Source organism: Zingiber officinale, chromosome 6A (genome assembly GCF_018446385.1).
Source record: "Zingiber officinale cultivar Zhangliang chromosome 6A, Zo_v1.1, whole genome shotgun sequence".
NCBI lineage: Eukaryota > Viridiplantae > Streptophyta > Magnoliopsida > Zingiberales > Zingiberaceae > Zingiber > Zingiber officinale.
The window spans coordinates 123472679-123616857 of NC_055997.1; the positions used below are offsets into that span (position 1 = coordinate 123472679).

At 39.0% G+C, this 144179-nt stretch overlaps 10 protein-coding genes and 1 long non-coding RNA gene across 14 annotated transcripts; 2 read left to right on the plus strand and 9 right to left on the minus strand.

The window, feature by feature from the left end:
- Positions 1–19478: 19478 nt before the first annotated feature.
- LOC121997871 (serine/threonine-protein phosphatase PP1-like) lies at positions 19479–25373 on the minus strand. Of its 2 annotated transcripts, none has more exons than XM_042552534.1 (4): positions 24745–25372; positions 21107–21666; positions 20570–20854; positions 19479–19798 (listed from the first exon to the last, which is right to left on the minus strand). In XM_042552534.1, exons 1-3 carry the CDS (start codon positions 24926–24928, stop codon positions 20636–20638), a joined length of 963 nt encoding a protein of 320 aa, XP_042408468.1. In that variant the 5' UTR covers positions 24929–25372; the 3' UTR covers positions 19479–19798; positions 20570–20635. The 2 variants fall into 2 exon arrangements, with proteins under 2 accessions (XP_042408468.1, XP_042408469.1); XM_042552535.1 differs by lacking the exon at positions 19479–19798 and adding an exon at positions 19836–19986 and having other exon boundaries at positions 24745–25373.
- A 2208-nt stretch (positions 25374–27581) lies between these two features.
- Positions 27582–31487, minus strand: LOC121997872 (ubiquitin-conjugating enzyme E2 36-like). Of its 2 annotated transcripts, XM_042552536.1 has the most exons (8): positions 31349–31487; positions 31205–31232; positions 30895–30981; positions 29975–30033; positions 28737–28778; positions 28589–28662; positions 28000–28097; positions 27582–27862 (listed from the first exon to the last, which is right to left on the minus strand). In XM_042552536.1, exons 1-8 carry the CDS (start codon positions 31382–31384, stop codon positions 27825–27827), a joined length of 462 nt encoding a protein of 153 aa, XP_042408470.1. In that variant the 5' UTR covers positions 31385–31487; the 3' UTR covers positions 27582–27824. The 2 variants fall into 2 exon arrangements, with proteins under 2 accessions (XP_042408470.1, XP_042408471.1); XM_042552537.1 differs by lacking the exon at positions 28737–28778.
- Positions 31488–32249: 762 nt separating this feature from the next.
- LOC121994374 lies at positions 32250–33517 on the minus strand. The gene is made up of 2 exons (XM_042548432.1): positions 33174–33517; positions 32250–32987 (listed from the first exon to the last, which is right to left on the minus strand). The coding sequence occupies exons 1-2, from the start codon at positions 33339–33341 to the stop codon at positions 32454–32456; spliced, it is 702 nt and encodes a 233-aa protein (XP_042404366.1). The 5' UTR covers positions 33342–33517; the 3' UTR covers positions 32250–32453.
- A 517-nt stretch (positions 33518–34034) lies between these two features.
- Positions 34035–35884, minus strand: LOC121997873 (peroxidase P7-like). The gene is made up of 4 exons (XM_042552538.1): positions 35704–35884; positions 35235–35491; positions 34766–34957; positions 34035–34690 (listed from the first exon to the last, which is right to left on the minus strand). The coding sequence occupies exons 2-4, from the start codon at positions 35454–35456 to the stop codon at positions 34139–34141; spliced, it is 966 nt and encodes a 321-aa protein (XP_042408472.1). The 5' UTR covers positions 35457–35491; positions 35704–35884; the 3' UTR covers positions 34035–34138.
- Positions 35885–66008: 30124 nt separating this feature from the next.
- LOC121997874 lies at positions 66009–67833 on the plus strand. Its single transcript, XR_006116391.1, has 2 exons — positions 66009–67052; positions 67139–67833. It is a non-coding gene; the product is annotated as an uncharacterized LOC121997874 (long non-coding RNA).
- Positions 67834–73398: 5565 nt separating this feature from the next.
- On the plus strand, positions 73399–74100 carry LOC121995260. The gene has a single exon (XM_042549043.1). The coding sequence runs from the start codon at positions 73399–73401 to the stop codon at positions 74098–74100; it is 702 nt and encodes a 233-aa protein (XP_042404977.1).
- Positions 74101–75445: 1345 nt separating this feature from the next.
- LOC121995261 lies at positions 75446–75790 on the minus strand. Its single transcript, XM_042549044.1, has one exon. It carries the CDS (start codon positions 75788–75790, stop codon positions 75446–75448), a length of 345 nt encoding a protein of 114 aa, XP_042404978.1.
- A 1160-nt stretch (positions 75791–76950) lies between these two features.
- On the minus strand, positions 76951–79098 carry LOC121997875 (protein IQ-DOMAIN 6-like). Of its 2 annotated transcripts, none has more exons than XM_042552540.1 (5): positions 78815–79098; positions 78452–78718; positions 78136–78363; positions 77841–77954; positions 76951–77748 (listed from the first exon to the last, which is right to left on the minus strand). In XM_042552540.1, exons 1-5 carry the CDS (start codon positions 78881–78883, stop codon positions 77104–77106), a joined length of 1323 nt encoding a protein of 440 aa, XP_042408474.1. In that variant the 5' UTR covers positions 78884–79098; the 3' UTR covers positions 76951–77103. The 2 variants fall into 2 exon arrangements, with proteins under 2 accessions (XP_042408474.1, XP_042408473.1); XM_042552539.1 differs by having other exon boundaries at positions 76951–77751; positions 78815–79097.
- Positions 79099–80418: 1320 nt separating this feature from the next.
- Positions 80419–84272, minus strand: LOC121997876 (coilin-like). The gene is made up of 6 exons (XM_042552541.1): positions 83917–84272; positions 82645–82709; positions 82364–82441; positions 81482–81551; positions 81157–81307; positions 80419–81020 (listed from the first exon to the last, which is right to left on the minus strand). The coding sequence occupies exons 1-6, from the start codon at positions 84127–84129 to the stop codon at positions 80800–80802; spliced, it is 798 nt and encodes a 265-aa protein (XP_042408475.1). The 5' UTR covers positions 84130–84272; the 3' UTR covers positions 80419–80799.
- A 543-nt stretch (positions 84273–84815) lies between these two features.
- LOC121995262 (alkane hydroxylase MAH1-like) lies at positions 84816–85124 on the minus strand. Its single transcript, XM_042549045.1, has one exon. It carries the CDS (start codon positions 85122–85124, stop codon positions 84816–84818), a length of 309 nt encoding a protein of 102 aa, XP_042404979.1.
- A 2298-nt stretch (positions 85125–87422) lies between these two features.
- On the minus strand, positions 87423–88235 carry LOC121995263 (noroxomaritidine synthase 3-like). Its single transcript, XM_042549046.1, has one exon. It carries the CDS (start codon positions 88233–88235, stop codon positions 87423–87425), a length of 813 nt encoding a protein of 270 aa, XP_042404980.1.
- Positions 88236–144179: the final 55944 nt, after the last annotated feature.

Sequence of the window (144179 nt, forward strand, 5' to 3'; positions counted from 1 at the left end):
TCATTTTTCTTATACGCCTTGTGTCATCGATTAGATATCGATATAGCCTTGCATATGTTCTAGAACATTATTTGTGCATCTGGGACAGTCACTTCCAGGATAGTACACATGCCCTATTGTCATATTTTGACACGCTTCTTTTCGACCATAGAGGGCATAGATGTGACCAGAGGGACAGTCATCCCTCTAACCATATATGACGAGCTAGGATCCCGCAGTTGTAGACTAGCCAGTGCTGATATCACCGCTGATGGAGTGATAGCCTGGACAGGACGACCACAGCCAGCAGCTGCCCCTATCGCTCCAGCAGTCGAGGATATATCAGGCGAGGGAGAGGAGTGGGCTGACTTCTTAGCTGAGGATCTTTTCGCGGATACTTCCCCGTCTGCCGGACCATCCATCTCAGCTGGACCTTCGACCTCTGCACCACTCTCCATCGAGGACAGACTTGCTCGACTCGAGATCGAGTCCATCCAGACACGACGGATAATTCTCTCCATTCGATCCAAGATGGCTACCGGATTTACGTCCCTCTGTGATGAGATACGACGTCTAGGTCAGTCAGCACCCGAGCAGGCCCATGCACCACCTCCCGCTGATGACCCGCCAGCTGATGCTCCTCGAGTAGATGATCCTGCTATTTGATATGACCCTTTATGCATTGTACTATGGACTGTTGACTATGGACACCTTCACTTCACTATCTATTTATTTTGTTAGACCTTCTTGAAGTGATATATACTTATTTGCATGCTTGTTAGTCAACAACTTACTCAGTTTCAAATAATCTAGGTTTATCTATCATTTTAAAAATTCTAGGAAAATCAGTTTTTAAAATCCCTTTTCTTAGAAGTTTCAAAAAGTTGGACTTAGCCTAAGCTTTCCCCCTAGATATCATGTTCCCCTAGACTTAAGCCAGAGCATCTCACAAACACCTAGGTATACCTTGATTGTGTTTAAAAGACATAGAACGGTGTGAGATGCATAGGGTACAGCCTGGACTCAAGAATGCTTATATCTGTGCATCAATATGAGTCTGGGCGTTAAACACATAATATACATCAATCAAGTCAAGTTTTCCAGCTCTAGTCAAATCTATCTAGGCCAAATTGACTTAACTTGACTAACTATGTGAAAGTTGTTGCCCTGTAGGCAATCAGCAAGTAGCTAAAGGTTAGACAGTTGGTAAAGGATACTTAGTTTCCTGTTAAGCATGCTTGATCTTTAGGGCTCTGATACCTCTTAAAGTCAATCTATTAAACTTGACTCATGCTTGGACTTAAGGATCAACTGACTTTGAATAAATAACCTAAACCAAATTTTTTGCTACTCTACTCTCTCCTTGTCCTAAATTTAATAAGTATTGTTTAAAATTAAACTAAGTTTATTTTTAACCTAAGCTATAGCTTTCAAAATCCAATACTTGCAAAGAGCTAATCTAAGTTCCAATCTTTATTTTCAAAATTTTAAAACTTAGCTCACTTTGAAATCTAACTTTGTATATTCTTACTTTCCTAAGTTCAACTCATCACTTTCAAAAATTAAAAAGCTACTTCAAAAATATTTTCCCCAACAAATTTTCAAAATCTAAACAAGTACTCCTCAATGTATAATTTTACTAGCTTTTCAAAACTTGTCAAAAGGTTCCACCTTCTAGTAGTTTTATAATTTTAACTAAGAGCTAGCATCATCTTTTCACTTAGCTAAAACTAAGAACTTGTTGGGGATCGGTGGCCGGCTTGAAGGGGGTTGGATAGACGGCACCCCCAAATACTCGCTTCTTTCTACAACGTTAGTGCGCAAGCGGAAATGCAAACAAAGCAAGTAGAAAGCTAAATACTAAAGGAAAGAATGCAAACCAAGCTACACGATCATTTACGTGGTTCGGAGATAAAGCTCCTACTCCACGGCGTGTCCGTAAGGTGGACGATCCCTATCCGTCGGTGGATTACTCCCCGGAAGATCTCCGGCTAGCTCAAACCTCCTTGTGGGTGGAGAAACCTCACCACAAACACACCAAGACCTCTTGGACACAAGGGAAACTCTTGAGCACTTGTAGACTACTAATTAGACCTTAACCAAGTCTAATTTCGTCAACTCAAACCAAGCTCCCAAGCATTGGTTTTATAGGCCACGGGTTGGAAAACCCCGCCTACCAGTCGACTGCTAAAACATGCAGTCGACTGCCCTCTGTGGAAATTCGACCGTTACATCCCAACGGCTCGATTCCACACATTCTGTTCGCTGCCAGTCGACTGCCCCAGTCGACTGCTAAAACATGCAGTCGAGTGCTAAAAGATCCAGTCGACTGCTACAGTACTGCTACAGTAAAACCCTAAAAACTAGGATTTTACTCCGAGTACAATCTCTCGTGCACTCGTACCCTCACCCTTATGACTCACTTGATGCTTCCTTTGCAGCTTTGACCTTTTACCTTCAAGTCTACTTCCTTTGGCTCTCGTCCCTCGGATGCATTCAAGCCCGCGGCTCGTCCCCAATGACATCCTTCGCGTATGCCTCGAAGTCGCTTCCCTCGGTCCTTGTCCTCGCTGCCTTGTCCATGGTCCCTCAGATGCTCCATCCTTCACCAGACCCGAAGCCATCAACCTGAGTCACATGTGTATCCTGCAAACCTGCACAACTCAAATACACATATCAAATACAAGGGTGAACCTAACTTAAACCCTTTGCCCAAACACCAAAACACATGGTCGCACGGACCATTGGGATTGCTCCAACAGAAATGACAATTATAAACTGTTAAGTGTTTTCAAAATCTTGTGACTAGTTTTGCTTATTTTTGATATATGGCAAAGGGGGAGAGTAGCAATTTTAATTAATTGTAAAATTCAAATTTAAAATAATGAATATTAAAGGGGAATTTCAAATAAGTGTAAAATTCAAATTTAAAATAATGAATATTAAAGGGGGAGTAACAGTTAAGGGGGAGCCCATACTTGGCACTATACTTTAAATTCATAAAGTTTACTGTAGCAAAATTTGCTAAGCTTGCGTTAAATGTGTTCATCTATTCATTTTTTATATCTGCTTACTTAACTTTGAATTTGAGTTGTCATAATCAAAAAGGGGGAGATTGTTGGTGCAGGAAGCGTCCGACGATCGAACTCGTGTTTTGATAATGGCAAAGGATTCAAAGTTAAGGTGTTTTGTGATTTAACATGTCTGCTTGAGTATTTCAGGAAAGTTCTAGCTGTGGTTAGGCAAAGGGAAAACCCTAGGAGGTAGTAACCCTAGGTCATAGGGGGCGGTAACCCTATGCGGAAAGTCTTGGCAGGTCGATGGCTTCAGGCAAAAGTCCTAGGGGGTGGTAACCCTAGGTGGAAAGTCCTGGTGTCGCGAACCAGGTTAAAGACTGGACTAGCCGGGAAGCGGATGTCCAGCAGAAAGTCCGGAAGCGTCGAGTGCTGAGCAAAAGTCCAATCGATCTGGAGGATCGCACTGGCAACAGGTAAATCTCCTGAGTGGAGTAGGTGAGGATGCGTTCCCCATAGAGAGAACAGTAGGCGTCGGGTCGATCTAGGGTTTCCGGTCGGAAATCCGAACTCAGACCCGGACAGTCTGGAGACTGTCACAATATTATTTGTCATATTTATACTGTCATTTTATGCTAACTTTGTGCTGCAGGGTGTTTTTTTGTGATTAACATATCTTGCAGGGACCAAAGTGCACAATTACCCTCAGATGAACAGTGTCTGAGATGCCTCCATGGAGTTTGGAGGCGCCTCGGGGGCAAAACCTGATCTGACTACGTAACCATCTTGGAGGTGCCTTGGAGGAAGCCAAGGCGCCTTGGACAGAAGACTGAAGGCGCCTTGAAGGGCATTGAAGGCGCCTTCAGGTCCCAGCAGTCAAAGACTTATCGCAGCGAACTGATCGGGATAGAACTTAGCTTCAAGGCGCCTTGGAGCTTGTTTAAGGCGCCTTGGACACTGTTTAAAAGCAGGGTTCGAGCAGCACTTCTGAACAACAACTCCCAGGCCCTTTCTTCAACGTGCTGCTAACAAGATCATTCCGAGGTGCTGTTGCGACATACCAATGACCTGGAACATCAACTTTGATTCTGTTATTGTCGGTATAATTTCTTTTTGTGCTTATAATTGTAAATCTCTTATTGTACTTTTAACGAACTTATAGTTGTTGCCCACGGAAAGCGATCAAGGATCGCGGGCCTTCGAGTAGGAGTCGCCTTTGGCTCCGAACGAAGTAAATTCCTCTGTGTTTGTGTTTCTTTATTTTATTCCGCTGCGTTTTAATTACTCTGATAGTTTTACGATTCAAAAAACAAAATAGCCGCGAGCACTATTCACCCCCCCTCCCCTCTCTAGCGCGTCTCGATCCAACAAAGCGTTCATTATTAGTGGTTTTATTTCAACGAAGAGGTTGAAATCTCTAGGATTTGTTGGAGTATTTTTTTTAGAATGTGTGTAAATAAAGTCTATTTGATATTGTGTTCTTGGAATGTAAGTATGGAGAGAGTGGTTTTGTTTGGAATACATGTAAGTCTGTGGAGTCCTTGTAAATTGTAGTATGAGATCAGGTTTGCCCCCCCACCCCCCCCCCCCCCTTCTCATTTTATGGTTTTTTTTTCATATATGATTTTTTAATTAAAGAAAATAGTGCTCAGCATATAAAATTGGGGCATAATTTACAAGTTTGCTCAAGACCTTTAAACAATAAGGATCGGCTCTAACAGTAGGAGTCGCAACACCCAATAATGGTGTGGCACTGCCCATGGTAGATGGAGCTTCAGCCCATCTTGGCGCTTAGGCGTTGGTGTTGCAATCCCATAAAATTTGGGGGTAGCATCCTATGTTATAGTAGCTAGTGTAGCACCATGGGTGACACCACCTGCGGTAGGAGCAAGTCTCCCGAGTGTAGAAGGTCCGTCCCAAGAGAGACAGAGGGTGTCACATCTGCTCGATCCACTCCCATCCTTATTTAAAGGCCTAAGTAAAACTATTAATTATACCCTAATTTTATCTTTCCATCAACTTAACTAATAATTATTTTAATCTATAAGACTTTTATTTTAAAAATGGGATAAGAAAACTTTTTTTGTTGTAAGAAGATTTTTTATCTTACGATAGCTATTATCTTTTTTATTTATATATAAATTTATGTAATTCTAATATAGAAATAAAAATGAAGTATCAAATCCAAAACTATGACTATAAATTCTTTTTTAATTTATACACTATTAAATTATCCAATAATAACAATTCTATTTGTAATCAATTTCATTCAAAATGTAAGAGGTATTTCCAAAGAATAATAACTTGAATTTTAGCAAAAATAAAAAAAAAACTGCCCATGAAGAAAAATTTAACTCAAAAATATAAAGAGATAAACATAATAATGTAACATAAAATCCTGACACTAAACTGAGAAATAATAAAGAAGTGCAGCTTAATCAGTTTACCTCCATAATCCTTATTTTCAACATCAGCATAGGAATATGGAAGAACGACTCTGGTTGAGGTGATGACTTTTGGTGGAAAATGACTATAAGGATACTTAATTGCTGACCATGGTAATGGGAGATAGGATTGTGAGACATGAAAAATGATAATCCTAATTAGCCTCATTGACTATCTCTGAGGGTGATCAGCCCAACCCTACGAAAGTTTTCCACCAGCTACCTGGATAAATCGGGAAACGCACACGGCGGCCAACTCAGAAGTCCAGCATCCTTTGATTGTGCCCCCCTCATCTGGAGAGAAAATTACTGCAAATATATCATAGCTGGGGTTCGAACCGCAGGTGCCAGGTGACAACCTGAATGTCCTACCGTGGCACCATAGCTCGGGGACAGGATTGTGAGACATGACAAGCATGGATACGTAGTGTCTAACGATGCATTTGTTCATATGATTATGAAGCTTGTAGAAAATTTTAGAATGGAATCAGCAAGTCATGATGCAGAATGGACTCAGCAACCATGATGTAGAAAATTTGATTCATAGACTATTGACCTTGTAGGAATTGAAGTTGTAGTTGTTCATGATGCAGAATGGACTCAGCAAATCACTCATGTCGAATTTATTCAGGCAACAATAGATGAAAGTAGCACAGATTCAACAAATCGAATATTACAATTGGAAAATAAGCATTTGGAAAGTGCATTAGGGTTCCTACATCATATTATTTACTCGCAACCAAATCCCTAATCTAGAGTGACAATAAGAGAAACGGTGGAAAAAAAATAGTAAAAATTGATGTAATCACTAGAAAAATATGGCAAAAATTGACGCTCAAAGTGATCAATTGAAAGAAAAGGGTCGATTAAGAGCTAAAAATGAATGGAGCAAGACCTAAAAATGAATGGAGAGGAAACTACAAATTTGTGCAAGAATAAAACATGATTAATAAGAAAATGAAAGGCATGAGCATTTACTGGCAAGGGAGCTTGGTAGGGCCAATTTTGATCGTTATAAATTGGATGACGACTGATCCTTTCAAAAAATAGAGAGATTGAGCGCTAGGTAGATGGTTGCGCTATTGACTATGTGAAATCTTTGAATTAGAGAATAAGGGGCTTCTTCTTCTTCTCTGCACACACCACAAAGAGCAGACAGGATGTCAACACCAAAAACTAAGGGAGGGATCCCTATCGTAGGCTCTCCGACTCTCAAGTCAGTACACCAGCCTAGCGGAAATAAGAACAATAGATAGCTAAGTGTAATTGAGAGTAACTTAATGTGATTTTCCTTCCCTCGCCAACAGAGAAGACCCCTTCTTTATATATCATCTCTCATAACCTTCGCATTTATGACGTGACAGAGAATGTCGGGTGCCAACAGTTGTCGAGTAAGGGAATATGTACAACATGGGAGGCATATAGTCACCTTCGAGGAATCTTCTGTTACTCATGCGCACTCCTTTTGTAACTTACTGTAGGATCGAAAAGAATTTAGATATCTCCACAATAGCATGATATTGTCCACTTTGGGCCTAAGCCCTCATGGTTTTGCTCTTGGGCTCTCCCCAAAAGGCCTCATGCCAATAGAGATATCTTTCTCTTATAAACCCATGATTTTTTCCATGTGTTTTCAATATGGGACTATGTTTGCAACCTTGCAACCCCAACAATCCCCCCCCCTCAAACAAAGGACCATGGGCTTCCCACGTCCGATCCTTGACCCACCAGGTCTTCCTGCCCCTCGGTCTACCCGACCTACTAGGACTTCCTGCCCCTCGGTCTACCCGACCTACTAGGACTTCCTTGCCTAGCCGCAACTAGGACTTCCTGCCTGGTGTCTGGTCCTCTTGATCCGAACATAGGAGCCCCCGCTTTCTTTGTTCGAGGTCAATATTGTACTCACATGGTTCAATCAGATCATAGCTCTTGTGCATAGTGGCAGTTAAACCTTCTGGCAGTCCGGGCTTTGATACCAATTGTAGGATCGAAAAGAATTTAGATATCTCCACAATAACATGATATTGTCCACTTTGGGCCTAAGCCCTCATGGTTTTGCTCTTGGGCTCTCCCCAAAAGGCCTCATGCCAATGGAGATATCTTTCTCTTATAAACCCATGATCTTTTCCATGTGTTTTCAATATGGGACTATGTTTGCAACCTTGCAACCCCAACACTTACGTCATTAATGAGATGATTGAAGGAATATGCTGTCATAAGATGTCGGCTGATGGAAAGTGTAATCATCTTCGAAGAAGGTTCTAGTGAATGGTCATATTACAATAGAGGAATATTCTCTAACAAAAATGGTTGTTATTCTGATAGGTTATTGTAATTCTTTGACTATGTTGTCTGCCAAGTGTATCCTGATCGGATCTTTAAACCGGCTAACTGTATAATCGTCCTTCCCTTAAGTCGCTTGGTCATACACTAGGTGATGTCAGAGATCTACTTTGGAAGTAATCTGAAGCTAAGTACCCTAGGTCCAATTGGTTATATGACTGATTGGCTATATACCGAGATACTTACCTCTGAAAAATGAGGAACCGAGTCCCAAGAGATTCGATCAGTACTTTAAGCTGATCATCCATATGGGAGAAGACTTGCCTTTGAAGTGAGAACTTGAGATTTGGAAGTCCGGTCGAGTTTATAAGGAGAGTTGCTTCACCTTTATCTTCTGTACGTATAGGAGATGGGCATGTTGAGCTATATAAATATGACCGACATTATTACTAACCAACTATATGAAAGAAAACTGGCATGTGAGAAAACTCATAGGATTGACCGGTAATGGGGTTGACCGATTATATGCTGAAAGACTTATATTGAATGGTAAGTTGGCTCCCCTTACTCCGGCTAGTCATAGGGTCGGCTGGTTCTATGGTAGGTCTGACATTTCTTAAACTTGATCCGCTATTGAATGATTAGATGTATAATAGATGTCTTAATACATGAATGAAGCACTAGGTCCCCTAGGTCTAATCGGCTTCTGGGTCGGTCGTCCTCATTCTGAAGACCATATCGTTGGCCAAAGAGCAAAGTCCTGTTGAGAGTGACGCGGTGGCTGCCACCTCCCCTTGACTTTAACTGTCATGTTACCTTGACATTGACTGTCACGTCATACTCAAGCCTGCTCGTAACATCTTGTATCAATGACGATTTTGATCTTATCGTCCATATATTTCTTAAAAAACTTTTTATCCAAATTAAAATAAAAGAACTTACGACCTTTTAAACATTGCGATCATAGTGTGAGGCATTCTCAGCTGAAACATGTCTATCACGACTTCGATCACATACCTCATGATATTCAAGATCTTGCATTGCTAAACGTTGGGATAATTTGCGACTTGTCTATATGGATCAAGTATCTCGTCTTGGATGCTTCAATTATAGTGTGAGGCTTCCTTAGTCGAAATCTGCCTGTCATGATCGTGACCATACATGGGATCTAGGAGTTTTAATACAAAACGATGACGCCCCAAGAGTGTAGCACAGATGGTGAGCATATGACATCTCTGGCGTAATGACAGGGGGCGATTCTCTGGAATTGACAACCTGGGGTTTACCCTACCATACGTCTATGGCCTGTGTACTTGTATTTACATTCCTCCATATCCATAGGGTCGGTACTAAGGGGGGTACTAAGGTAACGGATTTACCTTTTTTTCTAATACTAAATGATATCGGATTAGATCAAGATTATTTTACAAGCTATTGAATTTATTGATTCTCACATGAATATAAAAGTAATCTTCTATGACATGTTGATTTAAAGAGAAATATTAGGAAATAAAAAATAAACAACATTACCTTAAATATTATTATCCATAAAACTTCTCTTACCTCAACTTAAATAATTATTTATGTATACTTCAATCTTACTAATCCTGTCTGAAAGCAGTGAAGACGGCGCGCGAGGCAGGTGGCATTGCTGTTGATCGGGAGATGACTTTACTTGGGAGAAACGATGATGTCTGGCACTCCTTTTGGCTTCTCTCTGCACACACTCAAAAGAGCAAACAGAACATTAGGGCGAAAACTAGGGAGGGAGGCCTAGCGTAGGCCCTCCGACGTTCAAGTCAATACAACGGTCAAGCGAAAAGTCGAGAAGATAAATAGTAATGTTGCGTGTTCAAGCGTAAAGAATAACATATCAAGTATATAACGTACCTCGCTAACGAAGAGAACCCCTTTTATATCGCTTCTCATAACCTCCATAATAATGAGGCGACAAGGAATATTCAATGTCAAAACATGTCAGGTAATAGAAGGCTCAATCTCTTATGAGAAATCTTCTGTTACACGTGTATGAACAGTCTTTTGTACCCCCCATAGAAATGATAGAAACCAAGTAGTCACTGTCATAAGAAGTGTTTGTTGCCTGTATGTGTCAGATATTAGAATATTTCCTGATGAATATCTGTTATTATCTGACAGGTTGTTGTGATTCTCTGACAATGTTATCCTCTGGAGATAATATGAACGACCACATATTCGACCGACTATATGTAACAAGAGACTAATAAGAATGGGGAACCGAGTTCCTTTAGTCCGACTGGCAATTAGTCAGATCGGGTTGTATACTGAGCTGTCCTCCAAGTTCAAACGACACTAATTCCGATCGGCTGTATACCGAGAATGCCTTTGCTGGGAAGTGGAGAGCCCAACTCTTAGGTCCGTTTGACACTTTAGACAAAGTCGTCATATGTAACAAGACTTGCCCCTGAACTGTTATGTTGGGAACTGGAAGTCCGATTAGATATTATCCTGGTTGGCTATATGTTAGGATATATTGCCTTTGCTATGTGCTGAGAAAATACTTCCGGAGGATGGAGGAATAAGACTCGTTTCCCCGGCTGACATTAAGACTATTCGGGTTTATCTTATATATCTTAGCATCAAGTCGCATGATAAGTCCTCCTAATCTGGCCGACTATTAGAGTCAGCCGACTGTATACAAAGAGACTTATACCCAAAGAATGGGGAACTAAGCTCATTAAATCCTACTAGCTATTGGTTGGCTGATTTGACCTTGAAGGCCCTCGTTTTAAAGGGCTTAACCCACGCTTCAGGTGCATACACATGCACTAACTCTAATTGCTATATCATTATCATTTTGACCGCTATCTCATCTTAAATTTGATCGTCACATCACCTCTGATCCGATTATAACATACCATATCACTTACAATGCATAAGGAAAAAAATAAATATTAACCAAAAAAATCTAACATAAAAGAAAAAATTAAACATATTAAAAATCTAAAATATCTAAACGAATTAAAAAATTTTAAATAAAAACAACTTTAAAAAAATAAAGGTAAAACTGGGGGACAAAGAGAAAGACGGTCAGATTGACCTACGGCGTCGACGATTGTAGCCCACAATCCGAGATCAGCTTGGGCAGATTAGCCTGCTTCGTCATTGAACCCAAGTTACTTTAAAAAATGAATTAACTTTGATAGATAATGAATAGATACTTTAAATTTCTTAAAATAACAGAAATGAAATGTTTGGAATTTGTTGCAGGTGATGTGCGATTAGAAAATGAAACCAAGTTACTTAATTAGGTTTTGCAATGAAACTAAGATATCAAAAAGAATAAAATAATTTTAGTTTGGAAAACGTTTGATTGGCGCCAGGGCCAGCTAAATCACACCACTCAACGTTCAACGTTCAACGTTAGACGACAGTTGTCGACGAAGACAACAGGCAACCCTGTATTCCACGGTAGCTGTCAAATTACAAGACCTCAGGTCAAGTCATCAACAAGAGTAAATTCTACGCTAAATTATCAAAAGACGCATTTATATTTATAAATTAAGCAAAAAAAAAATATACTATATTTTAATATTTATCAATTAGTATATCCAATTTTCTATACTTTTCATTTTATCCTTCAATGATTTATGTATTCCCTTTTCTTTTTTTAATGTATACAATTTCTTTTCTCTTCCCTTCCTGTAATGCATGTATCCTCTCTTTTTTTTCCTCCATCTTTTCTTTCTTCTCTCTTTAGGAGATATGCATGCATGTAAAGTATAATATGGGTCGATATGATTTCATATCAGACACACAGGATTAGAGTTTAATATGTTTCTTTTGATAACATTTTAACATATTCGAAGAAGTCGAAACATGTAATGGATCGGACGGCACCATTAGACTCCTTGCAACCTCAGAAATCTTGGATTGGACTCACTTCAAGTCCTGTAGATTTCTGAGGTTGCAAGGAGTCCAACGGTGTCGTCCATTGCATATTTCGACTTCTCCGAAAATATTAAAATATAGTCGAAAGAATCAGCTAAAACAACCCAATGTGGGTCTGATATCAATCATGGGCCTGATATGGTTCATATCAGGCCCACGTTGGGTTGTTTTAACTGATTTTTTCTATAACATTTTAACACCTCCAGATCAGTCAAAATATGCAATGGATGACACTATTCAATTTCTTGTAACCTCAGAAATTCACAGGACTTGAAATGAGTGCAATCTAAGGTCTCTAGCTTCATCAGTAGGTTTTGACTGAAATCCACTAATGGACCTAGAGACCTCATATTGCACCTATTTCAAGTTCTGTAGATTTCTGAGGTTGCAAGGAGTTTAAATATACTATCCATTGTTTATTTCGGCTTCTTGAAGGTGTTATAATATAATAAGAAAGAATCTGTAAAATTTTCACGTTGAACCTTAAACATGTATCAAAAGTTAATTCTTTCCCCTATCAAATCTCGACAACTAGTCAATACTTATTGACTAGGGTTGTACATAAATTATCAGTCTTCCTGTTCATCTTTCAATAACATATTGATTATTACTATAACCCGGGATGAAAGTGAACAGATCTATTCTGCTACATAATTTTTTAGCAACACCACTAAAGCAGCATTTGCTAAATTAGCCTCTCTACAAAGTGATTAACATAAAGTAGTTTCGAATTATTTTGGCTACACTTTATATGCCATATAACCTATTCATTCTAATATCTGATGCTAAAAAAGTAAGACTTGTGTAAAAAGAATAGCAAAAAAAAAGGAAATAGATATGACTACATGATGACTTTGAGAAGATATAGAGATAGAACAATGTAATGCTATCAATCCAATATATGAAAGAAAAGAAAATGGATCTAATGTTATTGAATTCTTCTTTAGACTGACATTTTTGATTTATGTTAGACCCTTTTTTTTTGCTATCCAAAGTTAGCAGACATAGGTGAGGAGCATAAGGTGCTAATCCTCTTTCACTGATGAACTTTAAGGAAGAATCATAACACAATAAATATGTATCAGCAAGGATAAAAAAATCACAACATAGTAATCGTAGAGATTTTTTATTATTATATTATAACACCTCCGAGAAACCAAAATAAATAATGGATAGTATATTTAAATTCCTTGAAGCCTCATAAATCTATAGGAACTGAAATAGATACAATCTGAAGTCTCTAGGTCCATCAGTGGATTTCGATCAAAACTCACTATTGAAACTAGAGACCTCATATTGCATCAATTTCAAGTTTTGTAGATTTCTGAAGTTGCAAGGAATTGAATGATGTCATCCATTGCATATTTGACTGATCTGGAGGTGTTAAAATGTTATAGAAAAAAATCAGCTAAAACAACCCAACGTGGGTCTGATATGGTTCCATATCAGGCCCATATTGGGCTTGATTTATCTAATGATGGAGATTGTCTTTTAATAATTCTTGTTTTCTTTTGAGTTTGGTTGAGATTTGTTAGAGTGTATACTAAAAGTCTAGCTTTTGTATAAATATTTATTTTAAAATAAGAATCACATTGGTCAAATATCTACATTTATGCTAAGTGTAGTTGTCTATTTAATTTATATTATAGATAACATGATGTGAGGAGACACATAGAAGATCATGTTATCAATTCTTTATAAATTATAAATAGAAGCTAACAACCAAGATGGAATGGGGCAAACCATTAGAATGGTTGTAGTGTAATTTGGTATTAGTTTATCTTGACTATAAAATTATACTAGTACATTATGAGTATATTGAGCAGGACCATTTGAGGTAGTTTCTTTTTACACTGACTACATAAAAGAATAAAACCTCTGTTATTATGGAAGTGTGTACTCTTAATCATGATATAATAACAAGCATGTATACTCAATATTTATTTTTTTAATTTATCAAAGGGTGCGATTTAGTTCGTTAAATCAATAGGCCTGATAAGTTGGGAAATAATATTATTTATATGGTGTGTTGTTGATTATAGAATGAAATTGTGTCCTAGTAATCTAGGTTAATGATGTCCCCTTGAGGATCTCATAAGGATTATCATGTAAACCCTGCAGGTGGACTTAGTCCGACATGACGATAAGGTTGTGTGGTACTACTCTTGGAACTAGATATTAATTGAGTTGTCAGTAACTTATTTAATTAGTGGGCATTCAATATCTTAAACACAGAGAGACTAACACACTCATGATAAGAAGGAGCCTATATTGTAATATGGGATTGGTGCGGTAATGCAATAATAACTCTTTAGTGAAATGAGATATTATTGATGAACTTGAGTTGGGTGTTCGGGACAAACACGAGAAGCTCAAGCTCATCGAGAGACCAAAACCAATTTCTCCTCTCGGTCCCTATTGTAGCCTCTTATTTATAAAGTCTTATATGCACTTAGAGTCAAGCTTCTTACCCATCTCTTTGTGGCCGGCCAAACCAAGCTTAGAGCCCAAGCTAGGGCCGACCAAGCCAAAGGATGGAGCCAAGATTATGGTCGGTCAAGCTTGGAGCCCAAGCAAGGTGGTCGGCCACATTAAAATAAAAGGGTATTTTAATTTTAAAATCTTTTCTTATGTGGAAGCCATGGTTTTAAAAGAGAGTTTTTAAATTTTAAAATCTTTCCTTTTATAGCTTTCTACAAAGGATTAAGAGAAAGGTTTGATGTCTTTCCTTATTTGTAGTTAAAAGGAAGATTTTTATTTTTGATAAAATTTTCCTTTTTTTGTAACCATCCACATATTTTAAAAGAGATATTTTAATTTATAAAATTTTCCTTTTATAACTAACAAGGGATTTAAAAGAGAAATTTTTTATTAAAATTTCTTACCGGAAACAAATAAGGAAGTTTTAATTTTATGTTTAAAACTTTCCTTATTTGGAGTACATGTATATGGCTAGCCATGACAAGCTTAAAAGGAAGTTTTGATTTTTTTTGTTTTAAAACTTTCCTTTTTAGTCATTGGCAAGGAATATAAGGAAGTTTTAATTATATTTAAAACTTTCTTTTTTTGCCAAGACCAAGGAATATAAGGAAGTTTTAATTATATTTAAAACTTTCCTTTTTTGCCAAGACCAAGGAATATAAAAGAGAAGGAGGGGGTGCCTCACCCCATAACACATCTTCTATTCTTCTCTTCCAATTCCTTGGTGGCCGGCCCTATTCTTTCTCTTCTCTCCTTTTGTTTTCTCTCTTGGAGGCCAGCGGCATCAATTGTGGGAGATCTCTTGGTGGTCGGTTGCTTGAAGGAGAAGAAGAAGAAGAGAAAGAAGCTCTCTTGTCTAGCATCCCTTGGAGGTTAGTTGATGGCCGGATCTTGGAAGCAAAGGAAGAAGCTTGGGTGGATTTCCTTTTGGAAGATTGTCGCCCACACGACGTCCGAGAGAAGGAGAGGAATACAATAGAAGATCAAGAGGTATATAAGCTACAAAAGGTATAACTAGTTGTTAGTTTCCGCATCATAACTAGTTCATCCCTTTGTATAGATCTTGAAAAACCAAACACAAGAGGTTATCGGTTTTAAGTTATCATTTTTGTTATCAATTTAATTTTTCGATTTCATGTTTCGATAATGTGTTTCTATTGTGGTCTCTATAGTTAAATCTAGTTTACTGTAAGAAATTAAATATCCAATTTCTTTGTGAGGCTCTGTCTAGGAAGTGGTGGATGATCTCATACCCAAAAAGGCCTAGTGTCTCGCCATGTTTAACCTGAAAGCCGATCTTAGAAATAGATATTTGATAACTTCTGTAATATGGTTTAACTTAGGAAGATCACATCGGTTGAACTTGGAGTAAGAATGTTAAGTTTCGTTCCCAATCCAAGTTTAACTTCTAAAGGAAAATTTGGATTAATAATGTTAAGCATCATTTGTAATCCAAATTTAACTTTAGTAGAGCACATAGGTAGCTAGGATAGTTCTATGCTTGTACAAATTTTTATACAGGGGAACTAGGACTGTATTCCGAGTAGCAACCAACAAGATTGTTATACCATATTTTGTCAACTTTAGTGGATATGATGTAATAGAGGTTTAATGGGGAGTCAAGTAAATATTCGTACCAAGAAAAGATGCAATGACTGCTCCAATTGCTAGGTAGAAAAATCTAGTGTTACCTGTATGCAATCAGATTTATGGCTATCAAACATTCTTTTCCCAACAAACTTCATTTTTTAATTATTAAGTATTTTTGAAGAACCAATCGTGGAATAAAATGCTAAAAAGGTGATTGTAATGCACATACCTTGGAGACTTGATGAAGCATATCATGTCCAATTGAAGCTCCTCCAAAGGACTGTGGATCAAATTTCCTAAGAGCACCATCATAAGTGGTAGAGAAACTCCATTCCTTGTGGCACCAAGCGAACCCAACAGCATCAAGACGTAATTTCTGAAGTTTGCGAAGGAGAACAATTTATAGAAGGGCACGGTGAGTGTGCTCTGATTTTGTTTCTTATCCTTCCGACTCTCTCGCTTATTTTGTTGCTCCCCATTAAACTTCTGTTACATTATATCGATTAAACTTAACAAAATATGGTATAACAATCTCAACCAAACTCAAAAGAAAATAAAAATTATCTAAAAGACAACCTCCACCATGAGATAAATCAAGCCCACATTGGGTTGTTTTAGCTGATTCTTTTGGCCGTATTTTAACACCTTCGAAAAAGTCGAAATATGCAATGGATGGCACCGTTGGACTCCTTGCTTCTTCAAAAATCTATAGGACCTGACCAAAATCCACTGATTGACCTAGAGACTTCGGATTGGACTCATTTCAAGTCCTGTAAATTTCTGAGGCCGCAAGGAGTTCAACGGTGTCGTCCATTGCATATTTTGACTTCTCCAAAGGTGTTAAAATGTTATCAAAAGAAACATGTTAAACTCTAATCCCATGGACCTTATATGAAATTATATCAGGCCCATATTATACTTTGCATGCATGCATATCTCCTAAAGAGAGAGGAAAAAGAAGATGAGAGGAAAGAGAAGAGAGGATGGGTGCATTATAGAGAGGAACATATTTTAGCTAGATTGTTGCAATTATAATATATATATATATATATATTATAATTGCAACAATCTAGCTAAAATATGCGAGCTTCGAAAATCATCGATGAAAAACAATGAAGGGACCTGCGACACACTTAAACGGAGAGTTAGACTGGTCGTGAGATGGATTTTGGGGCCATTCCAATGCTCAAATAATTAGGGTTTCCTTGAGATGATGTGTGAAAAACGAAGGAAATGAGGAAGATAGAATCTAATGGAGTCCCTTTAGAAAATCATGGAATCCTCTATCTTTACCTTCGTCAGTGCTTATATGATCCTCTAAAAATTATTTTCACGTCAACTAGAATAGCATCATTGTAAGGGCCAAAGAGGGGACCATATCTTATAGTCATTGGTTGTCTTCCCACTCACCTAGTGTCATGTGTCAATAGGAGGGGGTATCCAAGGGACTGGGTCTAACAACGTTTTAACCACCCCACTATTCTTAGGATGTTACGTGTTATGGAATATACGTAGAGCTTAAACCTATTTTAAGGATAGGGAAAATGACATAGGTACAGAGTAGCCTTGGAAGAGATGATGTTGGAATTTGCCTTTGAAGGAGAACGCCGGCAACTAAAGTTGAGACGAAGTTGTTGTCAAGGATGATGGGGAAGATTGAGAGGGCACCTATTACTGAGATAGAGTTTGATACTGAGAGAGAGCTTACTGTTGAGATAAAGCTCGAAATTGAGATGGAATCCGAGATTGAGAGGGAGTCTACTGTTGAGATAGAGTCTAAGGCTGAAAGGGATCTACTACTAAGACAAGTTCGAGACTGAGAGAAAGTCTACTGCTAGACGGAGTTTGAGACTGGGAGAGAGTGGATGAGGGTACTTATCGGCTACTGTTGAGACAAAGCTCAAAATTGAGATAGAATCCGAAATTGAGAAGGAGTCTACTGCTGAGATAGAGTCTGAGATTAAGAGGGAATCTACTACTAAGACAAGTTTGAGATTAAGAGAGAGTCTACTGTTGAGACAGAGTCTAAGATTGGAAAAGAGTGGATGAGGGTACTTATGAGAGAGTAAAGATTGTTCATAGAGATCTTAAGGCTAGCAATATCTTGCTAGATGATAATCTCTGTCCTGACTTTAGCATCGCAAGGCTTTTTCGACCAAGACCAGACTCACCAAACTACTAGCAAACTCATTCGCACATTGTAAGTAGAAGTATATTAAGTTTATTATTTTTTACTTGCAATCTGTCTTTCAATATGAAATTGTTCTAGAAGATACATGGCTCCAGAGTATGCTCTGCAAGGAACCTTTACACCTAAATCAGATGTTTGCAGCTTTGGCATTTTCGTTCTAGAGATCATCACGGGAAGAAGTGTCTAGTCTTTCAGTGATTCCAAGTCTGAGTCTTCGTCTTCATTTGTTAGTCTTGTTGGTTATGTAAGTGGTCTTTCCCTTCGCAAGAAAGTATTCTTTTCCATTTTGAATTAGTTCTTACTTCACGATCTTGGATGATTGATTGATTGAAAAGGTTAAGAAATTGTGGAATGACGGAAGAATAGTGGAAGTTAAAGATCCAAAAGTAGGAGATGAGGAATGGCCAGAGGAAGAACTGAGAAGGTAAACCTACCTAGGCTTGCAGTGCACTCTAGAGAAAGTGGAAGATCGGCCAAACATCCGGGAAGTAAGTCTCATGCTGTATAGCAACAGCATTACAGTCCTTTCTCTGAAATTTTCCAGTGATTCTGAAATTAATTCTTCGGGAGAGGAATCTTTGGTGTGATCATTTCCATGAACTTGGACACTGAACGCAAGATCATATCTAGTGGTTGAAGTTTAGAATTCTAGACATTTTAGCTTATTAACGTCAGAATGGGTAAACATTGTGGTAAAAAAAAATGAATATGTTCACCCCCAACGCTCCCGTCAATCCGTCTCAGGACCAACACAAAAGACTCGCCCCCAGCACCCCCGTCAATCCGTCCCAGAACCAATACGGAGGAGATAAATCACGGACGACTACTAACCTTTGGAATAATGATTAACACATAAGAAAAATATTTATCTCGACTTTATCGAGATTCGAACTTCATTATAATAACACCTCATGTGTTAACCACTAAACCCATCCGAGAGGACGTCAAAATGGGTAAACATAGAGCTTATGACTATAGGTGCTAAAGATTTGTCCTATTTTAAAGGCTGCTTCACCTAACCTCAAATTTGATAAGTTTGACCGGTACTCAAGTTTTGAGCCGGAGATGGACCTGCTGATGGGCAATAGTTTTTAGCCTCTTTGTATTTAAAAATCTTAATTCAAATAAATAGGGTAAATGTACTATTAGTGTATTAGAAAAAGATATATTGAAAAATACAACTTATTAATAAAAACGTTAATGAAAAAAAGGCATGAGATACATTTGAAATTATTTTTTTAAAATAAATATATTAAAAATAGATTTATATAATAACAAATAGTCATTTGCATGGCCACCGGTCTCAACAGTTTTTGATCACTACACGAACCTTATGGGAATTTTGTTCTAGTGTACCTCCATATATTGTTTTTAATGAATATGCATAAGATGAAAAATAACAGTTAAAATTTCTTCCAATAGGATAATTATATAATTTAAAACCCTTCATAAACATTTAATCTTTGTCAATAAAAAAAGTTATAAACACGCTAAACAAGGAGATCATATACCTTTTGGAAATTCATCTATCACCGAGCAAAATGATTCACCAACGCAAAATCGAGATAGTATCCTTCGGCTTTAGCCAAGACATGGGTGTATTTCAAGCAGTGATTCTGAGAATGTTAATCACTGGTGAAAATTTTACAGGTTCCAAAGGTCGTCTTTTAATAAGCATGACAATCAGAAACGTATCTAGCAAAATGAGAGCAATCATAATCAGATTTTGTTTGACAATGCGATGGGATACACGAACAATACCGGTAAAAGCTAATTAGACAAACACAGCACACTATGAGCACAGCATATTCTTTGCAAATAACTTTTACACAATTGGCACTCGATCAAAGTCAGTGTAGGATGCTTGCAACTCCTTACTCCTGAAGCTGTAGTAAGTTATCAAAGATATCTTTTCAGAAAAGGAACACAAACGAACAAATATATGATTAATCAAAGACGAAATTATCTGTATTAATTTGTGCCAACTGCATTTGATGGCTATTGAATAATTGCCAATATAATGGCCATAAATCCTTCAAGGCGCTAAGATAAAAGCTTGCAGTCATAAAGGTCTCTTAGATGAACAAATGGGAGTTGAGAAGGGACCATGGAAAGAAACAAGAAAAACCCAAGTCAATAAAAAAACATTTAGTTAGAGAGGAATGGAAATAAATGAAATGATGAATCAAAATGTCTGTAAAATCAACTCAAAAGAATTTATCTTATTGAACCACTTAACTAAGTGACGTCAAGTCCGCTTTTCTGACCAGGACAAAAGAAAGATTATGGAACATAAGGATAGCTTTACAGTGCTCAGACGAACAAAAAAACACCAACCGTATAACAACTTTCCATTTAAAAGTTAAAACATACCTAATATAATAACAGACAGAAACAGAACACTCAACATAACATGACAGAAAATGAACACTTTTTGACATGACAGAAAAAAAAAACATCAATATCCAAATTTGTTCTGATTTTAAAACAGACTGTAATATTTCTAAACCAGATTAAAAAATCCCAGATACTTTTCATGATAAAGAAAAATACTAAACACGTTGAAAAAGAATTAATAAAGCACCCATAGATTTTTCAATTAGGGACTATAGGGAGTTCCAAAGCAGATAAAACAAAAAAGAAAAGAAAATTCATACCATATTGCGCATGTATTTATCCACCATACTCCAGACAATCCTATGACGAGAAACACCAAAAATAATTCAACCTGCTAGCTTTCTGGGAGGTGTTCCTGGTTTTAACAAATTATTTCCAAACCCTTTTTTCTTGTCAGCTGGTTTAAGAATCTGAAATGAGCAAGTCAAAGTGTCATCTACACTCATCATAGCACCAGCATTATCAAATTCACCACAGTAGTTTGGAGCAGAGAATATTGTCACTAGCTGGCGTTTTGCAAAGAACTCAAAGCCATCTTCCACAACCTAATAAAAAGGATTAACACAAAATATCAACACAAGTGGTTCAAGGAACACAGCAACCAAGAAGCCAGCTACTGAAAGTCACTGTCCCATCATTCATTTGCTTCAATTAGTAGTCATATGTTCTCAGATCTAATTCTGAAGATCGTAAATTGAACATAAAGTGAAAAAAATGGCACTGTCACAAATAGCAATATCGCTCTTAAGTCTTAAAGTTGATGAAAATAATTTTTAAAAGAGTAGCAAGAGACTAACCTGGTGGGCTCGGCAGATAAGGTCCAAATCATGCTTTTGAAGAAACTCAGTGACCTTGTCATGTCCAAAAGTATAAGAAACACCTCTATCATTTTCACCCCAACCATCTATACCTCTGTCAGGGTCTGACCATAGCAAATCACAAAGGAGACCTTGGTCTGGTACATCCACTGGACGAGCAATATTTCTAATCTGATCTAAACTCTCTAGCTCAGGAGATAGACCCCCATGCATGCAAAGTATCTTACCATCAATAAGCGCAGCAACTGGAAGGCAGTTAAAACAATCTGTAAAAACTTTCCACAAACGAACATTATATCTTCTCTTGCACTCATCATAAAAGCCATATATACGGTTAATGGATGCAGATTCATGATTCCCCCGTAGAAGAAAGAAGTTTTCTGGATATTTGATCTTGTATGCAAGGAGCAGGCATATGGTTTCGATGCTCTGCTTACCACGATCAACATAGTCCCCAAGGAACAGATAATTTGCTTCCGGTGGGTACCCACCGTATTCAAAAAGCCTAAGAAGATCAATATATTGGCCGTGAACATCTCCTGCATTGAAGAGTTCAATCTACTAAATGGAAGCTCATATTGGTAATATGTAGCAAATATATATCACATCACTATTCTTCTAAGTCACTAAGGCCCCATGCATATTTGAGGTAATATAACTAGAAAAGGAAACTAAAGGGCTGGTCAGTGCCCCATCACTATCAGTATTTTTCCAGCCTAGACATTTTTGTCTGTAAATACTATGTCGAATGTAACTGGCCTAATGGTCAATACATAAAATGAAGACAAGAAACTAATAATCAAGCAACAATAAGTCAAGCAGTTAATTATAATTAATGACTGCAACAAAGAGAATCAAATCTCGCCCTGATGTCATTAAGAAGCAGTAGATAAATAATAATTAAACAAGCATTAGCACTCCAGCTATCAGCAAAACCACCAATTTAATCAATATTTCATACCTAAGACAACAAAGAAATATGAAAAGAATAAATAGAATTCTTTTCATGCTTGAATGTCACTATCAACGGGAAATGCTATATATCTATTATAACAGATATATGTTATAAACTTATATTATATTATATATCTACTACATAGTCATATTATATGTTGCATAATATATAACAGGCATATGTTAAGTTAATTAACTTATATGTGTTCCCGAAATCATGAATTTCAAAATCATGAGGTTTCCTCAATAAAGCTCATATGACCCATTAACGATGCAAATGCAAACTCCCATCTCTGATTGTGAAACCAACAATCATCACTCCTCTCAGCAACTGTCATTGTAATGTCAGTGAGGTCTTTCTTACCCAAGTCATTTGTGTCGCCTCCTTGCTATGTTGTTGCCTTTGATGATCCAATTCCTCTATGCCATTGCATCAATTCACTAATGGTATTATCTATTCATCTTTCTCTGATTTGTAGATCCTTCACTCTTATTCCCTTCCCCATGATTGAGATCGGGAATCAAATTTGAGTCCTTTTGTTGCGTAGCATGTCAGCTAAGAGAACACATGTTGACAAAGAGCACACATGACTAACCTAGAGAATAACCCGTATCACATGAGATACAAGCAACACAATGTGTGTCGATGAGTCTCATGTGTCAGTGTAAGGTTGGACCAAAAATTTTGTTGTCATGTCGGGTAACACAGCTCAGTATTTGATTCCACAGTTCCAATTGATCTAATTGCAAGTCATAATTCTATGTTACCTTTTGTTTTTCAAGTTAATCACTATATCGTCCTATATAGGGCTAGATAGCTAGAGTTAAAATTGTTTGAACCCATGAACATAAATAGAATTGGGAGTTAGGACGAACATATCTGATGATGATGATCCTATATAGAATCACTTGTACTCATTTTCTTTAGATTGTTTGAAATTAAATGAGAACCTTATACAAGATAGAAACTAGATAATAAGCACTAGGAGAGACACTATCAGGATATTTGGCTATACAGTGGAGACAAACCAAAAAAGATAGATATTTCAGAGACAAAATTGAATACAAGGTGTAAATCTGAGAAAACGACTTGACTATATAGTCAGGAAGCTATCTCCTTAAACAAATGTATTAAATAGTACAAAATAGTGCAAGGATAAATCAAGAAAATTAGAACATTTTGTTGGGGTTGCAAGGTTGCAAACATAGTCCCACTGTGGAGATATCTAAATTCTTTTCGATCCTACAATTGATATCAAAACCCAGACTGCTAGAAGTTTTAACTGCCGATTGTGCAGAAAAGCTATAGTCTAATTGAGCGTGGGTACAATATTGACCTCAAACAAAGAAAGTGAGACTCCTATGCTTGGATCAAGAGGACCAGACACCAGGCAGGAAGTCCTAGTTGCGGCTAGGCAAGGAAATCCTAGTAGGTCGGGTGGACCGGGGGGCAGGAAGACCTAGTGGGTCGAGGATCGGACGTGAAAAGCCTGTGGTCCTTTGTTTGAGGGGGGATTGTTGGGGTTGCAAGGTTGCAAACATAGTCCCATATTGAAAACACATGGGAAAGATGATAGGTTTATAAGAGAAAAGATATCTCCATCAGCATGAGATCTTTTGGATAGAGCCCAAGAGCAAAACTATGAGGGCTTAGGCCCAAAATGGACAATATCATGTAATTGTGGAGGTATCTAAATTCTTTTCGATCTTACACATTTTGCATTCCAGAAAATTTAAGCACCCTGCATTCTAAACAATATGAGGAACACAGAAAGATCCTTATTTTTTTAGATCAATTCATATAAACTTTAATAGGAAATACCTAGAGAATAATGTGTTTTGAAAGTTAGTAATAATCTTGGCATGCACTGAGATAATGATAATGATTCTACGGTTTGATTGGTGGAACTAGAGCTACTTTATGTAACCTAAAAGTTTAAATGTGGATCGTGCAGAAAGGTGTATGCTCAATTACTGCAGGGAAAAAACAACTTTGCAACTATTATAGGCTGCATACACCAGCAATTTGTTTGGAATGTATCTAGAGGGATGTGTTTCCAAAGAAGTGGAAAATTTCCAGTGAGGCTCTCTCCATAAGTTTTTCAAGATGAAATCAGAAGCAATCATAGAAGAGAAGTTGAGTTGTATATAAGTTTAAGGATTTCATGCAAACAATAGGAAGCAAACTGACTAGCATGCAATGAGATACTTCTCTAAATTAACGTACTCAATGAGCACATACGGAATAGTGAAACAGGTCAATCATAGCTAAGAAACCATTTTGAAGTTCCAAGCGTCAGACCTAAACCATTTTGAAGTTCCACGCATTGCACTCAGTTTTCATATAACAAGAGAATCTGTTGATTCATTATCAAGACCTAGTTAAGGCAATCAGGATTCATACTCAGCGAGATCCCAAAAACATCACCAAGTCAAAGAATTAACCAACTATCAAAGCATCATTAGCATGTAGTAGAAAGCAACAAAACGAGTTTGGCACAAACAGCACAAAGTAGCAATAAGTGAAGCGCTAATAAAAAGATGCTCTAATCTGAAGACACGAAGAAGCAGAATAAGCAACAAACAGATATTGTATTCTGATAACGAAAGGCTTCGAAATCAAAACCCTGGTAAAAATTAAATTTTTTTTTTTTGGCCACTACCACAGATCTTGATGGGGGCCTCGAGCTCCAAAAGATTGGGCTGACCGACAAAGATCTCCTTGGAGGCGACGCACAGTTGCCGGATCTCCGCATCAGTCAGCTGCGCATTCTTAACAGTCCTCCCGCCCTTGGCCTCCAGAAGTCGCCGTATGATATCGTCCAACAAAACCAGATCCATCGACATCAACTCCTCCTTCTCTCCTCTCTAAAACCCTAGCCGTTCGGGATGGGACGGGCACCACAAAAAAGAAAAATCGAGGAGAGGACCGAGCGCGAGGGCTGGAAACGGAGAACAAGAAAACCCTACTAAATTCTTGAAGGGTCAAAGAGGGATGGAATAAGCAAAGCTTTTGTGCGGGTGACGAAAGACGCGACCTTCCCGCCTCACAGTCAATCCATCTACCTATTTATTCCATCGATCCGAAGATATAAATATCAACACCAAATCTTTGGAAAACCCTAATTAACCCTTCCCTTCCCTTCCCAGCGCCGTTGCACATCGAATCTCGCTCACATGATCAGAATCAACATGTTGTCGCGTGCTTGTCCACGATCGTACCGAGTTCTTGGTGCTTTCCCAGTGAGTGCTTGAGCCCGGCACGGCCATCGGATAATTTTATTGTCATGTTGGAACCGGCAAGGGATCAGATTTGACCATGTCCGGCACGGCCCATACTTGCTATATCACAAGCTCGGACCCAAACTGTATTTAATTAAGAAATATATAAATTTGAGTAAATGTTTAATATTACATAATTGTATTTTTCAAGTTTGGTGCGATATTAATACTTGGGCCTTAAATTTAGTATAGTATAACTATTTAAATTTGGTGTAACATAATTACATGAATATGATATTTTGCATCGAGGTTGATTTATGACAAATCGACCTGTATAGCCCAACAAGTATGATCAGTTGGCTCTATCCACCTAACCCTACTTGCTTGGCAAACTTGATTAGCATGATTTACTTGTCTGCTTTGCTCAATCATTTACTATGATTGGTCTACTTGCAATTGTTTAGTCTGAGTAGGTCACTCAAATCGCTACTTGCCCACACATTGTTGCTTGGTTCAACTGATTAGATTGGTCATTGACTCATTCAAATTGCTCGAATTATCTTGTTCGACCGATTCATCAGGTGAACTTGTTAGTGTCTACGTCCCTCCAAAAGCTGATAGGGCCAAAAGCTAAAAGCTAAAAGCTAAAAGCAAAGCATACTCACAAGGTTCGTTGAGCTCTGTCAAGGAGTTGAACCATTTTTTTCAACCACTATCTCTCCCTTTACTGTTTCAAACAGCTGCATTCTTTCAAGGTCTCAAATCCTACCTTCATCGTTCGCTCAAGTGCATGAACATGAATTGGCTCATCATTCGGAGCACTCAGAATCCAAACCTCTCGGGCCATTCAAATAATGATAGAATGAAATATAGAAACAGAGATAATTTATCTAAGTACTGAGAACACAAGCATTACAACGATTCCACTTATCCCATCTTCTCTATGTCTCTAGATTAGCTCAGGGATGCTAGCAAGCACTGGCCTCCACTGGCAGTAAGACTGTCGGCGGCCAGGAGTTTGTAGCATACCAAGCCGGTGCACGGTCTTGATGGCCATACTTTCTTTGTGGCAGGCACACAGGGTTAGTAGTTGAGCTGCTTCCTCCTTGGAGAGAACCACCTTAACCCTGATAGCCCCCTTCTTATTCTTCACCACCTCCATCTGGGACATCCTCCTCGTCTGAAACCAGTGGTTTAAAGGAGCAACGTTGAGGCTCTGATGGCGCCCTCGCTTGGACTTCTCGGGCGGCTTTGGTGAGACCTTGAACCGACACAGGGAATTCCCCATCCTGTGTGCGAGACAGAGAGGAAAGAGACGGGGCTGAGGTTCAAAACGAGTGGGAGGGAAGTTTATAATGGAGGAGGAAGGTGAAAGATTGAAGGGCAAAAGAAATGAAGATGTATAGAATGGGGAGGAGTTGGTCCAAATGAAGATATATAATTATAAATGGCCAACTCCCACCAAAAGATGGGATTTTTGAATTTAGGAATTGAGGAGTTTGAAAAGAAATGGATTGGTTAAATTTGTGGACTTGGTTTTGCTTGTTCGTATGGAGCAAATGGCAGCGTAATCAGCTCATTTAATTTCAAATTAGAGAGTTTTGTTGATAACAGAAGTAATCGAGAACACAATTATATTATTTTGATTAAATAAAAAAATACATATGAATAACACAGTGACAAACAAAAAATATTTCATTCGAATTGGTTATGTTTCATTGTAGAAGCTTACAATGCTTCCAAATTTTTTTCACAGTCCCACCAGCTCTTACAATGTAGTGCCAAAGTTGTTTCTGATATACTGCAAGTTTTTCATGAATCAAGGTCGGCCATTTTGTTATGCCCGGGAGATAAGCTGATGAGGTTGGTCGTAGAGGATAGGTCAAATGAAACTGGGTAGGTCACATGGATTGGGCATCTCAAATGGCCGTTAAGGATCTTGATTTACCTCCCTTTTACAAGGTCTTAAGACGGACAACAAAGGGATGCAGTGAAGGAGTGTGTGGGGTAAATGTTGTCATCATTTGTATTACAAGATTTGATGGAAAGAAAATGCATGCATGCGACCACACGTGTTATACAAGATATGATGGTGGTCGTTCCCTTCCCAGAATTTACATGATGATAAATATACTTTACGTGTGATATCCTCATTATTGTCCTTTCTTTTGCCAAATTTATTAAAAACTTAACCAAACTCGAATTTTTTATCAAACTCAACTAAAAATATTATTGTCCTTAAATAAATATTAATCTAATACATAATACATTTTTAACATATTACAAATAAAATATATAAATTTATTCATAAAAGTTAGATTCATTTACAGCTCTAATGGCAAATAATAAGGAAAATAACCAATTGGGTCATGTTTGAAATCTGGCAGATGCACTCTTACGTTAAGTGATAGAAACAATCAAAATTCATCACTAATGGAAACACAAAAAAGAATGACCGTGTTGCAAATGTTCTCAAGAACACCAAAAAGTTTGCACCTTTTGGAACAATGTCTACGAGTAATTATGCTCCACTAGCAAAGAGACGAGTCCATTCTCTTGCTGCGATGATAAAAGAGAGTGCATCATATGTTAGTCTACACATAAAAAGACTGAAACTGAGTTGTACAATTAATCCAATTAGCAGTAGCTTTTTGAAATTTCTAGACAATATTTGACTTTAAAGGATAGTACCAGACCTGTTTCTACAGCTTCAGCTTCATTTGTCTTCCAATGCTTAGCGATATTCTCAGATAGTGGATCATCTGGGTTGGGAGCGCTCAACAGTGCTTGAATGCTGATAAAAAAAATCAAGGGAGAAAAATAACCCTCAATAACTAGATTTGACAGGTTTCATAGACTGATTTGTTCGGTAGAAAATAGATGACTTTGTTTTCAGTGGATCCACTACCAATAATTTTGACGCCATACCTTCACAATAATATATATCCAAATAATATTTAGTAACTAATATTATAAAATATTGCGCAGCAGAATTTAAACAAAACACTAGTAATAACAGTCACACTTGGAAGGAAACGTTGAGTTATGATTATGTAAAACTGTCACAATTTTGTCATAAGATAACGGTATATATTCCAAGACTAGGTTATCAACCATGTACATAATAAGATAGATTCCAATAAGTTGGAGCAATGCTTTAATCTGAAACTAGATCGACTCTCTCTGACATGAAATCCTAACCATGGAAAACGATATATATATAAACACACACACACACACACAACAAACTGAATATAGATTCCTATTTTCAGCAGACATGATTACCTCAACAATACTGTTCGAATTTGTAGTGCTGGACTCCACTTATCTTTGAGAATATCAAGGCATATTCGTCCAAGCTGTATGAATCATTAACCTATTTAATAGAGATCAATAGCATCTCTGAAGAAAAATATGAAACCTATTTACTTGCCTTGTCAATATTTGGATGGTAGATTTTAGTGAGAAAGCGAACCTACAAACCAAAAAGAACAAGAAAAATAGGACTGAACTAAAACTTCAAAAGTAAGCACTGAGAAATATATGGAACATCTGTTTTTTCTATTAACAAATTTGTTGAAATTAGTACCAGAATATATTAATCCCAATGATAAGATGTATCTCATGTGGTGTTAATCAAATGATAAGAAGTCGCATGTGGTGGTATGGTAGTCAAATGCATGTATAGGACTAGATTGGCTATAATAACAGCAGACCAAGGACTCTGAAAATAGACATGCGCTAAAAGCCATGACATCCAAATGCCAAATTTTAGTTTTACGAAGCACAAATACACTAAAAATGAAAGAAAATTTGATGCATAGGAGATCAATTCATTTTCTGTAATGTTTCTGCCCAAAGGTTGTTTGGTTACAGATACCAAGTTTTGCAGCAAAAAGATTTGGGCAGCCATCAAGATTCTTTATCACGTTACAATTAACATTAGGCATACTTATATACCATTTACCATCATCATAATAAATCCATGCTCGTCCTGACTATTCAAGGTCAAACCCAAGTGAACATACCATTGATGCCTAACTCACTAGTGAAACAAAGTAGAACCATATGTGCTGAATTGTTTTAACTAGAAATTCTGAGAGATGAAATTTTAGTCAGACAAAAATTACTAGTAGCAACTAAAAGAGGGAACCGAGATTAAAGGCAATTGGTTCTTCAAAATGATTACTGAATCCTGCTTGTCGACCATGAAAACAAGACAAATAACAACAGTTATGCTAGCAGAACTCGACTTCTTGCTTCCAGAACATTTGTAGACCTTCTAGAGACATGAGATAATTATTAATCATACCATTAAGCCAATGAGTGAGACTTCAGCCAATAAGTAGTTACAACATCTAAAAGTAGATAACTAAAAGCTCATAGAAATAAAGTAGAGGTTGTAAGAGAAAGCTAAAATAACTCCAACCTCCATCCAGTTCATAAAATAGTGAAGTATAAAGGAAATATTAACTGTGAATTAATAATGGCCACAATTTATAATGGCTGTTTATATTTGTGAATTATGTAACATGCAATTCTCCAAGCTTAATATTCTTCTTAAATAAATAAGATAGAAGTCAAATTACTATACATTCACGTGCAATAGCAAAGCCAGTCAACTAAGCAAAAAAAAATAACCGATTACAGTAATAGTTGCAGAATTCACACCTTTGGGGCAGTCATAGGGTACTCTTGAGGCAGGAATAACTCAAGCTTAAAAATACCTCCTAAAGAAAGAAGATAGAAATAGGAAATAAAGAGATAGTTTAAAAAAAAAAAAAAAAACATGCAACTTAGGCTTACAATGTCTTGGATATAAGCGTAGTTGCTATTTGAAAAAATTGAAACTCAAAAAACATATTCAGATCTGCTTGTTGCTTGTTAATAGGGAAATGCAAGAATCAACTAACAAATCTCTAGCTTACAAAATAAGTTTCATTACATTAAACATTGCATTAAAAAATAAATCTTCTGTGTACCAAACAAATGACCACCAAACATTTTGTCAATGCATTGGCATATATAAGTTATGGTATAAGAGTCACTAATGAAGTTATCTTTCAAGAAAATAAACAATTAATCAGTACATTCATTTAAGCATAACAATCCAAGAATTCTGATTTTTTTTTTCATCCAAATAGAAATAAGATTGATAAAAGGATCCATAATAAAGTCCTTTCCTTTAGCAGATTAGTTATATAAATTCTCAAAACTCTAGAGACTTGGAAGACAATTAGAGTCTAAAAGAAAGCTTGTCCTAGTAAGAAAGTAATTATCATATCATATTTTTGAAACCCATGATATGCATTTACAGCCAACATCTTCAAAAATGTTCATATATGGGAAGAATAGCCAGAAATATAACAAAGTTGACAAACACGTACAAGTTGAAGACCATAATGGACGTATGAATTATAACAAAATATATGAAAAGTGGCAATTCACATATTGAAGCATGCCCCCAAAAGAAACAGCCAAGAATTCCGCTAATAATTAGTTGCATATATATTTTTTAATAGATGAAACAAAAAAAGAAGAACTTAAAAGAGAGCTTGAACAGGTAAACAGCTCATCTACGAGCAAATAACCTTCGTAAGGAGACTGTGCTGGCCCAAGGATCATCACATTGAAGTAGCGCATGTTCTCCTCCGACGGTGATGCACTAATGCCAGGAGCTGAAAACATACAGATGATGGAGTCAGCCAGTAGACAAAGTAATCGTAAGACAGCAAAATGAAAATGTTCAACAGATTCCCCCAAAATGCCAAGAGGTAATGTCCCAAAATAAGAAACACCATCCCTATGGTACCAAAAATCTATAATTCGCGAATTTATAAGACGACTCCACCAAGGGATAACAGAAACAGAAAAAAAATATTAGCAATGGAAAGAAAATACCTGGCTCGCTGAGTAATCTCTGGGTTTCCTATTTGAACGAGGCATTAAGAAAACATAAAAGAAAAAGATCAGACCTAGGAACCCGATGTTGGGGGCAAAGGGAGAAGAAATTAGGAGGCGAAAACGAAGAAGAGAAAAAGAAACCTTGATGATTCTGGGAGGAAGATTGCTGCTCCCCATGCCTGATCAAGATTAGGGTTCTTCGAGTCGCAGGAGAAACAGAAAACGGCTTTGCAACAGGCACCTTGCTCAATTACAAGGGGAAACTAGAAAAATAAATACTAAAATCATTTTAGAAAAAGAGAAAAATAAAAAATGTAAATGTGGCGAGATGGGCCGATCCAATCACATGCTACTAAAATTTAGTCAGTCTACTAGATGACGTGGATTATTCACGAATTATCATTGGTACAACCTTAATGTGAGGATCCTGCACCCAACACGAGTCCAATGCCCAGCACGGGCCTAGCCCGGTTGGACCATTTTATATTACGAATGAAAAAAACCCAAAAATAATATTATATATATATATTCTAAAATTATATACTTTTAAGAAATAAAAATAATATAATATAAAAGAAAAAAAGAAAAAATATTTATATTTATAATTTAAATTTGGCCTTTCACATAGTTCGCTTATGTATCTTCCTTAAAAAGGATTAGAATCAAAATAATTCTATCTTATATTTCTCATACTGAAGCTCCGTGAGGATGAAATAAAGGTACTTTTCTGCTATTAAGATTTGAATCTGACGCTATGATCTCACTTTAGTTTTGTAAATGACTCCAACATCTTGTCAATCCTCTGGTTCCATTTATTCAATATTTTGGAGAAGCTTTTGTGAAGCTATTTAATGGAATTAGAACTAAATTTTTTGGACTGGATGTCGAACTAGTTCACATAATGACTGATATTAATAAAGAAGATATAATGCTTCTTAATTATAAAGAAGGTAGAAGAAGAAAGAGGCATTTACAGTGCAGATTGTGAACAAACTCAAAAGAAATATACACTAGACCAATAGAGGACACAAATCTTCGAAGATAATGCTTGATACAGAGCGACATATTCATATCCACGTGGTTTTCAAGAGGAGAAAGACATTTTTTGTTACAATGTAATCAATAATTGAGGAAACTTGACAACTGACAAACATGAAAAACTCTCACTAAATCCCATTAACACGATATAAGCCCAAACTGTCAAGTGGTAACTGGTAACAGCAATTCCATCATGCCATTTCAACACTCAAGGCTTCTTTACCAAATTGTTGTACATAGTAAACAGAGTGTGGAAGACATCTCCCTTCTTCTTATCTTTTGAAGCTTTTGTAGCATCATTTTCTTGAGCCTCCAAAGGTGCAGGATTTTCTTGGGGAGTAGCAATGATGGTGGTGGCTTCTTGGTCATTAGGTTCTTTAACTATGGCATCAATCTCTTGAGCCTCCACTTGAACTTTTGCTTCTGAATCCTCTGGTTCCACGTTTGCCTCAGAAAGTGCAGCATTTTCGATGATGATGGCTTCAGGGTCTTTAGGTTTATCAAATGCAGCATCCTTGTCTTCATCGTTGGTTAAATCTTGGGGAGTGACAACAACAGTGTCTTGAGGATTAGCGGGCGTTGTTTCATCGGTTATTTCATGATCCATCACTCCTGTATTTTCTTCTGCAGGTTCTGATGCAAGTGTGTGAGTCTCTGAGACAACATTCTCATCATTTTTGAGCGCATCCCCCTTTTGAGCCTCCGACGCGTCATTCTTATTGGATTCATCAACCTCTTTGCTCTGCAAGTAAGTCCGGTAAACTTTATTTAGTACAATCAATTTGGAACTTGTTATTTTTTGTAAAATTAATCTATTTAGACAACAATAGAATGATCTGAAGCATTTGGATAGATATATGTGTCTGTCTGGTTATGTTGGAACATAGATTGAATGCATGATTAAAAGACTGCAGAGAGCTGGATGTACCTTGAGCAGGGGCTCGTGCTCCGGCGAGGTGCTTTTGGCGGTAGCGGCCGCCTCCTCCTCCTCCTTGTAGGCATAGCCGTCGACGGATGAACCGTTCATTGACGGTAGCTTCTCCAGCGGCAGGGGAGCGTCGTCGAGTGCCAGGGGCTTCGCTGCGCAATTTCCCATGGCTGCCTCGCCTGACGATGTTCCTGCACTAGATAGCCGGTTATAGGAAGAGGAGGAGGAGGCGAGGATGAGCGGAGTTTGCAACTGCTCCTTGACGGAATTTAAAGGGCGATGAATTGATCGATTAAGAGAACGCTGTCCGCTTCTCCCTCGTCGTTTGCTTTCCAGCGCAATTTGAGGACCGAGAATTAATTAGCATACGAAACCAACGATTAAAATAAGCATATAAAGTCAAACTAATTATGCTTGAGTGCACGATAAGTATAAAATACAAATAAACTGGATTGCTTTGATCTTATAGGTTACGTTATTTATAGTATTTAATATATTTTTACATTATTGTATTGTATCTTGTATATGTGTTACATCCCGAAAAAAATTATATTGTTAAAATAATTTCTCAAATCAAACGTGAGCAGGCTTCTCTTGGTCGGATATAAAAGCAGATCTCTCGGAGACTAATTTAATTTGCCACAAGCTGGTGATCGATTCAACCGAAATACATTGTTTTTGTGCAAGATACCTCCGAAGGCAGTAACTGATTAACAGCCGATTCAAAGACAGTGTCAGTAAGTACAGAAAACTCAGCAATGGTAGGACGTGAAGACCACCTCACTAATTTATCGAGTTTGATTTCTTTTCTTTGGCCTGATCAGTTGAGCTAAGAGATCATCGCTGGCCATTGATCGCAAATTATACTAACAAATAATTACTCTATTAGCAAGATATCGTCGCTGAGATCATTACATATACTTGTATGAAGTTATACATGTATGCATATATTGTATTTCAGATTTTCAGTTGATCTTTCGGCAGTTCAACCTGATCTCTCCCATGCTCCCCGTGAGCGGAGAAATGCTCCCCATCTTCACCATCGCCTCCGCGAAGTCGGCGGCAAAAGCCGCCGGATTGTAGCCGTACATCTGCACCAGCCAATCCGTCGGGCCGTTGTTGAAGAGTTCCTGGTCGGAGTGCAGCAGCCCTCTACCAGCCATCAGGTTCTGGAAGTAGCCGCCATCGAATATGGTGGGGCTCGTGGCATCCAGGGGCGCAAGACTGTAATCGCCGCCCACACTCTGGCACTCCTGCCGCCGCCAATAGGCGAAACCGGTATCGATGTTGGTGTCGTTGTAGATGCGCGCGCGGAAGCTGCTGCAGCGGGCGTTGCCGACGGTGTGGGCGCCGGAGAGCGCCGTCAAGTCACGCAAGCTGAGCCCTTTGGACGCGAACATGGACGCGAGGGTGCTGATGCCGGCGGTGGCCGGCGGGAGGTTGGACCCGGCGGACGACAGGCTGGCCGTCCGCGCGTCCCGCCGACCCTGAGCCACGACCCAGCTCGGTCCCCCCAACTGGTGTAATTAATTGGTGAATTAACTGACCGATTAAATTAAAAGACACAATTTAATGGAATCTAAGACGAGTACCAAATTGACTCCATCACGGGCGGCGATGGCGAGAATGTCAGCGCAGGAGACGACGGCTCCGCATTGTGATTCCACTTGCGCCTTGATGGAGTCGATGAGTACGAAGCCGCGCAGGGAGTTGCGATTTGGGGGAGCGTTCTTCTCTCCGACCATTGTCGGCGTGTCGTCGAGAAGCACAGAGGCGTCGCATCCCTGGGAAGAGTGTGACGGAGAATATGATTAAAATTGAAAGCATAGTATGAAGTACTGTTCGACTACAGTGCTGCCCATAATTCCAGACTGGAAAGATGCTGTACGATCCTTCCCGACACGAAGCAATAGTAATAATGATGTTCAATATATCAATCAGGATAAATTGAATGATTATATTCCTTCTTGATTTTTAAAACCAATTAGGATCATTGTTGGTATTAGCATGAACTCAATTGAAGGCATGTAACCTTAATATACATAGAATGTGTAGGCTCACGTTGACGAAGCAGTCATGGAAGAAGAGGCGAAGCATGGAAGCGCCGATCGTGGCATCCTGCGCGACCGCCTGCGTCATGGCTGACCGGACGATGCTCTCCAAGATGGGGCAGCTTTGTGCGTAGAACGAAGGCGACAACTGCGCATGAACCAGCACCACTGCACCACTGCAAGCGAGCATGCAGAGCACTGCAGCCACGAAGGTTTGGGAACGCGACGCCATGATTCAGTTATTCCACCAGATGGAGCGAGCATTCCCTAATCGAGAGGCAAATATATATATGAAAGAAGAATGTAAACTTTATCACTTTCCCATCATTGTATCTGTAGATGCAAGTAATATTATTCATATATATATATCAGATTTATCGAAACAAACATTTACGTACGTTATTTTCTTTATCTCGTTCCTTTTGCATGCATATATATATATATATATGTTTCATTTCCTAGCTCCTATAAATACTTACAATCATCTCTGGATCTTTGTAGTAAATCTAGTTGTAAGCAGTTGTCGGCTTCGATCCGTACGTGATGTTAACCTGTCCATGGGCTTGGACTGGTGCTGATAATTGATCGAGCAGGCCACATGATCACACATCATTTGACAACTACATTGCACCTAACCTCCATGTAGTCTAAGCACTTCAATCAATCAAGGGAATATTATGAAATGTTATTAAATCATAACAAAAGATGATTATAATTATTGATCCCGTATAAAAATGATAATAAAAAGTAAATTGTCAGTGAGGTGTTATTGATATTGACTGAAAGAATACTTCAAGTTAGAAACCAAAAGGAAAAAGAGAGTGAGTTAGACCTCTGAAGAAGAGGGGAAATTATCTTTGTTGCTGGACGAGCTTGCGCAAAGTAAAAGAGTGATGGAGGATGTTAGAATTGAGACCGGGTTGCCCTGATCTTTCACCCCGATGCTCAAATCAATTTCTGGCGATATCTAAAATGGAAAAGATAAACAATATGTTAGAGAATGATGAAAAATGAATGTATGTAGCAAGGAGTATCCGGCGTACCTTGGCATGTGGGGATGGAGTTTTTATAGCACAAAGTAGTGATGTGTTACATCTATGGTTGTCAGGCGAGGTGATACATTTTTGACAAGATGTCATATTTACATTAAAGAATATGTCATGTCAAAGGTGTCAAAGAGTCATGTTACTCATATTTTGCACCATGAATATACTTGTGGGGATCACGCTATGTCACATATATTACTCCACGTGTTTTGACACTCATATGTTCTGACAACTCATGTATTTTAACAATCCATATATTCTGACAACCTATAGGAGGCCCATGTGTTTCCCTGGATATTTGGGTCTGGGAGAGGCGTCAGATCGAAATGGAGGTGAGTCAAAGCATCCGAGCTGCAAAGCTAGTTAAACATGAGCCATGGATTTTCAATTGGGGAGCTGAGCCCCTGGATAAGACCAATCGCAGACAGGTTAGCTTGGCTCGATTAGGAAGACTGGCAGGTCGGATGCTCTGCTCTGCTAGGAAGACTAGTGGATCAGATGCTCTACTCTGCTAGAAGATTAATGGATCAGCTTGACTTTGTCGAGAAAACTGACGGGTTGAATGCTCTGCTCTATCGGGAAAATTAGCAGGTCAGCTCTGTTCTGCCATGCAGACTAACGGATTGGCTCTCGTGGGTCGCCCTTGGAATATTGCTAGTGAGATCTGACGGATCGGCCCTAGCAGGTCAGCACTAGCAAGTCAGCTATGGAATGTTGCCAGTCGGATCTCTCTGATTGGCCCTTGTGGCTCAGTCTTGGTAGTTTGGCCCTAGAATGTTGTCGGTCAGATCTGATGGATCGGCCCTGGTTGCTTGGCCGTGGAATGTTGCCGGTCGGATCTAGCGGATTGATCCTTGCGGGTCAGCTGCTTTGCCAGGAAGACTGGTGGGTTGGATGTTATGCTTTTGCTAGGGAGACTGCGGGTCGGATGCTCTGCCTAGGGCTATAAATGAACCAAGCATTCATAAACAAGTTTGGTATTCAACTTGGTAAGTGCTTGTTTATGTTCGTTCAATATACACAAGATTAATTAAATAAACAAATTTGAACAATTTATTAAACTAAAAAAAAAGTTTTAACATATATGTGTTTCATGAACAATTATATTTATTAATAAAACTATTATCAATATGCTAAATAAATAATAAAATAAAATAGATAAATATGTTTGAATTATCATGTTCAATAACCAATCAAACAACTAAAAGTTTTAAACAATCAAACAAGCTTGAATTGAGAGCTCGATAATATCTAAACAAACTAAGCTCGAGTCAAGTTTAAATTGAGAGTTCGATAATATCTAAACGAACCAAGCTCAAACCAAGTTTCAAATAAGCTCAAATTCATAAAAAATAAATCAAGCCAAGCTTGAACAATCATTTCAAAAGCTTGATTCATTTTAAGCTCGGCTCAGTTTGGTTCAATTACTTTGCCAAAAAAGCTTGAACACCTCAAAATTCGGCTCGGCTTTGCTCAACTTGACTCGTTTACAGCCCTAACTCTGTTGAACATACTGACGGGTCGAATGCTCTACCAAGAAAATTGACGGGTCGATTGCTCTACTATGGAGAGACGATCATTTAACTTCTCTCAACTTTGACCTAGCTGATTAACCCTAGTTATATCCATGGTAACTTTTAATAGTGGCCGTATCAATTATAGATTGTGGATTGTGGATCATATTTCCTCAAATAAATTAGTACGAATTTAAGGACTCATTAATATCATAATAGAGTATTATATAAATGTTAAATTGGAATTTATAGCAAGAAGAATATATATTCATTAAAACAACAAGCAGTATGGGTTTAGGAATCGTTAGTGTACGGTAGACACATAATATCTATGTAGTAGGTGCAGTGAAGTTGTCAAAATCTGATTTTATTTATAATTTTGAATTAATTAGGTCGTCATTGTTCAACAATGATAGATTCAGACAAGGGGCGGGGCCACTCTGGGTTGTTGGCTTTGTCGGAAGAAAATTGTCCAAATGGATCGATTTAATTTAGGTTGGATTAATAAGATCATCAATTATTGGTAGCTTAAAATTGATCCAATTAGTTTAGCTTTTGTGTGACAGCATAGATTATATATTGTCACTTTAAAATTTTCAGCACGCTCCTTTAGTTGTTGTGACATCTTTTTCGGATTTGGCTTAGACGCCTTGGATCATCTTCACTAACCACTTTTGTGTAAAATACTATTTTGGTTTATTGTAGCATGGTTATATACGAGATTATAGGATTGACGTATAGCGAATTCACTGAATGGTAATTAGATGGTAATTAAGTTAATGCAACAAAAACTAAAGAACATAAAATCAAATGTTAAAATACCTGAAATTGAAATTTATCAGTGTACAAAACTCCCAATTCTTAATTTCCATTATTTTTTTTTTCCCAAAAGTATTGGAAAAAAAAAACTCTGACAAGAGTAAGGAATACATGTAAAACAACTAAGACGAACTAAGGCTATAAAATTTGAACAAGAAAATACAAAAAAATGTTGAAAGAAAATTCAATTTCGTCAACCCCTAACAGACTGTCTTTGGTCCCCTGTTTAGAGTTTCTGAGTTGTCTTTAAAGCATTGTTATGCCGTAGGCGAGCTGACGCAATCATTTTCAATCAGGTACTTTTCTACAGTGTTTTATGATGTGATACATAATAGTGAGATTCGATAAAATTAAATAGTTAGAAATCAAGAAAATATGACAGTCAGATGTTAAAAAAAAATGATAGTCAGAAATTAAGGGGGCGTGACAGTTAGAAGTCAAGATGTCACGCCCCCAGAGGAGTCCTTACTGAAAAATTTCGGCAACATCTCCTCTGTATCGGTGCCAATCTGAGACATACATATATACAAAATACATCAGTTGTTGGTTGCTACTCGGAAAGCCTAGAGGTTCCACTGTACAAAAATTTTGTACAAAGGTCTGAACCTTTTCCTAGCTACCATGTGTTCTTTTAAATTAAATTTTGGATCGCCTGCGGAACTTAACACGTTTGATCCAAAACTTAATCTATTTGTTCTTTTAGGTTTTGACTTGGATCTCCTGCGGAACTTAACACGTTCGACCCAAGTCACCTTAAGTTATTAATTCCATTAAATATTAATTTCCATAATCGGTTCCCAGTACTGACGTGGCGAGGCACATGGCCTTCTTGGATATGGGAGCAACCATCACCGACTAGACAAAACCTTTTATAGAAAGCTAATATTTAATTTCCTAAAATAACTTTAGGTTAACCGAAAAGAACAATCAAATCACAAGGAAAAGAAAAACAAAAGAACACTATATCGAAAACAAATTCGAAACTCTAGAATCATATGCCCTCTAGAATCATATGCCTCTTGTATTTAGTATTATTTCCAAAAATAACTAGTATGATGCGGAAAGAAAAATTACTAGTTATACCTTTAAGAAAAACATCTTGATCTTCTACCGTATTCCTCTTCTAACATCGGACGTTGTGTGGGCAACGATCTTCCGAGATGAGAAACCACCAACCACCTTCTTCTCCTCCTAGCTAGGTTCGGCCACAAAAGAAAAAGCTTCACCAAGGAAGAAAATCAAAACACTAACCAAGCTCCAAGAGATGCTCGCTTCCTCTCCTTCTTCTTCTTCTTCTCCAAGTAGTATCCGGCCACCATAAGAGCTCCAAGGAAAGAGAAGGGTTCGGCCACCACAAGAAGAAGAGAGGGAAAGGATGGCCGGCCACACCAAGGAACCAAAAGAGGGAGAGAAAATAATAGAGGTTGTGTCTTGTGAAGGCACCCTCACCCCTTCTTTTATATTCCTTGGCCTAGGCAAATTAGGAAATTTAATTACAATAAAATTTCCTTAATTCCCTTGACATGATTTAATTGAGAAAAATAAAATAATATTTCCCCAATTAATCTCTAATGGCCGGCCATATCAAGAGGAAATAAATTAGACAAGTTTTAATCAACAAATTAAAACTTCCTAATTTGTTTCCGGAAATTTTAAAAATAAAATTTCTCTTTAAAAATCTCTTCATGTTTGATAAAAGGAAATTTCTATAATTTTAATTTTATTGGATAATTTTAAAGAGAAAATAAAATATCTCACCAATCTACAAATAAGGAAAGAGATTTAATCTCTTTCTTTAATCTTTTGTAGATCTTTTACAAGAGAGATATTTTAATTTTAATTCTCTTTAATAAATTATTTCTTCCACATAATAAAAATTAAAATTAAAATCCTTTTTTAATTTAATTTGGCCGGCCCCCACTAGCTTGGGTTCAAGCTAGGGCCGCCACCAATTTTATACCTAGGCCCTAGCTTGGTTCCCAAGCTAGCTTGGCCACCCCTTATTCGTGGGTATAGAAGGCGGGTATAGGTGGGTATAGTACTCTATAATTAAGAGGCTACGATAGGGACCGAGAGGAGGAATTGGTTTTGGTCTCCCGATAAAATTAAGCATCCCGTGTTCGCCCAGAACACACAACTTAATTTTATCAATAATAATCCATTCCACTAGAGAATTATTATTGAACTACCGCACCAATCCCAAATTACATTTTTGGGCTCCTTCTTATTATGAGTGTGTTAGTCTCCCTGTGTTTAAGATAACAAATGTCCACAAATTAAGTAAGTTACTGACAACTCAATTAATATCTAGCTCCAAGAGTAGTACCACTCAACTTCATCGTCATGTCGGACTAAGTCCACCTGCAGGGTTTAACATGACAATCCTTTTGAGCTCCTCTTGGGGACATTCTCAACCTAGTATCTCTAGGACACAGTTTCCTTCTATAATCAACAACACACACTATAAGTGATATCATTTCCCAACTTATCGGGCTTATTGATTTATCGAACTAAATCTCACCCATTGACAAATTAAAGAAATAAATATCAAATATATGTGCTTGTTATTATATTAGGATTAAGAGCACACACTTCCATAATAACTGAGGTCTTTGTTTCTTTATAAAGTCAGTATAAAAGAAACGACCTCTAATGGTCCTACTCAATACACTCTAAGTGTACTAGTGTAATTATATAGTTAAGATAAACTAATACCTAATTACACTACGACCTTCAAATGGTTTGTTCCTTTCCATCTTGGTCGTGAGCTACTGTTTATAATTTATAAGGTACTGATAACATGATCCTCTGTGTGTGACACCACACACCATGTTATCTACAATATAAATTAATTGAACAACTACATTTATCACAAATGTAGACATTTGACCAATGTGATTCTTATTTCTAGATAAATGTTTATACCAAAAGCTAGGCTTTTAGTATACACTCTATCATCAGCCATATACGGCTGGAAAATATCTACACAACCACGCCGTTATATAACCAGCCCACTCGGCTGGAACAGAAATCAATACAACCACGCAGTTATATAAATATATGAATCAGCCCACACAGCTGTACTAAATCAACACAGCGGAAAACATAAACAACGATCACAAAACATAAAGTAACTAACTGCGAGCCGGCTCAGCTTGACACAATAATATCAAACCAAATACAAGAGAATACAAATACATAAACAAGTATAAAACCCACAATACAAATAACGTAAGAAATACCGAAATCGTAAGGTCGTCCTCGAATGTGACATGGGACTGGCGGACAGGATCTCCAGGCAACTCCATAACTCCTTTACCTGTTACCTGGTGAAATTACCAATATGCGGGGTGGTGAGTATAAAAACTCAGCGGGTAATAGACAGATAGTGCATGAGTATGGTAAAGAACTAGAGATGCAAAGGTATACAGTCTCGTATGGAAATAGCAGATACTACAGTGATATCATAATAAGTGTCCATACCTGAAACCATATCCTAGGCTAGTGGTAGAAGGAAAGAAAGTGCATGAATATAATATCCAAATAGAGTATAATGATAGTATACAGTGTCATAAGAGAAGTAGCAGATACTAAAACAATATCACTATAAATCTCAACCTATGTAAGCATAACCTAGGCAATAAACATGTCAGCATAAGTAAGCAACAGCAAGATAAGTAAGCAACAACATCAGCTGATATAATAATAACAGCGTATGCACGGATGGTCACCCCGCCCACCTCTCTGCACCACGACCCCTGTATGGTCGAGAGGCCGGATCGATGACAAACTGTACCACCCAAAGGCCGCCACTACTCTCGAGTGACTGGATGGACAGGTGCATAGTAGCTGAATAGCTACGTCTGCGACGGGGGTCCCTGCTGCCGCAACTCCAGCCGCCACTACCCATGAGTGGCCGAGTGTGGCACGACAGGACAAGCGGCACGCTCCAGCTACCACTACCCATGAGCGGCCGAGCGTGCGGCTCTAGCCAATGACCCTCTCAACCACAAGGGAGACATGGTCGACGGCATGCATGCAATGACATGATGCGAATAATGCAACAGTTATCATATATATATAAACAAAAACAGGTATGCTACATGAAGCCAGCATGCTCAGCAAGGTGTGTAAATAAACAGCAATCAAAGCAGGTAAACATGGTATCAGGTGTCCATATATCCAATACCTTCTATCTAATGTCTGGTATCTGGTATCCAATACCTAGTACTATAGTATCTTCTAAATATCATCGATAGCAACAAGAGACTGTATAGAAACAGACATGAGTAGCTCAAAGATTGAGTGGAAGTATAAAGCGCAGGAAAAACAAGAGTGGAGTCAAGATAAACATAGTAGCCATCTAAACATATAGCTCATGCACTAAGATCAATGTGCTAAAGAGATAAAGCAAGAAGTACCCGCCTTTACACGTCGATCGTGATAAACCTATCACACGTCGAGACGCTCGTCTCGAAACCAAGTCCTGCAATTCCATGACTAACAGATTCAGTTACTTACACATGAAGTAAATAGCTAAATCAATTCTACACACCTATTTAAGATAGCCACCATCAAATACGATTATTGATTAACCACAAAATTAGAGTTATGTCTACTTAACCCTAATTAATCCATCATTCTCCTTAGATTATATTTAATCTTTTTAGCCCAATCTCCTTGTGAGTTAATCAATTATATCATGGCAAATTTTCTAAAATCAATACACCCTTAATTCATCAAATGGAACATAACTCCAACCCTAATAATTTACAACAGAAATCTAATAATCCTAATATCGATCATGAAACCATTACGTCAATCAAACACTTACCCGAACTCAAGTAAATGGCTAGTCGCTCATGATTGAAAGGATCCATGACCAGAAATAGGTGGCCCGAATCTGTGGATCGCCCTCAACAAAGCTGGCCGGAGCTGAAAAAGGGTCAACCAACCTAATTAACACAATCTTCCATCAGCAGATACCTATCTGGCAAAGACCAATAGAATGTGGCTGTCGAGATAGGTGAAGAAGGAACCAGTGGTAGCTAGCGCCGTAGAAAACACTCGGGTGAAGAGGGCAATGCAATCCGGAGAAAGGTGGTGAATCCAAACCAAGGCATAGCGACGGTGTGGCATCACGTGGAATGGGAGAGGGGAAATTGGCTCATGGGCACAACCCCACCACCCCCTGCTCGTGGCCGGAGAGGAGCCGAAGGCGCATAGAAGACTGGCCACGGCTGGCCCTGGGTAATTAGGGCGGCGTCGGTGATGACCGGCATGGGATCGGGCGTGCGTCAAGAGGCGAAGAGGAGCGGCGTTGCTGACGATGGCAACCAGCGACAGCGCTGTGGAGCTTGCTTGAGGAGAGGAGCAAGCGGCTGTGGCTCTACCACAAGGGCGACGACGACTCTCACCAGGCCGACAGCTACGACGATACAACGGCAACGGCGGCAGCGGCATCGGGTGGAGACGTGTGGCGCGACATCGGACTGAGAGAGGGAGGGAGACAGCTAGGGCACAGAGAAGAGGAGATCGGCGATCTGGCGGCAGGCGGCGACGTCCGGCATCAGGCTGCGGTGGCCGACGACAACACGAGGAGGATGATCGGGAGAAGGCGGCACGTGAGAGGAAGGGGAGGAATCGGGAAGTGAGGTGGTCGGTGTGAACTTAGGGCACGGGTTAGGTATAGGTGAGGTTTTAAACTTAGGTTCAATCAATTAAACCCTAAGTTGGTTTCCTCAAACAACTCCCACTAAAGGGTATTCCAAACAGGTTTTCTCTAAACCCATTAATTGATCCCTTTAAAATACGCCAAACGGACTTCGAAAAATTTCCAGAAAATTTCTAAAAATTCCTGAAAAATCCAATAAGATTATTTGTCCAATAACCTTATTATTTAAATATTATTTGGGTGTTGTATTTTACACAAGAGGACGTGATAGTCAACAGGTATGGAAAGAGGAGGTAGGACCATGTGACGATGTCAACAACATGATTCCCGGTCGGATTCCCACAGATTGGAGCTCCAGATCTGAGACACCTTGGTAGGCAGTCGGGGTGACACCTGACTTGGATCTGACTGGTTGGGCTCTCACGGCCTAGTTCTACCTGCTCTCAGTAAGCTAAACTCTAGGTCAGTCAACTCTCGATCGGCTCTTGGACAATCTCTCCACAGCTCCCGGCCCCCCACGGTTTAGGCCAGGTAGTATACCCGACTGACTATCCCGAACTGCCCTATTCATACCCGGTCAGGACAGAAGATGCTATATGACAACGAGGTCAAAGAATCGTAACCGTCTGTTAGAGAATAACTGCTGAGTGTCAGGGAATATTCCAACGGACTACGATCATCTGCGAATGGAACCTTCCTTTAGCTTACAGTAGGATGCCAAATGTCCTCATCACCCGACAGGATCTGACACTTGACATTCTCTGACATCGGCCAACCTCCAAAGGGACGCACTGTCATATAAAAAGGGATGTCCTCTCCCTTGTGCAGGTACGCTCTCTCGCACATTCACACTTGTCTTCTACTTTCTTTCTCCTCCATACACTGTTCTTCTGGGGAAAAGTACTTGACTTGAGCGTCGGAGGGCCTGCTCCGAGGACTTTTTCCCTAGTTTCTAGCCTTTAACGCCCGTGTGCTTATCTGAGTGTGCGCAGAGCTCAAGTGTCATCGGCTTAATCATCATCGTCTATCAGCACCACGTGGGAATCCATTTTTGGAAGCGCATACGAGAAAGGTGTCTCAATCACCCCTCTGTCAACACTAGCAATAGCTCATCCGGCTTTCATCTGACTTAGATTCCGGACAGGATCAATTTGGCGCCGTCTGTGGGAAATTTCTTCACCTATTCTGAAACGTGAAGATGGAGGGCACCAGACGAATCAACGTGACCATGACGGTAGGGGAGTACGAACTGTTCAAGAAAGCTAAGAGACGAGCGGTTTCCGAAAAACAAACCATTACTTTGCAACCATACAAAATGTCTGTCATTTCTAAGGACCCGACTAATGTTTCGAATATAGAGTCTAAGAGGAAGCATCCCGAAGAGTTCCCCCCGACCTTCTATCGGGAACCAATCCCAGACTACTACCATAAGAGCCCGGACTTTTATGATAAAAAAGAGCAATCGCAGACTTCTATGGCGGAAAGCTCATAGCCCAGGGACTCAAAGAAGGGGAAAGTTATAGTCCTTAGGGAGGAGCCCCGAGGGGAACCCGATAAGCAAGTGTCCTTCTCTCTAAGGGTACTAGAGGAAAAGCTATCAAAAGGGTACAAGCCCCCGACCATTGGAGAATACGATGGCAGTAAAGATCCGGAGTATCATCTCCGCAAGTTCCAGATCGCTGCGTTGTTGCATCAATACAGCGACGCTATTAAATGCCGAGTGTTCTTGAATACTCTATCTGGCTCGGCACAAAAATGGTTCGATGGATTGCCGAACGGGTCCATCACCTGCTTTCATAATTTCAGAACTGTCTTCCTGCGCCACTTCGCCAGCAGTAGGAAGTACCAGAAGGCAAACCACTGTCTCTTCGCCCTCAAGCATACTCTCACGCCTCCAGACTCTCGCCCCAGTATGAGTCATAAGTGAGCATGCTCTCACGCCTCTAGACTCTTGTCCCGGTGCGAGTTATAAGTGAGCATGCTCTCATGCCTCCAGACTCTTGCTCCAGCACGAGTTATAAGTGAGCATGCTCTCACGACTCCAGACTCTCGCCCCAATGTGAGTTATAAGTGAGCATGATCTCATGCCTCCGGACTCTCACCCCAGTGCGATTTATAAGTGAGTTTGCTCTCACGACCAACGACCTCTCGGTTAGGATTCCAGACTCTCGCCCCAGTGCGAGTTATAAGTGAGCATGCTCTCACGCCTCCAGATTCTCGCCCCAGTGCGAGTTATAAGTGAACTTGCTCTCACGCCTCCAGACTCTTGCCCCAGCGCGAGTTATAAGTGAGCATGCTCTCACGCCTTCAGACTCTCACCCTAGTGCAAGTTATAAGTGAGCTTACTCTCACGACCAACGACCTCTCGGTCGGGACTCCAGACTCTCGCCCTAGTGCGAGTTATAAGTGAGTTTGTTCTCACTACCAACGACCTCTTGGTCGGGACTCCAGACTCTCGTCCTAGTGTGAGTTATAAGTGAGCATGCTCTCACGCCTCCAGATTCTCGCCCGAGTGCGAGTTATAAGTGAGCTTGCTCTCACGCCTCCAGACTTTTGCCCCAGCATGAGTTATAAGTGAGCATGCTCTTACGCCTTCAGACTCTCACCGTAGTGCCAGTTATAAGTGAACTTGTTCTCACGACCAACGACCTCTCGGTCGGGACTCCAGACTCTCGCCCCAGTGTGAGTTATAAGTGAGTTTGCTTTCACGCCTTCAGACTCTCGCCCCAACACAAGTTATAAGTGAGCATGCTCTCACAACTCCAGACTCTCATCCCAGTGCGAGTTATAAGTGAGCTTGCTCTCACGACCAACGACCTCTCGGTCGGGACTCCAAACTCTCGCTCTAGTACGAGTTATAAGTGAGCTTACTCTTACTACCAAAGACCTCTCGGTCGGGACTCCAAACTCTCACCCCAGTGCGAGTTACAAGTGAGACTGCTCTTACGACTAATGGTCCCTAGGGCAGGATTTCAAACTCTCGTCCTCGCATCTCAGCACGAGCAATAAACAAGCACACTATCACGCTAAGTAATGTTGGTGCAATATTCCCTAGTTCAAGGTTGACCGTGTTGACTAAGCTCGAATTGAGTCAAGCTCGAGTCATGATGTGTGGGTTTCAATGTTTGACAATACATGTAGACAACACATGAAAATTGTAAGTGCAATTGTTCATGTGGGGAGATTGTGAAGGAGAGTCAAGTAGGTCAAGGTTGACTGGATACTTGATTGGAAATCCTAATGAGTGAAGCTAGGTGAAAGTCCTGGTGAGTGAAGTCAGGCAAATGGAAAGTCCTAACTGGGAAGTTGGGCAGATGGAAGTCCTGGTGAGTGAAGCCAGACATTTGGGAAATCCTGGTGAGTGAAGCCAGGTGAAAGTCCTGGTGAGTGAAGCCAGGCAGTTGGAAGTCCCGGTGAGTGAAGCCGGGCAATAGAAAGTCCAAGTAGGTCAAAGGGATTGACTGGATACTTGGAACGAGGTGAAAAGTCCAAGTAGGTCAAAGGGATTGACTGAATACTTGGCACGAGGAGGAAAGTCCAAGTAGGTCAAAGGGATTGACTGGATATTTGGCACAAGGAGAAAAGTCCAAGTGGGTCAAAGGGATTGACCGGACACTTGGTGAGGGAGTCCTAGCAGGTCAAGGGTGACCGGATGCTAGGCACGATGAACCAACAGGTCATGGTTGACCAGATGTTGGTTTAGGAGGCTTTAGACTTGATTTTGGGAGAAAATCATAAGCTGGATCGATCAGCCGATCGATTGGCTCATGCTCAATTGATCGGTAGATCGATTGGGCAAGTCTTCGCGACAAGCCTCCTCCCAATCGATCAATGGATCGATTGGGACGAGTGTGCGATCACACAGAACAACACTGGATCGATCAGCCGATCGATCCAGAGCCCCCAATCGATCAGTGGATCGATTGGGAAGTGCGATTTTCGCACGATAAGCCTTGGATCGATCAGCCGATCGACCCAAGCAATTCCTGAGAGCACAGAGGCGCTCTGGATCGATCAGTCGATCGATCCAGAGCCTCCCCGATCGATTGGGAGTAATCCAATCGATCGGGATCTGATCGTTGGCATCATATTTAGCTGCAGGCGTTCGATTCCTTCGGTAGAACTTCCACGACCTCGGCTCAGATCTTCACAACGCTCCAAAAGCTTCTCCACAGAGTTCTCACCGCCAGTTCTTGAAGTTCTTGGAGGTTTTCCAAGTCAAGAGGCAGATCTATGGCAATAAGAAGAAATGTAGGGTTAGGGTTTTCTTGTGCAAATTTGTAAGTTTTTGCTTGTATTTTGTTCCCTTTCCCTTTCTTCTTGTAGTGTGAACTTGTAGGGCTTCTCCACCTTCGGTAGTTACCGTAAAGGAGTGTTTTATTAGTGGAGGGTGCGTGAGTGTGTGGATCCTTGGATTAGTCACCTCTTGTGAGGTGGATACCAAGTAAATCCTTTGTGTTAGCGTTGTATGTTTTGTTTCTTGTATTTCCGCTGCACATCTTTGAAGAAACAAGCAATGAAGAGCACGATGAGCGCACCGAGCTATTCACCCCCCCCTCTAGCTACATAATCGGTCCTACCAAGTGATATTAGAGGAAGGTTGCTCTTCACCGGAAAGGGAAAAAGCTAGAGGGTGAAGAAGTTGAAGCAATTCTACAAGTCGAAGACTTCATCAAAAGGCTCAACTTCAACATAGAATTCCAAGACGAACTTGGATTCGATACAAGGGTGCCTCCACCATTCACAATGATGAGCTTCGATCTTTGGAGATCAAGGATAAAAAATTTTTTGATGGTGGAGATAGAGCAATGGTTTGCTCTTATGGAAGATTTTGAGGCTCTAACAAATTGAAAAGGTAAAACTCTCAAGAGAAGCAAGTGGAGCCAAGAGCAAATTCAAAGGAGCGAGACAAATGACAAAGTGACCAAACTATTGGTAAATTTATTGCCAAGCAATATTTTGGCTCAAATTGGAGAGTTTGAAGATGCCAAAGAGCTATGGAGCAAATTGGCAAAGATTCATGAGATCCCCTCCACTGTACAAATTCAAAAAGAATCCAAAGAGGGTGACTCATTGGATCAAGATCAAGAGGAAGAGGACTCCGAGGTTGAGAGATGCTCAACTTCCGAAGAAGAAGTCCAAGAAGCCTCATCTTCAAAGGAGTACAATGAAAAAGACAAAGAGAGAACATACTCTTTGTTCCATATACAAGATGAAGATGAAGAAGCCTCCACATCTAGGATTGAGGGGGAGCAACATTTGGTGACACCGGATCAAGAAGAAGGAGAAGTCTCCACATCCGGGTCAAGAGAAGAAGAGGGTGAAGAAGCTTCTACCTCCACAAGTCAAGCCAAATCAATGGGAGGAAAATCATTTTCGGATCAAGAGGAAGTTTCTACCTCCTGATCCAAAGGAGAAAGTGTCATCCCTACACATGAAGGTATAAACATTTCAATTAAAAATAAAAATCACATTATATGTTTTGAGTGTAGGGAACATGGGCATTATAAGAGCAAATGCCCCAAATTGGCCAAGAAGAAGGGCCAAGTAGCACTAAAGGGCAAGGTGAAGCCTAAGGAGACCGTCCCCATAACAAAGAAGAGCAACGAGCACATCGTGTGCTTTTTGTGCAACCAAAAGGGACATAATAGGAGCCAATGTCCCAAGGGGAAGAAAGCCGTCAAGGCTCATGGAAGAAGCACAACTCAAGGGAGAGCCTTCAAGGTAAAACGAAATGTATCATTTATTGAGCCTACCCTTTTAAATAATGGTAAAAAGCATGCTAGTTCTAATATTTATCATTTTAATGCTATTTACCATAAAAATAGGGAGCATGGTAGTATTAAAAAAAAACATATGACTCTCCATGCTTGGATCGATCAGCCGATCGATCTAGAGCCCCCAATCGATCAGTGGATCGATTGGGAAGTGCGATTTTCGCACGATAAGCCTTGGATTGATCAGCCGATCAACCCAAGCAATTCCTGAGAGCACAGAGGCGCTCTGGATCGATCAGCCGATCGATCCAAAGCCTCCCCGATCGATTGGGAGTAATCCAATCGATCGGGATCCGACCGTTGGCATCATATTTAGCTGCAGGCGTTCGATTCATTCGGTAGAACTTCCACAACCTCAGCTCAGATCTTCACAGCGCTCTAAAAGCTTCTCCACAGAGTTCTCACCGCCAGTTCTTGAAGTTCTTGGAGGTTTTCCAAGTCAAGAGGCAAATCTACGGCAAGAAGAAGAAATCTAGGGTTAGGGTTTTCTTGTGCAAATTTGTAAGCTTTTGCTTGTATTTTGTTCCCTTTCCCTTTCTTCTTGTAGTGTGAACTTGTAGGGCTTCTCCGCCTTCGGTAGTTACCGTAAAGGAGTGTTTTATTAGTAGAGGGTGCGTGAGTGTGTGGATCATTGGATTAGTCACCTCTTGTGAGGTGGATACCAAGTAAATCCTTTGTGTTAGCGTTGTATGTTTTGTTTCTTGTATTTCCGCTGCACATCTTTGAAGAAACAAGCAACGAAGAGCACGACGAGCGCACCGAGCTATTCACCCCCCTCTAGCTACATAATCGGTCCTACCAAGTAACTCACGGGGTCAGCCTTTTACACTCTTATTCCCGAGCGGGTTATCAACAAACAAAGAAATACCAAGGAAAAAGGAAAAAAAGAAACAAAGACTGAGGTTCGACCAGAGTTGCATTTATTTAAATAGGTTATGGTGGAACAAGTAAATCAGAGCCTGAGTCTAGTCAGTCGGACCTGAGCCTCTTTTGACTAGATTTGACTGAGAGACTTGTAATACAGTGCATAATGATGGGGTCTGATAAGGTTGGGCAGTCAGAAGTTAAGGGGGTGTGACAGTCAGAGGTCAAGGGGAGGTGACAGTCAGAAGTCAAGGGGAGGTGGTAGTCAAAAATTAAGGGAACGTGGCAGTTAACATGTATGGAAAGAGGAGGTAGAACCGTGTGATAACATCAGCAACATGATTCATGGTCGGGTTCTCACAGACCGGAACTCCAGATTTGAAACACCTTGGTAGGCAGTCGAGGTGATACCTGAACTGGATCTGGCTGGTCGGGCTCTCACGGCCTGGTTGTACCTCCTCTCAATAAGCTAAATTCTAGGTCAGCCAACTCCCGATCGGCTCTTGGATGATCTCTCCACAGCTCCCGGGTCCCCACGGTTTAGGCCAGGTGGTATACTCGACTGATCATCCCGAGCTGCATTATTTATACTCAGTCGGGACAGAGGGCGCTACATGACTGTTAGAGTGTATACTAAAAGCCTAAGCTTTTGTAAACATTTATTTTGAATAAAGAATCACATTTGGTCAAATCGTCTACATTTGTTGTAGTTGTTCAATTAATTTATATTGTAGATAACATAGTATGTGGTGTCACATGCAGAAGATGATGTTATCAGTACCTTATAAATTATAAACAGTAGCTCACGACCAAAATGGAAAGGAACAAACCATTGGAAGGTCGTAGTGTAATTAGGAATTAGTTTATCTTAACTATATAATTACACTAGTACACTTAGAGTGTATTGAGTAGGACCATTCGAGGTCGTTTCTTTTATACTGACTTTATAAAGGAACAAATACCTCAGTTATTATGGAAGTGTGTGCTCTTAATCCTAATATAATAACAAGCACATATATTTGATATTTATTTCTTTAATTTATCAATGGGTGAGATTTAGTTCGATGAATCAATAAACCCGATAAGTTGGAAAATGATATCACTTATAGTGTGTGTTGTTGATTATAGAAGGAAACTGTGTCCTAGTAATCTAGGTTGATAATGTCCCCAAGATGAGCTCATAAAGATTGTCATGTTAAACCCTGCAAGTGGACTTAGTCCGACATGACGATAAGGTTGAGTGGTACTATTCTTGGATTAAGATATTAATTAAATGAGTTGTCAATAACTCACTTAATTAGTGGACATTCGACATCTTAAACACAGGGAGACTAACACACTCATAATAAGAAGGAGCCCAAAAATATAATTTGGGATTGGTGCGGTAGTTCAATAATAGTTCTCTAGTGGAATAAATTATTATTGATAAAATTAAGTTGTGTGTTCGGGACGAACACGGGATGCTTAATTTTATCGGGAGACCAAAACCAATTCCTCCTCTCGGTCCCTATCGTAGCCTCTTATTTATAGCACCTATACCCACCTTCATACCCATGATAAGGGGGTCGGCCAAGCTAGCTTGTGGTTCAAGCTAGGGCCGGCCAAGCCTTGGTTCATGGGTGGTCGGCCCTAGCTTGAACCCAAGCTTAGGTGGCCGACCCTCATTAAAATTAAAAGAATTTTAATTTTAAATTTTTCTTATGTGGAAGATATAATTTATTTAAGAGAACTAAAATTAAAATATCTCTTTTACAAAAGATTAAGAAAAGAGATTAGATCTCTTTCCTTATTTGTAGATAGGAAAGATATTTTATTTTTTCTCTTTGAAAATTATTCACATGTTGAAAAATTAAAATTATAGAAATTTCTTTTTATCAACCATGAAGAGATTTTAAAGGGAAATTTTATTTTTTAAAATTTCCGAAGACAAATAAGGAATTTTTAATTGTTGATTGAAAATTGTCTTGTTTGATCTCCATGAGGTGGCCGACCATTACAAGTTTAATTGGGAAATTTTATTTTATTTTTCTCAATTAATTCATGTCAAGGAAAGTTAAGGAAATTTTATTATAATTAAATTTCCTTATTTACCAAAGCTAAGGAATATAAAAGAGGGGGTTGGGGTGTTGGTTGCTACTCGGAAAACCTAGAGGTTCCACTGTACAAAAATTTTGTACAAAGGTCTGAACCTTTTCCTAGCTACCATGTGTTCTTTTAAATTAAATTTTGGATCGCCTGCGGAACTTAACACCTTTGATCCAAAACTTAATCTATTTGTTCTTTTAGGTTTAGACTTGGATCTCCTGCGGAACTTAACACGTTTGATCCAAATCACCTAAGTTATTAATTTCATTAAATATTAATTTCCATAATTGGTTCCCAGTACTGACGTGGCGAGGCACATGGCCTTCTTGGATATGGGAACAACCACCACCGACTAGACAAAACCTTTTATGGAAAGCTAATATTTAATTTCCTAAAATAACTTTAGGTCAACCAAAAAGAACAATCAAATCACAAGGAAAAGAAAAATAAAAGAACACAACTTCGAAAAACATATTCGAAATACTAGAATCGTAAGCCTCTTGTATTTGGTATTATTTCCATAAATAACTAGCATGATGTGGAAAGGAAAAATTACTAGTTATACATTCTAAAAAGACCTCTTGATCTTCTACCGTATTCCTCTTCTAACCTCGGACGTTGTGTGGGCAACGATCTTCCGAGATGAGAACCACCAAGCACCTTCTTATTCCTTGCAAGTTTCGGCCATCAAAACTTCTTCTAGGATGAAGAGGTTCGGCCACCACCACCATGCTCCAAGGGATGCTAGAAAAGAGGCTTATTTTCTCTCCTTCTTCTCCTTCTTAGATCCGGCCACCAAAGCTAACTCCACCATGAGAAAGTTTCGGCCACACAAAGGAGAGGAGAGAAAAGAAAGGGCCGGCCACACCCAAAGAAGAAAAGAGGGAGAAAAATAAATAGAGACATTCACCTTGAAGCCTCCTCTACCCCCTCTTTTATAATCCTTGGTCTTGGCAAATAAGGAAAATTTAATAAAAAACTTCCTTAATTCTTTTGCCATTAAAAAGGAAAATTTATTTAATTAAAAATAATTTTTCTTTTCTATTTGTAATGGCCGGCCACCTTAATCCCTTTAATCAAGGAAATTTTAATTCACACAAGAATTAAAACTTCCTAATTTGCTTTCGGAAATTTATAAAAATTTCTCAAATAATTTTTCCCTTCATGGTGGTTAATAAAAAGGAAATTTAATAAATTAAAATCTTTCTTTTAAACATGTGGATAAAAAGAAAGTTATCTCTAAAAAATTAAAATCTCTCTTAATCTACAAATAAGGAAAGATATCAAATCTTTTCTTAATCTTTTGTAGAAACTAATAAAAGAGAATTATTAAATTTTAAACTTTCTTTTAAATCATGAACATGGTTAAAAAGGAAAGTTTTCATAAAATTTAAAATCCTCCTTTAATCAATAAATAAGGAAAGATTTCAAATTTTAAACTCTCTTTTAAACATGTAGATGATTTACAAATAAGGAAAGTTTTTACCAAAAATTAAAACCATCCTTTTAAACTACAAATAAGGAAAGAGATTAATCTCTTCTCTTAATCTTTTGTAGAAAGCTATAAAAGGAAATTTTTAATTTTTAAACTCTCTTTTAAAACCATGATATTCACATAAGAAATAATTTTAATAAAAATCCTTTTTAATATTCTAGTGGCCGGCCACCTAAGCTTGGGACCCATGCTTTGGCCGGCCACCTACATGGCTCATCCACTTGGTCTTGGCTGGCCCTAGCTTGGGTTCCAAGCTAGCTTGGCCGGCCCCATTGGATGGGTAAGAAGGTGGGTATGCGGTGGGTATAAATCTCTATATACTAGAGGCTACGATAGGGACCGAGAGGAGGAATTGGTTTTGGTCTCCCGATGAAAATAAGCATCCCGTGTTCGCCTCAACACACAACTTAATTTCATCAATAATAATTCATTCCACTAAAGAACTATTATTGAACTACCGCACCAATCCCAAATTACATTTTGGGCTCCTTCTTATTATGAGTGTGTTAGTCTCCCTGTGTTTAAGATAACAAATGTCCACTAATTAAGTAAGTTACTGACAACTCACTTAATTAATATCTAGCTCCAAGAGTAGTACCACTCAACTTCATCGTCATGTCGGACTAAGTCCACCTGCAGGGTTTAACATGACAATTCTTATGAGCTCCTCTTGAGGACATTCTCAACCTAGATCACTAGGACACAGTTTCCTTCTATAATCAACAATACTTACTATAAGTGATATCATTTCCCAACTTATCGGGCTTATTGATTCATCGAACTAAATCTCACCCATTGATAAATTAAAGAAATAAATATCAAATATATGTGCTTGTTATTATATTAGGATTAAGAGCACACACTTCCATAATAACTGAGGTCTTTGTTTCTTTATAAAGTCAGTATAAAAGAAACAACCTCTAATGGTCCTACTCAATATACTCTAAGTGTACTAGTGTAATTATATAGTTAAGATAAACTAATACCTAATTACACTACGGCCTTCCAATGGTTTGTTCCTTTCCATTATGGTCGTGAGCTACTGTTTATAATTTATAAGGTACTGATAACATGATCCTCTATGTGTGACACCACACACCATGTTATCTACAATATAAATTAATTGAACAACTACATTTATCATAAATGTAGTCATTTGACCAATGTGATTTTTATTTCTAGATAAATGTTTATACCAAAAGCTAGGCTTTTAGTATACACTCTAACATTACAAGTTTAATTGGAAAATTTTATTTTATTTTTCTTAATGAATTCATGTCAAGGAAAGTTAAGGAAATTTTATTATAATTAAATTTCCTTATTTACCAAAGCTAAGGAATATAAAAGAGGGGGTTGGGGTGCCTTCATGAGATAAAACCTCTATTATTCTCTCCCTCTTTTCCTTGGTGTTGTGGCCGGCCATCCTCTCTCCATCTCTTCCTCTTTGTGGTGGCCGAAACCCTCTCTTGCTTAGAGCTCTTGTGGTGGTCGGATACTACTTGGAGAAGAAGAAGAAGAAGGAGAGAAAGCTTTCATCCCTTGGAGTTTGGTTGGTGTTTTTCTTCATCCTTGGTGAAGCTTTTGATTTGGCCGAACCTAGCAAGGAGGAGAAGAAGGTGTTTTGGTGGTCCTCATCTTGGAAGATCGTTGTCCACACAACGTCCGAGGTTAGAAGAGGAATACGGTAGAAGATCAAGAGGTCTTTCTAGAAGGTATAACTAGTATTTTTCCTTTCCGCATCATACTAGTTATTTTTGGAAATAATACCAAATACAAGAGGCATACGATTTTAGTGTTTCGAATTTGTTTTCGATGTAATGTTCTTTTGTTTTTCTTTTCCTTGTGATTTGATTGTTCTTTTCGGTTGACCTAAAGTTATTTTAGGAAATTAAATATTAGTTTTCCTTAAAAGGTTTTGTCTAGTCGGTGGTGGTTGCTCCCATATCCAAGAAGGTCATGTGCCTCGCCACGTCAGTACTGGAAACCAATTTTGGAAATTAATATTTAATGGAATTAATAACCTAGGTGATTTGGATCGAACGTGTTAAGTTCTGCAGGAGATCCAAGTCAAAACCTAAAAGAACAAATAGATTAAATTTGGATCAAACATGTTAAGTTCCGCAGGCGATCCAAGTTTAATTTAAAAGAACACATGGTGGCTAGGAAAAAGGTTCAGACCTTTGTATAAAATTTTTGTACAGTGGAACCATTAGGTTTTCCGAGTAGCAACCAACAATTGGCATCAAAGCTAGGGTTTTTGCCTCTGTGTATTTGGTATTAGTTTAATTATGCACATGACATACATGATTTAGGCAGGTTAATAGTAGGATGTGCTAACTTTATGGATGCAGGATCCAACTATTATGACTTATAGTTTTTATGTGTGTGATTGGACCCTTGGACATGTCAAGGGCATTTATATGTGTGTGCATGATTGTATTATAAAATACAGCAGGAGCTGTATTTAATTTTTATTAGGATTTTATTTTTGATCTAGTTACATGTACATTCCTTTTATGGAATATAGGATCGATGGATGTAAATTTTTATTTTATGTTCGATCTAGTTTACATGTACATTCCTTCGAGGAATATAGGATCGAAAAATGTAAAATTCTATTTATGTCGCGGATCGAATCTTGCAAGGCGTGGAACCTTTTGAGGACCAGAGGCGCAGTGGAACAAGGAGCAAGATGGATGCGACATCTAGACCCGGTGGCGGTGGCCAAATATGGCAGCAACTTGGGATGACAACGCACGGAGGACAACCATAGATAAAAGCCATAATAGTTGAAAATTAGATTTTTCTATTTATTGCTTTTATATTGTGTTGTGTGTGTATATTAGTATACAGTTTTAGTAGGCTAACATAGTTAAAATTCCTCATTTATAAATAACTAAGTGGGAGAGGGATTTTAAATAAATTCCACGGTCTTCATTACTGGTTTGTAAGTGATGCAAATAAGATTGCGCGTTGGCTCTGAGTGCCTTCCTCCATATCGGATGAGCTTGTTTGTGGATCACTAGAACAAACTTCCATTTTGGATGACTATAGGAAGTTAATTAAGAGCGTGTGATCTTCCCCATCGGAAGGGGCACAATCTTATTAATGGACTTAGTGTCAAGTAATGGTATACACTTAGACACGTTTAATAGTATCCTCCCCATCGGAGTCACTGCTATTATTCGTGTGACCAAAGGATACCAACTATTAATTTTATTTGTCAAAAAGTTAGGTTAACAAGATAATAAAATTAATGGGTTAAAACCCTCCTTTTACAAATGTTGAATTTGTATACGTCCATACTATCGTGGCATACAAAATTCACGGTGTTTTGAGGTATTGGTTAATTTAAAATAGTATTGTTTGAGGAATCAATATTATTCTAAATTTAGAGTTCTGACCAAAAGCTATTTGTGATTCTTAAGATGACTTTCAACCCACTGTCCATCATACTACAACAGAATAGACTTACTGGTCCTAACTACATAGATTGGAAAAGGAACCTGGACATTGTTCTTACTGCTGAAAGCTATAAGTTTGTACTGACTGAGCCTTGTCCTGATGCACCCACTGGTGAATCTACCCAAGAGGAGATTGAATATCATAGGAAATGGGTAAAGGCAGATGAGATGGCGCGGTGTTACATTTTGGCTTCAATGTCAAATGTATTGCAACATCAGCATCAAGATTTACCAACAGCTTATGATATTATGAACAATCTCAAGGAACTCTTTGGTCATCAGGATCAGGCTTCTAGACAAGAAGCCATGAGAAAGATAATGACAGCCACCATGCAAGAGGGTACTCTTGTGAGGGATCATATCCTAAAGATGATGACTTATCTAAACGAAATACAGATCCTTGGAGGAGAAGTTTGTTAGGACCGATGTGCCCGCTAGAGGGGGTGAATTGCGGCTCACTCAAATCATTCGCTTCCTACGTTGTTAGCTTGCGCAGCGGAATAATACAAAAATAAACAAGCTAAACAAAATACAAGACAAGAAAGAATGCAAATCAAGCTACACGATCATTTACGTGGTTCGGAGATAAAGCTCCTACTCCACGGCGTGTCCGTAAGGTGGACGATCCCTATCCGTCGGTGGATTACTCCCCGGAAGACCTCCGGCTAGCTCAAACTCCTTGTGGGTGGAGAAACCTCACCACAAACTCACCAAGACCTCTTGGACACAAGGAAAACTCTTGAGCACTTGTAGACTACTAATTAGACCTTAACCAAGTCTAATTTCATCACCTTGGCCGGTCATACTAAGCTCCTTCTTATAGAGCTTGGAACAAATCAGAACCTGATTTGCCCGTTACCAGTCGACTGGTCCTTGCACCAGTCGACTGGTGCCAGCCTAACGACTATCTCAACGGCTCTGCTACAGTGCATCAGTCGACTGCTACAGTCACCAGTCGACTGCTACAGTACTGCTACAGTAACGCTGCAGTACTGCTACAGTAAACCCTAATTCTAGGATTTTACCTCGAGTACATTCACTTAGCACTCGTTCTCGCCCGACCAACCTAGACCTAGCCTTCTAGCCTCCTCCATCAGCCTTGCGTCCCTCGGATGCCTCCCCATCCTTCACGTCTTGCCTTCTGGAGCTTCCATCGGCCTTGTCATTGTTGTCGGGTCTTCCTTTGCCAGGAGGTCGTGCCTCCGGGACTTCATCCATTGCCAAGTCACACTTGGACTTACGTTGCCAAGACTACATGCTTGGACTTACACCGCCAAGACTCATCCTTGGACTTTCCTCCTTTGCCAAGATCACACTTGGACTTACGTTGCCAAGACTACATGCTTGGACTTTCACCGCCAAGACTCACCCTTGGACTTTCCTTGTTGTACCTGTATCCTGCACACTCACAATGCATATCAAATACAACAATAAACCTAACTTAAATCTTTGCCCAAACATCAAAACTTAGGGCACCTAGATTGCTCCAACAAAATTGATGGGGAAACCCAGATCGATATGATTCTCCAAACACTACCTAGAAGTTTTGAGCAATTCCGCCTGAATTATAATATGAACAAAAGGGTATATTCATTGGCGGAATTACTGACAGAACTTCAGGCAGCAGAAGGTTTGTTTCGTCACAATTCTCATATTCACTATGCTGAAAATGGTTCTACTTCTAAACCGAAAGGAAAGAAGAAGAAGAAACAAGTTGGTTCAGCAAAGAAAGTGAATAAATCTCAGAGTACAGGACCTAAAGCTGGAATGAAGAAGCCGAAGGGCAAGTGCTTCATTTGCAAGCAGTCAGGGCATTGGAAGGCGGACTGTCCTCGTAGGAATCAGAACAACAAAGGTATATCTCATGCTCTAGTTGTTGAAACATGTTTAGCGGTGTTATCTACCAGCACCTGGTGTGTAGACACGGGAGCCACTGATTATGTCTACAATTTCTTGCAGGGGTTCTAGGAAACCCGACGACTAACTGAAGGAGAGATTACCGCCTACATGGGTAATGCTACTAAGGTGACGGCTGTTGCAGTGGGAGACGTCTACTTATCTTTTAATAGAAATAGAAATTTAGTTTTAAGAAATTGTCTTTATGTACCCAGTTTTAGAAAGAATTTAATTTCAGTTTCTAAACTGTTTTTAGATAGATATTCAGTTTTCTTTAATAACGATGTAGTTATTAAAAGAAATAAAGTGATTATCTGTTTTGGTGCATTAGTTGGCAATTTGTATACTTTAAATCCAATTTCTCCCACAAAGCAAAACATGGAAATTTATAACTCATTTTCTAACCCAAATAAGAGAAAAGAACCTTCCGAAATGAACCAAGCATATCTTTGGCATCTAAGACTTGGTCATATTAACTTAAGTAGCATTCAGAGGATTATAGCCGATGGACTTCTGGGTTCATTAGAGTTGGAAAATTTTCCGACTTGTGAATCTTGCTTGGAAGGTAAAATGACCAAGAGGCTTTTTAAGGCCAAGGGGTATAGAGCCAAAGAAGTGTTAGAATTAGTTCATTCTGATTTGTGTGGTCCTATATCTGTCCAGGCAAGAGGTGGTTTTGAATATTTTGTCTCTTTTATAGACGATTATTCAAGATACGGATACATTTACCTAATGCGTCGCAAGTCCGAGTGCTTTGATAAGTTCAAAGAGTACAAGGCTGATGTGGAGAAACGACTAGGTAAAAGTATCAAGACACTACGGTCTGATCGTGGTGGCGAATACCTCTTAGGAGAGTTTAGGAATTACTTATCAGAGGCCGGGATTCAATCCCAACTGTCTGCACCTGGTACACCCCAACAGAATGCAGTGGCAGAACGAAGGAATATGACTCTTATGGAAATGGTTAGATCGATGATGAGTTATTCAGAATTACCAAATTCGTTTTGGGGATACGCTCTGGAAATAGCAGTGTACATTCTGAACTTAGTACCTTCTAAATCAGTTTCTTCTACTCCCACAGAATTGTGGAATGGGCGAAAGATCAGTCTAAGACATATTCGGATTTGGGGTAGTAGAGCACATGTGCTGAAACCATATGCTGATAAGTTAGAATCTCGTACAGAAGTTCGCGTGTTTGTGGGGTATCCCAAAAGAACGAAAGGTGGATTATTTTATAGTCCTAAAGACCAGAAGGTCATTGTTAGCACCAATGCCCAGTTTTTAGAAGAAGACTATATAATGGATCACAAGCCCAGTAGAAAAGTTGTTTTAGAATAACTTAGAGAGGACACGTCTACTTCAGTACCAACAGTACAAGATGAAGTACTACAAGAGACTGCAACACGTGTCACACATGATACACAACCACAGACAATGCCTCGTCGTAGTGGGAGGGTTGTAAAGCAGCCTGAAAGATTCATGTTTTTGGGAGAGTCTTCGGACTTGATCCCGGGTAAACATGAACCTGATCCCCGAACATATGACGAAGCACTCCAAGATATAGATGCAACATCTTGGCAAAAGGCAATGAATTCTGAAATAGAGTCTATGTACTCTAATAAGGTCTGAGAGCTTGTAGAGCCACCTGATGGTGTAAAAGTCGTTGGATGCAAGTGGATCTACAAAAAGAAAAGAGGGACAGACGGGAAGGTAGAAACCTTCAAAGCTAGGCTTATTGCGAAAGGGTACACTCAGAAAGAGGGAATCGATTATGAGGAGACTTTTTCACCGGTAGCCATGCTTAAGTCTATCCGGATACTCTTATCCATTGCTGCTCATATGGATTATGAGATTTGGCAAATGGATGTCAAGACGGCTTTCCTTAATGGAAGTCTTGAAGAGAACATCCATATGAAGCAACCAGAAGGGTTCATTGAAAAAGGCAAAGAGCATCTAGTGTGCAAGCTCAATCGGTCCATTTATGGATTAAAGCAAGCTTCAAGATCTTGGAACATTTGGTTTAATGAAGTAATCCAGTCATATGGATTTATTCAGTGTCCGGATGAGTCTTGTGTATACAAGAAGTGTAACAGAAACGTGGTGGTATTTCTTGTACTATACGTAGATGATATTTTGTTAATTGGCAACAATGTCAAGGTATTATCGGACGTAAGGGTATGGTTGTCCAAATAATTTGATATGAAGGACTTAGGAGATTGTGCACACATTCTTGGGATCAAAGTTATAAGGGATCACAAGAAAAGAATGTTGTGTCTGTCCCAAGCTTCATATATAGATACAATCCTTGCTCGTTTTAGCATGCAGGATTCCAAGAAAGGTTTCTTACCTTTTAGGCATGGAGTAGCTCTATCTAAAGAGATGTCTCCAAAGACATCAAAGGAGATAGAGGACATGAAAGCAGTTCCTTATGTTTCGGCTGTAGGAAGCCTAATGTATGCAATGCTATGTACGAGACCTGATATCTGTTTTACCGTGGGCATGGTTAGCAGATATCAGAGTAACCCTGGACAAGAACATTGGACTGCGGCCGGTAAAGCATATATTAAAGTACTTGAGAAGGACTAGAGATTATATGCTAGTTTACCAAGCAGACGATTTTCTCCCTGTGGGTTACACGGATTCAGATTTCCAATCAGATAGGGACAACAGTAAGTCTACATCAGACTATGTGTTTACTTTAGGAGGTGGAGCCATTGCATGGAGGAGTGTTAAGCAGAAATGTATTTCGAACTCAACCATGGAAGCTGAGTATGTAGCAGCCTCTGAGGCGGCTAAAGAAGTAGTATGGCTCAGGAACTTTCTAATGGACTTAGATGTGATTCCTGATTTGCCCAAAATCATCACAATTTATTGTGATAATAGTGGTGCAGTTGCAAACTCGAAGGAACCACGAGCCCATAAGACAAGTAAACATATAGAGCGCAAGTACCACCTGATACGAGATATCGTGAAGCGAGGAGAAGTTGTCATCGCCAAGATTGCATCAACAGATAACCTGGCAGATCCTTACAGTAAGGCCCTTCCGGCCAAAGCTTTTGATCGGCATGTGGAGGGAATGAGAATCAGGTGTATGGCAGAAGATATGGCAGCTTAGTCATTAGTATAAGTGGGAGATTGTTAGAGTGTATACTTAAAGCCTAAGCTTTTGTAAACATTTATTTTGAATAAAGAATCACATTTGGTCAAATCGTCTACATTTGCTGTAGTTGTTCAATTAATTTATATTGTAGATAACATAGTATGTGGTGTCACATACAGAAGATGATGTTATCAGTACCTTATAAATTATAAACAGTAGCTCACGACCAAAATGGAAAGAACAAACCATTGGAAGGTTGTAGTGTAATTAGGAATTAGTTTATCTTAACTATATAATTACACTAGTACACTTAGAGTGTATTGAGTAGGACCATTCGAGGTCGTTTCTTTTATACTGACTTTATAAAGGAACAAATACCTCAGTTATTATGGAAGTGTGTGCTCTTAATCCTAATATAATAACAAGCACATATATTTGATATTTATTTCTTTAATTTATCAATGGGTGAGATTTAGTTCGATGAATCAATAAGCCCGATAAGTTGGGAAATGATATCACTTATAGTGTGTGTTGTTGATTATAGAAGGAAACTGTGTCCTAGTAATCTAGGTTGATAATGTCCCCAAGATGAGCTCATAAAGATTGTCATGTTAAACCCTACAGGTGGACTTAGTCCGACATGACGATAAGGTTGAGTGGCACTATTCTTGGATTAAGATATTAATTAAATGAGTTGTCAATAACTCACTTAATTAGTGGACATTCGACATCTTAAACACAGGGAGACTAACACACTCATAATAAGAAGGAGCCCAAAAATGTAATTTGGGATTGGTGCGGTAGTTCAATAATAGTTCTCTAGTGGAATGAATTATTATTGATAAAATTAAGTTGTGTGTTCGGGGCGAACACGGGATGCTTAATTTTATCGGGAGACCAAAATCAATTCCTCCTCTCGGTCCCTATCGTAGCCTCTTATTTATAGAGTACTATACCCACCTTCATATCCATGATAAGGGGGCCGACCAAGCTAGCTTGTGGTTCAAGCTAGGGCCGGCCAAGCCTTGGTTCATGGGTGGCCAACCCTAGCTTGAACCCAAGCTTAGGTGGCCGGCCCCCATTAAAATTAAAAGAATTTTAATTTTAAATTTTTCTTATGTGGAAGATATAATTTATTTAAGAGAATTAAAATTAAAATATCTCTTCTACAAAAGATTAAGAAAAGAGATTAGATCTCTTTCCTTATTTGTAGATAGGAAAGATATTTTATTTTTTTTCTTTAAAAATTATTCACATGTTGAAAAATTAAAATTATAGAAATTTCTTTTTATCAACCATGAAGGGATTTTAAAGGGAAATTTTATTTTTTAAAATTTCCGAAGACAAATAAGGAATTTTTAATTGTTGATTGAAAATTATCTTGTTTGATCTCCATGAGGTGGCCGACCATTACAAGTTTAATTGGAAAATTTTATTTTATTTTTCTCAATTAATTCATGTCAAGGAAAGTTAAGGAAATTTTATTATAATTAAATTTCCTTATTTACCAAAGCTAAGGAATATAAAAGAGGGGGTTGGGGTGCCTTCATGAGATACAACATCTATTATTCTCTCCCTCTTTTCCTTGGTGTTGTGGTCGGCCATCCTCTCTCCATCTCTTCCTCTTTGTGGTGGCCGAAACCCTCTCTTGCTTGGAGCTCTTGTGGTGACCGGATACTACTTGGAGAAGAAGAAGGAGAGAAAGCTTTCATCCCTTAGAGTTTGGTTGGTGTTTTTCTTCATCCTTGGTGAAACTTTTGATTTGGCCGAACCTAGCAAGGAGGAGAAGAAGGTGTTTTGGTGGTCCTCATCTTGGAAGATCATTGTCCACACAACGTCCGAGGTTAGAAGAGGAATACGGTAGAAGATCAAGAGGTCTTTCTAGAAGGTATAACTAGTATTTTTCCTTTCCGCATCATACTAGTTATTTTTGGAAATAATATCAAATACAAGAGGCATACGATTTAGTGTTTCGAATTTGTTTTCGATGTAATGTTCTTTTGTTTTTCTTTTCCTTGTGATTTGATTGTTTTTTTCGGTTGACCTAAAGTTATTTTAGGAAATTAAATATTAGTTTTCCTTAAAAGGTTTTGTCTAGTCGGTGGTGGTTGCTCCCATATCCAAGAAGGTCATGTGCCTCGCCACGTCAGTACTGGAAACCAATTTTGGAAATTAATATTTAATGGAATTAATAACCTAGGTGATTTGGATCGAACGTGTTAAGTTCCGCAGGAGATCCAAGTCAAAACCTAAAAGAACAAATAGATTAAATTTGGATCAAACGTGTTAAGTTCCGCAGGCGATCCAAGTTTAATTTAAAAGAACACATGGTAGCTAGGAAAAAAGTTCAGACCTTTGTACAAAATTTTTGTACAGTGGAACCATTAGGTTTTCCGAGTAGCAACCAACAATGACAACAAGGTCAGACAATCGTAATCGCCTGTCAGAAAATAACTGCTGAGTGTCAAAGAATATTCAAACAAGTTGCGATAATATGCAAATGGAACCTTCCTTCAGCCTACAGGAGAATGTCACGTGTCCTCCATCATCTGACAAGACTTAACACCTGGCATTCTCTGACATCGGTCAGCCTCCAGAGTGACGCACTGTCATATAAAAAGGGAAGTTCTCTCCCTTACGTAAGTACGCTCTCTCGTACTTGTCTTCTACTTTCTTTCTCCTTCGTACACTGATCTTCTGGGGAAAAAATACTTGACTTGAGCATCGAAAGGTCTGCTCCGGAGACTTTTTCTCTAGTTTCTGACCTCTAACGTCCGTGTGCTTGTCTGAGTGTGTGCAGAGCTCAGGTGCCACCGGATCAATCATCGTCGCCCGTCAACACTATGTGAGAGTCTCTTTTTGGAAGTACATATAAGAAAAATATCTCAATCATCCCTCTGTCAATGTCAGTAATAGCTCATTTGACTCATATTCTGTAACTGGAGAAGTGTTTTGGGCGTGTAAACTAATTTTATTCTACAGAAAGCTATAAAGGATCTTTGATGCAGTAATAACAATCTGATGATGCTTAAGAACATGTCACTGAGAGCAGTTCCATCGAATCTTATCAAGAACTGGTGTTTCTGATGAGAACTTACAGAAAGATACAAAACGATCACAGGAAATGGAGAAAAACAAAACAGAGGAGACTGCAAGAAGAGTTGGATAAAAAAACAGAGCCAACTAGCAAAAGCTAAAACCCATTCTCCGCTGGAAAAGAGAGAGGAAAAGCTGTTGGTCCTCTGCATACAATGCCCACAGTCGTTGGTCCTCCGCCTACAACGACCGGATCGACGGACGTCCCCATGTACGCCTCATGTGCTTCTTCTCCGTCTTGAATCCCAGCCCATGCGCCAAACTGATTCCTACCGCCAGCAAAGTCCCCTTTGTCGGTCCCGGAACAGAGCCTGGCTCGCTTCGCGCCTCCCTCGATGGCGTCCGTCGCAAGGCCGGGGAGATGGTCCAGTAGCTTGGAGTCTCCGGCCACCTTGACTAGAAACGCCAGCATCTGCCTCGGCCGGCGCTCTGTCTCCTGCACTCTGGTCCACATCCCTTCCATCCTCTCCTCGATCCTCCTCTGCTCCTGCTTTAGCCTCACCACCTCCGCCGCCACCTTCTCCTCCTCCTCCTCCACTTCCTCCTCCTCCCACCCCTCCTCCTTCTTCTTCCCACTGCTACCGCTGTTCCTCCGAACTATTAGCCTCAGCAGATGCGTCTGGCCACGCAGGAACGACGAGTGAGCGAATTCCCACCGATTCGGATCCACCTTGCGAAAACCCTGCGATTGATCGTTGAAATCAGATGCTCCACAAAAGGCAAACTGTAAAATCTTTAGCACTCACGTAAGTATTAAGCTGGCGGACGAAGCTGGAAAAGTTACTGTGCTTGAAGTAGGAAGGGAGGAGCGCCTGCGAGAAAGCGAAAGGGTCCACGACGACGAAGCTGTTGTTGTCGTGGCCCCATCCTATGACGGTGTCCGTCGACGGATCGTCCACCATCCAATAAGTCTTCAGCACGAAGGGAGCCGCCACCGAGCCCCCCCGGCCGCCGCCTTCACCATGGCGGTGGTGATAGTGAGCGGTGCTGTTGCGGCCGTAATCTTCCATATGTTTTAGTCTAAAGTAGAAATTGCTAAAGAAGGTAAGGGTTGGTGACCAGAACTCTGGTATGTATTTTGCAGTAGTCCCGAGCGAAGGGCGAAAAACAGGGAGAAGACGACGGTTACCAGTACCTCATCCGACGCGTGTCCCTCAGCGGCGACTCCTCCATGACTTCCCATCCACCAAATTTATTATTTAAACCTCCAAAGACGACGAAACACGAGTAGAAATTTTTGACATCGATTGTAGCTTCCTTCCATCGTCGGAGTGAAATTTATTTCCCTAAATCCACAAACTTTTCTCCTTCGAATCTTTTTCACCGTATCTTCTCTGGTAGATCAAAAAGATTATGCAGCAAGGTGATGAAATGCGATTGCGCCACGTACTGGCCAACGACAAAGCATGTAATGCAGCAACGACGTACAGATCATGCCCCAACCGCTCTATGGTTCCACTCCAACGCTGCCGAAGATGGCGGTGATCCAGCTTTGCAATGGGCTCAGCCGTCCGACAGGTGGAGTACAACTTTTGTGGAAGAAAGTTTGACAGCACTGGTACTTATGTTCCATTCCAGCGAGCCGTGTAAACTGCCTCTTAATTTGTCTTATCTAAGTCAAAATAATATGAAAACAAAATTTCGGTGTAACTTTTATCAATCCAAATACGAGCATAGCGCATCAATAATACATGATAAGTGTTAAACCTAAGGAAAAAAGAGGCAGGTGCCTTTTTATTTTTTTTAACATTACTTGCTTAATAGTTAATTTGTTCTTTCTCCATCGTGCAAATGAAACTTTACATTGGGCTTATCCCCTTTAGAATAGCCGTTCTTGGACCTACTTCAACAATTCTATCCACTTAGGAAAAGGGATCAAAAGGTAAAACTCAAGAACAATTAATGCCGGAATAAATTATTAATATAGGGCCCTTCACTTTTAATTCGATATGCACTCAATCAATCCTCAAATGTGCATTTCACGGTGACAAACTCCATGAAAGGAGTTGTTTACGTGTATAACAAGTGTTTTGAAATAGTGCTAGTATCTTTACTTAAACTACATGATAAAGCTAAGCAACATTATTCTTCAATGGAGATTATTCTCGGAAGTATTTATTTCTTTCTAGGTTACTTTAGTTAGTGCAATATATATTTAAAAATTTTCCCACAGAATCGAACCTCAATCAAGAATTAACAACAGGTCTGGTAAGAGTAACCACAACAAATCCAAATACTCTGAAGTCATGTCTATCAGGGGAAATCTATTTAGCTTGAACCTTCAGTTTACAATTGAAGGAGGAGTTCAGATAGCTTGCACTAGTACAGGAAAAACAAAAGCCAATCATTTTCATTTAGCATTGGTCTAATGGATAAGAGCTCATAGTGCAACTCCCTGCCAACGCAACGCAGCATTAAAAGAAATTGGAGGCATTAGCTAGTTAAAAACAAATCTGGTGCAAAAGTTAGGGAAAAGATGAAACATGATTGGGATGGATGGCTTTCACAATTTTTGTCATATAACGCAACACCAGTTTCTTACTCGAGAAGAAATCTCTGAGCAGCAAGTAGTTTCAGATGGAGTAACAGGAACAGACCCATAAAGAAGACTTCAAAATGCATGCATAAGCGCTTTTTTTTATTTTTTATTTTTATCATCCACTGAAAAAGTGATGGTGCAGAGAATCTGGGATCAAATTACATTAGTTTTGGGTATTAATTAGTATATATTATTGTTAGAATATATATATATATTTATTTATAATTTTTAGGATAATTTGATTCTTTTCCTTTTAGATTTTATGATTTCTTAACTAAACTATATAAAATATTTTTAATCATCAATTTAAGGTTGAATAATATGATTAATTTTTTTCTTTTTTCATAATTTTTATATAATATCAGAGCAAGCTTCTTTTTTTCTGACATAGTTTTTTCTACCATCTCATGTTATTGTTTACTGTTGTAACTGACATCTCCTCCTGTTGCTGTCGATTTCGGCACGAATGCCCTATCCTGTCGATTTCGACGGCGATGACCTGTCTTATCGATTTCGGCGTCGACACTCTTTTTCTGCTGATTACGACGTTAACGTTCTTTTCTGTCGATTTCGGCGCAAATGTCTTATGTTGCTGATTTCGGCACCGAGGCTCTTTTCTGTCGCTTTTAACGCCGACGTGCTATGTTGCTGATTTCGACGCTGATGTTCTTTTCTGTCAATTTCGGTGCCATGTGTTACCAATTTTAGTATTGACGTCCTTTTCTATTGATTTCGACATCGACGTCCTGTGTTGTCGATTTCTACATTTGACATCTTTTTCTGCCTCAAATTCTCTGTGAAACCACGGATTGATCCTGACATCCATTTTTACGGATCGTACATATGTGTAGCCTTACAGTTTGGTTATTCCTAGCATTATTCGTTCTGTCATCATGCCTGGTCGTGCAGATGCTTCATGGAAATCTGATTCGTATATGTTGGAGCAATTTCAACAGTTCCTTGCTTCACAGTCTCTGCCATGTCAACTTCCTCTCATATAAATTTGTCATTGTCTAGTATTTCAAGTATATTTTCATCGTTATAGATTTTGGACTCTGATGTCTCCCATCATATGTCATCTAATTTATCATCTTTTATTTCTTTTTTCTCGTTCATCTATATCTATTGTGACTGCTGATGATACTCCTATGTCATTAGTAAGTGTCGATTTAATTATTACATCTTGTTTATCTCTTATTAATGTTTATTATATTCCGAGTCTTACTTTAAATCTTATTTCTGTTAGTCAATTATGTAAATTTGGATAACTAGTCTCTTTTTCTACATCCAATTGTTATGTTCAGGATCCGCAATCTCAAAGGCTGATTGGGACAGGTCATAGGCAAAGAGGATTCTATGTTTTAGATCAACTCAAAGTACCAAAAGTTGTACCTTCGAGTGTGGATTTATCATCTTTCATCTTAATGGTTCATCTTCTGATTTTTATTTGTGGCACTCTCGTTTAGGTCATATTTCAGCATCTCTTTTGTAATTTTTAGCTTTTACAGGAATACTAAGACGTTTAAAAAGTTCTGATATTTCTGATTGTAATGGTTGTAAACTGGTCAAATTTTTCGCCTTACTATTTTCTAAAAGTCGTTCTTTTTCTTCTGCTCCATTTGATCTTATCCATTCTGATGTGTGGAGACCCTCTCCTATTTCTACAAAAGGGAGGAGGTCAAGGTATTATGTTTCGTTTATTGATGAACATTCGTTACACTTGGGTATATCTTATGAAACACAAGTCTGATTATCTTACTATTTTCAACAACTTTAGAGTTCTTGTGAAAACTTAACATTCTAGTGTCATAAAGTGTTTTTATTGTGATTTGGGGGGTGAATACACTTCGAATCATTTTTCACAATTACTTGCTTCTCATAGTATTATTCATCAAATCTCTTGTACATATACTCCTGAATAGAATTGTGTGGCTGAACGAAAACATAGGTATTTTGTTGAAACAACCCGTTCATTTTTATTATCTGTCAGTGTTCCTAGTACCTTTTAGGGAGAAGCAATCCTTAACCGCTTCTTATGTGATTAATCGAATTCCAACCTCACATAATTTAGGCTTGTCACATTTAGAAAAATTGTATGGGCATGTTCCTCTTTATTCCTCTCTGTGTGTTTTTGGTTGTACTTGCTTTGGCCTTCATCCACATATCGGGTGTAATAAATTAGCCTCTCGATCTACTCTTTATGTCTTTTTAGGTTATGATGTTACTTAAAAAGGATATCGTTGCTTTGATCCCGTTAGTAAAAATTGTATGTCTCTCGTCATGTTGTGTTTCTTGAGCATATTCCATTCTTTTCTATTCTAGTTAGTTTGCATAATATGACAAAGTCAGATCTACTTTGTATTGATCCTTTTAATACCGACACTGAGGAAGTTTCACCCACAGCTCCTACTGGTAGCTCAACTGAATCTGGTACTTTGGTTCCTGAGATATCCGATCCACATGCTCCTCCTTCTGCCACTACCCAATCATCTCCTGAGGTTGCAGATAATCCTTCTCTCCACTGTTGTCAATCCACTCGTATTCGTAAGTCTACTAAACTGTCAAATTTTGCCTACTCTTGTTATTCTCATTCTTTTGCTTCATTTGTTACATCTATTCATTGTCTTTTTGAGCATGTATCCTATAGAGAAGATATTTGTAACCCACTTTGGTAGAATGTTATGGCTGAAGAACTAACTGCTTTGCATCAGACTCATACATGTGATTTGGTTCTGTTGCCACCAGAAAAACACACTATTGGTTCTCGTTGGGTATATATAAGATCAAAACTAAATCTGCTGAATCTATCGAGCGATACAAAGCTTATCTTGTTGCTAAAGGTTATTCTTAGGAGTATCACATGGAGTATGAGGAAACATTTGCTCTTGTTGCAAAAATAATGACGGTTCATACTCTGATTACTGTTTCTTCTGTTCGTCGATGGAGAATATCTAAGATGGATGTCAAGAATGCATTTTTAAATGGTGATCTTCATGAAGAAGTTTATATAACACCTCCTCCTTGTGTTTCACACCAACTTGGTGAAGTTTGTAGACTTTGTAAAGTGTTTTATGGTCTCAAACAAACACCTCGCGCTTGGTTTGAGAAGTTCTTTACAATGATTAATTTGCTTAGTTTTCATCCTAGTAATCATGATTCAGCATTGTTTGTTAGATGTACGAGTGCATGTCGTATTCTTTTATTATTATATGTCGATGACATGATTATTACTGGTGATGATTTTGATGGAATTGCTTCCCTGAAGTCTGAGTTGGCTAGTCATTTTGCTATGAAAGACTTGGGTATACTGTGATACTTTCTAGGCATTGAGGTTGCTTATTCCCCGAAATGTTATCTTTTATCCCAGTCAAAGTATATATCTGATCTGTTTAAGCATGCTTGTCTTACTGATAATAGAGTCGTTAATATTCCTATTGAGACTAATGCTCGATATTCTCCATCTGATGACTCACCTTTGTCGGATCCTAGTTTTTACAGAACTATTGTTGGAAGCTTGGTTTATCTCATTATGACTCGTCCAGATATTGCGTATGCTGTTCATGTGGTTAATCAATTTGTCGTTGCATCAACTATAATTCATTGGGTTGTTGTTTTTCGTATTCTCAGGTATTTTCGGGACACTCAATTTCAAAATCTTTTATTTCCTTCTACTTCATCTCTTAAACCGCGTGCATACTCTGATACGGATTAGGTTGGTGATCCTACGGATCGTAAATCTACCATTGGCTTCTGCATTTTTCTTAGTGATTCCCTCATTTCTTGGAAGAGTAAGAAGCAAAATATTATTTTTAGATCTTCCACAGAAGTTGAGTATCGTGTCATGACCTCAACTACTTGTGAGATAGTTTGATTGCATTGGTTGCTTGTAGATATGTGTATTTCTTTTCATTAACCTATTCCGTTATGTTGTGATAATCAGAATGCTATTCAAATTACACATAATTCAGTTTTTCATGAGCGGACGAAACATATTGAAATTGATTGTCACGTTACTCGTCACCATTTTCAGATTGACACCATCACATTACCTTTTGTTTCAGGTATAGATCGCTGATATGTTTACCAAGTCACATTCTACTTCACACTTTCATTTCTTATCTAACAAACTCTTAATGTTTCTAGCTGTAATATCATGAGTTTGAGGTGGTGTTAAATTATATATATTTAATTTTTAGAATAATTAGAATAATTTAAGCTTTTTTTTCTTTTAGAGTTTATACTTTATATTTTCAATCATCAATTTTCCATTCACTAATTTTTTCTTTTTTCTTAATTTCTATAATTATCATAGATGTGTGCTAAGAAAAAGGAAAATTGAATTTGCATTTTAAATGGATCTGTACATGTTCCATTTTGCAATGCACTTAAACATATATGGCAGGGAAAGCTGCATACGAAGCCCCACCTATAATTCATTCCTTCACATCTGAAGACCAATTATTTGAGGACAATTACCCAACTTGCTGCACTCTCTTCATGCACTTGAACGCCGGGCCCACTTCCATTCCACGTGGCTGGACAACTGTCACTAGTGTTTTTTCTCCTCGCTCGAGCAGAGCTGAATTAATTCACTTAAACTTTAACAAAATGTCCTTCAGCACTGCTAACGATCTTATCTCACTTTCTTTGGAGGACTTTCTAGCTATTTCTAATTCAATAATTGAACTAAACGTCTTCACTACCGCCTCTGTTCGTTGCCCTTTAAATACCTTCACTCCACTCTTCCCTTCCCTGCAGCCACCCACCGAAGCATTTGGTTTTACTAGGCAAGGGCCGTCCAAATTATGGAGTCCACAGGAGCAGGGAAGAGGCTTTGGCACGTAGTGAGTGTGGTGTTGTACATGATCAGGAAAGGCCTCTCCAAGGACAAACTCATGATGGATCTCCACCTCCTCCGCAAGCGCGGCAAGGTCATCGGAAAAGCCCTTGGCAACCTCATGACGCTCCTCCATCACCGTGGCTACCGCCGCCGCCACCATGATCACCACCACCATCATCGTGGAGTGAGCTTACTGAACTCTGGCTTCTCTTGCCGATCCCTGGATCCAGATGTCCCCTTCTACGACCCAAGGGATGTGGAGTTTAGCTGCAGTGCGACTCCCACCTACCCTTCCTTCGACCGGAACCACCGCCGCAGCCACCATCGCTACGATGATTATGAAGCGATGGCCTTCGCGGAGGCACTTGATATGCTGAACTACGAGGAGGACTGCGCCGAGTCGTCTTCCGTGGCACCATCCCCGTCTCCGGAAGGTAGGCTGTGGAGATGTCAGAAAAGCCCGGTGACAGAGCGGCGACTAGTAAGGGTTACTGACTCGCCATTCCCTGTGAAGGAGGAAGAGGGGGAGGTGGAGAAGCATATAGACGAGCAGGCAGAGCAGTTCATTAGAAGGTTCTATGAGCAGCTTCGTCTTCAGCAGAGGATGAATCCAATGACTCCAGAGTATGAACATCGTTGGAATGAGGCGGCGATGGGTCTAGCCTGAGATAGATGTTCCTGTAAATGCCAAGTGTTTGTATATGTGAATTATACCCATAATAACTTGTAAAAATTTCAAAATATCAAAAATATATTTTAAAAATAAATTCAGAAAGGGAAGTCACATAATGTCATTACATTTTTTTTTTAAAAATAAAAATATTAAAAAATGTATTTATTTTTTAATTTAGAATAATTTAAATTTTAAAAATACTATATACATTTAAATTAATCTAATTTTAAAAACAACTACTATTCTCTTAATTCTTCTCGCTACCATAATTCCCCCCCCTCTATTTTTGGCACTTTAGTTTTGGCAAAATTACTAGGCAAACTTAAAGATAGTTAAATTCAAAAAGAAATATTTCTAAATGTTTGTTTGGATTATTGCTGCGTTTTTCTTTTTATAATTGTAGACATTTTAAGTTAGATAAAACTATTATACATATCTAAATTGGTTTAAATTTATATGAATAAAAATGTATACGGTTTTGGGGACACATTTGTTTGTTATAAAATTTTATTCTTATAGTAATAATTTGTCCCAAACATATGATTATAGGGCATTTTTGTTTTACATAAATTTTATTTTGTATTTTAGAAGGACATAGCTACGTTTTTATATGCTATAAAATCTTTATTTCAACATTTGGGACAAATTATAAGTCACTAATTAGCGCGCTTTGGCATGCTACACATCCTTATACAGTTATACTACATTTTTATGTCACCAAAACACATATAATATATTTTTTTGCAATTTAATAAGGACATAAAAAAAACCCATAACTTAAAGTGTCCCAACTTTTTTCGGGGTATAGTTTTGTAGGATTGGAAAATAAAATAGCTTAAAAATAGTTTTGTATATCACGTTTTAGAATGTATTTCGTGTTCTCCTGAAAGTGAAATTATAGTAGTTCTACAATGTTGATGACCATGGCAACCTTAGATGCTTTATGGTTTTAAAAGATCAAAATCTACCGTTCTTGTTTTCAAAACAGTTTACATCAATTTTAATTTATTAAGCTGAAAATATTTTTGGGTTGGCCCAATTTTCAGTCCAAAATCAACCCATGATCTCTGAGTCTTTGATGCATGCAACCAAAGGTGTTATGAAATTGTGCTCCAGATTTATAGAGAAAGATCATAATTAATCTATTTCAATCGAAAAAGGAGGAGGTTAACCAACGATCTCAATAATAGAAATCCCATCACAACAACATCATCATCACTCAACTAATTTTTGCGAGCAACGTAACAAAGTTGCAATCTTTTCTAATGTCTAAGATATATATATAAAATCAAAAGGCATGAAGATGCAATACTATATAGTACTACTAGTATCTTACGAATCACCACCACCCAATTCTGTCTTTGAGCCACCTGAAGCTTTTCCTTAAGCTTCCCTTCATCTTTCCCTGCATAGCATAGGCCTTATATCCTGCCACTCTCTTCTTCCTCTGCAGCTCAGGGTCGCCGAGGCTCCAACCGCTCCTGAAAGAAGAGGAACCAGAGCTGCCGCTCCCCTCCTTCAGATTCGTCTCCCTAGGAACTTGGCTGTGGCTCTGGGAGGAAGCATAGGATGCGCTGTAGCATCCGAGATCGTGAGTTCCGGAGACTGAACGCTCGGGCCTGCTCCCGTACACCTCCATCTCTATCCGCCCATCTCCATAGGCCCTAGGCCTGAAGTCCTCCATCATTATTAGCGACCAAATGACAGCGTACGTCTTTCTGCCTTGAGTCTTTCTGAATTGGTAGGGGTTCACCGAGAACTTTTGTACTCCATCTTTAACATGATCTCACTTTTTATCGTGGGCTTCGAGCAAGAAAGCTAATTAAGTGGAGGGCCGCCCTTCTTCAGATCGAAGAATGGAGATGGTGGTGGTGGTGGTGGTGGTGGTGGTAGCCTGGGAGGGTAATCCGCACTGCACTCTCACTAGATGTCCTGATCAGATCTGGGAAATTATTTTGGAGATTTGACTGGTGGACCATGATTTTAGGTACAAGTTCAAATTGATATGGTCAAGCTCCACTAGATTATTTTAATATATTTAAATTAGATCTGATGTGCATTTAAAGGTGCATGTACGTACGACCATTGTTTACGAAGTTGCGATATTAAATTGAGCAGCCAATAAGGTTCTTAGTTTCCCTCCATGGTTAAAAGATGAAAATCTACCATCCAACAATCCTCATTGCTTGTGAGAAGATAAATCAATAAATTATAATTCACTAAAATTTTTTTTTTTCCTCAACTTTACCTTCTAGTTTTTAAAGGGTTGGTGGGAATGGAGTTGGAAATTTTAATGCATTGTTCCAACTACATCAGGAAACTAATTGAATTTCTTATCCAAAAACTCCCCAACACATATACCTAAAAAAGAAAAAAAAGTTAAATAGACAGTGGTAGTGGTAGGTTTGACAATTTGCTCTATGCATGCGTCCTAGTAAATCAATGGAATGTTTCTTTCCCACATGTAGTTGCGAACAAATTATTCATCGTCTCCTTGTGCATCAGACGAACTGAAGTAAACCTAATTTTTTAAAGTCACTTTGAAAAGTGACACGATTCCAGAGAAATGATACAAAGGTCTCTTCTGGCACTGTTGATCAAGAGCCGGACGAAAGAAAAAATTCTTTTCCTGCGCCGTAGATATCTATCATCATTTCGATTCAAATCAGCAGTAGTACTGCATGTACAGTGTGTTAGCTTCAATATTTCAAAAAGTAACTGTTAAATTTAAACTTCTTAAACAAGAAAATGTCTCACAATCGACGACGATTAGATTTCACAAGCATCCACTCACAATTAATCACTAGTCCCACATGTTTTTATCGTTGCACAAGAACAGAAAACTCGACAAGAACATTTTACGATTTCACATTTTAGACAAAAATGAAGCGACTCCCTTGGTAATAGAAACATTTCGCTCAAACATCATAATCACACATGAAGTTAAAGAAGCAAAAGAGGCCCAAATAGTCATGCAAATGATGCTCTACAACAGCTCTAAGATGCAAATGCATGTCGCGCATTGTAATTGTTTTCCTTGTCCATGCTTCTCAGATCAGAACGGTCCGCTATCTTCACGTCGGTACTCGATAAAGTTTTCCGATGAGAACGGCCATCGCCAACATCCGCAAATGAAGGGCCTTGCACTGATGATCTTATAGCATTCAGCACTTTCCGCTTTGCTTTGATTGATTCAGTCAAGTTCATGTAGTTGGGACGAGTTCGGCAGTTGTCCTCATTCCTCTCCGAAGCTAAAAGAGTGGTGTTTGAGATTGGTGTAGACATGCAAAAGGAAGACGACGACGCAGAACTCTCATTGTAATAAAACTCAGTGCTCGGGGAGGAAACATAGCGCGTTCTACAGCAGTGACTGTTGGGCATGTTTGGAGGTCTTGCAGAAATCCTTGTGGAGATGTAGTTCTTGCTTATTTTCACTGAAGTGGGCTCTGAGCACGTGGAACAGACGCCGCAGCCTTCCTCTTTGGATAAGATTTCAGAAACATCGTTCGGGATTTTACGATCCATCAACCTGTTCTCCCATGGTTTTGCAGCCATCCACCTCTCCAACCAACTCCAATTGCCGGCACTCTTATGATCTAAACCATGATGCTTCAGCGAGGCTGGAGATTGCTTTGACCTTGGCTGCTGAGGAAAGATTATTGCAGAAAAATTCCATTGCCAGTCGTCAAAAATGAAGTGAGAAAACAAGGGCTATTCGATTAAACTGAATTTACCTGTTGAGAAAGAGCATAAGCAATGGCTCTTTCCCTCCTGAAAGCTCCTCGTCGCCTCATGTGTAGCTTTGCTCTGACTTCCTCTACTGTTCCTGGACTGTCGCACCATCCTCCCTGGAACCACAAATGTTTCAGAGAGATTTTTTTTCGAAATCTAAAACAAAAGGTTTTGATTCAAAACCACAATAACAAGTTCAGGAATAGTTTGTGTCCTGTAGTTCCTGATGTAACAAACAATGAATCAAAGGATAAATTATCATGCCCTGCTCAAAACATAAAAGGAAGTGAATTGTACCTCTGCTTCCTTTAGAGGATCAAGATTTAGACGACGGGCTTCGAGCATCTTCTGTACGGCCTGACCGTCGGTGGACATGCGCACACGGTTAGCTCGGACGCGAGCCTGAACGCGGACGAGGGCCTGCATGCACCTCAGTGTCACAGCGGCCTGTTTCCGCACCTGCCGCCCCCGAACTATGGCCTGCAGCCGGACGATCCCCCGAAGAGCCCGCAGCGCTCTCCGAGCCTGCGCGGTGCAAGGGAAGAAGACACATTGACGACCACACAACTCCCAGAGAGAGAAGGGGGAAAAAAACCCCGTCTTTGTCGCTTACCAAGAAGGCGCGGAAGGCGGTCTGGATGCGGATGGCAGCCCACTCCTGGCGGACCGCCCTGAAGTCCTTGGGCGGAGCACGGACGACCGTGGCGACAGCGGCGGTGAAGGCGTCGGCGTTGAGTGATGATGTGTCAGACGCCTCTGAGGCGGCCGAGCGGTGGCTGCTCCCCCTAGAACCCCGACGCAAGGAGAGGTGATCCCAGGAGGCGCTCCTCCATAGCTTCTTCCACTTCCTGCCACCACCATCACCACTCTTTCCCTTCATCTATGAATTAAAAAAAAAAATCAAAAGAAAAATCAGATTGTGCGGCTTAAAATACAACGGGAAAGAAGAGAAATTAGCAGAAAATGAAGCGAGTACAGTATTATCTTGTTCTTGCTTCTTGAGGGATACGACGAAGGACTTGATCCAATTCCCTGAACCACCCATCTCTCTAGAATTAATCCTGTTCCCGAAGGAGAAAGAAATTCACGAGAGATGTTGTTTAACTCCCAGAGTTTCCAGAGAGACAAAAGAAGGAAGCAGAGATAGATTAGCCGGTTGTAGCTGCAGAGGAAGACAGAGCGAGTGACAGAGAGAGAGAGAGAGAGATTCAGAGAGGGAGAGGAGAAAAGGAAGAGAAGATTAGACGACGTGGGCGCGGGGCGTGGGCCGTGGTTTGCCAATTCAAATTCAAAGGAGGGAGAGGGAAGGAAAGGAACAAACGGCACGAAGGCCAACGCCAAAAACTTTCGCTTTTGTTGAGTAACGAGGTGCGAGCAATCATGCCGCAGACGCACTGTGTGTTTACTGCTCAGTAGCAGCGCTCACGCGGCCCTCCTATTTTTGTGCTCACCTGTTTTCTTATGCTCCCAGACAGCCCATGCGTTTTTTCAAACAAGTCCGAAAGTTTTGTTTTTAATACGACAGATTACCTTGAAATACAGATAAATAAATCATCGAGGATTTTATCCAGTAAAAATAACGCATACAGGGTATCTTAAAATTCTCTTCAAGCCTCCCTAAGCAGCATCTGCTAGTTAGTAACGACAAATTATGACTTTAATTATCTCGTGATCATGGAAAAGGGCGAAGTGGACACATTTTATGAGGCAAAGTTCCAAGATCACATGTTTCCATTTTGAATTTTCGAAATCACGTCCTGTACTGCCTTTTCAATGATTTTTGAATTTATAAGGACTGTGAAAGGTAAAATAACTGCATCAATTTTTTTACCCAATAAATATCTCTTTAAAAGTTTTTTTTTCCTTTCACCAAAACAAAATCACATTTTAATCATCAAAATATTATATTTTTAGGGTTGACAATAGACATCTCATAATTATATATCCAGATATATATTATCTCGTTAGATACCTATTGATATGTTATCAAAGTCAGGTTTGATATCCAATTATGCATAAGAAAAAGCTATGCTTTAGTATAGACTTTAGATTTGATGCCCATGGATACTCTCTTATTTTACTCATTCTGGACGAGTACAAGTGGTTTTAGGCATTTATTTATCTTGAATATTTAAATTAGTTCAATTTAATCGATGTTAATTTGCATAGTCCCAGAAAAAATAGGTACATAATCTATTGACATTCGGTATTCAAGTCAAATTAAGTGATATATATATATATATATATATATATATATATATATATATATATATATATATATATATATATATATATTAGAGGTTTTATGAGAATACATGATGGAATACTCAAGCAAGTAGAATAAATATCTCAGCTAAAATACATTAATAAATCATTTGGCTAAAATAAATAAAAAAAAGTCATGCCAAAAGTTACCTCAAAATCTTTGATGAAGTGTTCAGTAGCTTTTGTTTGAGATGAAAAAACTATTTTTGAGTTAAAAAAGGATCATCAATATATATCTAAACAAAATGCATTGATAATTAAATTATTTGCTGAAAAAAACATATAAAAAGCATCTTAGTGATCCAAAATAAGTCATAATCACTAAAAAAATCCACATACTTTTGAGAGAGTTTTAGTATAGCGTGTACACAACCAAGTTAGCAAATAACAGCTGAAGTCTTATCACGGGATCGACTAACATTTCTATATATTGTTTATCAATATATATATATATACACACAAAAGTTGGGTAGGCAAACATTTCACAGTTCCAAAACCCAAGTTGGCATATCGCTTCAATGTCCCAAAACTTGGTCTCCTCCATTGAAACCTAACATTTCTTAATTGAAATGCCAACCATTGATGAATTAACACAGTTCTCTCACCACTTAGATTCCAAAACTTGGGTTCCTCCATTGAAACCTAACATTTCTTAACTGAAATGCTAACCATCAATGAGGAAACACATTTCTCTCACTATTTGGATTTAGAGTATTTGTTGGAGTCGAGATACTTGCCCGAAGTGTAGCAGCCAGATTTGCCACCATGATTTCGTGAAGGACTTCTTCCTCTCACACCCCATGCCCAGGAAGCCGGGGGGTTCTTATTAGAAATCCAACAATCCCAGCATTCCTGCGGAAGTAGGCTCTTCTCAGTTTGATCATTCATCTGGTCTCTGGAAAAATCTGATGCTATCTCTAAAAACCAAAACAAAAAAATAAAGAAAAATCATAGATATTTTCTACAAGTCAAGTAAATCAAATGATCTTGTAAACTTGCAAGTATCATTAGCAAAAAAAAAAAAAGTTTAGTAGTGAGAACAACAAGAAACACCTATGAAATGGGTAGCTGACGCTTCAGATTTAGCTTTTGCTACTTCCACGTCCCAGTTGTTAATTGGTGCTGCATCCGTGGGGTTATTTTTAAAAGCATCTTCATCTCTCCCTTCAACCATCCTTTCTTTTCCTGAAGTTTGCAGAGGTGCCTAGATCACGTAGACATATCAAAGCACAAACCAACTTAGATTTTTCTTGTTTTTTTAATTTTCCAGACGAACTCTTTCAATTTTCTAGGACAAGGGATCCTGTTCTCAGATATACTAAAAATGCTTTTGAAGAATTGAAAACATGTAGAGCAATATCTTGCTAATAGAGCAAACCTTTTCGTGCTTGTCAGTGGCATCAGCAACATGAAGAGGTGAATCAATGTTAGCATGCAGCTGATCAAACCTGTAGGTAACAAGAATAAGATGATTCGTAATGTCATCGACAGTACCACAACCAGCAAACACAAAATAAAACAAACAACTAATGCAAATTAATTGCTTATATGCTCACAAGATAAACCATGGGCTTTCCAGTAGACTTGCCAATATAGGGTTTGAAAAAAAAACATATAGCTAACTTAAATGATGAGGTTGCATAAGAAAATTGAACTCAATTCAGTACAACAATAAAATATAAAAGCATATTAGACTTTTTCTAATTCAAGCATTGTAGAGTTTCGATACAATGTCATACTGATGAAAAGATATTTTCCTTTAATAAGAATTTTTCTTATTATAGATTTAGATGATAAACCATGGGGACATACCAATATACATAAATGGTGGGTTTTCCAATAGGCATACCATTCTCCTTTTTAATAGTAAAGTAATTTGCAATTTCTTCCATGCAAAACAAAGTTAAGCTGATTAAAGATAAGTTTAGGAGGAGAAGATGCTTGAAGATCACTCAACACTCTTATTGGATTATACAATAATGCAATGCGCCCTTGTACATGTGCGCAATCAGAAGAATAAACTTTCAACTAGAATGCAATGCAGCTGGAAATACCTACAAATAAATATGCTAAACAGATACAGAATGGTCAAAATAAAGAAACTTTACTTAAGTTCAAAGGATTATTTCAGTACAACCTTTTTCTGTTCAAGGTTGATAAAGCATGAGTTTTTATTGAAATATGTTTGATATCTTAATAATCCCCACATATTTTCCTTTTCTTAGTCCTTGACTGCTCTTGGAAAATTTCAATGCATTACCTTGCAACATTATTGGTATCTTGAATTGCATCTTCCTGTATCTGAATCTTCCTGTTCTTAATAGCCTTCTTTTTCACTCTAATAGTCAAATAGTGAAAAACAAAGTGTTACAAGAGACACAGTCAAAAGAAAAAATAATGATGCACGACAATAAAAAGTTCATCTAAACAAAGGGAGGTCACTGTCCCTAAAAATGCTAGTTGACTCAAATGGAGGAAGGTCCTTCAGCTAGTGAATATCATAATTCCTTGAAACACAAAGTCAGGAAAGATTGCTTTTACCTGATGATGTCACTGTCCCTAAAAATGCTAGTTGACTCAAATGGAGGCAGGACAAATTCACCCATCTGCAACAAAAAATTAAATGTTTCACAAAATGCAATATCATGTGGATTTTGAGCAAGATTCAAACTTGAAAGTCAGTATCCACATTTAAAACGAATTGGATTTTCATATAATTTTACAATTGAGAACATCTAATATTGATATTCGCATTGAGACACACTGTAAAGGATAAAATATATATGCTTTAGACCTGTGTTCCATGTAAATTTTCTTTCCTATTTAATGGAATTGGTAAAATTACAATGAGAGTGTCTGTTTTGCTTTAAGAAAACAATCCACTGTGTTTTTTGTTTTTGTTTTTTTTTTCATTTTTCAAGTTATTTTATAATTTTTTTTTCTTTTTGATGAAAATCAAACTTATTTTTTATTGAAAATAAATTTATCATTGAATGATGACGATATCTTGATAATAAATATTTGTTTTCAATTTCTAAATTCATTTTTAAGGAAAATAAAAAATAAAAACAAAAATATCATGAACTAATACTAATAGCTTTCAAACTAATTAAATTGTTTTTATTTCATTGTCTCTCTCTTTTTTTTTTCCCTACCTCTACCTCTACTTCTTAGAGCATCCACTTCAGTTAACCTATCTAAAGATTTTATCCTAAATTTTGGATAGGATAGCTAAAAAACTCGTGCATCAGATTACTCCATCCATTCCCTAAATTTTGCATTTATGAATAGTGCTTCTCTAAATTTAGAGAATGGAATTCATTCCCTAAACATTATAGAGGAGAGAAAAAATAAGGAGGCTAATATATGGTGTGGTGAAAAGTGGTTAACGAAATTTAATAAAATAACTTTTTTATTTTAAATTATGCATTTTGGATAAGAAAGCTGGTGTGGATGCTCTAACACCTTCCATTCCACAGATTCTTTTAAACCTATAAAATTTATTGAGCAAACATTACAATGTAAACTTATTTCGGAAAGGAATTATTTATAAACACCTGAAATCAAAATTCTAACTATGACCAGTTGAGCACCAAAACAACAGCGTTAAGAGAGAACTGTGGTGTATCTATCATTCGAGCAGACAAAATAAATCAATCCAATGTTGGCTAGATTAAGGGCGATACAACTCGCCCGCGAGACCGTCTCAAAATAATCTTCACAAAAAGGCGGCATCAGTGCTGCAAGGTTCAAGATCATACTCGGTTGCAAGGAGGAAAGAAAGGATGTGAAAAGACAACCGGAAGTGCATACATAGAGGAGGAGGCCGAATGGGCAAGTGCGACGTAGGCTGAAAACATCGGAGATGTGGGCGGCGACATCTGCGACGGTGGCGAATGTTTCTGGACGGACGAGGAGCCACGAGCGGCGAAGATGATCCTTGCGCTGGGACTTGGACAGGATGCGGCGATCCTCGAATTCCAGCCGGATCCGCATCGGCATCAGCATCGGCATCGGCTCCTCCATGCTTTTGCAAAAAGCAAGCAAAGAGCGAAAAGAAATAGGCCGCTTAGGGTTTGCAGCTCTGAGACTAGAGCACTCAGCGAAGCGCGGCTTTCGAAGCTGAAGCAAGACTTCGGCTTGCCCGCTACCCAACAAGTTACCCTCAGCTGTTTGGGTTCCTTCTCGTTTTTTTTTTTTTAAATTATGTTACACAATTTTTAATCCGTATTATCTCTCTTCTCGTATTAATACTGCTTTTACGTTAACTTTAAAACCAATTATAAATGAGGAAAAAAAACACTAAGAAGTAAGAACTATGTTTTGTAATGCTGTAATTTATATTCAACCATATATGAAACTGAATTGTTTTTAGTTTTCTTTAGTGATTTTCAGAAATGCGAGATAAAAAGGGCAACCTTAACTTGTTTTTCTTGTACAGAACCTTTAAAACCCTAGAGATGAGCACAGTCGAACAGAATTACTTCCAGTGCATGTTAAGTACTGGAAGTACTTAAACGGATCCACGTCTTAAACGGACTATAGAGTTCGAAAACATATAATGCAATCTTCATATTAATTGTAAAAAGCTGATATATAGCAAGTAGACATGGGCACGTGACTTATTACTTAAACTAATTAGTCATTTAAAAATGGCATTACGTAAATGTAATATTCTGCGACTTGCAAATTAAAAAGGAAAAATTATTGTGCTATTCTATTGAACGAGTTCTTTTCTTGATGGTGACCATCATTCCGTTCTTCATCCGAAGCATGACCGAGTTCTTCGGCTCCACTCGGGCGGCGTCCAGCACTTCCACCTCAAAGTTCCACAGCACGGCGGCGACCACCGTTTTGATCTGCATCAAGCCCAGGTCCTTCCCCAAGCAAATTCTGGGCCCGCAGTTGAAGGCCATGAACTTGTACGCCGGCACGTATCTCACCTTCCCCTCCTCCGTTATCCACCTCTCCGGCTTGAAGTCCATGCAGTCCCCCCCCCACACTGCCCCCAGCCACCCCATCGCGCCAGGGCGGCTCAAGGCATAGGCCTTGATTGAATAATTAAATAGACATTAAAAAAATTGAATTGGATCATTAATATTAATTAATAATAACATCAACATTAATAAATATCATGTTAACTCATCTTATTAATTAATTTATTATTCTTATTTATCCTTATTTCCTCATCATTACAATTAGCTAAGTTTTTATTTTATTTAATCTTATTTCCTCATAATTGCACTTATCAAGATTTTATTCTATTTAATTATATATCTTATAAAACTAATAAATTCTTTCCTTCTTAATATCTCTGCAAAATACGAATTATTCTTTCACCAGTGCTTCGTGCCTATTTCTTTTTTGATCATTAATTTTGTACGTTTATGATCTCGTCTTTTTTCGTTTCTCGCCGACGATATTCTGAGAGAACGCTCTTCTTCTCCCTCGCCGATAATATTTCTTTCTCACTCTTTCTTTTTCTTCCTTGATAATAACATGAATCAGATATTTTTTTTTTATCTAGACAACGTAAAGTACAATACTTCATCAGTAAAAAAATTCAAAATTAAAATTAATAATGTTTTATTTACATTTAACAATGTCTCAAAAAGATTAAATAATTTAACAATATTAAAAATTATCTAAATATTAGCGAGAAAACTAAATTTTATATAAAAATAATATTTTATTTTTCAAAAAATAAATCATTTTTTTTTAAATCGATTATTCTTAATCCCAAATTCAAATGAAAAAAACTTGAGCAAAAAATTTAAAAATATATTAAAGGATTATTATTATTATTATTATTATTATTATTATTATTATTATTATTATTGTCTAGGGCCTCGGGGAATCTTGAGACGGCCGAGTCGCACCGCTCGGCAGCACGTCCTCCTTCAGCGCCGTCTTCTCTTCGAACGGCACCGGCGGGAAGATGCGCAGAGTCTCTCACACCGCCCCGTGGAGGTAAACCATTCCGCTCAGCTCCTCGGCACTGAACGTCGTCGACTTGTTCTCGCATGACCGGCAAAGCCGCAGCTCCTGCAGTATCTCCCTCTTCACCTTCGGGTTGTTGTGGAGAAGGAAGAAGAACCAAGAGAGGCTGATGGAGAAGGACGTCTCTCCCTGCAATCATCAATAAGAGCACGTTGTCACCAAAAATTGTTGTGCCAAAGGATGTCCATATATCTCCATAATGGTATGATATTATCTACTTTAGGCCTAGACCCTCATGGCTTTGCTCTTAGGCTCTACCCAAAAGGCCTCATGCCAATGGAGATATCTTGCATCCTTTTAACTCCATGATCTTTACCAAATCTTTCCAATGTGGGACTTTGATTGAATCCCAACAATCCTCCCCTCAAACGAAGGACCACAATTACTCTCATGGTCCGGGCCTCTCCGCGAGCATCTGGTCACTTTGACTTGCTCTGGGCCTCCCCGCAAGCATCCGCACCCGGTCACCTTGACCTACTCCGGCCCTCCCCGCGAGCATCTGGTCACCCTGACCTACTTGCTTCCGCACAAGTATCCGATCTCCCTGACCTGCTCCAGGCCTCCTACGAACATCCGATCACCTTTGACCTACTCCAGGCCCACCCTCAACTTCGTTCAAGGTCACCCCACATGGTATCTGGTTCGTACCATGGCTCTGATACCATTTGTTGTGCCAAAAGATGTCCACTTATCTCCACAATGACATGATATTGTCCACTTTAGGCTTAGACCCTGACCTGCTTGCTTCCGCACAAGTATCCGATCACCCTGACCTGCTCCAGGCCTCCTACGAACATCCGATCACCTTGACCTACTCCGGGCCCACCCTCAACTTCGTTCAAGGTCACCCCACATGGTGTCTGGTTCGTACCATGACTCGGATACCAATTGTAGGATCGAAAAGAATTTAGATATATAAATTCTTTTCGATCTAACAAAAACTTGTCGGTGTCTTCCACTTTATCTTTGACCCTCTCCGCCACCTCCATGTAGGAGGCGAGTAGATCGGCCTTGGAGATCTTGGCGTTAATTTCCTGCCTCTTTTGCGAAATTCTTTGGCTTATGTTCTGGTCGATGACTTTCCTGGCATTGGCCATTTTCTTCTCGGTGTCGACGTTGAACCACTTCATCACCTTCCACCAGCTCTTGGGCACGGCGTGGCGGCCCCCATGGGCTGGATCAGTTGGTAAGTTGATGGTATGTTTGCAGCATGGAGCGACGGTTCAAGTGTCGCCAGTTGCAATGTGGGATAATATCCCCGTCTGCTGGCTTAAAGCCTCGAACAACCATCAACTTGCCAACCCAGCATTCACCCTGATTTACCTTCCTCCTACAATATCATGGGGCAGGCGTAGGGGGCCGTTGGGCGGCGGAACCCGCCTTTTTTTTTTTTTTTTTTTTTTTTTTTTTTTTTGCAGCTTGGGCACGGCGTGGCGGAAGAACAGCGACTCCCACGCGTCGTCGATGGCCGTAGAGAAGGAAATGTCTGGAACATTGAGCGAGAGGCTTCCCGGGTCGTCGCCGAAGACCATGAGGCAGGTGACATCGAAGGTAAGCCTAGTGAATATCTCTTGAAGCTCCATTGGCACACCGCACTCGCTCTTGCGGAGCAGAAGAGGGACGAGTGCCTTCTCCACCTTCTCCCTGGTGGCACCGATGACGTAGGCCCGGAAGCTACTACGGCAGCCGAGCAAGGCGTTGGCGATCTTGCGCTGGAACTTCCACGAGTCGCCGTCGACGCTGAAGAGGGAGTGACCCATGATGTCGAAGACCTCCCGGAACTGGTTTCCCTTGGGGTAGTTGTCAAAATTGGCGCTGCAAATGTGGTTGACGTTATCGGGGTCGCAGGTCAGCAACAGGTCGGCCCCCAGGAACCGAGGCCCCCAGAACATCTCGGTGCAACTGGCGTGGCGGAGGATGTGGACAACGTAGTCGTGGAGGTGTGGGAGATTGATGAATAAGGCGGGGAGCATCCAGATGAAGGGCCAGTTTATCGGCAAGGCAGACGATCGCCGGCGGCAGTTAAGAAACAATAAAAAGAAGGAGAAAGCAAGCGCCAGGATGATCTCAGGGTAGTCCCACAAACTTAAGCCACAGATGGCACCGAGCGACCATGGCACGGCGCCTGCCATTGAGATCGATCGAATTCAATTGCGATCAATTGTATGGAAGATAACTGAAAATGTTGCGGAATTATGCGTTATGTCTTGTCAGTATAAATAGTTGATATGGAGATGAGAATACATAAATAAATAAATAAAAATAGACGCCGTATAAGCAAATTGGAGAGGCAGTTCGCCAAGTTTCCGACTATATTTATGCTTTGTTATTTATTACATATAGCTATCTACAGCTAATAACACAGTGGAAGACTTTCTCCGTTACTCTGCCATGAATCCTTTAATTCTGTTATTGAAGGCCATGCCAAAATAGTTCCGCAACAATTTAGTAAAGTAAAGACTTGACAAAAGAAAGGTAAGTTTAGGGGTGAATATTAATAATTGAGCAACTTTTTATAAATTAATCGAATACACGGAACTTTCAAAATAAAATAAATTGAACTAATAAAAAATCAACGAATTCCATCGAAAATCAAAATAGACGATTTATTTCATTGTATCTAAATCCAAAACTGAAACTAACTAATAGGATTAATTGATACTTTTTTATACCAAAATTAAATTAACGTAATCAGGCTTTCAATTTTACTCGAGAATAGAACCCAAGTGCATAGTAATCCACCGTACCTCTTTCCGTTGTGATGGGACATAGGTACACTAGTGTTATAACTTACATATAATGCGTAAAGATTTTATGCTACATTAATTTAAAACGCACAAAAATTTTATCAGCTGCGGACGAATTTAATTTTATAAATAATTAACTAATTGTTTCATTAACAGACTTAATGAGAAATAACTTGTGTAATAAATTCAGAGTTGTGCATAATTGAGTTGATAAATTTATAAAAATAAGTAAAAGGTCAATTTACGGTGAAGCGTTGAAATACCTGTTTAATTTTTCGATTTGCCTTTGTATAGATGACTTTGAAGCTGACTCCCGAATCAACGTATAACTTTTTACAAAAAAAAAGAAGCATATATAATAGCTCCGATGGAAAAATTTCAATAATAGCGTTGGCTAAATGAAATCCGGAACCATATCATTCATTCGAAATACATTTTTCAATTGAAATCGATTGTGCTGTAGAATAAATTAAAATCGATCGTGACTATAATATATTGCAATCAACTCACCGAGCCTTTCAAAGCATCTAATATTGATTCGAGTTCTGAAAACTAAAAAGATAGTATATTGACAATGGCAGTTTAATGGTTGATTAGAAGAAGATTTTTTATTCTGAGAAAATGTTTCCTTTCGATCTTACACATATTAAGATGAGCAAATAAAATATCAGTGCCTAGAAATCAAGAGTGAGTCATTGGCAAAAGTCCTCTGATGCTCAAGTCAATACAAATTCCAGACAGTTGAATGAAGAACAGTAGAGAACTTGTAAATGAGAGTAAGCCTGAGATATTTTGGATGTACCTTGCTAATGGAGAGGATCCCTTTATATATCATCTCCTATAACCTCCATAATCATGAGGTGAAGAAGAATATCAGAGGTTATCGAGTAATGGAGAGTGTATAACTTAGGTAACGTATAATAATTGTCTAAGAAATTTTCCATTACCCATATGTATACCTCTTTTATCGTTTATGACTTATGTCATTGACAAGACGATTAAAGGAATATGTTGTCATACGTGCCTAAAGAAGGTTCCAAAGGAATATTCTATGACATATGCATGATTGTTATTCTGACAGTTTTTTGCTCATGTTGTCTGTTGAGTATATTTTGACCGGCCTATAAGGTCGGTCGTCTTTATATCTGTCCTCGCATTGAGCTACTTTGTTATACACTGAATGTTATTGTTTGCAATCTGTTTGGAAAATAATATAATGCATTGGGCATGCTGGAAATCTGTTTGAGAAGCAATATAAACCTAAGTGCCTTAGGGCTGGTCGGTCTTGTATCCTGTTAGTTGTGTAATGGGCTGCCCCGAGAAATGAAGCTATATTTTGAGAGGTTCGATCGGTACTTTAAGTCAATCATCAATATTATAATGTGTAGGAAAAGTGAACCAGAGATCTAGTGATGAGGCGATGGAGGGAGGCCTACCTAGCACGGGATCAATTACTAAGGTGGAGGTCAAAGTCAAAGAGGTCAATGCCCGGGTGCCAAAGGGCCGAACGGAGGATAATGACAATGGCCGGTCAGGTAGTCAGGTCCCGACCGGAGGGAGACATGATCGAGCATACCACCCGTCTAGCTCGGAGTGACACATAAGGCAGCCGACGCTCAATACAGCATAGTGGGACGTCGAGGGAGATCAGATAGCTGGTCTGAATGGGGGCGGGCATGTTATTACGTAGTCACCGCACGGAAGAGCCACCTGAGGTCGTTTGAGCAGAGGGATCCTGGTCAAGTGGCTACCCCGCTCGGCCAAGCAGCGGGACCTAGCCATGGACGGAGTAGAGTCCCGGCCGAGCGGCTACCCCCACTCAGCCCAGCAATTAGACCATTGTAATATCTCTCGACATCATTTTGGGAGATAGTGCCGCTGACACAAGGCATGCTCAACAGGCAGATCGTACGGCGGAAGCTTCTAATGTTGTCGGGGATATGGACGCCCTGTTAAGGTATGATGTCAGAGGTACTTTCCTGACAGACTCTTTCATGGAACACATTGGAGAGAGTGCTCATGCCTCGAGAAGCATGCACATCACCCACCAATGCTCTATATAAAGGGGGGTCTATCATCGACGGAGGTATGCGTTGTCTACTGTTTGCGCACTGTTTCTATTGTTGTTCTGCTTTTCTCCACATTCTGGTGACTGACTTGAGCGTCGGAGGGCCAATGTCGGGGACCCTTTCCCTGGCCTGACACTGACGTCATTTGTCTCGTAGAGCGGAGTGAAGTCCACATCCGGTCAGCGGAGCCGGCACCTCCCCAGCTTTCTAGCTTCACGCTTTCGGACATGATCATTTTGGCACCATCTATGGGAATGCAACTTACACTCGAACGAGAAGATGGAAGATGCTGGACGATTCACAATGGCAACACTAACGTAAGAGGAGCTCGACATTCTGATACAAGCCCAAGCGACGAAGATAGTGGAGCAACAACAACAACATGTGCTGGTCGAGCGCTTGTAGCCTTAGCAACGGGTCGCCAGGCTGAACACAGTGACCAAGTAGACCGAATATCTGCTTAGGGTAATAGCAAAAAGCCGACTAGCATGTATGGGGAAGCACCTAATGCGCCTATACCCTTTTACCGAGTGCTGTTCAAGACCCCATCGGAGGAACGGGGCCGAGCGGACAAGAATTGGGGGTCTTACTCGGACGACGCGCCTGTTCAGGACGCAAGAAAAGGGAAGACACCGAGGAACGATGATTCATCCAAGTGGATCAACCAACAATTTTCGGAGGGGATTCTGAGTGACCCTATGCCAAAACACTATACTCCGTTGGCGATCGGAGAGTACAACGGAACCATCGACCTAGATGACCACTTGGTCAAATTTGACAATGCGGCAACACTTCATGAATACACCGATGGAGTTAAATGTCAAGTCTTCCTCACCACTCTCTCCGGCTTAGCACAACGCTGGTTCAAGAGATTGCCGATCGACTCAATCCACCACTTCAAGGACTTCTGAATGCCATTTCTACACCATTTCGCTTGCAGCCGTCGCCACCAGAAGATGAGCATAAACTTGTTTTCATTGAAGCAAGGGCCCAGGGAGGCACTGAGGGCCTACATCTAGCGGTTCAATCAGGTGGCCATGAACATCCTAGCGGTCTCCTCAGATGTATTGGTGAACGCCTTCACCCAGAAGCTCACCGAAGGGGAGTTCTTCCGATCACTCATTCGGAAGTTGCCGAGGGACTTCGACCACTTACAAAGGAAGACAACAGAATACATAAACCTAAAGGAAGCCCAAGTGGCCAGAAGAAGGAAGGTGCCGATCGAAGCTGCAACAGTGCCTGAGAGGCGACTGTCGAGCAGCCATCAGCCACCCAAGGGCCCCCGATCGAGGGGATCACAGCCAGACCACGAGCCTAGAATGAATGTCGAGTAGCATGTGGCAGCCGGTCACCCAAAGGCTACAAGAGGTAGGGTGTGGACGCTAATATTTTACTCCATCCACTAGTCACCAACACACAACACTCGGGATTGCTACGACCTAACGTCGATAGATAACCGGCCACCCCATGGAGAACGTTGTCGTCGACTGCCATCTCCTGATCGATGACACAGGCTCCGATCAGTCGGGCGAAGGGAGGAAGAAAGGACGACAGCCAAGCCAGACCATCATCAATCTCAAAAAAGGGACGATTAGGGTCCTGCTCAAGCTTCTGCCGAATAAAACAAACCTTCAGATCGAGAGGATGAGAACAGGAACAACTCTTCTTGGGGAGAAATAGCATGATTGTCGATGGGCTGACCGACAGTGATTCCAAATGAGCAAGGAAGGTGCACGCTTGGCAACTCTCGATCCACGCCGTTAGCTGCAGCGAGGTGCGTGAGTAAATATAAATGTACCTGTATAAGTGCATGTATGTCTTTTGGATGCAAGGAAAATATGAATAAAAAGTGTTCTAGACTCTTGAACCGATCGACCAAGTTAAACCCTTGTCTATGTATTGCGACCGTCGAGCGGCGATGTTAAACCCCAGTCTTTATCGACTATCGAGCGGCGACATTATACCCTAGTCTTCACCGATAGTCGAGCGGCGACGTTAAACACTAGTCTTCACCAACCGTCGAGCGGCGACGTTAAACCCTTGTCTTCACCAACGGTTGAGCAGTGATCTTAAACCCTTGTCTTCACCAACGGTCGAGCGGCGACCTTAAACCCTTGTCTACATCAGCGATTGAGCGGCGACCTTAAACCATCGTCTTCTTCAACCGTCAAGTAGCGACGTTAAACCCTAGTCTTTGATGACGGTTGATTGACGATCTTAAACTCTCGTCTTCACCAACGGTCAAGCGACGACCTTAAACCCTTGTCTTCACCAACGATCGAGCGACGACCTTAAACCCTTATCTATATCAGCGGTCAAGCGGTGACCTTAAACCTTCATTTTCGTCAATCGTCAAATGACGACGTTAAACCCTGATCTTCGTCGACGGTCGAGTGGCGACCTTAAACCTTCTTCTTCACCAATGGTCGAGTGACGACCTTAAACCCTTGTCTTCACCAACGGTCAAGCGACGACCTTAAACCCTTGTCTTCACCAACGGTCAAGCGACGACCTTAAACCCTTGTCAACATCAGCGGTCGAGTGGCAATCTTAAACCCTCATATTCGTCAACCGTCGAGCGACGATGTTAAAACCTGGTCTTCATCAATGATTAAGCGGCGACCTTAAACCCTGGTCTTCATCAACGATCGAGCGGCGACCTTAAACCCTGATCTCCATCGACGATTAAGCAACGACCTTAAATCCTTATCTACGCATGTCAATGGTCGAGGAACGATCTTAAATCCAAGTCTGCATCTTCAACAACCGGGCAATGGCTATAAACCCGAGACCAACGAAAATGGCTTATCCAAGTGAGCAGTACGATGCCGACCGGGGGGCCATAGAGCCACACTTGGAAAGGGTAAGCAGTTTATAGTCCTACTCGATCCTGAGCAACAACGCAGGGACAAACAAGTCAGAAAATAAAACAAGGGAGTGTTGAACGACGCAACATGAAGGAGTGACATCAAATAAAAAGGTTCGCCGAATGGGCGACCATTCATTAACACTTGCATAGTTTTTTCAAGGTCGCTAAGAGAATTTTCCACTATCTCAAAGGTATGACAAATTTTGGATTGCTTTATTCTGCATCTAACCATTTTAAAATTGAAGGATATAGCAAAGAGTACTATAGGATTTGTGTTCTTTATGGGAGATATAACTTTCAATTGGATGTCAAAGAAACAATCTATTGTCACACTTTCTAATTGTAAAGTAGAGTATGTGGCTGTGACTTCATGTGTTTGTCATGCTATTTGATTCAGAAATTTATTGAAAGAGCTAAGTTTCTTATAAGAAGAGATAATTAAAATTTGAGTTGATAACAAGTCTGTAATAACACTAATAAAAATTTAGTTTTCCATGATAGAAGCAAGCACATTGATACATGCTATCACTATATCAGAGAGTGTATTACAAGAAAAGAGGTGTAAGTGAAATACATAAAGTTTCAAGATCAAGTTGTTGATATTTTTACCAAGTCACTCAAATTTGAAGACTTCATCAAGATGTGATATTTGCTTGGAGTTACAAAATCAAGTTTAAGAGGGGGTGTTGGAAATTTAAGTTAATTTTATTAATAGAGATAAAATATTATAGAATATTATGGATAGAGATAGAATGATTATTGGGACACATTGGAGCTAGAGGGGGGGGGGGGGTGAATAGCTCATCTCACTCGCTTGTTCACTTCATAGATGTTGTTGCAACGGATAAACTTTAAGCAAAGCTCCTCAATACTAACACAAGAATTTACTTGGTATCCACCTCAAGAAAATGTCACTAATCCAATGATTCACACTCGAGAACACTCTTCACTATGTAAATACTCCTCAGAAATACTCCGGAGGTAGAGAAGCGTCGTACAAGATCTCAATACAACAAGAAGAAAAGAGAAGCAAATATAAATAAAATCCTAGCTTGCTCTCTTCTTGTTTGGAGATGCCCTTGATATTTGGAAATACAGCAGCACTTTGCTCCAAAAGCCTTCAAGAATCGTTCGTAGTAAGCTTGAGAGAAATCGGGAGAGTTACAATGAATAGTGCACACAAAACCCTTTTATCGAGCTTATAACAGCTAGTTTTCAAGTGTAATCGAATACCCTAATCAATTATGCATGCCTAATCGGCTAGCCTAATTGATTAAGTTTGCTTCTATTTACACGAGAAAGGCCCATAAGTGATTGATGCAATCGCTTATGTGTCCTAATCGATTACACCAATTGATTAGACACCTCTATGTGCGCTCGCAAAAATGAGCTTAATCGACTATCTAATCATTTAAGCTATGATAATTGATTAGACTAATTGATTACGAAACCCTAATTTCTAAACCTAAGTCTAGGGTTCCCTAACCCAACATCCGGTCAACAGTGAGCTGTTGGGACTCCTCCTTGCCAAGCATCCGGTCATCCTTGGCTTGCCGGAACTTCTTCATCAAGTGTTCAGTCAATCCTTTGACTTACTTGGACTTTTCTCGCTTAAGCTAGGGTAATCGATTAGACTAATTGATTACCAAACTCTAACTTTCAAACCTAAGTCTAAGGTTTCCTAATCCAATATTCGGTCAACCAGAACCTATTAGGACTCCTCCTTGCCTAGCATCCGGTCATCCTTGGCCTGTCGGGACTTCTTCACCAAGTGTTTGGCCAATTCTTTGACTCATTTAGACTTTTCTCCTTGTGCCAAGTGTCTAGTCAATCCTTGATCCAGTTAGACTTTCAATCACCAGGTGTCTGGTCAACCATTGACCCATCTGGACTTTCATCTGCCTGGTTTCACTCATTAGGACTTTCCTAACTGCCTAGCTTCACTCACTAGGATTTTTCACCTGTCTTCACTCACCAGGATTTTCTCATTGCTTAGTTTCACTCATTGAGACTTTTCACCGGACTTTACTCATCAGGACTTTTCATCACCTACCTTCAATGTTAAAAAAATCCCCACATAGGGCCACCTAGGCGGTCGACGGCAACCCACCGCCCCACCTTTTACTAAGGAAAAGAGGCTGGGCAGTGTTGAATAAGTTGATCACTTAGGCGGCTGGGCGCTGCCTAGGATGTCGTTGGGCACCACTTTCTTGGCGGTGCCTGATTTTTTTTGTTGTGAAAACCCATTCGAATTGATCAGCTGATCGATTTGGCATGTTGAATAGATTAGGTAATAAATTCAGGAGAGTTCTGTTTGATTTTATCATGAAAATCCACCCCGAATCGATCACCTGATCGATTCAGAGTGTTGAATCGATCAGGTGATCGATTTGAGAGGGTTATGTTTCTGAACAGATTAATAGAATCCTTCTGAATCGATCAATTGATTGATTCAACCCTTGAATCAATCAGCTGATCAATTCAACCCTTGAATCGATCAGCTGATCGATTCAAGGCAACAAAAAGAGGTCTTTTAAATTTTTAATCACGATTTTAAATTTCACTTTCAATTTTAGCTATAAATGCCTAAACCCTAAACCTTCTTCTCCCTCCCCTTCTCCAACGATCCAACTTGCAGTCCTAGCCTCTTCCTCTTCAGTCTTCTCCCTCCCCTTCGTCGCAACAACCCTTCTTCCTACACAGAACCCCTAGCCTCTTCCCTCTTTCTCTTCCTCTTCCTCTTATTCTTCTCCCTCCCCTTCTTCCTCCACGGCATCAGTTGGCGGCGGGTGCTACCCTTTTGCTCTTCTCCCTCCCCTTCTTCTTCATCAATGATTTTTCATTTTTTTAAATGCTTGACTTGTAGTAAAATATCGAGTGCTATCTCTTCTAAAGCATCTAATTCAATGTCGTCGAATGCTACCTCTTTGAAGTGTAATTCAAATGATATTGGATGGGAATTTGCGGAGATAATGTATCCTAAAAATTTGGATAAATTGAAATGTAATTTTTTTTTCAAAAAATTACTAGTGGTGGAATTTATAAGCTCAAACAACATGTTGCCCATATCAATGAAAATGTTGCTCCGTGTAAGAAGTCTTTGGATGAGGATAAATTGAAGTGTAAGAATGCAATTGAAGAAGAAAGAACAAAAAAAAAAAAGAATATCAATGAAATGGAGGTTAGAGAAGAAGTTGTTCTTGAAAAATATGAGGAAGACGAAGGGACTCTAGGGACAAGAAGGAACTTGCTTACTCTTGGCCCTATGGATAGATTTGCATCCGTTATTGATCCTGAATCTTCATTGAGCAGAAGTAAGAAGACAAAACAATAACAAAATATTATTGATGCACTTTGGAAGCAAAGGACACATAGTGTGCACAAATATTTAGCTCGATGGGTGTACGAGTCCGGTATTTCTTTTCATGCCATTGACAATGATAGCTTCAAGAGGTTTATGGAAGCGGTTGGTCAATTTAGCTTGGGTTATCACCCTCCAACTCAATACTTATTAAGGGAGCTCTTATTGAAGGAAGAGGTAGATAGAACTAAAAGTCTATTAAAGAAGCAAGAAGAAGAATGAGCTTTAAATGATTGCTCAATTTTGACCGATGCTTGGACTGAATGGAAAAGAAGTATCATGAATTTATGTGTCATTTGTAAAGAAGGCACAACTTTCCTTTCTTATAGGGAAGCATAAGATGAAGCACACACTGGAAATTATAGATTTGAATATGTGGACAAGTGCATTGAAGAAGTTGGGCCCCAAAGTGTAGTTCAAGTAGTAACTGACAATGCTTCGAATAATATGACAACAAAATATTTGTTGAAGGAGAAGAGACCACATATATTTTAGACTTGATGTGCAACTCACACCGTGAATCTTATGCTTCAAGGAATTGGGAACCAACCTAAATTCAAAGGGGTGATTGAGAAGCCAAATACTTTACAATCTTTATTTATGCACATCGCAAGACATTGTCAATGATGAAAAAGTTTACCAAAAAAGGGACATAGTGAGGCCGGGAGTAACATGATTTGCAACCACTTTTCTAACTTTGCAAAGCTTGATGGAGAAGAAAAGTGAACTAAGATCTATTATTGATAGTAAAGAATGGAATGCATGCAAACATTCAAAAAGTGTAAAGGGGAAGGTGACACATAATACCGCTATGAGTGCCTCTTTTTGGAATGGAGTAAGTTTTTGCTTAAAGGTGTTTGCCCCTTTAATTAAGTTGCTTTGTCTTATTATTGGGCATAAGAAGTCATCTATGGGTTTTGTATATGGAGAAATACTTAGAGCGAGAGAGGAGATTAAAGTGACATTCAAAAATCAAGAACTTCACTATCGTCTGATTATTGATATTATTGATGAGAAAATTCGTAATCGGCTTGATAGCCCACTACATTTGGCGGCTTACCTCTTAAATCCTTATTACTCCTTCAATGACCGGAGCATAGGAAGTGAAGAAGTGGTCACGAATGGATTATTCACTTGTGTTGAAGCATTCTTTCCTAATGATATTGATAGTCAAGGTGAAGTAGTAAATGTGGAGTTGTTGAAGTATATCAATAAAGTGGGGGGATTTGGAAGACTATTGACTATAATTGGATGCTCAAAAAATGATGAGAAATATGATCCGAGTAAGAACTAAGTACTTAGTTACTTTATTTTGTAATTTTTAGTGCTTGTTTGTTGTTTATTGATTTTGTTAATTGTTAATTGTTATTGTTTGATTTGTTTTTATTTAGTTGGATGGTGATATTTTTTTTGGACATGGTGTACCTAAGTTATAAAAGATGGCTAAAAGAATCCTTTCTTTAACTATAAGTTCTTCCTATTGTGAGAGAAATTAGAATACTTTTGAGGGGGTAAGTATTTAATTAGTAATTATTTATTGACTTATTGCTTATTGACTTAATATTTTTTCTTTAATGTAGATCCATACAAAGAAAAGAAATAGACTAGATATCGGAAGGTTGAATAATTTAATTTAGTCTATGTTCAATTCAATGCCAAGATCCTAAACAAAAAGAGAAGACAAGAAGAAAAAGGAGTGGATGTTCTACTTGCTAGTGAAGCAACTATGACACAAGGATGGATTGTTGACGGTGGAGATGAAGATATTGAGACAAATATTGAAGATTTTAGAGAACTTCACGAAGAAGAATTTGTATCAGATGAAGAAGAGGAAGAAGCCATGGATTTTGAGTTTGAATCCGATATTGAGGAAGTGTTGGAGAAATATGGAGATGAACTAGACGAAGAATTAGAGATATAGGAGATTATACGAGTTATTTCATGACTTATGAGAAAACTTTTGCTATTTTATTTTGTATGCCTTGTCAAGGTGTACTTTGTAGTTTGTAATACCTTTATTATTTCGGTATTTCTATTTTCATTTATCAATTGAGATTAAATTATGTTTGTATAATAGTTTGTAATTTATATACTTGTGTCAATTCTTATATTTTGTTGTCAGGATTCAAGGAAAACACTGCCAGATCGATTAGTTGATCGATCTGGCAAGATTTTGTGACAAACATAACAATGATGGATCGATTAGGCGTGTTTAATCGATCAGTTGATCAATTTGGAAGGGATTTGTTTATCACAAAATCTTGCTAGATCGATCAGATGATCAATCCGGAAGGGATTTCTCGAAAAAACCCTTTCGGATCGATTAACTGATCGATCTAGAAGGGGTTTCTAAAAAAAAACCCTGGATCGATCAATTGATCGATTTAGAAGGGAGTTCTTGAAAAACCCATCCAGATTGATCAATTGATCGATCCGAAAGGGATTTCTCAAAAAAAAAAAAAAATCGCCTAGGCGGCTGCCTAGGTACTAAGGTGCTAGACGGCAGACAACCACCCACCTACCATCTAGCGCCTTTTTGAATACTGCTTAACTTCACTCATTAGAATTTTCATCTGCTTGCTTCATTTACGAGGACTTTCCAAATACTTGGCTTTACTCACCAGAACTTTCTAGTCAAGTATCTAGTCAACATTTACCTACTCGACTCTTCTTCTTCTGCGAACCATCATGTTGGTCTTGTCCTTGCCTAACCTCTAGTTAAGACTTCCCAATCAAGTATCTAGTCAATCTTATAATGATGCAGGGTGCACTAGAATTGAACCTGAGTTTTGATGTAATCAAAAGTTCAAGTTAAGTCTTGTTGTGATCTAACAAGTTAACTAAGTGTGGTTAACTAAGTGCGTAGGATGTTTATTCAACCGAAAAAATCTTAGCAGATCATGGAAGCTAGGCAGGAAGCCCAAGTGGGTCGAGAGGACTCGACACTTGGTAGGGAAACTCGATAGGTTTGGAGGACCAAAGATCGAGAGGAAGTCCTGGTGAGTTGATCCGATGCTAAGCAGCAAAGTCCAAACAAGTTTGGAGGACCAATATTTGGCAAGTAAGTTGAGGTAAGCAATTGGAGAGGAGCGACAGTGAGGTCATATTCTGAAAAGGAATAAACCCTAGGTCTCTAATTCAAATGAAGAAACTACGAAGGTTTCCAAATTGAGATCAAGATAGTTCTACTGTCATTTACCACTCATGCATCTTATATTACTATCCTACTTTATTTTGTAGTAATATTTTATTTAACACTAATTGTAGGAACCGACCTGATCGGTCAACGGAACCAAGTTGACACAGAGCAGTTATCAGATCGAACCAAAGTAAAAATGGAAGTCAGACTGATCGGTGGACCGAACCTAGGGATTGGTCGACCGAACAATAAAAGAATTAATGGCGAATCAATTTTAAATCTCAATGAACAAGGAAAGTACTTTGTTTGGTCGACCGAACAAGGTAATCGGTTGACCAAATAATTAATGCCCTTAATTACACGAACATCGAATCTCAACGAAGAAGGAAGGACACATGTTCAGTCGACCGATAGGGATATCGGTTGACTGAAAGGATCAGTCGATCGAACGACTTTTTGGTCAATCAAACAAGGCTTATAAAAGGGGAGCTCGAGGTCCGAGGCAGTTAATTGAATTTGAAGTCACTCTGTGTTAAAAGCTCTCATTCGTGCTACTCTGCTACTCATCTTCAAGCAAGCTACTGCTACGACAAAGTGTCGACGATCTTCATTACTATTCTTTTCAGTATACTTTTATTTAACTTGCATTGTACTTAATTTTAAATAAGATAGTAGACTATTACTATCTTATACTTGTCTTTTGTATGAATTGCTTCTTTCCAAAGCTTTCGAAAAGAAAAGTTATAGTGAATTGCCCAACGATGCGATCAAGGATTACGAGTCTTAGAGTAGGAGTTGACATAGGCTCTGAACCAAGTAACCACCTGAGTCATCTTTATTTCTCTTTCGTTTTCTATTTCTTTACTTTGATATGTTTTTGTTGATAAAAGAAAAAGTTTTAACGAGCGATAGTTACCACCCTGCCCGCCTTATCGCTTCTTTTTGATCCATCACCTTGACCTAGTTGACTCTTCTCACATCAAACTGGTCAACCTTGACCAATCTTTCCAAACGGATGATTACACATGCAATATCTAAATATTATCAAATATCAAGACTCAAGCGTGAGCTAACTCAAGCTTAGTCAAACTGGTTAACCTTGACTTAGAGAAATTGCACCAACAATCTCCTTCTTTTTGATGTTTGACAATACATTTAAGTTAGGCTAATCTCATAGCCTCAACTTTTTCTTCATGCCAAAGCATGAATGAGGGTTTCTTTTATTCTCTCTCTTAACATAAGAGTTTTACAATCTCCCCTGTGAACATAGAGAATTTCCTAACTTAGACCCTACATTCTCCCCCTTTGGTACATATAAAAAACTCTTCTCCTTAAGAGTTATCTCATGCTGTTCATAATCTCACTTGTCATTCAGAACACCACAATGAAGGTCACATACCTTTCATTGTGCCCAATGCTCACCTTTGAGCATTAATCATGTGCTTGTCTTAAAGCATTCATAACAATGAAGGTTTCCAACCTTCAATTGTTTAGTAAAAAAAATTTAAGTCATGTCTTTAAGGAGTAGCTCCCTGATAACCATGATTTTTTTATGACATTTGGATCCGTATAGGCATGCTTGTGTGATCTTCGCATGTGTTAAAGTCATGTTTACATCATATTTCATGACTTAGAGTCATTTTTAGACTTAATTACAAATTATCTCATAAGTACAATATTTAATGCTAATATACAAATATGATCTTTGTAGGTATCAAAGGGCAAGGGCTTGAGGTTGATCAACCCATATTGAGCTCAAATTTGAGCTTAAATGAGGAGATCAAGCTCTGGAGCCATTTAAATCATTCATCCAAAGATATGAGGTGATCTGAGCCATTTATCATGATTTGATCCATCCAAACTTAAGGAAGAGTAGATCATCACCATAGATCAAGATTTGAAGATTATGATCCAGACCAGAAATGATCCAACCGCTGATCCATCTCTAGAGAATCTCCACCATCCATTCAGATTAGAGATGAGTTCAAATGAGAAGCTATAGTGCTAGTTTTCGATAGTCATTTTGAACAGGAGGATCGTCAAGTTGCTATAGGGAGTTTGAAATGGAGATCGTGTGCGAGGAGGCGGAGGAGTGGAAGAAGATGATCGAAGCACCATCAACGAAGGTCAAGGGGCTTTTCTCTTCCTCAACCATCATCGACCGGAATCCCCTCCCTTCCGAAGCTATCCACCAGTGATCATGATTTTGATAAAGGAACGAAGACGTGAAGCAGAGGAGGATCACCGATCGTTGATCACCGGAGTTCCATCCATCTACACAAAGAGGTTAAAGGGATTTTTCCTTCTCGGATTCCATCTCCAAGTCACCAATTGAAATACATTCCATCTCAATTCCACTCCTCCTCTCGATGCAAACAGAGGAGCTTCTTCTTCAACATCTATCGCAGCCGAGCTTTCCTATCTTCTCTGATCCCAATCCATGGCGCTTGGGGTCACCTAGATGATTTTGTGAGATATCTTAGTTGTTAATTTCCCCCATTTGATTTGTAGTTTGATTTCATAGAGTTTCAAGTGTTCAATTCAACTCTGGTCAAATTCTGTTCTCATTGAATGTGCTATGTTAGCTTAGATGTTCAGCTATTACTTGCTTTTGCTAGGGTTAGCTTGCTATTTCCTTCTGTTCACTTTAGTGCAGTAGTGATGGTTAAGAATGATTGTTTATTTTCCTTCAAGTTTCAAGGATCGATTTACCATTATAGTTTAGGTTGTTTGAGTTCTCATTAATGGAATGATCTATGTTCCCTTTGTTGTCTTAGTTCCAATTGTTCAGTTCATTGTGCATTGTTCTTCATGAATTATTTTGTGATGTAGATTAGCAAAGTTCTGGTTTTGTGTTCCTTCATGTTATTATCATTTCATTCATGTTTGTAGTTTAGTGATTTTCCATTTCCGTTGATTTCCATTCCTTATCCTTAGAGTAGTAATCTAAAACCCAACCCCATTTCCAAATAAGACTTGATCCTAGGATTATCATGCATTGACTGCATTCCTTGTGAGATACAACCTGGGCCATACCCTATACTTCATTAGTGTAGTTAGGGGGTTTGGTATTTTATTATTTGATACCCATTTCACAACAAAATTGAGTTTATCACTCCCCATTAAAACATGTTTTAAACTTTTATCATTGTACCAACAATGACTTAGAATTTCTAAACATTTAGAAAATTCAAATTTTAAAATTTTGAGGTTCAAAATTCAACTTTAAAACTAACCATCATCCTAAACTCCAACTTAGTCTTCTTTTAACTAATCATTTCTTATTTCAACAAGAAAACTACCCTTAATGCTTATCTAATTATTTCCTTAGGGTTAAGAATGGTTATCACGACTAAACATGGCTTAATGGACTAAATTAGACCATTTAAACCAAGTCAACATACTTAATCGACTGGTGTCAGCTACCAGTTTATTACAGTCTCTCTTAATCAATTAAAGTTGGGATTTAATTGATTACTGTAATCGATTAAAACTTTTAATCGATCACCTGATCAATTTCGCTAGTCTCCATGCTCGTAAAAATGTACCTTAATAGATTGTCCTAATCAATTGGGGCGTGGTAATCAATTAACTCAATCGATTAACATAACTAAAATTCTGAAATCAATTTCAACCGAATTTCAGAAATACATAAATAGTTCTATAAAATTTTAAAAATCATAAATATTTGTGTAAACATTACTTATATTATATACTATCATGAAAAAATATTTTTCTAATAAAATACATCTTATTTTCAAAGATTAACATAAAATTAGAAACTCTTAAAAAGTTCAATGTTTCTTCCAAGTTTGTGTCTAACTATATAATGATAATTCCTATCAAAAGATAACATTCACCAAGATTTTCTAAAAGTATTTTGAAATGATTTCAAAATCAATTTCCAATTATATTCCTTGGGCTAAATGCACTTTAATTTTACACTAGCTTTCCCAATGATTGGATAACACATAACTATGTGTTTTGATAAATTTAAAACTCAGAGTGATGTATTAAATCGACATCTTGAGTTTTATTTATCATCCTAACATCTCACTTGTTTCTATTGTGTACTAAAACACATACAAACCAACTTATAGTCCTTGTGAGATGTAGATTTTAGTTTTATTCTAAACTAAGGGATCATGCATATTTATCTAGGTATTTTAAAATTGATCATCCACCTAGGATGTCACTTGTTGATTAATGTCATTGTCCTTAATTACAAGAATTTAAAGTAATGCATGATGATTTATGACATTCATCAATCTGAGTATTTACAAAAGAAAAATAACCTACTATAGCTACATGATGTATGTATGATATGACATGATATTTTTATTTTTCATAACAATTATGAATGAAAATTTATGATGTCATGGCCTATGCTGAGCAAATAGTCATGGCAATTTAGCATAAATAATATACTTAGATTGTCTATGTAAGTATCGCTAATTAATTTCTAAACCAAAATTAATCCTAAGTTGCCCCTTTTTCTTCTAAGAAAATGTCAAAAATCTAACTTGGCATTTCTTTGACTTATTCTTATTTGTGCCAATTTTAATTAAGTCTAATTCCTCAAAATTTGGTATATTTTACTCTTCCAAAGAGTGAACAATTAGACCTTCTCATTTTCAAAGAGTACAACTACCTTGAGAATGCTCTCTAAGTGTTAACTTCTTCAAGGTTAGGTCAATACCCTTCCAATTAAAGTTGACACTCTCCAGACCCATCTAGGGTATAGAGAACACACTCCTAGGAATCCAAAACTGATTGGTGCTCCTTGGGTGTTCTAGGTTTTCACTAGGGATAACTTTCCTTGATACCTTCCTAGGCTTCTTAGAAGCCTTGGTCATGCTAGACTCTTCTATATCAACTCTAGGGATACATTTCCTTGTGACCTTCTTAGTGACTTTCTTAGGCTTCTTAAAAGTCTTAGTCACATTGGTCTCCTCAAGGTTGACTCTAGGGATGACTTCCCTTGCAGCCTTGACTTAACCCCTAGACCTAGATTTAGTTTCATAATTATATAGAACTCTATGGTATGAGAGTACATTCTTCTTGGGTTTAGGTTTGTAACCCAAACCTCTATGGTCATTGAATGACTCTTGCCTATCTATTCCTAGTTTTATACATTTGACCTTTTAAAGATATTTTTTATTCTTTTAAGGGTCTTTTCTAATTTTTCAAGTCTTGACCTCAAGGCTTGGTTTTTCATTCTTAAATCCTTAGATTTAGATTTTTCTAGATTCGCTTGGATATTTTTATTTTTAGGTATATACCTAAAATCCTTAGAATTATTTACTAATTTGTTATCTACCTTCCTAAACTTAGGTATGGTAGTTTTGATATGGTACGCTACATATTTTTCCTTAACTCTATCATACTTCCTATTTTCATGATAAATAACATTAAAGTGATATAAATTTAAACTATTATACTTTTATCATTTTTTTTTAAAGGAATTACATTAATAAATGATACCTTGGGTTTGCTCTTAAGAGCTCCTTCTTGAATTGAGCTTCCTCCTTTAAGCTTGGTCAGTTTCTTCCCTTTTGGACATTGACTCCGATAATGTCCTCTTTGATTGTAACAGAAGCACACAATGTGCTCTTTTCCTTTGCATACTACAGGATCGACCTCTTTTGGCTTCTTCTTAGCCTTGGGTGCCACTTGACCCTTCTTCTTTGTCAACTTAGGGCACTTACTCTTGTAATGCCCATGTTCCCTACACTCAAAGAACATAATGTGATATTTATTTTTACAAATTGAAATTTTCATACCTTTTCTTGTAGGAGTGGCACTGTCTTCATTTGATTCAGATGTGGAGGCTTCCTTTTGATTCGACATTGATGATCCATACTCCCCCTCAGTCCTTGAGGTTGATGCTTCTTCCTCTTCATCCTCGAATATTGAGCATCTCTCAACCTTTGAATCCTCATGTACTTGAAACAAAGAGTAGACTCCTTTGTTTTTGTCATTGCACTCTCTTGAGAATGGATCTTCTAGTATTTTTTTTTCCTTCGATGTTGAGCACCTCTCAACCTTGGAATCCTCTTCCTCTTGGTCCAATAAGTTGTCATCTTTGGATTCTTCTTGATTTGGTGTAATGGAGGGTTCTTCATGGATTTTTACCACCTTGCTCCAAACCTCCTTGGCATCTTAATAGTCCCCAATTTGAATCAAAATGTTGCTCAGTAATAGATTGACCAACAATTTGATCACTTTGTTATTGGTCTCACTTCTTTTGATTTGTTCTTCGCTCCATTTGCTTTTCTTGAGGATTTTACCTCAACTTCTTCTTCTTCCTCTAGCTCTTTGTCCAACGATGAGTTCGGTGAAAAGCGGTCTCGCTCTGATACCACTTGTTGGGACACTTTGGAGCTAAAGGGGCGGTGAATAGCTCATCTCGCTCTCTTGCTCATTTTGTAGATGTTGTTGCAGCGGATAAACTTGAAGCAAAGCTCCCCAATGCTGACACAAGGATTTACTTGATATCCACCTCAAGAAGAGATGACTAATCCAAGGATACACACTTGAGCACACTCTCCACTATGTAAACACTCATTCTCAGAAACACTCTAGAGGTGGAGAAGTCTCGTACAAGCTCTCAATATAATAAGAAGAAAAGAGAAACAAATACAAATAAAATCTTATAAGATTTATAATAATGAAACCCTAGCTTGCTCTTTTCTTGTTTGGAAATACCTCTTGATACTTCGAAATGCATCATCACTTTGCTCCAAGAGACTTCAAGAATCGCCGATAGTGAGCTTGAGAGAAATCGGGAGAGTTACGATGAATAATGCACGCCAAACCCTTTTGTCAGGCTCATAACGACTAGTTTTCAAGTATAATCAATTACCCTAATAGATTACGCATGTCCAATTGACTAGCCTCATCGATTAGACATACTTATATTTGCACAAGAAATGCCCATAAGTGATTGATCCAATCACTTATGGTGTCTGAATCGATTACACCAATCGATTAGGTACCTCTCTATGCACTCGCAAAAATGAGCTTAAGCGACTACCCTAATCACTTAAGCTACGATAATCGATTAGACTAATCGATTACCAAATCCTAACTCCCAAACCTAAGTCTAGGGTCCCTAACCTAACATCCGGTCAACCATGACCTATTGGGACTCCTCCTTGCTTAGCATCTAGTCATCCTTGACCTGTCAGGACTTCTTCACCAAGTGTCTAGTTAATCCTTTGACCCATTTGGTCTTTTCTTCTTGTTTAAGTGTCCGGTCAATCCTTATCCCACTTAAACTTCCAATCACAAGGTGTCCAATCAACCATTGACCTACCTAGACTTTCATTTAACTGGCTTCATTCACCAGGACTTTCCTAACTGCCTAGCTTCACTCACTAGGGCTTTTCACCTGGATTCACTCACCAGGACTTTTCATCACTTATCTTCATTCACTAGGATTTTTATCTATCTGATTTCACTCACTAGGATTTTCATCTACTGACTTCACTCACCAGGACTTTTCAAATATTTGGCTTCACTCATTAGGACTTTGTAGTCAAGTATTTGGTCAACCTTGACCTACTTAACTATTCTTCTTCTACCAACCATCCTGTTAGTCTTGTCCTTGCTTAACCTCCAGTTATGACTTCCCAGTCAAGTTTCTAGTCAATCTTGATCTACTTGACTTTTCTCACATCAAACTAGTCGACTTTGACCAATCTCCTCAAACAGACGGTTACACCCACAATCTCTATATATTATCAAATATCAAAACTCAAACATTAAGATTCAAGCTTAAGTCAACTCAAGCTTAGTTAAACTGATCAACCTTAACCTAGGGAAATTACACCAACAATGATGAGATGACAATCCTTGATAAGAATGAGAGTCCATGATAGGATAGAGATAGAATATAATGAGGTGACAATTCTGTTGGTGCAATTAAGACTATTGGTCAAACTTAGATTTTAATGAATGATAAATTATTTAAAGTTAAATGCTATATTTGTCTAGCCTCTTTACCAAGTGTGCAGGAATTAATGACTCTGAATCAAATAAAAATCGGTTGTGTTCTGTTTTTTACTTTTATACTTAGCTTTATTCCACTGTGCACTTAGTTTTTAAAAGCTAAAAAAGAAAGTTTTAAAATACACATGATTCAGCCCCCCTCACATGTAACAATATTACAAATTCTTGATAAGAATAAGAGCGTGGAGATAAAATATGATGCGGTGACAAAAGGAAAAAAAAAAGGGGTCTAGATTCAATGTATTTAAGAGTAGTGGCTATCCAATAAGCTTATAAATATATAACTTTTTTAATGAATGAAAGTAAGTTGAGTTTATTTCTTTTCTTATTCTCCTTTTCCACGTAAAGTGTATTTCTTCTCACATAATTTTTTTTCCAACAAAGAAAAAACATGCAGGCTATGAACTATGTTTTGTAATGCTATAATTCATATACAACCATATCTAAAACTGAATTATTTTTTGTTTTCTTTTGTGATTTTCAAAAATGCCCGCGAGATAAAAAGAGCAACCTTACACTATAAGAAAATTGGAATTTTACAACACTTAAAAGACAACACTTTTTTTTTTTTAAAAAAGTGTTGTCTTTTGTTTTACAACGCTTTTAGTGAAAAGAGTTGCCTATCTCTTTATTTTCTTACTAATAGACAATGTTTTTTAAAAATCGCTGTCTATAGTGATTTTCGTGGGTCAAATACAATGCTTTTTGAAAAGCGTTGTCTATTAGTACTTTTTTAATGTCTACAACAATAATTTTTGAAAAACGTTGTCTATTGTCAAGTTCTCATCTAAATCTGGGATGATATGAACTGTTGGATCAAGTAAGGAGTAGAAACCCCTAGGTTTCTCGGCACCCACCTATCTCCTGAATACCTCCTGAACCCCTCTCAAGCGTCTTTGATCTCCTCCTGAACCCCTTTCACACAAACCTCATCTCACGCCCTCTCCGTCCAACTCCTCATCTCATGCCCTCTCAGTCCAACTCCTCATCTCACGCCCTCTCCGTCCAACTCCACTCCGGCGAACCCCTCTCCGCAAACCTTTACTCTAAACTCCTCTTCACTGAACGATACTGATGTGCGTAAATATTATGATCGTTTATGCATGTTTTAACACACATTCACTTACTTTATACGTATATATTCTTTGCATGATTGCCTCTTTTATCATGTACTCATCATATATACTTTTTTGTTCGGATATCTGCTCTTTGTTTGGTTTTGTGTTGACAGGGATAACTTTCGGAGCAAAAATACCGATTGCTGACACACCGAAACGAGTCAGAGAACATGACCGTGTGGCTAAACAGAAGAGGAGCAGTGCACGACCGTGCCCCCCTCCCCCCAACGATCGAAGCCAAGCAAGGAACGACCGTGCAACTCTGCATGACCATGTCCTAGGAGCCGAGCTCAAAGTTCACACAGCCGTGCTAATTGGTACGACCGTGCAGTGAGGTCAGAGACAAGAAAGGGCACGACCGTGCTATATTGGCACGGTCGTGCCGCCGCAGCTGCACCCTAGCCTATAAAAGGGTTTTAACCCTTTTCCTCAAGGAGGGAGAGCCGATAAGTGAGCCGTCAGAGAGAGAATCGACTTGGTGCCGTTCCACGCTGTCCAGGACCTCCGTCCAGCGATCCTTCATCACCACATCAACCCTAGAAGCAAAGGATTGGATCCGAAGATCACTCATCGTCGTTGGATAAGCATCTTTTCTCTTTCTCTCTTCTTGTTTGAGAATTATATGCTTAACATTATGTCTTCGGGTTTTTCTCCGGCATCTATGGAGTAGATTCCTTATTCTAGGATTAGGGAGTAGTTGTGGATCGGTTTGATGTAAGACTCACACTTATGCTTATATTCTTTGGATGATTTCGCTTGCTTTGTTTCAAATTGCTTATTAATTGATTGTGTAGGAATTGCTAACCTCGTAGAGAGAGATTATCTTAGATCGTACACCCGAGGGGCCCTAGTGACAGGGGTAACCTGTTCACGGACATTTAGGGTATTTCCTCGAAAGGAGAGACAATTTCTCCGTAAGGAAGTAAGAGACCAAACCGAACCCTTACTTCTATCCTTAATGATATCAATAAGAGTTGCGTTCTTGTGATCTACCGAGATGCCCTAGTGACAGGGGTTAATCGTAACAGGATTTCACAGGGATCTTCTTTATTTAGTGCTTAAGGATAGTAGCTTTAGCTTCCGGTGAATGCAAGTTGATGGACAATGAGTAGAGGATAGAACGTGATACATTAATACCATCACAACGTAAGCGAACTCCTAGAACTCTTCATAAACCAAGTAAATTACTCTCTCTTCACTAGTTCTTGTTTCCGCCTCTCATTCTCTTTTCTTTAGATAACTCACAACCATCGATAGTTTAGCTAATCTTAAGTGAACCATTGCTAGTGCTTATAACCAGTACTCGTGGGATCGATAATCTTTATTACTAACGATGAATCCGTGCACTTGCGGAATCGTAACAGATACTCTGCCGAAGCCGAGCGACATTTTCTTACCCATTTTCTGCGACACTCATCTTCCTCAGGTTTGTATCTTTTGTTATTTTTAAAAACTATTTTCTTTGTTTATTGTATCTCATGTTCACTTCTAAAACACGATTTTATGATCAAAAGGAAAAGTTTCAAATTTGTGGTATATAGAAAGGGATGAAAAGGGAAGGATAACATACATTGTTTAACCACAAATTATCAACTTTTCATTTTGAGCAACTAAGGGTCCATTTTCCTCCATTTGCACAGATAGGGTCCTCCCACTCCATGTAAGTCTTGTCTGCTCTTGTTTTGGTTTCCTCTTAGAGTTGAGTTTCTTTTTTGCATGATATAGTTACAGAATGTGTTGCTGTAATGCACAATTGTGAGGCACATCACAATGTTTAAACTGAGACATTTTGCTTGGTCATATAGAAGGAAATGTAGTTCGTGCAAAAGAGGTGATTTTAAAATTGCTGGACAAATAATACTAATCATTTTGACCACGATTAAAATTGCCTAAATAATGCATTTGAACTTCATTGGCTCGATGCCATGGTTCTAGTGCAGTCATGCTAGAAGTCATCTTTTTGTTTTTTTGTTTTTGTTTTAGGAATCGAGAGGTATCTGAGCTTTGCTTGATTAATTCTGGAGGTAGATGGTGTTTCCTTTTGTTTATGGGTAAATCTAGCACAATATATGGACACTCAAAGTTGATTTTCAAAATTATCTCCATTGGAGTTTGAATTCGGGTTTTCTTATTTGTCCTCTAAGTGCTTTACCACCTATACCATATCTAGGAAGGCAAAAGTTATCTTTTTGTTGCATTAGTTTGACATGAAGTTTAATAAACCTCTGAAGCCATTCCAAAAATCATTATAAGTTTTATTATCATTTAGCAGCTCTTTGATCTATATAACTTTTTTTACTTAACTACATAAATTCAACAACATATAAAACAATACAGGGGATACCTTCAAGCTTAACTTATAGCTAAACTCAACTTTGCTATTATTTACTATTTTCTTTTATTTTTATTTTTATTATCTGCTGTTAGTTACTGTTTCCCTTTGTTTTTGTTATTTTAAAATATTTACAATTAACATCTGCTGTTATTTGCTATTTTCCTTTGTTTTTGCTATCTGTTGTTATTTATTGTTTTTCTTTATTTTTGTTATTCAAAAATATTTGCAATTAACATTTGTTGTTATTTGCTATTTTTGTTTTTATTATCTACCTTTCCTTGTTATCTTATATTTTCAAACTTGTGTTTGTGTTAATATTTTGGTATATTATTTACAACTATTTTGAAGGTGTTAGTTCATTGTTGGTTGTTACAAGAATGGACAAAGAATGGATGTCAAAGGATAGACTATCACGTGAATACGAGTTTGGCGTAGAGTTTTTCTTGCAATTTACAATGAAAAATGCTAATGATTCGAGTGCAATACCTTGCCTATGTGTAAAATGTGGTAATCTAAAGAAGAAAAATGTACAAGCTATCAGGGTACATATGTATTGTAATGGTATAGATTTGACATATCATACATGGATATGACACGGTGAAAGAGCAACGATAGGGAACTTAAAGAATGATAGTGATCAAATAGGGGCAGATGAACAAAAATATGTTATTGAGGAACCAATAGATATGATACATGCTGCATATGATAGTTATGCTGAGAATCCAACCTAATTCAATAAGCTATTTGAAGATGCCGAGAAACTTTATATCATGGATGCACTAAATTTACAAGGTTATCTGTAGTTGTGAAATTATTCAACTTGAAGGCTAAATATAATTGGAGTGATAAAAGTTTCACTGACCTACTCAGTTTATTAGGAGAAATACTTCTAGGTGACAATGAATTGCCTTATCTTCTTATGATGTAAAGAAAAGCTTATGTGTATTAGGGATTGATTACATAAAAATTTATGCTTGCCCTAATGATTGTATCTTATATCGAAAGAAGTATGACGATTTTACCAATTGCCCTGCTTGCAGGATGTCAAGGTGGAAGTTGAGCCAAACAAATACGATAAAGGAAGGAGTTCCTGCAAAGGTGCTATGGTACTTCCCTCCAATTCCAAGATTTTAAAGAATGTCTCGGAATAAGGAGATATTCAAGGAGTTGACTGGACATGCTGATAAAAGACTTCATGATGGATACTTATGTCATCCAATTGATGCACCATCTTGGAAATATAGTTAATCATAAGTGGCCAGATTTTGCTACTGAGGCGAGAAATCTTAGATTGGCCATATCAGCTGACGGGATGAATCCCCATGGTTCGATGAGTTCTGCATATAACTGTTGGCTAGTTTTAATAATCACTTATAACCTTCCTCCATGGTTGTGTATAAAGAGAAAATTTATGATGCTCACTTTATTGATTTCTGATCCTAAACAGTTGGAAAATGATATTGATGTTACTTAGCATCTCTAATTGACGACTTAAAATGCTTATGGGATATATGTGTTGAAACATATGATGCATATTGACAAGAAACTTTCTCGCTTAGAGCTATCTTACTATAGACCATCAATGATTTTCTTGCATATGAGAACATGCTAAAAGGATATTATGCATGTCCTATTTGTGCTGAAGAAACCTATTTAACAAGGTTGAAGTATAGTAGGAAAATGTCATATATAGGCCATAGAAGGTTTCTACATGCAACTCATCCTTATCGAAGGCAAAGAAAGGCATTTAATGAGAACCAAGAGTTTACCCCTGCACCAAAACCATTGAGTGGTGATGAAGTTTTTGAAAAAGTTGTAAGAATTAATTATCATTAGGGAAACATCAGTGGCAAGATTTAGTCGAAGAAGGATGATATAAAATCATGCTAGAAAAAGAAATCAATATTTTTTGAACTTTAATATTAGAAACATCTACACGTTCGACATGTTCTTGATGTGATGCATATTGAAAAGAATGTCTGTGAAAGTCTCATAGGTACGTTACTTGACATTCTAGGAAAAATAAAGGATGGAGCAGCAACGAGATTATACCTTTTGGAAATGAATGTGAGGACAACTTTGGCATCAAGGACGGGGGAGAAGAGGATGTTTTTGCCAATAGTCTATTATACACTTAGTAAGGATGAGAAAAGAAAGATTTTGCATTCTTCGTTTGGAATACAACTTCCGACATGTTACTCATCCAATGTTAAAAATCTTATGTCGATAAAAGATTTGAAACTTGTTGGCCTTAATTTACACGACTACCATACTTTAATGCAACAAGGAGTGTTAAAGAACTTGGACATCCAATAGGAGAAACAGCTGTTGCAATGCAAAATTATATTAGTGTGCTTACTCGAGAAAAGGTTAAAATTGGTTACAAGACTTGGAAATATGTTCCAAGTGATGTTAAAGAACTTATATGAGAATCAGTTAACATAAGTAAATTAGCATGTTTTAACAATTATTATGATATATTTATTATTCATGTTAATCTTTTTAATGTATTTCTATTTTTGTGATTTGTAATTGATGTACAATGTTGACACAAAGTGGAAGAAGGAAATTAGCAAACAATAAGTGGTGTCAATACAAAACTCATCTCACTAAGACGTTCATTTTAAGTAAGCTTGATAAACCCGAGGGGTTGGATGAGCCACCTACTAGGTATGGTATTACAAGAGATACTTGGAGGTCGTTTGTGATTAGTCGCATGTCTGAAGGCTTCATTAAAGATTCTTAATTTATTCTTTTAAAACTAGTTTATTTATATTCAAGTTTGAAATGACTAGAAACTCAGTGATCAATAAAAAAGAGAAGAAAACAACACATATATCCTCATCGACTTTCACGTAAAGGATATACACGATTTGCTGAAGAAATAATAAGTATTTTTTTAACATATTTCCTTATGAACCCTTCACTTTATTCATATAAAATTATTTCACATATGTTACTAGAATTTTCTTGTTGTAGGCGATTGAATTATGTGATGATGATGACAATAATAAAGCTATTATGTCGAAGAAAGGATGAGTCACCAAAGAAGGTGACTTTGAAGGCAAGGATTTGATTAAAAAAGTACAACAGATTGTAAGCAAAATAACAATAAATAAAAGCAATAATTTTACTGAAATAATAACTTTTTTAGTAATAATGCTTTTTAATATGCATGATAGGATGATTATATACAATAAAAGTAGGAGAATAAGTTGAAAATTGAAGGGACCAAAGAGGATATACTGACCAAAGCACTTAAAACTAAAGAATATAATGATTGTGCGAGGGGTATTAGAGGCCATATCACTTTAACAATATATTTTAATTTTGGTAGAACATTGAAGCGTGCTGATGTTGCCCAAGATATAATCACTAAGCATAAAAGGGAGCTGATGGAGGCGAGGAAGAAAATTTTAGAACAAGATGCACGTATACAAACCTTGAAGTAATGGTGTATAAAAAGGGTGCATGCGACATTTCAATTGATGACAAAGGCAGTTGCTCAGTGAAGTTGCATCCCATGACTGAAGATGACATCAAGATCGATGATGATAATCCATAGATTTTGTGTCAAGCCGATGCTTTACAAGTATAATACTAGTTGTAGTTATATTAATTATGACCTATAGATTTTGTGACTTGCAATTTTTGTATTTTAGGGTAAACTAGTTGCATTGATATTGGAATCTAACACAAATATTATTACACATGGTACAATTGTTTGTGTCAATGGGCATGATAAAATGTTTCATGGTGTTCCATTTCCCAATAATTGCATGCGAGTCTCCATGATGAAGCTTGGAAAAATCAACACCTTTGTCATATCCAATTCCAAGTCAGCTTAAAGTAATTGGTGATGTTATAGGAACCCATGTGGCTTGGTCAAAACACATAGTGAATCAAGATGAGATATTTGTTATATTATATTTTAAATTAAATTGTCATTTTTTTTATTAATCATCATATCTAACTTGTTTACATTTGAAATTATTAGAAGCCTCGAAGGAAGAACTTTGAACAATCAAAAAAGAAACATACTTTGTCAACAAGTGTCTAAAGATCATTACATATGTTATATTGTCATAGTAAGCATGCTTTAGATGATGGTAGATATATATTAGTGAGTTTAGATAATGATGTGTTTGACGATGATTATGAACTTCTTCTGTACCTTGAGGACATCATTCCTTTGTATCATTTGGAGTCACTTTCAGGCAATTGTGTAGTTTGTTACATATTATATTTAGCAATTTATACTCATACTAAGATAGTGGCACAATAATTGATGTGGCGTTTTTGTAGGGTTATTATAATCATGATCAGTCCATTTTTAGATATGATTCTGGTAGGGTTACTGTAATCATGATAATCGTCCATTTTTAGATTAACTTTCATTTCTCAATCTATCTTTTCATTTTATTATGTTTGTAATGACAGACATCTTTATAAAAAAAAATGTCAAAAGATAATAAGAAAGAGAAATTCAGATTTGTGAATCCACTCAACATTCTATATATGACAAACACTACACATGACAAAAAGGGTAAGCTTGAAAGACTGAACCAAAGGGCAAGTCATTTATCAGGCAAGCTGAGTGGTGTATCAGTAGATCAACTAGTATTGGTGCCATATAATATCGGGTAATTAAGAATTAAAACATCATTTTCAATTGCTGTCTTTCGATAATTTATTAAATTATATGCACTAATTATGTGTTTATGCATAGTTTCCATTCGATTCTCACTATCATTGACCCTTACAATGAAGTTATTTATTTGTTGGATTTCCTAAGCCACCACATTTGTGATAAGGATTGGAAATATGTAATGGAAATATGAGTTCATATTTATTTTTGATTAAGCATTTATTTTACTCAATAAAAAACTCATATATCAAAAATCATTAATGTATTAAGGGCCTTAAGATTGTTTAATTCAAATAAGGGAAGAAAAGGTAGAAAAAAAATTATGTGGGAAGTAATAAGGCATGTGTAATTATATATAACATATAGTTTAGGAAAGCTATGTTGATATGATTAGGAAATGAGATGAACAAACGGATCATGCTAGTTAATTGTTGATTTAGGCATCAACAGGCAGTATTAGTTTAGTTAACTGAACCTCAAACATGCATATAATCAAAGAGTTTAGTTTCTGCACATAAATTCGTTTAAATTATGTAGGAGTTAGTATTACCTACTCGTGTGACACAAATTTTAAGTGAGAAGTAGTAGAGTACTTGTATTGTTGACTATAACAAAAGTACTATGAATAGTAGTACTGGTTGCTTGAATACTTCAGAATTTTTTTACTCAAGTTAAAGAGTACGTGAATTTTAGCTGTTGAGGTTTCCTTGAAATGGTAGCTCAAATGACAGATTGGGAGCAAGAGATATGTCGAAGGATGTTGGATCCTTTATCTCTTGCTTCCTTGACAAATAAAGAAGAGAACACTTACCGCGTGATCCAATGCTTTCTTGAAAAAAAAAAGAAAGAATACTTTTATGGTTAATAAGATATATTTTTCATGTAGTGAACCGTGACTTTTGTCATTGGCGTATTCTTGTAGCTAGTTTGAGATGATAGTTATTGTCATAATTTTTAAGTTGTCTTCTTTTAAATTGTACATTTAGTGAATCTATTGGAGGACCAAAAAATTGCCAATAAATTTCATTAAAATGAGTTTTACCTACTCTTAGAATGTGGCCAGTGTTTGTAAGTTTGAGAAAGGGATGCATGATGGTCCTTATCATCACATTTATATCTTCATCCTCTCAGCTGTACATGCAAACTCATCTACACATGCAGCAACACATACAACTCATATTTTGGGATTTTATGTGTCGAATTTTGATGAAAAATTTAAGGGTCTCATACTTTGCCATCTTTATAGTTAATGATCAGGTTTCTGTATGTTTGACATTTAGTTATTGATGATTTGCTAGATATGATTATGTAGGGTTAATGTAATCATGATCAAATTCCAACAACTCGAACTTCATTGTTGGTTTCAACTATTAAGTAGTTTTGTATTATTTTGTAGTTTTGTACAATGTGTTGCTTGAAATCCTGATTTATTTCCACTATACCTCAATCGAGATTTTCTAATTGTTATATGGTGTGAACTGTGACCCTTGTTCATTGTTGGTTTCAACTATTAAGTAGTTTTGTATTATTTTGTAGTTTTGTGCAATGTGTTGCCTGAAATCCTGATTTATTTCCACTATACCTCAATCGAGATTTTCTAATTGTTATATGGTGTGAACTGTGACCCTTGTTTTTAGCTTTAAGAGTGAAAATTTCTTTTACATAATACTGATGATATTATTTTTTATGACAGATACATAGTGTAACTAGGTGTTTTGTCTTAGTCTTAAGCTGACAATCCTTTTTGAGTGTACATTGCTAGTATAAGTAAGTAGATTCATTGGCTTCAAGGCCGACTAGCTATTTTGTGCTCTTTTATTTTAAATTTGATTATCACTATCTACTTTGAAACAAAACTATTTAGTCTTCGATATTTGCTTTGCTTTCTCCTGTAAATACCAATATCTATTTTGTAGCCGAATTCTCTTGTTTTGATATGAGTTTAAAATCATTAGCCGAGCTGATTAATTGTTATTATATGTCAAATTCAAAGAAGATAGTGCTTTTAAAACATTGTAAAAGTGTTGTTTTTTAAAAAACAACAACGCTTTTAAAGCGTTGCAATAGCATTGTCTTTGTAAAAAAAAAATGACAACGTTTTTAAAACATTACAAAACGTTATTTTTATAAAAAAAGATAATACTTTTAAAGCATTGTAAAAGTATTGTCTTTACTACAAACGACAATATTACTTTTAAAGTATTGTCATTGAATGAACTTTTAATAACAGTGCTTTTAATAATATTTTTTTAACCATATTTTTAACAATATTTTTTTAGCCATATAGATAATATTTTTAAAGCATTGTCTATCAATTTATTTCTTATAATGTTAACTTATTTTTCCTGTACAAAAAGAATCATTAGAACCCTGGAGATGAAAGAAGTCGGCCGGAAGCCGAACATGCATGCGAGAAAAACTTGCTATTATTACTTACCGTGAATATTAAATACAGAAATAAATAGTGTTACAAAAACATGCATGCGACAAAACTATGATCCATGGTTTTAATTGTACGGGACGAATCAGGAATTAAAAGTGAGTTGGGCTGATTTTGAATTGGTTGAGTCCGTCAAAGATATTGTAGAAAGGCCAAGTTCACTTTATACGAGTATGTTATCATTTTGCCTTTTTCTAAATTTTATCAAATTTTAAACAAATTATATATATATTTATTGTAAATAAATTAAAATTATAATTGATATGTTATTTGACATGACTAATAACGGATTTTAAAAAATTAGAGATAAAATTTTTATTTGAAATTAATTTTATTTAGTCAATTTAAAAATAAATATATAAATAATTTTTGAAATTAGAAATGGAATATTTTTATCTTAAAATTAATTAAGTTTATTAGTTATTACTATATACTTTGCAAAGGTCTTTTTCTTCGCTGAAATGACCGAAGTCGAAGGGCCCTTACATAAATTCGTCCATCGAATTGAGTTCGAAAACATAAATCCGTCTATCGTGCCATTGAGTATATATATATATATATATATATATATATATATATATATATATATATATATATATATATTTTTTTTTTTTTTTTGATATGTTGGGCGACGCTTTGTGCACGACCGTGAGCGACGCGCAGACGTGGCGTTGATAGCTCGGTTTCCTTACAAATAAAATATTCTTTTTATTCTCTCTCTCCGGTTGGCCTCTTGTCACTCGCTGATCTCTCTCTCTCCCTCGCTTCTGCCGTCTCCCTCCCCGCTCTCTCTCTCCCTCGCTCCCTCCGTCTCCGACGTCCTGTGTCCGGCCGACATCTCTCTCCTGCCGGTGGATGTTTAATATTAAAATCTCTCTCGCTGCTCTCACTCCCCCTTTCTCGCTCCCTCCTTCAAAGTCCTCCCTCGAAACTCGTCCTTCGCTCCCCCTTTCTCGCTCTTGGCGGGAAAGTTTCTCCAGCGTCTTCAATCGTACAACTGCTGTGAGATCCTACCACCTCAATCCAATTTAATTTGTGTATTCATACCGTTATAGCCTTCAAGACTTGTATAATTGTATAAAGAAGCACCACGTCGCTGAAGTTCTAAACGTTCCATCAACTACTTCGCAGGAAACCGTCCTTGTAGCAGCTCATCTTGGATTGATCGTTGTGAAGGTCGGAAGAATTTATGCTATGACATGGAAGGCCGATGGCTGCAACAACAACCTGCTCTACTTCGGACCTTTCTTTGCTGCTACAAGGTGTAGCAGCTACACGGAGAGGTAGTTGCTACAACGTGCAACAGTTAACTCTCCGTGTAGCTGTGACACCTTGTAGTAGCTAACTTCGTAAGTTGTTTTTCTAGCAGCCCTATTTTCTAGCCGAGAATAACCCAACAGCACGACTTTTCATATTTGCTCGGTTTCCCCACAAATAAAATATGCCTTCTATTCTCTCTCCCCTTCGCCACTCTGTTCAAAAGGTCCGCCGCGGAAATTACCCGATTTAAAATCTCCCTCGCCGACCTCTCTCTCTCTCCCTCGCTCCCTTCCCTCTCCCTCACCGCTCTCTCTCTCTCTCCCTTGCTACTTCCCTCTCTGGCGTCCGGTGTCCGACCGACCTTGCGCTCCCGTTGGGAAAGTGTAGTATTAAAATCTCCCTCGCCGCACGCTCTCCCCCTCCCTCCCTCCATCCTTCAACGTCCTGCATCGAAACGATCGTCCCTCGCCCTCCCAGCGAAAACGTTTCTCCGACGTCTTCAATCGCAAAGCTGGCAGTGAGACCCTACCACGTCACTCCATTTTAATTTGTTAATCCACACCGTTATAGCCTACAAAATTTGTATAATTGTATTTCCAAATCACCTTACCGTTGCTTCGCTTCTAAACGTTGCATCAACGACTTCGCAGGAAACCGTCCTTGTAGCAACTCATCTTTGATTGGTCGTTGTAGATGGTGGGAACGATTTATGCTACGACGAAATTATGCTGGGTCGACGGCTGCAACAACCGCCTGCTCTCTTCGGACCTTACTTTGCTGCTACAATGTGTAGAAGCTACACAGAGAGGTAGTTGTTACAACGTACAACAGTTAACTCTCCGTGTAGCTGCGACAACTTGTAGCAGCTAACTTCGTAAGTCGTCTATCTCACACCCCTATTTTCTAGCAGAGAGATTAACATAGTAGCCATACTTTTGGTATTGTGTATATCAACTTGATTCAAAAATTATTTTTGCTCACATTTTCCGCTGCCTTTAGCGCCCTTGGTTTGCTGTCCTACTACAGATTGCGAATGGATGGATATATATAGATACTCATAACTTCTACACCTTGTAGTAGTTATCTCAGTAAATCGTTTTTTAGTAGGACTATTTTCCAGCATAAATTAACCCAGTAGCCATATTTTTTTAGCAGTGTATCAACATGCTACAAAAATGATTTAAAAAATATTTCCGCTGCTGCTCCGCCTTTGCTTTGCTACCATGCTACACTTTCTGAATGACTACTTCCACTATATAACAGGCTATTAACAGCTTCACCTTGTAGCAGCTACTTCAACTCATAACTGCTACTCCTTCGAGTAGCTAACTCCCTATGTAGCTGCCACAACTTGGGGCAGTTAACTCATTTAGTCGTTTTTGTAGAAGCCATATTTTTGTAGCATTATAAAAACTTGCTAAAAAATTGAATTAAAAATATTTCCGCTGTTACAATGCCTTTGATTCTCTTTGCTTTGCTGCCATGCTACACCTTATAGCAGCAGCTATTTCGACTCATAACTGCTACACAATGTAGCAGCTAACTCCCTATGTAGCTGCCACACCTTGTGCAGTTAACTGCCTGCATTTTTAACCAAAAATTGATCATAGCAATTGCAGATTTTTAGATAGATCAAGTAAATGAGGTATTTTACATTTCGTTATAGAAACAATTGCAGCAGGGTGAAACAGCTAGTCGTCAGAAGCTGCTACACGTTGTAGGAGATAACGATTCAAATAACCATTTCTTACCAATTACCCATTTTGTAAATATTGTGCAAATATATATATATATATATATATATATATATAGTGACCAATTACATTTTTACCCTCACCAGACCAAGTTTTAACCCCTATACTCGCCGGGTGACAAATATTTGAAAGTAAATTCATTTATAGTATATCGGTGGCCCACGGAGTCTTCCTGAATCAACCTCACTGCGACGATTTGGCACCTCAACTAAAGCTGCACCTTCATCGTAAGTATTGTGGTAGAGTTTCTCATCCAAAGCTTCGCCTCCTTTGATAGGTTGAATCTTTTGGGTTTTGAACCATCATTAGCTGCTACAATTTGGTTTATTGTCTTTAGTTCGGTAATGAGCGAGGGTTTTACTTTGAGAGAATCAAGGGTTTAAAAAAGATGCTTATCTTTTTTTGTCACATCTACTGTAGTTGAACTGCTTCAATATAGGTGATCCTGTCTGAGAAGCTGACCGCGAAGGAGATCCGGAAGAAGGAGACCCACTGTAATGACGAAGAATAATGCCGGTGAAACCTTGACCCGAGAAACCCAAAGCGGATCGGAAGAAAAACCCAAGTCACCGAAGGAAATCTGCTAAGTAGGAAGAAATCCCTGTCCAAATAGGAGAAAGCCGAACCTTCAAGCTCCCGAGGCTCCTTGCGCACAAGAGACCAACCAACACTATCGTCAGTGACCTAAGACCGGGGTGGGAATCCCTGGCTAGGCCCTCCGACGCTCAAGTTAGTGATTTCTCTTGATGCCGAGGAAAGAAGAAGAAAGAAGATGAACAGTAGCCCCCGAATTAGAGATGTGAACTTACCCAGCCAACGGAGAGGATTCCCCCTTTTATACCACTTCATATAACCTCCGTAGTCATGAAGTGGACCCCGGTTTGTTAGAGTTCGTTATGACATCAGCTGCGTACTTGGGGAAGATGATTTTTAAGGAATCTTTTTTGTACCCCAGATGTACCTTCTTTGTCATTTAGCGCCTGCAAGACAAGCTGAAAGCATATTTCCCGCCAAAATATATATTCTCTATCATGAATTATTTTATTCGGTATATTCATGTATGATTTTCCTTCATGTGCCTTCTATTTGTATTTTTGTTATGTTAAAAAATAACATTTTATTCAACATGTTTCTAAGGTATTCATTGAAGGGACTATGCGAGTTCTTTGCTCGAAAGAACCCTCTTGACTGATATTAGTCTATTTTTGCTTCAGAGTATGCAGCGGTCGTTATTGGCTTATCTTCATACGGCAAGCATGTATCGACCGATATTGGCCTACCTTCGTTCGGCAGGCATGTATCGACCGATATTGGCCTACCTTCGTTCGGCAAGCATTTATCGACCGATATTGGCCTACCTTCGTTCGGCAGGCATGTATCGACCGATATTGGCCTACCTTTGTTTAGCAGGCATGTATCGACCAATATTGGCCTATCTTTGCTTTGGAGTGTGCATCGGTTGTTATTAACTTACCTTCATACGGCAAGCATGTATCGATCGATATTGGCCTACCTTCGTTCGGCAAGCATTTATCGACCGATATTGGCTTACCTTCGTTCGACAGGCATGTATCGACCGATATTGGCCTACCTTTGTTCTGAAAGTATGTTTCGGCCGTTATTGGCTTTCCTCCTTTGACTCTTTTCTTCCTTTTCTTTCCTTATCTGAAGACCCTTAAAACCTAACCCATATCACTAGCCTTCCCCTCAAGTCTAGTCGAAGGAGGTGTAGACGACTGACTAGACATAAGTATGGTCTTGTCTTTTCCTACCCGTGACTCTGCTCCAGATTTTGAAATGACCTCACAGATCTTGTGTACTACTATCTTAATAAATTAAGTATAGTAATCCCGTGAGTCTTTTTCTCCTTTAAATAGGGCTACAACCTTCTCTTCACCCACAATCCCTCTTAGTTCTTTTTCTTCCTTGCCACTTCTTGTTGCTAAGGCCATGGTTGTGGATCCTCCTTTTTGGAGGCCACTTTTGTTGGACCAGGTGAGATCTATGTGTGAGTTTATTGGGATTTTTGTTTCAGCCATTTTCAGGTTTCAAGGGATTGTCCTAAGAGATGAAGCTTTGCGGTTCATATCTTGTATCCAAAGATGTAGGTGCTCTGAGGGACTCAAGAGACTTCAGAGAAGTTTTTACTACTTATAGGGGGGGCAACCAAATGACCCATGGGTGTGGTGTGAAGGGCACAACACATGTTACCCTTGGGCTGAATTTGATCGCTCCACTCGCTGAGCTCACACGGCTTGAGAGGGGAAGTGGTTTTTACATTTACTTTTCCATGATGGAATGGATCAATGTTCCCCTGTCTCGTTGCCTTTGAGCTTTTTTGTTTTTTGTTGCTTTCTTCGTCCCAGGCAAAATATTGCCACTTATGAACCTTGACAAGCTTGGACGAAGTGGGCTATTTCTATCTCCGCTCCATGGTAAGTTTGAATCCAGTGGTGATTGACACTTTCTAAGTGTTCCAAGAGTGTATGCTTGTAATATTTGTTTTCTATTTGAGGTTTGTTGTTCCTGAGGAAATATGACGCTATATATTTGATCAGATTCTAAGTGTAAAGACAAATTTTTGTATCTAATCAAAAGCTTTTATTGAATCCCTCTATCATTTACAATGTGGTGTTGCGTTCATCATTTCTTAATGTATCCTATATATCATTTATCATAGCTAAGGTTATCCTAACTATTAGTATAGTTTGATATTATAACCGCAATATTTATCTAACATAACCACAATTGCCCTCGTTAATAACAATATTTTCAATAAATACTAAGTCATGTTCTGCACGGACATATTAACATTTGTCACTCTCCTAAATTTTTTACTCTTAAAATATTCTTGTCTTTAGCCTGGGTATGGTAAAAAAGTTTAGTCCTTTTTATTTTATTATGCCCAGTCGATCACATTTTCTTTCGAGGATTCTGAACTGGTGATTGGCTCTCCTTCGGGTGAGAGAATGTTCGAGGCACTACCAACCCCCATCGCGATCCGATTCGTCACGTCTGATATAAATGCCCCTCCCTTTTTTATGATGACCTGACACATGCCTTTTCTGATCACCACGTCACATAGGCCTTTTGTCCTTCTATTGCGATCCTCAGCGTCTGTTGAGCTACCAACGTCCTAATCTGCGATCCAAACCCTAAACCTTTCGTCTCCTCTTTAAACCTCGTCCTTCCTTTTTCCTTCTCTAAAGCTCTTTTCCTGTTGCTGTCTTCAACCAGTCTTCGTGCTCGCCGTTGCACGACAATCCCTTTTCTTGTCTTCAGTAAGTAATACTTTTATTGCTCTAGCCCATACCTTTGTCCATGGCTGAAGAAACGATTGCTCCTTGGTATGTCCATATGTCTTCTATCTTTGATAAAAATGCTAGATTATCCATCCGTCGTCAATATGAAATTCCTAAGGAATATAAAATCATACTCCCAGCACCGACTGATCGACCTCATCATCCCCCTGATAGCTTTCTGTTTTTGAGGATCGTCTTAGGGGCTTAATGTTCCCATTCCTCCTTTCTTAATTGAAATAAGTCGATATTTTGATATTCCTTTGCAACAATTTGCTCCAAATGCCTTTCGTTATCTATGCGACACTTATATGTTGTTTCGTCTACGAGATATTCCCCCTACTCCTCAAAATTTCTTCATGTTTTCCTACCCCAAGCTTTCGGAACCTGGTGTCTTCTTATTCCAATCGAGAACTAAAATGGTCCTTTTTGGAGATATGCCATCGTCTCTGAAAGCCTGGAAATCTCGTTTTTTCTTTTTAAAGTTTCCGGGACCTATTCCTTGGTCTCATGCTTGGAAGTCTTTCTTGCCTCCCTTACCCGATGTTAGAGAGTTTCATCTCCTTCCTACTTTCCCTATTTATTGTGAGAAGTTATTAGGTCACCAGCTCTCGATCCCGAAATGGTTGAAGGTCGAGCTGCTATACCTGTTTGGTTTAAGCCCAGTCAGACCCAATACTCACATTTCCTTAGGTAACATCTTGTTCCTTTCTTTTTGTTTATAACTGCCTAAATTATTTCTCTATCCTATACAGTGGAGAGTTTTTATGATGCTTTGATTGACGAAGAAATACGCATGGAAGAAGAATTGCTTCGCGCTAAGGAGGCCGAATTTCTGGCCGCTATCGCCCCTCCACTGTCAACTGAAGAGCCGGCTATCTCAGCCGAAATACCTAGCTCTTCTGGGCTTCATGAGACTCCAGGAGGTTCTTCTAGGGATCCTGCTGCGCAGATCCTCCCTGATCCTGCTCCCGCTATTACGTCTCTTGCAGCTGTTACTGTCTCCCCCTCTGCCTCTGTTTCTCTTATCGAGCTTGCATCCCCTGGTAGCTCTGATAAACCCATAATTGAGATTTCTGCGGGCAAGCGTCCGGGACGCAAACTGACCAGGGCTCCTCCTCCAAAAAGGAGGCTAATCCTTTCTGCTAATGAGCTTGGTTCAAAAGATTTTGCCTCAACTGATCTTCTTTCCGATGAGCCCACATTAGCAGAACTTTATCCTTCCTTGAATTTTCCTACCTCTCCTTTTCATAAAACTAGTACTTCTGGTGACGTTTCTTTTACTTTTCCTTTGTCTACTCCGACTTCAGGATCTCTACGCTCTTCGCCTTCTTCTTACTTGGTTTTTGCTCCACCATCTATCCCTACTTCTTCCTTCTCAACTGTCTCTTCTACTATTCCTGTTCTCCCCATATTACTGGGGGGGTTCTTTCGCTAGTTCTTGGGATGAGGTGCGTCCCCTCTTTGAGGGGCTTTCCATTCCTGAAGCGATTGACCGCTTTTCTAATAAAGAGAATAAGGTATGTTTACATACTTCTGCTTTCTGTTTATGAAGTATCGTCTTACGGTTTTGAATATGCTCCCAGCGGTGGCTAGAAAACATGGGTTTCTCCCGACTATTGCATAATATGTACACTGAGAATGAGAAATTGAAATCAGAGAACAAGGGGTTGCGACAGCAGGTTATTGAATTGTCTTCTGCCAAGTTTTCTACTGCCGCCAAGAAGCAATTTGAAATTCAAATTGAGAACCTTGAAGCCCGATTCAAATTGGTTACAGACCTCAATCAAGAGCTATCCTCAAAACTTGGCGAACTAAAAGAGAATTATGAAGCAGAATTGGCTGAAAAACTTAAAGCCTTACAGCTGAAAGAGGAGGAGGTAGCTTCTTTGACCACCTCCCTTGATTCGGCTAAAGCTGAGGCTTCTGCCAGAACAGATGAATTAAAATCCTCTCAGATGGCGCTGGTAGTCTACAAAGGGGGCGAGGACGTTCATTATAAGGAACGAGCCACCGCCATGATCGAGTCTACTGAGTTCAACCGGCCGATTGTGAGATCCATCTTGTCTGCTTTTACGGCAGGGGCCAAAGGAGCGATTCGACAATTGGAAGAGGAGGGCTACTTAGCGCGCGTTCCTCCTCTCAATTTCCTGAACCGTCGCAGACTTATTGAAGAAAGACCTCCTGATTTGTACCCCAAACTAGTTCTAACTCATTCTCCAGTGGTTGTAGAGAAAGGGAATTAAGGCTTTACAAACTTACGTGAATCTGAATAGTCTCTTTTGATTGCTGTTCTTATTCAAATTTTTGGAAAATTTGTCGGTTTCATGTACGTGTACTAAATGCTACTTAGCTTGTTAGTGTCCAATTTTTCCCTATGACCCATTCTTCAATGACCCGGCCGATATATGTATAAACATTGGTAAGTACCGTCCGATATTTCGGAGATACCCCCAATTATCCTCATTCTATACTGACCCGATCGACTTAGGTATAATCATTGATAGGTATCGTTCGATATTTCGAAGATACCCCCAATTATCGGTCGATTTATTAAGATGGTTCAATTTAACCAGGTTGTTTTCATTAATCAATATTTGAGGCTTTGACCCGTGCTTTAAACCTATTAATTTTTGTTTTTGTCTCATCAAGTTTCTTCCAAAATTATTTCTAGGGAAATTTTACGTTTTTTCCGAGGTAGTTTATTTGACTTCATCTCTTTCCCTTTATTCTATGATATTATTACCTTTTATGACGCTTGACATTCTGAGCACCTTTTATTTCCCTTTCGTATCTTATGTTTAGAGGTTTTAGCATAGGACTAGAAAAGGGACAAGGGTTTACGGAATCTTATTCTGCTTCCCTCCGTCCATCTTCTCGCTTCTCAATTCCTCTTCTTTCGACCTTCTCTCTTCATGGCGGTTTCTTCTCCGGCGTGGTTCCTCTCTTGCTCTTCCGGCCTCACAGATACAGAAGAAGTGGACTTACAGGCAACCTATGGTTTTCCCTCTTACATTGTCCGCCCTGCTCCCCAATAGGGTCCTCACCTTCCTCCCTTAGACTATATCTCCATCTTTAGGGACCAAGTCCTGCAAGGTTTCAGATTTCCTCTTCACTCCTTTTTTTGTGAGGTTAGCCGTTATTTTGCTATCCCGTTAAACCAGTTCGTCCCTCAATCCTTTTCCATTCTAGTGGGCTTCATTGGAGTATCCAAACTGTTAGATTTCCCACTGTCTCCTCGTCTTTTCTATCATTTCTTTATCCCTCGTCGGGTAGATGTTGGTATTTTTAAGTTTCAGTCTCATCCCAAAGCCATTCTATTTAATCGTATTCCCCCTCAAGGTGAATGGTATAAAAAAATTTTCTATATGCGTCTACCTTCTCCCCCTCCTTTTCCTATTCAATGGATACATGATCTGCCCTCGCTTCCTGACACTCAAGGTCTTCTCAATGATCCTTCTGTGGCCTCTGCCTTGCCTAAACTGCGGGGAGCGAAATTCAGTTTACCGCATCTAATTGAAGAGGGCTTAATGTTTCCCTTTGGGATAGGCAACATTAATACTCCTTTGGATAGTTCCTTTGGTGAGTATAATTATTTTACTTTGCCTTTGCTGATTAGTATATCTCTATAACCATGATGTTTATACTCTGTTTTTCAGCCGACGCTATTCTTCCGGCTCTTATGTACAGGAATTCTGCTATGACCAAGTCCTTTAGCAATAATCTTGGAGAACAATGGTTACTGGCTCGCCAATCTGACCCCAATCCCTCTACCTTGGGCTTGCTTTCTGAAGAAGAACAACAAGCAGAGGGTGTCGCACTCATGGAAGAGGAAGAAGAAGAGCCTTTTGTCACTTTAGTTAAAAAGCCAAATCTTACCAAGGATTCTCCCTTTGGTGATTTCTTTGGTACCTTTGTACAAACTCCTCTTGTTCCGGCGCCTATTTCTTTTGAAAGATGTAAAGCACCGATGACTCCCACCAACATCATCTCCAATCCTACTCTTCGAATGATAAGGCCTGGTCTGCTTATCTCTTCTTCTTCTACTGTTTCAGCTTCTCCTGCTCCTGCTTCTGAGATGGCCGCTATCTCTCCTGTGCCTTCTACATCCTTGGCATTGGCCTTGCCTCCCTTGGTTTATAGGCCTCGAGCGAAACGAACACCTTGCCGGAGATCTTCTCCCATTGTCAGCCCTTCAACCGCTAGTGTTTCCACAATTGTAACAACCTCTCCTGCACTACTACCTTCAGTTCCCTCTAGCTCCCACTCTTCTCCTCCTGCTTTTACTATCCCTTTTCCTCAGATTGCCTCCTCTTCTTCTCCATCTCCGGCTTCCTCTCATCCCCCTCCTTTATTTAGAGTGGCTGCGGGCTTACCTTCTCAATTGGGACAGCCTTCTAGTCCTCCTGGCTATGGCACTTTGCAACTGCAAGGTTTATTGGCTGAATCTTGGTCGCAAGGTTATGAACAATTACGAGGCCTTAGTCTCCCACATCGAGCGGATCGCCATAGTCGTCAGGCAGTGACTGTAAGTATTCCTAGTTATGTGTTTATTAGCTTTGTAACTTTATCTCTAACTGACATTATCCTTTTATTTAGTTTCTAGCCACAAGTCTGCATATCGATCAGCTACTCACAGCTAAAGATCATGAGAACACTAAATTGAAAGCTCAATTGGAAACATTAAGGGCCGCATCTCCTTCTTCCGCTAGCGACCCGACTCAATTGCAGGAGAAGGTGGCCTTGCAGGATCAACAGTTGGGGATCCTAAAACAAGAGTTGGAAGAATGCCAGCAACTATTAAAAGACAAAGAGCTGGCTAGAAAAACCTTAGAATTACAGGTGGATCGACTGCATTCCGGTCTTCGTTTGGAGATCGCTCTAAAAGAGAAAGCTCTCTTAGATGCTTCTCAGAAAAGTCTTATCTTAGAGAAAGTAGAGAAGCTTCATAATGCCTGTCTTTCTGACTAAGCTCAGGACCTGGCTTCTCATGATTTCACTATTCTACAGGAACAAGAGCTGAGGAAAGCTCAAGATAACGAATTATCACTGCTCCAGAAGGAATTGGAACATCTAAGATCGGAGAAAGATGTTTTAAAAGAACAAAACACAAAGCTGCAAGCTGATTTCCAGAATTATAAGGAGCAGGAAAAGGGTCGGTGGGAAGAATGGCGGCAAGTTTACTTACAGTCCCCAGCATTTGCCCGGGAATTTGTTCGCAGGATAGTGGGTGCGCTAAATCATTTCGTATCGGGAGTTCTATGACAGTTAAAAGAGGGTGGATATCTACCCAAAGAACCTCCCCTATCTTTCATAAATCGCCGCAGGCTTAATGAAGAACTACCCTCAGATTTGAAAGGCCCTTTTCCTAATGTCTAAGGAAATTATTCATTAAAACTTGTAAAGTAAGAACTGACAGTGGAAAAAGTGCATTTGATACTGAGTAATTAAGTACTGACAAGGTGTAAGAAAAACTTTAACACTTACTTGCTTCTCCTTTATGCTAGTTCAAGAATACCCCTTCCTGACATGCTTTTGATTGCTAAGTATAAACTTTATTGGAAAAATCCCTTGTTCATCTTTCAGAGTTAAACCTTATCTTGATGGATTCTTCCTTAAGTAACATCCGGCATGCTTTGTATCTCCCCGAGGATGAATGATCTTAGTTGAAACTGGATACGGAATTGTATTTATTGATCTTCAGGTTAAGTATAATATCCCAACCGGATTTTGAATAAAGGCTTTCATATATCTGAGCTCCCATATAGAATCCCTTCTCAATTCCTGCTTAATTAAGCTTCGAAGCCCGGAGATTCCCTGATTAATTATACCTTGTGTTAGTTCAAAATCTCTAATTTCATCCGTGAAATCTTGCCTGATGTATTTCATAGAATTTCCCTATCGACTTTGGTTTATAGTCTCCAAGTCTTCCTATGAAAGCCTGACCGGATTACTTCATAGGATTTTCTCGATCGACTTTGGTTTATAGTCTCCGAGTATTCCTATGAATGCCCGACCGGATTACTTCATAGGATTTTCTCGATCGACTTTGGTTTATAGTCTCCGAGTATTCCTATGAATGCCCGACCGGGTTACTTCATAGGATTTTCTCGATCGACTTTGGTTTATAGTCTCCGAGTCTTCCTATGAAAACCCGACCGGGTTACTTCATAGGATTTTCTCGATCGACTTTGCTTTATCTCAGTTTATAGTCTCCGGTTTTTCCTATGAAGGTCTGCCGGGTTACTTCATAGAATCTTCCCGATCGACTTTGGTTTATAGTCTCCGAGTCTTCCTATGAAAACCCGACCGGGTTACTTCATAGGATTTTCTCGATCGACTTTGCTTTATCTCAGTTTATAGTCTCCGGTTTTTCCTATGAAGGTCTGCCGGGTTACTTCATAGAATCTTTCCGATCGACTTTGATTTATAGTCTCCGAGTCTTCCTATGAAAACCCGACCGGGTTACTTCATAGGATTTTCTCGATCGACTTTGCTTTATCTCAGTTTATAGTCTCCGGTTTTTCCTATGAAGATCTGCCGGGTTACTTCATAGAATCTTCCCGATCGACTTTGGTTTATAGTCTCCGAGTCTTCCTATGAATGCCCGACCAGGTTACTTCATAGGATTTTCTCGATCGACTTTGATCTGTCTCAGTTTATAGTCTCCGGTTTTTCCTATGAAGGCCTGCTGGGTTACTTCATAGAATCTTCCCGATCGACTTTGGTTTATAGTCTCCGAGTATTCCTATGAAGGCCCGACCGGGTTACTTCATAGGATTTTCTCGATCGACTTTGATCTGTCTCAGTTTACAGTCTCCGATTTTTCCTATGAAGGTCTGCCGGGTTACTTCATAGAATCTTCCCGATCGACTTTGGTTTATAGTCTCCGAGTATTCCTATGAAGGCCCGACCGGGTTACTTCATAGGATTTTCTCGATCGACTTTGATCTGTACGAAAGCATAATACTTGGGCTAACCTCGTGTTGGCCTGTAATTCCTCGAGGGGAGCTGAATAGGCCTTTATGATTTCCCCTTATTTTACTGCTTGAAAAATAGAAAGGAGGCTTCTCCTGATACTTATCAATTTGTATGAACCATATTTATCTCCTGTGTCAATATTTATCTTGCTTGACTTTCATCAAAGAAACAAAGTACATAAACTGCAAGTATCTCAACTCGCCTGGGAATTCCAATAACTATGAACATATTTAAAGTAATATGATCAAATCAGGCTCGATAGGGTTGCAAATGATTAGCGCTCCAAGGGCGTTCCAACATTCTTCCTTCGGCATCTTGGAGATAGTATGAGCCTGACGCGAGCTTTTCTATCACTTTATAAGGCCCTCCCCATTGTGGTGCCAACTTGCTGACATCTCCCATAGGCTTAACTCGTTTCCATACCAAATCCCCTACTTGGAAGAATCTGGGGATGACCCTTTTGTTATAATTCTGTCTCATCCTTTGTCGATATGATATAAGACGAGTAGCAGCTTTATCCCTTATTTCCTCGATTAAGTCCAGCTCCATAAGTCGTCGGTCTCTATTATCTTCATCATACAATTGTCTTCTGTCAGACTCTACTCCTACCTCAATGGGGATTACTGCTTCTCCTCCATAGACTAATTGGAAAGGAGTGATTCCTGTAGCTTCACGAGGTGTAGTACGATATGCCCAGAGAACACTGGGTAACTCGTCTACCCAGCTACCTCCAACATGATCTAGCTTAGTTTTTAGTCCTCTAATAATCTCCCTATTAGTTACTTCTGCTTGACCATTGCTCTGCGGGTAAGCTACAGAGGTGAAGGCCTGGGTAATCCCATAACTCTGACACCAGTCTAGGATTCTATCACCTTGAAACTGCCTTCCATTATCAGAGACCAACTTATGAGGAATGCCAAACCTACAGATTATATTTTTCCATAAGAATTTAATGACCGCGTCTTCTGTAATTCTAGCAAGTGGTTCTGCTTCCACCCATTTAGAGAAATAATCCACAGCCACCAGCAAGAACCTCCTCTGTGCAGCGGCCATAGGAAATGGACCCACTATGTCCATACCCCATTGATCAAAGGGACACGAGACTATAGAGGTTCTTAATAACTGGGTAGGGTGATGTAATATATTCTGATGCTTTTGACAAGAAATACAAGTTCTTACCAATTTAGCGGCATCTTCATGTAGAGTAGGCCAGAAATATCCCGCTAGGAGGATTTTACGAGCCAAAGATCTTCCTCCTATATGACTACCACAAGAGCCCTGATGCACCTCCTGTAAAATAAATTGTGTGTCTTCTGTGCCTACACACTTGAGCAAAGGTCTGGAAAAAGCCCTTTTATATAATTGCTCCCCCACTATAGTATATTGAGCAGCTCGTTTCTTAAATACCCTGGCTTGTTCTGTATCTCTCGGAAGAAGACCTTGCTGTAAATATAATATAATTTGAGCTCGCCAATCACCTTGAATTTCTATATCAGTCTGTCTTTCAATACAGGAAATTAACAGGGTCTGTTCCACTGGTCGATCAAGACTCCATGGTACTACAGCAGAGGCTAGCTTAGCTAATTCATCTGCCACTTGATTCTCTGATCGAGGAATTTTTTGTATGCTCACATCTTGAAATTGAGACTTCAACTTATCGAATGCCTCTGCATATAACTTAAGCCTGTCATTATTGATTTCAAAATTACCTGATAATTGTTGAGTTGCTAGCTGAGAATCAGAATATATAAGGACTCGAACTGCTCCTACATGCCGAGTAGCTTGTAAGCCAGCTATGAGAGCTTCATATTCAACCTCATTGTTGGTGGCTCTGTAATTTAATCTAATAGAGAGTTGAAGTCTGTCTTCTTTTGGGGATATAAGAAGAATACCAATCCCACTACCTTGTCTAGTTGCAGAGCCATCCACATAAATTTTCCAGGTATCTTCTTCTTCTGGGCCTTGAACCTCTATGATGAAATCTGCTAGAGCTTGTGCCTTGATGGCCGAGCGGGGTTGATATTGGATGTCATATTCCCCAAGCTCGGTCGTCCATTTGACTAACCGTCCTGATGCTTCTCGGTTGAGCAATACCCGTCCGAGAGTGCTATTGGTTAAGACAATAATCTCATGTGCTAAGAAATATGGGCGCAACCTCCGAGCAGTCAATATCAGAGCATAAGCCAGTTTTTCTAGTGTAGTGTATCTACACTCCGCTCCTTTTAATAAATGACTAGAAAAATATATAGGTTGTTGCTCTTTTCCTTCCTGTCTGACTAATACAGAGCCTACGACGTTTTCATTAGCCGACAAATACACCCACAAAGTCTCTCCTGCCATAGGTTTAGCCAACACAGGGAGGGTAGCTAAATAATCTTTCAACTCCTGAAAAGCCTTATCGCATTCTTCATTCTATTGAAACTTAGTAGCCTTTCTGAGTATTTTAAAGAAATGAAAACTGCGATCGGCTGATCTAGAAATAAATCTAGACAAGGCTGTGATTCGGCCTGTCAATCTTTGAGCTTCTCTCAGGCTGCGAGGTGGCTCCATGCTCTGCAATGCCTTGACCTTGCTCGGGTTGGCCTCTATCCCCCGTTCGGACACCATATATCCCAGGAATTTTCCTCCCTTTGCACCGAACAAGCATTTGCTTGGGTTCAACTTGAGCCCATACTGTCTTAATGTCTTGCAAGTCTCCTTTATATCCCTGCATAGATCAGCAGCTTGAAGAGACTTAATTAAGATGTCATCAACATATACTTCCATATTCCTACCAATCTGCTTCTGAAAGACCTTATAAGCCTTTGATAGGTTGCTCTTGCATTCTTTAGTCCAAAGGGCATAACATTATAACAATAAGTGCCTTCAGATGTTATAAAACTAACCTTTTCTTGGTCCTCTTTGGCCAATGAGACTTGATGATAACCTTGATATGCATCCAGCATGGAAATATATTCGCATCTGGCAGTAGAATCAACTAGTTGATCAATCCTGGGTAAGGGATAGTAATCCTTCGGGCAAGCTTTGTTGAGATCTCGAAAGTCAATGCACACTCGCCATTTATTCCCAGGTTTAGAGACTAACACCACATTAGCCAACCAACTTGGGAATTGCACTTCCCTAATGTATCCGGCCTCCATAAGCTTGGTTATTTCTTCCTTGATAATCTGATTTTGCTCCATATTGAAACTCCTCTTCCTTTGCATGACGGGGCAGGCATCCGGAAAGACATGCAAGGAATGTTCCATGACAGCAGGAGAAATTCCCGAAACTTCTTTGGGAGTCCAGGCAAATACATCATTATTCTTCTTCAAACATTGCACCAACTCAGCTTTAAGATCAGGATCGAGATCGGCTGCAACGTAGGTGGTAGCTTCTGGCCGCCCAGTCTGGATTTGAACTTCTTCCTTTTCCTCATAAACCAGGACCGGCTGCTTTTCGCGAATGGCATTAACTTCCATTCTTTGAATCTTCCGAGCGGTGTTAGCCTCAGTCCGAATGATTTCTACGTAACATTTTCGGGCTGTCTTTTGATCACCCCGTACTTCTCCGACCTGATCCTCCACGGGAAACTTAATCTTCTGACAGAAAGTAGAAACGACCGCCCTGAACTCATTCAGGGCAGGCCGACCCAATATCACATTATAAGAAGATGGGGCATCTACTACCATAAAGTAGGATCTCCTGGTTCTCATCAGGGGTTCCTCTCCCAGAGAAATGACCAATTTTATTTGACCTAAAGGTTGCACTTCATTGCCTGTGAATCCATACAGAGGAGTTACAATCGGTTGAAGTTCACTGGGGTCAACTTGTAGCTGATCAAAAGCCTTTTTGAATATAATGTTGACTGAGCTGCCAGTGTCTATGAAGGTACGGGCGATGGCGTAGTTAGCTATCACAGCTTTGATGATTAATGCGTCATCATGAGGTATCTCTACCCCCTCAAGATCCTTGGGCTCGAAGCTTATTTCAGGACCGGCTGCTCGTTCCATGCTGCATCCTACTGCATGAATCTCCAACCTTCGGGCATGTGCTTTTCTGGCTCTGTTAGAATCCCCATCAGTGGGTCCGCCCGTAATCATGTTAATATTGCCCCGAGCAGCATTGTTTCTGTTCTCTTCCTGACGAGTCATTGTGGCTTCGGAAGGTGCTTTATCTGATACTTGGCTGGTACCAGCTGGGACCGGCATTGCTTCTTGCCGGGTTCCATCCGGGTGATATTCCGGTTTGAGTGGACTTTGCTGCCTGGGGTATTGTTGCCGGTAATAGTTCTGCTTCTGATAGCGCTCTTTATTGACTCTTCTATTTCTCAAAACAAAACAGTCATCAGAGTGATGACTGCTAGTTTTATGATAAGTACACCATCTCCTCGGTGCCTCCGGCTGCATCTCTACATGCTGTACAGCTTGTGGACGATAATCTGGTTGCCGATGAGGTGGATGAGTAGTTCTAGGTCCTCTTGGTGGGGGTACTGGGGTCGGAGCCTTCTCCTTCGCATGAGTAGGAGAAGAGGGAACACCTTCTTTCCTACGAGCAGCTTGGGCTTCTTCTACGTTAATGAACTCAGTGGCACGTTCAATCAGGGAATCAAAATTAACAGGAGGATTTCTTACCAGATCTTTAAAGAAATCATTATCATTTAGGCCCTGGGAGAAAGCACTTACTAATATTTCAGTAGTAGCATTAGGTACATCTATAGCTACCTGATTGAACCTTTTAATATATGCCCGAATGGATTCTTTAGACGTCTGCTTAATTGAAAATAGGCTCCACGGGGTCTTATGATACCTTTTGTTGCTGGAGAAATGATGTAGAAAGACTTTCTTGAAATCTTTAAATTTTCGAATAGACTTTTCAGACAATCTCTTGAACCAGCGTTGCGCTGCTCCCCCAAGAGTAGTGAGAAACATCCGACACTTCACCCCATCGGAGAATTGTTGCAACAAGGCTACATTCTCAAATTTTAACAAGTGATCTTCCGAATCTGAGGTTCCGGTATATTCTCCAATTTGCAGATTCTGATATCGCTTAGGAAGTGGGTCATCTAATACACTTTGTGAAAATGGGGAGATGACCTTTTCCGGTGAACTATCACTAGTTATCATTTTAATCTTACGCTTCTCTCTGTCCGGCGCCTCACCAGAGGACTCTTGGAACACAGGCCTCTTACCCCCTGGATCCAAGGGAGTGCGGAGGAAAGCTCGTGGATGCCTGGTTGGAGAAACAGTAGCTGGAGGAAAATACAAAGGTTCTTCTTCTTCCATCTCCTTTCCTTTCCGATGCTCAGTAGTTGATATCGCCGGATGATGAGCCGTCGGCAAAGTGGCCCCAGTATGAGCTTGCAGTTGTTGTTGCTGTTGTTGTAGGGCTTTCTGGACATGAGAATTAATGAGGAGATCCAAATCTTCGCGACTGATAGTAAGTAGGTTCGACTTCCCTGCCTCTTCCATCACGTAGTCTTAGATTCAGGCGAAGTTTCCCACAGACGGTGCCAAATTTGATCCTGTCTGAGAAGCTGACCGTGAAGGAGATCCGGAAGAAGGAGACCCACTGTAATGACGAAGAATAATGCCGGTGAAACCTCGACCCGAGAAACCCAAAGCGGATAGGAAGAAAAACCCGAGTCACCGAAGGAAATCTGCCAAGTAGGAAGAAATCCCCGTCCAAATAGGAGAAAGCCGAACCTTCAAGCTCCCGAGGCTCCCTGCGCACAAGAGACCAACCAACACTATCGTCAGTGACCTAAGACCGGGGTGGGAATCCCTGGCTAGGCCCTCCGACGCTCAAGTTAGTGATTTCTCTTGATGCCGAGGAAAGAAGAAGAAAGAAGATGAACAGTAGCCCCCGAATTAGAGATGTGAACTTACCCAGCCAACGGAGAGGATTCCCCCTTTTATACCACTTCATATAACCTCCGTAGTCATGAAGTGGACCCCGGTTTGTTAGAGTTCGTTATGACATCAGCTGCGTACTTGGGGAAGATGATTTTTAAGGAATCTTTTTTGTACCCCAGATGTACCTTCTTTGTCGTTTAGCGCCTGCAAGACAAGCTGAAAGCATATTTCCCGCCAAAATATATATTCTCTATCATGAATTATTCTATTCGGTATATTCATGTATGATTTTCCTTCATGTGCCTTCTGTTTATATTTTTGTTATGTTAAAAAATAACATTTTATTCAACATGTTTCTAAGGTATTCATTGAAGGAACTATGCGGGTTCTTTGCTCGAAAGAACCCTCTTGACTGATATTGGTCTATTTTTGCTTCAGAGTATGCAGCGGTCGTTATTGGCTTATCTTCACACGGCAAGCATGTATCGATCGATATTGGCCTACCTTCGTTCGGCAGGCATGTATCGACCGATATTGGCCTACCTTCGTTCGGCAAGCATTTATCGACCGATATTGGCCTACCTTCGTTCAGCAGGCATGTATCGACCGATATTGGCCTACCTTCGTTCAACAGGCATGTATCGACCGATATTGGCCTACCTTCATTCGGCAGGCATGTATCGACCGATATTGGCCTGCCTTCGTTCGGCAGGCATGTATCGACCGATATTGGCCTACCTTCGTTCGGCAGGCATGTATCGACCGATATTGGTCTATCTTTGCTTTGGAGTGTGCATCGGTCGTTATTAACTTACCTTCATACGGCAAGCATGTATCGACCGATATTGGCCTACCTTCGTTCGGCAAGCATTTATCGACCGATATTGGCCTACCTTCGTTTGGCAGGCATGTATCGACTGATATTGGCCTACCTTTGTTCTGAAAGTATGTTTCGGCCGTTATTGGCTTTCCTCCTTTGACTCTTTTCTTCCTTTTCTTTCCTCATCTGAAGACCCTTAAAACCTAACCCATATCAATAGGTAAACGCTATATATTGATACGTTGTGGTTAAACCCTACATCGAGATTGTATTCTCATTATTGTAGCAACTACTTGACCCTAACTGCTACAACGTGATCAATATGTATGTTGTATAATATACAATTCACGTTGTACTACCTAAGACAAATAATAGACATTGTAATGTATGTAATTATGGTATACAAATAACAGTTTCATGTATTTTGAATTACAGAATTAAAATGGCGAGCCAAAGAATAGCTGCTTCCAGTTAGACCCGACCCCGGGCCGGGTCTGGCCCGGACCCGGCTCGGGCCCGTAACCGGGTCAACGGGCCGATTGCCCGTTGACCCGGTTCACCAGGTCGAACCGGAACTGGCCTGGCATGTTGCCGGGCCAGTCCGGTTCATTCGCTGTAAAACCGGCGAACCGTCGGTTCAGCCGATAATTTTTTTTCTTAAACGGCTTGAACCGTCGGTTAACCGGTGGTTCGTAGCCGTTGGAACCACTGGTTAACCGACGGTTCGTAGCCGTTGAGAGGATTTTTTGGGTATTTTTTTCAACGGTTAGGATCATTTGACCGGTTTTTTATCAATGACTATGATTTAGTGTCCGTTACTATCAAAACTCTATAAATAGAGAGCTCATTTCATCATTTTTCACACACATCTTCTCTACTCTTAATCTCATTTTCGTATTCTCTAATCTCTAGACTCTACACGCTTTCGTTTCCAATTTTCAATTAAAATGGAAGGAGGCCGCGGAGGTGCATCATCTCGAGCTCGGAAGGGAAAGCAAATAATGAATCCGCGGAAGGAGGACCCTAACATTCAATCCACCGATGATGAGATCGAGCATCTTCTAAATCCGACACCCGAAACACAAGGAAGTACCGATGCAATTACTTCTAAGGTTCGGGAGCTTCCTCCTCTAAAGTCTTCTATTTTCACTAAACATTTTGAGAAGGTCACTCTTCCGTCGGGAGAAATGCGTGCAAAATGTAAGCACTGCAATGCTTCCTACAAATTCCAAGCCGGCGACGGCTATGAGTCATTGAAATGACATGTAGAAACGAAGCACCCGACGGAATATGGACTCGACTGTTCTCAAACATAATTATCAAGATTTTTTTCAACTAGCGGTAGTACCGATTCTGGTTTATTTTTATATTCGGATAATAAATTAAGAGAATCATTTGCTAAATTTATTTCCGTAGAACATCTTTCTTTTAGTTTTGGATCTAAATGCACATTTGAAGATTTTTATAAAGAATCTCTTAATCCATGTGCTAAACGTGTTCCTAGGACTACACTTACTCGTACAATTAAAAAATTAGTAAAACAAGGAAAAAAGAATTTAATTGATGAATTTAGTAAATTAGATAATAAAGTTTCTTTATGTTCCGATATTTGGAGTGATCATTGGCAAACACATTCATATATGAGTGTGACTTGCCATTGGATCGATAACTCTTGGAACCTACAAAAAAGATTATTAGCTTATAGAGTTTTTGATGAATCACATAATGCTCATAATATCGCACAATTATTATGTTTAATTTTAGAAGAATATGGTTTAACTCATAAATTTTTTTCAATATCATTAGATAATGCTAGTTCCAATACCGCTTGTATAGATGATCTAAAATTTGTTTGCCAACCTATTATTGGAGGTTTATTTTTTCATATTCGTTGTGTATGCCATATTTTAAATTTATGTGTTCAAGATGGTTTAAAAATTTTAGAAAGTTATATTAAACCAATTAGAATTGTAATTTCTTATTTATGGTCTCATCCATCTATAATGAAACAATGGGGTAGGTTTTTGTAAAATTAATGGGATGAAACCTAAAAAATTTCCACGTGATGTACCAACACGTTGGAATTCAACATACCAATTATTATAAAATTCATTTCAATATAAAGAATTATTATGTCGATTTTTTGCACAAAACACTAATACTAATATATATTTATTTTCACAACAATGGAATATTTGTAGTAGTATTTGTGAAATTTTAAAAGTATTTAATAATGCAACTGAACAACTTTCCGGTGTTTATTATCCCACTGCTCAATTAGTTTTAGAAAATTTTTCTAATATAGTATTAGTTTTAAATGAACATATTAATAATGAATCTTTATCTCCTTGCATCTTAGCTATGAAAACTAAATGAGAAAAATATTTTTATTTAATTCCTGAAATTTATTTAATTGCATTTGCTTTAGATCCTAGATTTAAATTAGAAGTTTTACAAGAAATGTTAACTTTATATTATGACGCTTTAATTCCAATTAAAGATTCTTCTTCCCCTGATCCAGTTAATATTATATATAATGTTAGAATTTATTTATATGATATTTATAATCAATATTATGCAAAATATGGAACACAAATTAATATTTCTGAAATACAACAAACTACTAGTAGTAATTTAAAACTTACAAAAGCACAACTCTTATTAAAAGAATGAACAAAACGTCCACGAGGATCCTCAAGTTCCACATTGAGAATTATTTTACGACTTCTTTTGATTTTAATGAAGTAGATAGCGAAAACTTCGATATCTTAAAGTGGTGGTCACAGAAGGCTCAAAGCTTTCCCGTTCTCTCCGTGATCGCAAAAGAAATTTTAGCTTGTCCAGTGTCAACTGTTGCTGTGGAGCAGACGTTCAGTGCCGGCGGCAACATATTAGATGAACGACAATCAACTTTGTCTCTGACTCATTGGAAGCCCAAGCATTACTGGATGATTGGACTAGAGTGGAGAAAAGAATCCAAGGAATGCAACTTTCAGATGACGAAGTTGAAGATTTTGATACTGAAGGAACAAATACGATAGGAACAGGAAATGGTAGTGAGTGAAAATGTAAAAGGATAAAAATGTAAAAGAAAAGGTAAAAGGATAAAAATATAAAAGAACTACGTGAGCTTTGATTCCCCTAAAGGGATACGAAGGCAACTTAAATAAGTGCAAGCCCTTTTTCCAATAAATTTTAATTTTTAATTTTTAATGTTTAATTTTTAATTTTTAATTTTTTTAACATAATAATCTTGAACTGTGGCAAACCATGACGAACCATGAACTGGCGGTTCCGAACCGTGAACCGTAACCGTCTTGGACGGTTAATGTTAAGGGTCGACCTGCCTGGAACCGTCGAACCGGCGGTTTCAAACTGTGGTCAGGTCTACTTCTCATGCATATCGCAAGAAAGTGCACTGGAAAAGTAACTACCCTCAGTTCAAGGGGTTTATATCATCACTCCACATAAACGACCGACAGATGGAGATGATCAATGGATCCCCATTTGCTTGGGAAGTAGCCATGCCTGAAATTACAAATATCCGAAGACTTATTCAAAATATGTTTGACAATTAGGACGTGCAAGCCAGATGCTTCATCTTTCATAATAAGGAGATTAACTTCACTAGGAAAGATGTTTCATTGATTCTGGGACTCCTAGACCAAGGCGTTGAAGTAAATCTGCAACAGCATGCAGGCATCTCCCCACTATTTCTTCAACACTTCCAGAATGTGGAGTGTACACAGAAGGAGCTAGAGAACAGGATGATCAACCTCAGCAAACAACCCCCCTCTGCCAAATCTGATACTCTGTTTTGCCAATTGTTAATACTCTATTTTTTTGTTACTGTTTTATTTACTACTACTAGCAGTATATCTAGATTACCAGTACAATCACTAATAGATTGCGTAGATTATTTTGCCAATTTAGGTAGGTATAATTGGTGTAAGACTGTATATGACTATATCAACCCACAGTTGCCGGCCATTGGCCCGATGCTTTCACTGAGGCCGAAACCAGAGGGCCTATCGGGAAATCAAGCTCCCATGCTCAGCGGGTTCGCACATCTCCTGGCGATAATTCCTTGAATATAGTCATAGTCTCATAAGATTTATGCAGAGAGTATCATACATAAACAATTTTATTTTATTGTATTACAGGTCTGGATGTGTGAACATGTCAGAATAATGGATCCTTACAGACAGCATGCCCTTCCAAGAATATGCAGATGGAAGTGGTCAGGCTCCCAGGTGGAGACAATAAAGTCTAGGATCGCAGAAATACCGCCTGCCAATATAATTGTTGATTTAAGTCCATCGGACCTAGAGACACACCTGCTCTCAAATGATTCCATAGAAGATCTTGTAGAGTATATTGATCAACAAATTGCCGAGGGGTTTTTACAATTAGCTGGTGAGGGGAATTTTGAACCACTATCTGAGCAATTTCCTGAAGAGGCAGCCTATACTCAGGAAATTCCTCACCCAGGTCCTGCACAGGCAGCAGAAGCTCTGGATAAGCCTGATCAAGTTACAGAGCAAATAACTCTGGAAGATATTCAGGAGGGAGAGGCTTGCAACAATTGTCAAGCAAAGGACGCCGACATTTCTCGATTGAAGTTCGTGGTTGAGGGAAAGGACCATATCATAGCCCAAATGGATGCCACAATTAGTGAGTTAACTGAGGAGAATAAAAAAGGTGCCAGGGATGCAGAAAGTTTAATAGCTTCCAAGGATAAAATAATTGATGAGAATGACAGAATTATACAAGAAAAAGAGTAAATTATAGTAGAGCAAGAGAGGAAAATTAAAGATCTTCAAAGTCAGTTAATTGGCAAAGATATAGTGGCATTACCTGCTAAACGACCAATAATGAGGACAAAGAGTTGTGCTACAAAGAGAATGAGACCTCGTACTGCCAAAGAGATTAAGGGAGTGCCCTTGGCCAAAAGGAGTAAAAGAGTAACTTTTCAAGATGTGCATGAGTCAGAGATCGCCAAGGGCAGTGGAGAGGACAATGCTGGGCTTCTCGGGAATATTCAAGAGGGTCTTGACTCATCTACTATGGCAAAAATTCAATGAATGAATCCATTAAACTATTGTGCTAATGCTAGGTTGTTCCCCGGAAGGAACGCGTTGCAGGGTCCGACCGTAACGTCTCGGCAAGGACCGCTACATCTCCAGAACTCGTGTGTAGTGATAAATATGCAAGAGTTCACGTTACAGGGTCCGACTGTAACGTCTCAGCAAGGACCGCTACATCTCTATGAGAACTTGGGTGTAGTGTTAAATAGGCAAAAGTTCTCACACCATAGGTTAATAACAACAAATATGATAGGAAAACTAATAATCTAAGATTTGGAACATGGAATATAGGAACTCTCACT

Excerpts from the sequence above, each read along its gene's own strand:
- LOC121997871 (XM_042552534.1), bottom strand. The coding sequence starts at position 24,928 with ATGTCGATGGATCTGGTTTTGTTGGACGATATCATACGGCGACTTCTG. Across the intron at positions 21,667-24,744 it reads GGCCCCCATCAAGATCTGTG|GAGATGTTCACGGCCAATAT; the intron begins GTAGTGGCCAAA and ends TCTTCAATGCAG. Across the intron at positions 20,855-21,106 it reads TTATCTGCCGAGCCCACCAG|GTTGTGGAAGATGGCTTTGA; the intron begins GTTAGTCTCTTG and ends CCTTTTTATTAG.
- LOC121997872 (XM_042552536.1), bottom strand. The coding sequence starts at position 31,384 with ATGGGGAGCAGCAATCTTCCTCCCAGAATCATCAAG. Across the intron at positions 31,233-31,348 it reads TTCCTCCCAGAATCATCAAG|GAAACCCAGAGATTACTCAG; the intron begins GTTTCTTTTTCT and ends TCGTTCAAATAG. Across the intron at positions 28,098-28,588 it reads ATTCGAACAGTATTGTTGAG|CATTCAAGCACTGTTGAGCG; the intron begins GTAATCATGTCT and ends TTTTTTTATCAG.
- LOC121994374 (XM_042548432.1), bottom strand. The coding sequence starts at position 33,341 with ATGGGAAATTGCGCAGCGAAGCCCCTGGCACTCGACGACGCTCCCCTG. Across the intron at positions 32,988-33,173 it reads AGCACGAGCCCCTGCTCAAG|AGCAAAGAGGTTGATGAATC; the intron begins GTACATCCAGCT and ends ACTTACTTGCAG.
- LOC121997873 (XM_042552538.1), bottom strand. The coding sequence starts at position 35,456 with ATGGCGTCGCGTTCCCAAACCTTCGTGGCTGCAGTGCTCTGCATGCTC. Across the intron at positions 34,958-35,234 it reads TCCATGACTGCTTCGTCAAC|GGATGCGACGCCTCTGTGCT; the intron begins GTGAGCCTACAC and ends CACTCTTCCCAG. Across the intron at positions 34,691-34,765 it reads CCCGTGATGGAGTCAATTTG|TTGGGGGGACCGAGCTGGGT; the intron begins GTACTCGTCTTA and ends TAATTACACCAG.
- LOC121995260 (XM_042549043.1), top strand. The coding sequence starts at position 73,399 with ATGGAGTCCACAGGAGCAGGGAAGAGGCTTTGGCACGTAGTGAGTGTG.
- LOC121995261 (XM_042549044.1), bottom strand. The coding sequence starts at position 75,790 with ATGGAGGACTTCAGGCCTAGGGCCTATGGAGATGGGCGGATAGAGATG.
- LOC121997875 (XM_042552539.1), bottom strand. The coding sequence starts at position 78,883 with ATGGGTGGTTCAGGGAATTGGATCAAGTCCTTCGTCGTATCCCTCAAG. Across the intron at positions 78,719-78,814 it reads AGCAAGAACAAGATAATACT|ATGAAGGGAAAGAGTGGTGA; the intron begins GTACTCGCTTCA and ends TTTAATTCATAG. Across the intron at positions 77,752-77,840 it reads CTTATGCTCTTTCTCAACAG|CAGCCAAGGTCAAAGCAATC; the intron begins GTAAATTCAGTT and ends ATCTTTCCTCAG.
- LOC121997876 (XM_042552541.1), bottom strand. The coding sequence starts at position 84,129 with ATGGAGGAGCCGATGCCGATGCTGATGCCGATGCGGATCCGGCTGGAA. Across the intron at positions 82,710-83,916 it reads CATTCGGCCTCCTCCTCTAT|ATGGGTGAATTTGTCCTGCC; the intron begins GTATGCACTTCC and ends TTTTTGTTGCAG. Across the intron at positions 81,308-81,481 it reads CCACTGACAAGCACGAAAAG|GCACCTCTGCAAACTTCAGG; the intron begins GTTTGCTCTATT and ends TACGTGATCTAG.
- LOC121995262 (XM_042549045.1), bottom strand. The coding sequence starts at position 85,124 with ATGGGGTGGCTGGGGGCAGTGTGGGGGGGGGACTGCATGGACTTCAAG.
- LOC121995263 (XM_042549046.1), bottom strand. The coding sequence starts at position 88,235 with ATGGCAGGCGCCGTGCCATGGTCGCTCGGTGCCATCTGTGGCTTAAGT.